General features: G+C 41.1%; 12 protein-coding genes and 1 long non-coding RNA gene across 18 annotated transcripts in view; 6 read left to right on the forward strand and 7 right to left on the reverse strand.

Moving 5' to 3' along the window:
- Positions 1-11,165: 11,165 nt before the first annotated feature.
- Positions 11,166-78,056, forward strand: ralgapa2 (Ral GTPase activating protein catalytic subunit alpha 2). Of its 2 annotated transcripts, XM_088400292.1 has the most exons (41): positions 11,166-11,439; positions 17,262-17,372; positions 17,601-17,650; positions 23,108-23,165; positions 23,793-23,836; positions 24,621-24,801; positions 24,884-24,999; positions 25,410-25,548; positions 25,652-25,860; positions 26,485-26,730; positions 26,893-27,075; positions 27,166-27,300; positions 27,379-27,527; positions 27,613-27,724; positions 27,911-28,148; positions 28,258-28,437; positions 30,116-30,232; positions 30,324-30,406; positions 30,482-30,572; positions 30,672-30,845; positions 31,137-31,313; positions 31,846-32,039; positions 32,152-32,250; positions 32,964-33,119; positions 36,992-37,120; positions 37,509-37,637; positions 37,807-37,865; positions 38,008-38,116; positions 40,207-40,317; positions 40,473-40,541; positions 40,735-40,872; positions 43,369-43,546; positions 46,575-47,409; positions 48,040-48,111; positions 48,387-48,510; positions 48,594-48,749; positions 51,776-51,934; positions 53,391-53,518; positions 71,075-71,196; positions 72,559-72,618; positions 75,971-78,056. In XM_088400292.1, the coding sequence occupies exons 1-41, from the start codon at positions 11,334-11,336 to the stop codon at positions 76,123-76,125; spliced, it is 6,081 nt and encodes a 2,026-aa protein (XP_088256418.1). In that variant the 5' UTR covers positions 11,166-11,333; the 3' UTR covers positions 76,126-78,056. The 2 variants fall into 2 exon arrangements, with proteins under 2 accessions (XP_088256418.1, XP_088256417.1); XM_088400291.1 differs by lacking the exon at positions 72,559-72,618 and having other exon boundaries at positions 11,183-11,439.
- A 1,665-nt stretch (positions 78,057-79,721) lies between these two features.
- insm1b (insulinoma-associated 1b) lies at positions 79,722-82,454 on the reverse strand. The gene has a single exon (XM_088400591.1). It carries the CDS (start codon positions 82,166-82,168, stop codon positions 80,696-80,698), a length of 1,473 nt encoding a protein of 490 aa, XP_088256717.1. The 5' UTR covers positions 82,169-82,454; the 3' UTR covers positions 79,722-80,695.
- Positions 82,455-95,487: 13,033 nt separating this feature from the next.
- gale (UDP-galactose-4-epimerase) lies at positions 95,488-101,251 on the forward strand. Of its 2 annotated transcripts, none has more exons than XM_088401020.1 (11): positions 95,488-95,618; positions 96,784-96,907; positions 96,990-97,105; positions 97,768-97,881; positions 98,078-98,254; positions 98,327-98,440; positions 98,526-98,592; positions 99,222-99,307; positions 99,539-99,616; positions 99,744-99,858; positions 99,949-101,251. In XM_088401020.1, the coding sequence occupies exons 2-11, from the start codon at positions 96,787-96,789 to the stop codon at positions 100,011-100,013; spliced, it is 1,053 nt and encodes a 350-aa protein (XP_088257146.1). In that variant the 5' UTR covers positions 95,488-95,618; positions 96,784-96,786; the 3' UTR covers positions 100,014-101,251. The 2 variants fall into 2 exon arrangements, with proteins under 2 accessions (XP_088257146.1, XP_088257147.1); XM_088401021.1 differs by having other exon boundaries at positions 96,993-97,105.
- A 583-nt stretch (positions 101,252-101,834) lies between these two features.
- On the forward strand, positions 101,835-106,426 carry zbtb8a (zinc finger and BTB domain containing 8A). Its single transcript, XM_088401022.1, has 4 exons — positions 101,835-102,029; positions 103,484-104,355; positions 104,442-104,611; positions 105,362-106,426. The coding sequence occupies exons 1-4, from the start codon at positions 101,965-101,967 to the stop codon at positions 105,674-105,676; spliced, it is 1,422 nt and encodes a 473-aa protein (XP_088257148.1). The 5' UTR covers positions 101,835-101,964; the 3' UTR covers positions 105,677-106,426.
- A 1,488-nt stretch (positions 106,427-107,914) lies between these two features.
- Positions 107,915-112,096, forward strand: hmgcl (3-hydroxy-3-methylglutaryl-CoA lyase). Its single transcript, XM_088400304.1, has 9 exons — positions 107,915-108,074; positions 108,736-108,819; positions 108,918-109,025; positions 109,161-109,256; positions 109,343-109,491; positions 109,567-109,630; positions 110,361-110,549; positions 110,918-111,043; positions 111,556-112,096. The coding sequence occupies exons 1-9, from the start codon at positions 107,985-107,987 to the stop codon at positions 111,655-111,657; spliced, it is 1,008 nt and encodes a 335-aa protein (XP_088256430.1). The 5' UTR covers positions 107,915-107,984; the 3' UTR covers positions 111,658-112,096.
- A 335-nt stretch (positions 112,097-112,431) lies between these two features.
- gjb3 (gap junction protein beta 3) lies at positions 112,432-115,186 on the reverse strand. 2 transcript variants are annotated; one of them, XM_088400306.1, is made up of 3 exons: positions 115,048-115,186; positions 114,723-114,815; positions 112,432-114,033 (listed from the first exon to the last, which is right to left on the reverse strand). In XM_088400306.1, exon 3 carries the CDS (start codon positions 113,976-113,978, stop codon positions 113,124-113,126), a length of 855 nt encoding a protein of 284 aa, XP_088256432.1. In that variant the 5' UTR covers positions 113,979-114,033; positions 114,723-114,815; positions 115,048-115,186; the 3' UTR covers positions 112,432-113,123. The 2 variants fall into 2 exon arrangements, with proteins under 2 accessions (XP_088256432.1, XP_088256431.1); XM_088400305.1 differs by lacking the exon at positions 115,048-115,186 and having other exon boundaries at positions 114,723-114,970.
- Positions 115,187-117,054: 1,868 nt separating this feature from the next.
- On the reverse strand, positions 117,055-119,795 carry gjb10 (gap junction protein beta 10). Its single transcript, XM_088400308.1, has 2 exons — positions 119,635-119,795; positions 117,055-118,563 (listed from the first exon to the last, which is right to left on the reverse strand). The coding sequence occupies exon 2, from the start codon at positions 118,531-118,533 to the stop codon at positions 117,751-117,753; it is 783 nt and encodes a 260-aa protein (XP_088256434.1). The 5' UTR covers positions 118,534-118,563; positions 119,635-119,795; the 3' UTR covers positions 117,055-117,750.
- Positions 119,796-120,563: 768 nt separating this feature from the next.
- Positions 120,564-123,486, reverse strand: ppie (peptidylprolyl isomerase E (cyclophilin E)). Its single transcript, XM_088356478.1, has 10 exons — positions 123,375-123,486; positions 123,005-123,103; positions 122,854-122,897; positions 122,622-122,648; positions 122,457-122,538; positions 122,280-122,380; positions 122,072-122,195; positions 121,611-121,796; positions 121,348-121,490; positions 120,564-120,741 (listed from the first exon to the last, which is right to left on the reverse strand). Exons 1-10 carry the CDS (start codon positions 123,403-123,405, stop codon positions 120,673-120,675), a joined length of 906 nt encoding a protein of 301 aa, XP_088212604.1. The 5' UTR covers positions 123,406-123,486; the 3' UTR covers positions 120,564-120,672.
- Positions 123,487-123,685: 199 nt separating this feature from the next.
- Positions 123,686-131,832, reverse strand: pabpc4 (poly(A) binding protein, cytoplasmic 4 (inducible form)). Of its 2 annotated transcripts, none has more exons than XM_088356472.1 (15): positions 131,313-131,832; positions 128,014-128,207; positions 127,718-127,833; positions 126,769-126,908; positions 126,273-126,367; positions 126,056-126,193; positions 125,885-125,980; positions 125,538-125,807; positions 125,176-125,263; positions 124,968-125,060; positions 124,704-124,834; positions 124,534-124,624; positions 124,317-124,447; positions 124,107-124,225; positions 123,686-124,019 (listed from the first exon to the last, which is right to left on the reverse strand). In XM_088356472.1, exons 1-14 carry the CDS (start codon positions 131,503-131,505, stop codon positions 124,124-124,126), a joined length of 1,878 nt encoding a protein of 625 aa, XP_088212598.1. In that variant the 5' UTR covers positions 131,506-131,832; the 3' UTR covers positions 123,686-124,019; positions 124,107-124,123. The 2 variants fall into 2 exon arrangements, with proteins under 2 accessions (XP_088212598.1, XP_088212597.1); XM_088356471.1 differs by having other exon boundaries at positions 123,686-124,024; positions 131,313-131,831.
- Positions 129,935-130,495, forward strand: LOC148385523 (uncharacterized). Its single transcript, XR_015853160.1, has 2 exons — positions 129,935-130,006; positions 130,187-130,495. It is a non-coding gene; the product is annotated as an uncharacterized LOC148385523 (long non-coding RNA).
- Positions 131,833-133,416: 1,584 nt separating the features above from the next.
- On the reverse strand, positions 133,417-135,892 carry zpcx (zona pellucida protein C). Its single transcript, XM_088356473.1, has 9 exons — positions 135,448-135,892; positions 135,270-135,379; positions 135,054-135,127; positions 134,817-134,988; positions 134,633-134,735; positions 134,474-134,559; positions 134,294-134,379; positions 133,614-134,217; positions 133,417-133,477 (listed from the first exon to the last, which is right to left on the reverse strand). Exons 1-9 carry the CDS (start codon positions 135,814-135,816, stop codon positions 133,456-133,458), a joined length of 1,626 nt encoding a protein of 541 aa, XP_088212599.1. The 5' UTR covers positions 135,817-135,892; the 3' UTR covers positions 133,417-133,455.
- A 169-nt stretch (positions 135,893-136,061) lies between these two features.
- Positions 136,062-138,478, reverse strand: LOC148385525 (tubulin beta-4B chain-like). The gene is made up of 5 exons (XM_088356476.1): positions 138,295-138,478; positions 137,663-137,771; positions 137,487-137,597; positions 137,050-137,294; positions 136,062-136,983 (listed from the first exon to the last, which is right to left on the reverse strand). Exons 1-5 carry the CDS (start codon positions 138,349-138,351, stop codon positions 136,174-136,176), a joined length of 1,332 nt encoding a protein of 443 aa, XP_088212602.1. The 5' UTR covers positions 138,352-138,478; the 3' UTR covers positions 136,062-136,173.
- Positions 138,479-138,769: 291 nt separating this feature from the next.
- The window catches only part of tmem54a (transmembrane protein 54a), a 3,925-nt gene continuing 2,602 nt past the window's right edge, over positions 138,770-140,092 (forward strand). Inside the window, exon 1 of one of the 2 annotated variants that reach the window (XM_088356480.1) lies at positions 138,770-138,858. Coding sequence is in view for 1 of the 2 variants with exons in the window: in XM_088356479.1 (XP_088212605.1) it covers positions 139,950-139,962 (13 nt within the window). In the remaining variant the exon portion in view is untranslated. Of the gene's footprint in view, positions 138,859-139,599; positions 139,963-140,092 lie in introns of those variants that run through there. The other variant, XM_088356479.1, reaches the window with a different exon arrangement.

Below are 140,092 nucleotides of genomic sequence, written 5' to 3' on the forward strand. Positions count from 1 at the left end.
CTACATTTCACGCTTTATTAAAATTATGTTTTTGTTGGTCTGACCATATATTAGTTGGACACTTCCTGGTTCACAGACGATGATGGACTTAGAGATGGATCAAATTTGGAAACCCATTCATGCTCACATTTACATCGATGTACAGTAATCCCTCGTTTATAGCGGATAATTGGTTCCAAAAACCACCCGCGATAAGTGAAATCCGCGAAGTACGGTCACCGATAAAAAGTACTGGGCAGGCTAATGAGTTAGCGAAAAGATGCTAATTTGCCATCGTGCTAACACGCGAAATCGGACTTGTAAAGGAATGTAAATGAACATTTGGAGCAATACTACATTGTCCTAAAGGTTAGACACATTTTTCCTCAATTTAGAAGTTTTATTTTGACTTTTAAATGGTTTTTTTAATTTGGAAAAAAATCCGCCATGTAGTGAAGCCGCGATAAACGAAACGCGAAGTAGTGAGGGATCACTGTACAACAAAAACTGATAGTGTTTTTGATTATTATTATTTTCTCAAAATCTATTCCCAACAAAGAGAATTTTTTTTTTGCATATGTCCCTTCAGTGATTGGCTTCCACTACTTCATGCGGAGATTAAGGATCCTCCACTTATGGATATAGAAAAGTCTTCAGTCTGGCAGGTGGAGCCAGTGTTGAGCATTTTAATCGAGAGTCGCAAAGATAAGATGCGATGGCAGATCAATATGTGCTCTATGGTGGCAGGCAGCTCCCTGAGAACTTGTCTTTTCTGACTGCGTAATGAGAAGCCTTTACCCCGAGTGCCCCGTGGCTTCATTTCTCCTCACATTGACTATCTGTTGTGACTGTCTCACTGTGACATCTCACACCGGGCCACGTTAAAGCCGAGACACGGCGCCAAACAGGCGCTGAATATCTAAATGGGATCACCTGAGAAATTTGCCATGATAAATCTCTCACGGAATCACCCATTTTGAATATTTGATATCTCATATGTCCTTCGCTTCCTCAGGGTGGCGAGGCGGCTATGATAAGCGATGTTCAGTGTGATTAGATAACTGAAAGCTAAATTCTTTTTTTTATTATTATGAGCAATGCATAGCAATGGTATTTGCACTCTTGACACATCTGTCTGTCTGACTGAAGCAAAATGTGCACATCTAATATTCCAAATACCATTTTTACTTAATTTACTCTCTTTTCCATCATTTCAGTATCGTCAGAGGTGCTGTCAATAGCAACGGATTGTACGGTGATAAACGGAAGTTCTTCAACATGTCTGAGGATCGTCACACTGAAAAGCCAGAAAACCTTGAACTCCATTAATTTCCAGATAAACTGTTCTCAAAGCATGCCGATGTGTATATTGGTATTCCCCTGCAGACATCATAAGTGCATACCACACCGGTTCCATTCAAATGAATTGAAGCAAGCTCGGCTTTTGAATAGATCTCAATTTTGTCATCTTTATTCTCACCCATGTCCTTTTTCTGTAGCAATTTGCATCTTCCTTGACTGACACTCCACCCTTTTATGGTTTGAAAAAAGTTATTCAGTGAAACATATTGAATGAGGAGCCTCAGAACTCAATACGGGCTCACACAATTCATTCATCTTGCAAGAAGTCCTGATGCTAAATTGTCCGATATGTGCCATCGTTTGTGATGCTCGGGTACTAGTCGTATTCAGAAGTGCAGTGTACGCTGGCCCTAAGGCCCAATTTAAGTTTGTGTGTTGTGTAGCTTAAAGCCAGTTGCCTTGATAGCAAACAGCAGTGTGATAAGGTTCCGGTGGAGGCCCAATCGGCGAAAGCTTCTTGTGGGATTGGTGTCACAGAAAGCAAGATGGTAAACATCTCAAGATGGCGCAGCAAAAGGTCCAGATCGCTCTTGGTAATAATGGTTAACAGCAGATCAGCTATCGGCTATAACAGTAAATACTGCTCAAAAATAGTCGTTTCTGTAGAATGCAATATATCTTTATTTATACAGCGCTTTCACAACAGCTGTTGGCGTAACAAAGCGCTTTATTATGTTTGTAAAACAATAAGCAATTTGTTTTCTTCAATATGTAATCGAGGTGCTTCAGGATCATCGATTGTGTGTTTTTTTCAAGATTCAAACTAATAAAATAAAAAAGATAAATAAAAATCCTGAAGGGAAAAAAACTCAGTATGTTGTGCTGCAGGGTAGCTGGCGCTTCGAAAAAGATGACATGACATTGTTACTGAGTTGGAACACAACCAACATTTCCTGCAGTCACTTGAGTGAATGTGACATTATCTGAAATGCTGTAACCACTGTTGATCATTTTGGTGCGCCACAAAGTCAACATTAGTGTTCATGTTTACGCAACATCGAAGGTGTCCAGGCCACCTGAACAATGATGGACATTACTTTCCGTATTACAGGCCAGTGTCCCTTGCTTAGCACACAAGCGTTAGCAATGGCAGCATTACTTCAAATGTAGCTAAATGGTTAAAAGCAGCACCAGCGTGATGCCCTTGAGCAAGGCAGCAGAAAGGCACTATTAATGCAGAAGACACATTTTATGAATATGCATGTCAATAAAGATTGCCTCGGGAAAAAAAAAAGCTTTCATGTACAGGTAAATACTTAGTGTTTCTTAAAATGGCCAATGCATGATACATTTAAAGACAACTGTTTTGTTTTGTTTTGGCACGAGTGCATGTCGCGCGTGCACAGGCGCATGCACATTTGTGAGTGTTTGTATGTCTATGCGTTGTGTGACAGCAGACCTCCCCGAGGAGCACTAGCAATCACTCCATTTGGCATCTGCTGCCGCGCAGCTTATATTGTCATTCCACAGTTTAAAGAAACCTTGAACAGCTTCAAAGATCTTTTCAAAGCCTTAATCCTAATAGGTCGCGGTTTGTTCTGTCACATCAAAAGGAGGGAGAGAGGAGGTAGGAGGAATAATGCATCCGGGCTGGCAGAGATTCTTAAGGGCAGAAGATTGGCAGAGGATTTGCAGGACTGAAATCGGAAATATCGGCCACAGAATGCCTGCTGTAATAGATATGAAATAGGTCTTCTCAACAGCTTGAAAGGCTGACATTTGCAGAAAGTTTGCCATGAGAAGGCCCTTTTATTCCCCTCCATCTATCTGCGTTTGTACTGCCACCTTGTCTATAGTGGAAGTTTGCAAGTGTCACTCTGACAGGTTACAGAAAAGGATTGGACATTTTCAATTCCCCCCGCACACACACTCCTCCTTCCGCCTCCTCCCCCGTTTTTTTTTTTTTTCCCACTGAGAGACCAATTGAGTCAGACGCCATTTAAGAAGACTGCCTTCCACCTGGCACTCAAGTTCAAAATACTTATATTCGGCACTTGTTTCATGAGCCTATTCTAGTTTGAATGAAGTCTGAGCTTTTTATTTTTTCAACAAAAGGTTCTTTCTCATCCATAGCTTTATATTTTGTAAGCCACCATGTGCTGTTGCAATATCGCCTGGAGTATTCCCGATTATTCCTTTGTATCTTTATGAAAATACTGCCAGGAGATTCCAAAATAAATAAAAATAGTACAGTGAAACTTCAGAATTTACATTCTGATCTGTGATTGGTTGAGTTGGAAAAAAAAATGCCTCCATGGGAAATTTTAATTGAATTTGTTCCACGCTCCGACTATCAACATCATAAACTCTTTATTAAGTGTGAAAATCTTGGTTTATAGTAAACTTTACAACCTTTCTAACTGTCATACGGACATCCGTAAACTATATACAATAAAACTATGCTAAAGTAAAACTACTCACCTTTACACAAGAATTGATCCGTAACAGTCCTGTAGGTGTTTGCACTGCCATACTGTCACCTACTGGCATTTTTCGTCATTGCTGGATTTAATAAGGTATTGCTATAATGCAATTAATAAGAAATAATATCTTGTATATTTGCCTGCCCAAAAGATTTTGAACTTTGTGGTTGCTTTGTCAGTATGTCTGGTTTAAATAATTCTACATGCTACGTGGCTAACTGGCGATCCATTAAGCAATAGTCGTGAATATAAAATTTAATTGCATCGATGTGTTTTACGGACTAGCCAGAGTGCTTCCTGTCTTAAAAATTGAGATTACGGTTCTGTGGGATACCTTCACCCTATTCCTGTTTGCCATCATTAGTACTTTTATGTGTTGGCATCACACACAAAAAGAACTAAAATATACTTATGGAGTTGCTCACTGAACTGTCAGCCATGATAATGATTATAATTTTGTTTGAATTTATGACCATTTATTTTCTTTGAGGTTTCCTTGAACGGTAAATCAGTCTGACCATCTTTCAAGCAATCTCTTGACTCTTTTGAACCAAAATGGAATAAAACCTCTACCTAGCTTACTTTTTACAGTTTTACAAAGTGCTTTAAAAACAACAGATAGTTTCGATAGTGTGTATCAAAAATCATCGCAAGTCATAATGAGATAAGAAAAAACATTTGTTTTGACCTGAGTGTGAAATGTGCCTGCGACTCAGCCGATAAAGTTGAAATCAAGTCTGCCGAAGCATATAGTAGGTGTGAGACGTGCTAGACCATAAGTGTCACTTGTGTGTTTACTCCTCACCTCTCTGACACTTTATCAGCTCTGAAGGTGTCTCTCGTGCATTTCGCCCTATCGACCCGTCGGACAAAGAGATCTGCTCTGTGTTTTAACAGCGCACAAGTGTCCAGCTAATTAGGTGCTCATGGGAAACTGAGCATTGATTTTCTGTCTGCGCCTCAGAAAGAAAGAAGGCTGTTTGTCTTTTTCTAATGATGCACAGCGTGCCATTGATAACAACGATAAAAAGGCCAGAGGTGTAACATAAGTAAACCTGAATGCACTATACCCGTGGGAACCCATACTTAATGACGCCATTTAATTCTATTGGCTTTTCAGGAAATATATAGGTTGTTGCCGGTCCAGTGAGGTAAACAAAGTTTGTTGGGAAGGGAACGACATTGTGTTGACTGAGAAAAACATTTCTTTCCAGAGAGGTAAAGGCATGAAATCCCTCTTGTGCTTGTTATTTCACAGTGGTGGAGCTTTCGTCCAGACCATAAATAACACACAAGAAATACAAACATGTCAATGCTACCATATACACACAGTTTATACAGTACGAGAGTGAATTTTGCCAGACAACTTATTAATGACCTCAGTATACTCCGCAAGAATATAAATCACATTTTGCAAGTTATGTGTGTAGTATTAGCATTACATTTCAGCGACAGCATTTTTCTAGAATATAAACTAGCCAAAGATGGCATCTACCTCCCATAAATTCTGTGTGAGGTGGAAAACTTGGATTTGCTGGGCAGGCAGAGAATAAATAATGGTTTCAGTATCATGTTGGACAGTGTAGCCGCCACCTGCTGATCCAAGCACACAGGTAGTGCCAACAGGGTCACACACGGCCATTCAATCTGCCAGCAAACTAATCAGTGAAAAGGATGAACTCCAAGCTTATCGGAGGGGGTCACAGATGTAGGTGGAGGAGAGCAGGGCTGGGTTTTTTTTTTTTTTTTTTTCACACACTACGGTGAGACTGGCCCTCAAACGGGAGAATCCACAAATCTCAATGTATGAGGTTGGGAGAGCACCAACCTTGAGGGGGTGAAGGAAGCTCGCTGTGTGCCACCCACACAGGGACTGAACTTGTGACAGTCGGATGTTAACACCCTCGGCTTAACTATGATATCATGATTTCTTGCTTCGGAATGGTTATCTGACATCTGAAGTATCCGCGATGGAGAAATGTGTGTTTTAATCCAGAATATTGCTAGATCGGGTCATGTTTGCCATGATGTCAAAGGCTCGATTAACAGAATTATGTGACAACTTGAATCCTTACTCTGAGTCTTTCCATTGTGTCCGAAGCATTCCCCAACAATCGATTTATTCGTTTAATAGATAGTTTTGGCTTTGAAATGCAAGGCCGCCCACCGAGTATACCGTTTGGCTTCAAATTCAAGAATGTCTCAGTACGGAGACACGCCGTTGAACAGAGGCATTATTTCAGCCCCTTAACTGATCACCGCTGGAAACCAGTCGGTATCAGCTTTTAAAGGCACACTGGCTGTAATTCAGGAGGCGATTTCACATCTTAACAGAATCCAATTAAAACGCACAGGCTTTTCAATTAAACGTCCCCTGGCTCGTCGCTACAGTGTCGCATCGCCAGTGAAATTGGAATCAGATTAGGGAGAGAACCTGAAGAACTATTTTTCAGCTTAATATGGATCACACATTCCAAATGGAAACCCCTGTCATGCATACTGCAGAGGAAATATCGCCTTTCTTTGCCAGAAAGCGTCATTTAATTCTCCGGGCCTTATTAATTTCACAGTAGATTACCTGGAAGATACAAAATGCTGTCAGCAAAAGAGTTTTAATTAAGTATAGCATATTTTGCAGTGAGTACCTTATGTGAAACAGTTGCCTTATAATGCTCTTGCTTTAATTACTTCAGAGTGCCCCCTCATTAACCTCTATGGAAATATGCCTCAATCCACTCAGTGCATCATGAGCATGAGACTTAGCAATTAATGTATATACGACATAATACACTATACATTTAATACACAGCTTCACTTTCATAATTAGTCATTTGACTGAATTATTGTATATAATAGTAGTCTTATTTAGACATTTGTTTAAGTTCGGACAGAATGTTCTGAATAAAACAATAAAGATAAATGTAATGCTGCCGTCGTTTTAGCTGAGGGCAATATGATGACCCCTGGTGGCAAATGAGATAAGTAGCTCTTGTAAAATCAAAAGTGACGCAACAGTATTTAAAATATTTCTCTGATATTAAAATAGTTGCCACTAAGGCTTGGTATTTTATGATATTTCAAACGTTTCACTTTATCACAGAGCATGTGAGCTATAAACCAAATTTACTTTTACGCTTTAAAAATCCAAAATTATTAACTCCAATTAATGTCATTGTCGCTGACCGTCTGCGTGTGTGTGTGTGCGTGTTTGTTTAACATAAAACCAACGATGTGTAACCATTTGAAAAGAAAATATTAATGTTATGCCTCTCATAAAGATACGTGTTTTGCGTGTCACGGCAGATCCCTGAAAATCCAGATACCTACATTTTAGGCGTTTTATGCATCTAAGTATATTATGGATGCTAAAATATAATTAAAGAATCTTTATCAAAGTCATCATGAAATTTCTTCGATCTTGTGCCTTTTTTCGGTGGTCTTTTAAAATGTGGAATTTCCCTTTAACACGGCCATTCTGCTCATTTTGTTATTGTTGTTCCTTTTTTGTTTTTGTTTCGTTTTTTTCTTTTTTAAATAATCCAATGAAGTTGCAAGATTCCTTTTTTTAAAACATGGATGGGTAAAATATGGCACAATCCACCCCCAACTGCTTTAATGTGGTTAAACTGGATACATTAGCTTTTAATGGCACTTAATTGTAGAAAAGGGAAATCCATAACCACATAAGGAGAAAAGTCAAGTATTTCCAAGCTCTTTGTAGGAACAATTTAGAGGCGACAAGTGCTTTTCAAACCTTGGATTATAGACAGCCTGACCATTGAGAAGAGCAGTCTGTATTTGTGATGCTGCAGTGCCACCCTTTGGTCACAAGATTTTTAAAACACCACCAACTCCTAGATTTGCGTGGGTAGTTAGAACAAGGCACATGACACCATTCAGTTTTTTCGTAAATGATCTCAGAGAGATTCTCTCTTACTAGACTAAACTGAGATTTGTAAAAACCTATGCCAGTGAATTGTCTGAACACCAAATTTTCATAATCACATGACCTGACCTTGCAGGTGCATGAAGACAACAGATGAGTATTGCTTCTCACTGTTGTTGTTGAAAGATTATCAATGGTCCATGTTATCTCAGATAATAAGCAATAAGACGCCCTTGAACAACAGGGCAGGTTTGCCAAGACTAAGCGATGATTATGGCAGTGATTACTCCTTCCTCAAAATGGCCCACTTCAGATAATGAGTGTCATAGCAAAGTGTGGGCCAAAAGCAGATTTCACTCTTTTTTTTTTTTAGTCCTTAGCTTCAGCTGTCATTCCCTCTTTCATTTTCTTTGAGCAATCTTGAAAAAGAGACACAATCACTTCAACACGAAGTCTCATCACGAAGGGCGACGAGACTCGGTACAGGTCGGAAGTTGACCTTCTGACCACGTGGTGCAGGGACAACAACCTCCTGCTGAACGTCAGTAAGACCAAGGAAATCATTGTGGACTTCCGGAAGGGTCACACGACACACCTGCCGCTGATCATCGACGGTGCTGTGGTGGAGAGGGTGAGCTGCACCAAGTTCCTGGGGGTGCACATCAGTGAGGACCTCTCCTGGTCCGCGAACACCTCGTCACTGGCAAAGAAAGCTCAGCGCCGCCTGTATTTCCTGCGGAAGCTCAGGCGTGCATGTGCTCCTCAGGCAGTCCTGTCTACATTCTACCGTGGCACCATTGAGAGCGTCCTCACCAGTTGCATCGCTGTCTGGGGTGGTAACTGCACTGAACAGAACTTGAAGGCCCTGCAGCGCATAGTGAATACGGCTGGTAAGATTATTGGTGCTTCGCTTCCCTCCCTGAAGGACATTTACACCTCCCACCTCGCCCGCAAGGCAACCTCGATTGCCAGAGATGTGAGTCACCCGGCTCACTCCTTGTTTGACCTTCTGCCCTCTGGGAAGAGGTACAGGAGCCTGCGCTCCCGCACCACCAGACTCGCCAACAGCTTCTTTCTCCAGGCTGTTAGGGCCCTGAACTCGCTACCCCCTTCTGCGTAGCGTGCGGCACTGTTGCGCTAATTTCGGGAATGTCTGCTGTACGCGTTTTTACGCTCCTCTTAATTAATTATTTATTTATTTATTGTTGTGTTATTTATTCATTATTTATTCAGCACGCTTTTGTTATACTTGTTTACTGTTTGTCTGTTGTGAGCCATGTCTTGTCACCGTGGGATAGGGGGGAACGAAATTTCGGTTTCTTTGTGTGTCTTTGGCATGTGGAGAAATTGACAATAAAGCTGACTTTGACTTTGACTTTGACAAATATTGTCACTGATCAATATTTTCCAGTGCACACTTGAATAAATCACTTGTTGCTTTCTCTCACAAGCAAAATTTACAGCCGCATGAGACTTCACCTCCAGTTTGACTATTGCATTCACTGAGACTATTTTAAGTAATTTATTCTTTAGGTTTTTTAACATCGTGGGCTCTGCAGTCGTTTGGTTTTCCGTTTCACGTGACCTGAGCGCCCTCTATTGGTGACTCAAGTGATGCCTAAATTTGAGCATAAGTGATGATAAAAATAAAGGAATAATGTATCAATCCTGCAATAGTTATAGGACATTTAATTCTTGTATCTGTAAATAGGTCAATGTTATATGTATCAGTGTTATTGCTCAACCTATCAGTGTGGTTCACATAAAAAAAGGATGAGATTAAACAGATTGAGGTTTCATATAATAAATATCAAGTGTGTTCATTTTATTCGGCCACTAATTAATGCATTATCTTTCATTTTTCTGACTAAACAAACTGACCGACAATAATTAAATAACACTAATAATTTTAATTTAATTTGATCCCAAATTAATAATTTTCTGCTGAATTATTGAATTGTCAGTAACTATTTGCTTGATACAGTAGATGATGAAAACTTAACAATTACGCTCTGTAACCTGTTGTGTGTCTGAGCAAGCTGTTGGTTCTCCAACTACTCACAATTAAAAATCACAATTGCTGAAAAGTGCTGGATCTCATCTCATTCCGGTCAAGAAAGGTGTGCCCCAGGGCTCATTATTGGGATCACTGTTGTTCTGCCTTCATGTAAAAAAAGAATCAGAGACAATATTTTTAATGCAGTTATTTTTATGATGATGATAATGATGATGCTGTCTTATGTAGCTCATCCCCATCATTAGCACACACACATTCCTGGAGTCAACCTTGGATGTGGTCCTATACTGTGTAATGCATTTGAAACAGGGGACGAAGCTACAGTAATATTAAAGAACGCAATGCAAAGAATCAATCCATTTAAGTGTTTGAGCATCATCATTGATCAGAATCTGTCATTTAAACAGCACACCGATTTTTGTAATCAAACTGTAACTCAAAATATTTGATCTCCACAACAAGATCTGCTTTTCTTTGGCACAAATGATCAATTTCAGTGAGAAAAATACTATTTATCCCAGTTTCCTGCATTTGGTGTTTTTTTTTTTTTGTTTCTGGTTATGGAAATAGAAATTCATTGTGTATTTAATTGCTTATTACCCATCTGCGTATGTGAACACATTTTCACACCAGTTATCTTTTATACAGAGTTGTTTAGTCCAGATTTCTGGAAATATATAGTGTATGATCACAAACCAAATTCTGTTGTACTCTGATGACTGTGCATACTTTGCCACCTCCTTGTAAAGGTCTCTCTTAAAAAGATGTTAGACTTTTTTTAGATATAGGATATAAAAGCTAATTTTGCAGTGGATTCAATTTGGCACTTTTACGATGAAATGTGATGTCGTGTGAAGATTGTTAAATCTCTAAAAACCCAAAACATTCATGCTAAATTTTCAAACGACAGCACAACATCCTCCCCAATTTAGTGGTGTATCTTGCTGTTATGTGCATATGCAGTAAATAAATTACAAATAGTAATGTTCTTTTTACATATCCTTTTTCACAAATTAATTTAACACTTTATTTAACAATTACATTTACGTCAAACGTGCGAATACGGTAAACGTAATTTACCTTGAAAATGCTAAGAATGAACTGATGATGAATTTCATCCACTGACGGTGTCATTTTATTTTCAAACGCCAGGAGGCGCTTTGGAGCCGTGAGTTGTCAACCGCTGATATGACATATATTTGTGTATTATGTCGACTCGCAAAATATAGATTTATGCGTATTGACTGACTCTAGCTTCTAAACTACTTGCATGGTTTAATCAATGGACAACTCACTGTGCGGTAGTGTGAAAAGTGTTATTGTTATAGCATAGAATAATAATATAATACATATTGAATAGAATATAGAAGAGATTGTCGAACATTTAAGTTTAAAAGAAAACTGTCGACACATTGATTCAAATGTAAGATGATAAATTACTCGGCGACGAAGTGTCGGACCACTCCTCGCTGTCAGACGCGCTTCCGTGTTTACACTCTACTAGGAGGAGAAAAAAAAAAAAAAAGAGGGGAAAAGAACCACTGGTTGGGCGAATGTTTACCGAGCAAGCATTGAGTGGTGGTGAGGGAAGTGACAGTCACACTGGAGCCTCGGTGTGTGATAACAACACAGGTGATCGGCTTCCAAGGTTGCATTTGACAGCGGAATGTTCACTCGACGGGGCCATGGAGACGTCAAGAAATCTACACAGAAAGTTTTGGACCCAAAGAAGGATGTTCTGACGCGGCTGAAGCACCTGCGCTCACTGTTGGGTGAGTGAAATGACACCGTGCTTTTTGATGCTGCATCGCCAATCGAGGCTAGGCTAGTCGGGCTAGCTCGCTGGTACCAGCCGACTGCCTTCATTCAGGCAGGCTTGCAGGCTGGCTGTCATTGTGATCACTTGACTAAGCCCGTTGACAGGCTCCGCTCATGGCCAAAGTGGCTCGACTCGCACTCTGGCATGTTTTGCACGCCGTTCTCGCGTCCGTGCATTGTGCTTGACGTAACAATAATCCATTGTGATGCAACGTGGGTGCTAGCTCCCCTGACTGCTAACGAGGCTGACGATGCTAACCAACGGTGTATCATTAGGGCATCAGTTTCCCAGAAGCCCGCTGCAACCATTGTTTCCATTCATCCCTTTGTCTTTACTAATAACATGCATTTATGTCAAATGGCCACCAATTTCACGATTACAAGGCAATTCAAGCTTAAACCTAAAAGGGAGAATACCAAGTTCATCTTTATTGCCTGCAGGAACTAACATCAAGTTGCACACCTGGACATTTAGTATTTGAAAATAATACTGCAAGTATATGACCAAAAGTTAAATTTGTACCATCTAACATCTGATGAAAGAGTATTTAATTGGTTTTCCTGTCACAATACAGTAGATAGATTAACGTTTTTCATTGCTACATTTTTTTTCACTGTTAATCTAAAATGGAATCATTGTCCATAACACATTTGGTGACCTCTCACTGCAAACTGATTGTCACTACTCATGTTCAACACCACTTTATTTCCCCCACACTGATACCAGTACAAGTACTCAACTCTTTAATACTCACCGGTACTGATGCCAAGTAACCAAGTAATAAAATTTCTATTGAACCAATGACAGATTATTTTAAAGAAATACCTTTTTATTTTGACAAAGGGTGGAAGCGTGAAATAAATAAAGATGTGTTGTTTTATATCGCATTGCATTATATTGTATTGTACTGTATAGTATATGTTTAGTATATATTTAACAATAACAAATGTGAATATTTACTTTGCAAGTCAATGTGTGATTCATGTACATGCCTAAATTTTGTACTTGCACCACTAAAATTTCAGGTTAGGGACCACTGATTCAAAAAATTAAGCATGCAGCCCTGTATATACTCATACATGAATCATTTGAATTCAATTTAATGTTATCAGTGGAGCTGGACATCTATGCAGGAAGACTGCTAACATATGGTGGGCTCGATAACACTTGCCCTTAACCCAGACAAATGTGGGTCAGTGTGTACTTGGGAAAAATGTGAAGATGGAGATAGTTGACTAGAGGGAATTATGAGCAGAATAAATGCAATTAATATCAGGGCAAGGGGTGCTGGAAACTATTAAAAGTATCTGGGGGATATAATTTTTACTACTGCACAAATGTTTTGCTCTACCAGGGCACACCAATTAAAAGTTTTGGGATCCTCTTCAAAAAAAAAAAAAAAAATCTGTAAACCAAGATAAGGAACATCTATAATTCCAACAAAATTATGGAACCGAGTTTTGTTTTTTCTGCCATTGTCCTGCACCTGTCCTGAGTTCACTGTCATGTATTGCAACCCGAAGTGGAGGTCAAAACAAAAATATCGTCTCACTTTCCATGTGTGCAGTTAAAGATAAGCTAGTCTGTTTGTCCAGCAGTTGAGTGATACAGCTTGCACGTTGCCACCACCACAAGTTACCACCAGTCCCACCCAACCATCACTGATTCCTCCATGTTTTTAGCAAAGGAAGGATTTCCTCCCAGTGCTGCTGGTTCCTGTGTGGACATGAAGCGCTGATGAGTGATGCTGTAATGGGCAGTACAAGGACTAAATGGCAATATAGCTCGCACACTGTATTTTCTCATGTCAAAAATTTCTAATTTTGCCTTTGTGTAGGAAGTGTAACAGCCAATTTCAGTGTCACCGAAGTCCAAGAAATAGTATGATAAGCCATAATTGTCACAAGCAGTATTGTGAAGTCAATACAATATTTTTTTATGGTGTGTTTATGATGATGCAGGCCGCTGAGATCTAGAACAGTTGTAGTTGACACAGCAGCTTTTCTTTCAGACGCTCGTGGAGTGTGTTGCGATAATCAAATCTGGGAGTGACAAAGGCGCTGACGTGGATGACTTGCCTCACTGAAAGATGTAGAATGAATGTAGAATTACAGTTATTGGATGATGGAGATGGGCAGACATGGTTGACATTGCCAAAGTGAAAATAAGTGGAGCGAATAATGTTATTGATATGAGTTTGAATGAAAATCCAGCATGGCCACAGACTCTTGACCTAAGGGCAAATTGCAGTATTGTCAATATGAAGGTTTAGAATATGATGGTTTTAGAAAATGCTAACCTGATTTTGTGAAGGCAGTCTTTTAATAATACAGTAATCCCTCGATTATCACGGATAATTGGTTCCAAAAACCACCCGCGATAAGTGAAATCCGCGAAGTACGGTCACCAACAAGAAGTACTGGGCAGGCTAACGAGTTAGCGGAAATATGCTAATTTGCGATCGTGCTAACACGCAACAACGGACTTCTAAAGGAATGTAAACGAACATTTGGAGCAATACTACATTGTCCTAAAGGTTAGACACATGCTTCCTCAATTTACAAGTTTTATTTTGACTTTTAAATGTTTTTTTAATTTAGGAAAAAAAATCCGCGATGTAGTGAAGCCGCGATAAACGAAACGCGAAGTTGCGAGGGATCACTGTACTGACGTTGACGTGTTAATTTTTCCCATTCAATATGAAGAACAGCTAACCGCAACCAGAACAGAGTATCCTTTCACCAACGCCACTATGTCAAATTAATTCTCTTTGCCATCACTGATATCCTTCTTTGGTGTTTACTTTCCATATTAAACCATTTAGAGAAAGCAAGCAATGGGTTAATGGCTATTTTCAGAGTGGCTCCATATTGTTTTCCTGCTCACTGAGCAGATCTGTGGGACTTGAGTGCGAAAGCGGCTGCATGTTAATTTTCTGGTCATGTCTGGTTGGATTTGGCTGAGGTTGTTAATTACAGGAGAGCAGCAAAGCTACCACGGCTTGTCTCACTGCAAGCTATGAAGAGTCACAGGAACTGGCTAATGGTTATTCCTCAGGCTCTTTGTTGCCTCAAGCTACTCGCATGCCTCGTCGTTGTCATCTCATCACAGTGTTGACTGTGCAGAATGAGAATGTTTATCTTAGGAAAATAGTTAGCGATACTCATCTTGGAACCGGCTGTCATCACAAAAAGATCAAGAGGTCGAGAGTGAAGGTGAATAACATATAAGCCAATTTTGTAGTCAGTATCTCATATTATTGTATTACCACTGTATTTTAGAAACATTGGAAGATGGACACCTGCAAGAAATAAAAATAACATTTTCAAAAGAAATTATGTATTGTTAATAGTAAAATAAGAAAAATAAATACAGATACTCAAAACTAAAACCATCAACTGACATTGGCACTGAATGTTTTCATTATAATGGACGACTTAAGTTGTTCTTGGTATTTAATGAGTCAGACCTAGTCCGTCTTTCGGAATCAGCATACACCGAAAAAAAATGTTGAATTTACTCAATTTGATTTTGTCAGGTGGTTGCACAAAATAAATCAAAATGTAAATACATTACATGCACTGTTAACTTTATAAAGGCATGCTGACCTAAGGTCTTGTGTCAGTTAAGTTACCTTATGTATGCAATCCAGAAAATCTTTTGAATTTACTTAATTCAAACATGCACATAGGTTGCCCGTGCCATGGATGATGACGGTTGCACATTGCTCTGTAGATGTTGCTTTTTTATTTCAGGGTCATGTTTTCAAAGGTTGCATTTTAATATTCAAATTAAATTATGCCATTGGAGTGTTACTTAAAACGTGTAAGGGATGTCGTGACGCAGTATCAACTTGCCCTGAGAGGAAATCACAACAAGGTGAAACAATAAGCGCAATACTGCCTGAAGCTCTTAACAAGGTCCTCTGTGAGGCTCAAGTGAAGGCTGAGATCACTTCTCACTCTGCCCTTTTGTGAAAGTCAACATGGACTTGAGAATAACTTCAGCCTCTTATCATCTTTTTGGCTTACAATGTAGGTGTAATATAATCTCTTAAGAGTTTATTCCTCCACTTAGTGTTGGAAACGTGTATGGAGCAGTTCTGCTTGGCTTGGTTTGCGGCAGAAAGGTGAACTACAGTAAAGAACAGTAAAAAAAAGATGACAAAAATGAACTTCAGCCTATTTGACCTTAAAAACGACAATTAGTAATCCCTCGTTTATTGCGGATAATTGGTTCCAAAAACCACCTGCGATAAGTAAAATCAACAAAAAGTACTGGGCAGGCTAACGAGTTAGCGGAAAGATGCTAATTCGTGATCGTGCTAACACGCAAAAACAGACTTCTAAAGGAATGTAAACGAACATTTGGAGCAGTACTACATTTTCCTAAAGGTTAGATACACGTTTCCTCAATTTAGAAGTTTTATTTTGACTTTTAAATGTTTTTTAATTTGGAAAAAAAATCCGCGATGTAGTGAAGCCGCGATAAAGGAAACGTGAAGTAGCAAGGGATCACTGTACTGTAGAACAATTGATCATTTAATTCAAACAACTACCGTGGCCCTTATTTTTTTTTACAAAATAATTTATTATTGATTTTACATTCATCTACTGGTGTTTGTATTTATTTTTTTCAAACCAACAATATTCTGTGAGGAATATAATTAATAATAGACTGATTCGTTGAGATGGATAATGGCTGTTTGTTTTCCACGGTTCAGCAAAAACCAGTTTATCTAGTTTCGCTTAGTTTCTCAATGTGCCCTTCCAGCCTCCAACCCTCAATTGGTTGAGGCTGCCTTACTTATATCCCTTTTCTTTAAATATTTGCTAATCTGCCAGAAATGAACACCATTCACACCGAACTAACAAAAATCTTAGCGGTGACATTTTAGGGATCATGTCTTGGTAAATTACACATTAATTACGGAGCTCCAGGAACCGCTCTGAGTTGATTCTTTAAAAGAGTCCCCCCCTTGTCTGATTTCAACATATATTATACCCTGGAAGGATTCCTTTGCTGTCCCCTCATCTCCATTTTGGCATTAGCTTGGAGCACCTGCAGTGTCAGTAAGCACAAAGCTATTGCTAATGAGGGTTTGGATATCGTGGTGTGAGCATGACATAGCATATCAATAATGCAGGTGGTATAAATTCCTCACATTGTCAGCTTCTTGGATCGCTAAATGTGGTTGAAACCTAAAAGGTGTCGATTAAAAAAAAATGTTTGATTGTGTTTGCTAAGTTAGCATAAAGTGAAATGTGGATATAGTAAGCTGATGGCTGGTGTGTAAATAGATCGTTGGCTCACTCCAGCAGATGACCTTCACCCCCTCTGCAAATAAGCCCTGTGCGCACACTTGGACTGCTTGCCTGGCATATCCAGTTCAAAGGCAGTTCACGGGAAACCAACGTTAAAGATGCACTCATTAGCATAATACCGCTTTGCATATAAGATGGCTCTTTCCTGGGAAATTATTCACCACCATGTCACGGTTTGATAGTAGCAGTTAAATTTTTGAAGTTGTCATTACTCCCCACTGTGAGACTATCTTTGGTTAGCGGGATAATGTTTGTGAGAAATTTATTTAGTTAGAGGTTGGAAAAATGTCCTAACCTTTGCACTGCTATCAACATGGGAGGTTTATTCTACTAAAAACAGCAGCGATGATAGTTTCATGTTTGCCCATGTCGCTTGGTGTGCTACAGGCCTTATAAAACCAAAGATGTCCGACTATATTGCATTTAAGATTTACTCCTTTTTTTTTTACAGATAACATTGACAAGAGTGAGCTGAAGCTATTCTTCGAGAGCAATGTTTCACAGATTTATTTTATCTTCCATGAAAATTTCATTACACTGGAAAGCAACTTAAAACAAAAAGGTGGGTTCAGCCTTTTTCTTCTTCTTTCTCAATTTTACATTCTCCACTTGACCCGCATCATTTAGCACAGAAATTCAACAAACTATTCCAAAAAAACTTCATGTTTGTCTCATCTCCAACCAGTATGTCATTGTAATTTTTTTGCTAAATTATGACAATATAATCAAAAACATACCCTTATTGATTTTCACATTTACTACATTATTGTATGTGACTTGTTTTTCTCAGGGATCAAGTCTCAAAGGGAGGAGCTGGACTCCGTCCTCTTTATTTTTGAAGTAAGTTGTTGTTTTCTCTCACCGGTATTTCAAAACATTTCTAAAATATGTTGATGCCGCAATATTAGTCCTTAAACGGTTTAAACAAATCGACTGGCTGCATTAGACGAGGGGAAGTTCTTCAGCTCAATCATTTCCAAGCTTGAGTGCGTGATGGCCCTTCCCCCTATATGATGGAGCACTCGTGTTGGGCATGCAGGTTAAAGTCCTCCACCCTGTTTTTCCATTTGACTGCAAAGACAGCTCCAGTGTCCAATACAAATACTTAGTTCTCCAGTTACATTTGTTCAAAGGAGAACTATCAGGGTGACACAATATCAAATTGTTATCATTATAGAGTATTTATTATCGTCTTCTCTATACTCATGGAAGACGTGCTCAAGAATGCTCTTTGCTTTTGGGTAAACAATAAGGTTGTGTTGTAAACACACAAAAAAAAAAAATTTGTCCAGAGCCTGAAATTCTGCAGACCACCTAAATTGTCCTTCAATGTTCCTTCTGCCACAACTAGATAATCTCCTCGACTGTAGGCGCGCTCACAGGTTGACCTCTGACTAAAGTGTTGATTCTCGCCTGCTGCATATGTATGCGGTCTTTCAAACAGAACTAATATTGAATGCAGCTTAACCCTCACTTGTCCCCTTTTAGTTCCTATCTGTAGTGATTTTTTACATGCACGCAGAAGATAAGCATTCAACGCTGATGTAGGACAATACTTCCACTACATCGTTTGATCCTATGAGCTGCTAAATTGAGGACATGTTCTCTACGCCATATTACAGGGGTGTCAAACAATTTTTTTTCGCAAGTCGCATTGTAGTCATAGCTTCTTTCGGAGGGCCATTATGACTGTCAACCCAAATAAATGTATGAGCACCTCATATTATATACAGTGAAAGCTACAAAACAAACTGACAAATAACTCGTTTTCAAATCAGATGAGTAAAAACTGGTTAAATATTTAAAAAAAAAGATATTATTAAAAGTGAAGACAATTTGCAATTCTAGTAATGACACACGAATTTGAGGCACAATTTGTCTTCGCGGGCCACATAAAATGATGGCCTTGAGTTTGACACCTGTACCATATTAGATGAAATGTTATATTATGGATCGCGAGGAAGCATTAAAATGATTTCAGCCTTTGTACTCTGTTAATGGAGGAAGTTGGTCCTGATAAAACAGAACCATATAGTGCTGAGTCACGTACTTTAATGTAAAACCTGTTTTGAGTGGCCACTGTAGGCTGGAATTATTGTGCACATTAAGCAAGAGACAACAATTGTCTTACTCATCGCCTTGCATGTTTCCTTTACAATCTGATAGATACAATTTATCTTCCCTCTGTGTTTGCTTCACACTTATGCAGAGATTATTTTTCTGTCATAATAAAGTATGTGACCCATTTTCTTGGGACTAGCGTTGTGTGATGGGTGTCTAGAGAGTGGCAGGCATTTGTTCTAAATGTGCAACACCCACAGGTAATACCATTCATTCATACTTTACTTGTATTTCTTTTGCGCAAGACTATAAAAGCATATTTTAGGGTATCTTGTTGCGCAGCAGTTTTTTTTAAATGGATGAAAACCTGTTTATGACAACGCAGTCAGGCATTTTTCTCCACTTACTGATTATTGTTGTTTTTGGAGTTATTGATATTGTCAGCTACATTAAACTTTGGCTTACTACAGTATTGTAAATCCTTACGTGGCTTGCCTTTTCCATGACTGGTGTGTAAATAGCATGAGGGTAAAGCAACGCACCACAATGAAATCCATAAAGAATAAAACAGAGAAGTGTGACACAGTAAATAAAGAGCAACATCTCTAACCCTTCATGCCGATTTGCTGATGGCTGTTTATTACAAAAGAAAGAACCGCTTATTTTGAGAAAGGCACATTCAGTTACTGTTATCTAATCAATAGCCTACTGTTGTCCCCCATGGATTTTTTTTAAAGCTTTTTTTTTTTGCTTACATTTTGTAACACTAATTCTCCCCAAAAAGAAACATTCTGAATAAGTAGTGGTAGTTGGATGAAGAGAAGAATTTCCGGAAAGTTACAAACTCAAAAATGTCCCAATACTTGGGCGTGTCACCTGCACAGTGACCAGCCTCGGAATCAACAAGTTTACAGTATTCCAGTGCCACAGTTAATGTTAGCTAGTTCCACTAGCTAACTTCTAGAGAACTTTATAAAAGCAAACAATTTGATATTTTGAGCTTTACTTTATCTACAAATGACTTGGTGCCTGCAGAGCATGCAGGAGTCTGACTAAAAGTATGCCTAAGGACAAAAGATGAAAATAGAGTATGCCTAAAAAATAAATAAGCAAATAAATTCGACTTATCAAACTGTCTGTACACGCCTGCAAGAAAGTTTCTTGATAAGTCAACGGCACTTGGGAACTCACTAACGGAACTCACCCTCTAGTCATATCTAAATATTTTTATTTCCCCTGTTTTTTGCATGCCTATCATTTGATAAGTAAACAAGCATGTTTCAAAAATCAGATGCGACCCTTGACCATCCCTGCTTCAGGCATCGTGGTTGACATCTAACGTTAGCAACATTGGGAGCTTCTGATAGGCTAGCCCATGGGGATCATCATGATGGTAAATGTATTGATTTTGTTTTTATGTTATAGTTAAAACAAATCGATGCAAACGGCATATGTAAATTTGAACAACATAGACACTAAATTGCACAATCAAAAGAAATACTGTGATACTCTTTGCCAGTCAGCTGTTTTTGCAGTCACAAGACAAGTCTGAGCCTCTCTGTCAGGGAACTCCAGTCTAACAATCTTGAGAGAGTCTCGTGTGTTTACACTCCCATATGCCTGTACATGACCTTAACTGCTGACTGCCTAAAAGCAGCTCGATCGCTGTGTCACGGTAAATGTGGGACATCGGGAAAAAAAAACATAGGGAAGTTTGTGCATATCCATTTCCCTTGATTTTCTGTACAGGAAATAACTGTACCATGACCCATCCGGATTTGACTCAGCATTCTGAATTTCTCCTGTCATCTTCTCTTTGAATCTCTTGTCTGGATTGAATAGCTGTTTGTTTGGGTTTTTTTTTCTCAAAATAGTTGCTCGAGCAGTCAAATGTCGTTAATTATAGCGCCAAATTACTAAATTGGCATCGAGTGAGTGTTCATAATTCTGTTTGCAACCATTTTGTTATTGGAAGCTTTGTACATCAAGCTAGCAACCATGGATAAATATTAGGGATGCACTGATACCACTTTTTTTCCACACTGAGTATTAGTACAAGTACATACTTTTGATTACTGGTTGTAGTCATAGTTCAATGGGGATTTCAAAGTCAAATTCAAAGTTAGCTTTATTGTCAATTTCTCCACATGCCAAAGACACACAAAGAAACCGAAATTGCGTTCCCCACTATCCCACGGTGACAAGACATGGCCCACAATAGACAATCAAGTAAACAAGTAAACAACAGCGTGCTGAATAAATAATGAATAAATAACACAACAAATAAATAAGAGGAGCAAAATGGAGCAAGTGAGCGTACAGCAGACATTCCAGAAAATAGCGCAACAGTGCCGCACGCTACGCATTTAAATGAATCATTAAGATTTTAAGAGAAAAGCTTCATAATTTTTCTATCACTATCAGCTTTATTGCCGGTATTTAGTGAATTAATACCATACAATTAATTCATTGATTATCTTGTATATCCAGACTTTAAACGGTATCTGCATTATCTTCATGCTGAGCGAGCTTTTATTGACATTTGTGTTTCAGTTTTCTGTTCAATGCATCCTTGTTCCCATTGTCTACAAAAGGGGAAATTATGATGATGATACAGATAATATTGAGATGCTGCTGCACAAGCGGAACTGAACTCAGTAGAGTAGCGAGGCATAAGTTTAATTGAAGTTTAATTGTGTGGCGATGCTTCTATCTAGTGGTTAGAAATGAGAATGCACTCTACTTCTGATTTCCTTATTGCGCTTCATCTGCTGTTTTTTGTTGTACCGTCATAAGCTTTTCCAAACTCATAATTATAAAATATATTGTGCTAATATGTGTTGATATTTACTACACAAATACCTTAATTTAAAAAAAAATACTTTTTTCCAACGTTTTGTAAGTTGCAAAGTTTGTTGTATTATCAATGTATGTTGAAGAATTGCTAATGAGCTGTCGTTCTAAGAATCTGTGTTTGTCAAAAATCCCTCGTGAACCACCTCTAAGAGAAGTATATTCTGCACCATGTTCAGGTCCTGCAGCTAGAAACCTAAGCGCGGATCATGTAAATGTGCTCAGGCTGTAGTTGCGGCACAGTAATGCTCCCATTTTCATGCTGGCGTATGGCTGCAGATTATAGAACTCTGCCAACCTTCAGTACAGAGGAGTCTGCCTTCGCCTTGAATCCGCCAGTAAATTCCTCATTGGTAGGAAGCACCATTCCGGCTCCACGGGGAGTCTTTCGGCGCCAGCTTCTTCATCTCGTTTCAACTCTCCTTTCCTGATGCTCTGTACGCGAGAGAAAAGGCTGTGTTATTGTGTCTGCGAGTGTGCACACACATCCATTGGGGAAGGCTTAACCATGCTATCCTGCTGGGTTACATACAGCCTCAGATAATATGCCTGCCATCCCAAGGAGACAGACCGAGTGAGGCCAGCACAGATCTAAATAATCCCACACCGGATCCATAGTGAGGTGCGGCTATACGTCTTTCAGTATCTCGCGTGTCACTGATAATGAAAGGGATTTAGTCCAGAGGACAAGAAGAGAAAGTTAAAGATGAAGGATGACATGAAAAGGAAGTTGTTGACAAACAAATCAATCACAAACAATGAGTGATCGCTTGACGTGCAATCAGTGGTAAAATAATCGAAGATATGTTAACATAAAAATAATAAAAGATTCTATGTATGTCAAGGTTAATTACGCGCACATTCATATAGACATCCAGTAATCAAGCAATGGTGTTGGATCTCATTCATTTTTGAGAATGAAAACTTTTTTTTTTAAATATTGCTGCCATCCATATTCATAACCTCATATTGATTGCTGCAATGCTCTTCACAAACTATCATTATTTTTATTTTCTCTGTATTTTGTGGTCTTTTTTCTCCATGGCCTTATTTATTGTCATTTGTACGCGTTACGTATTAGCATTATTAGTATAGTAGTAATATTAGCTAAAATCAATAAAGTCATCTCAGTTCATGCATTTCTAACTATAGAAGATGATGGTTTGTTTTACAGAAGCTTTCTTTAATATTTAAAAGCAATTTAGCTCCATTGTGGCCTATATAGCTCTTCCCTTAGAGTTTGCTTGCCGAATCGTTCCGTGCCTAAAGAATCACTGCTAATTGATGAGATTGTTTCAGGAGTGTTTCCTGAATTATGCATTCAAGTGTTTGAGAAATATTTATTTAGCTCATGGCTAACCTCACATCGTTTGTTTTCAACAGAAAATCCTGCAATTTCTGCCGGAGAAAATTTACAACCGGTGGCAGTTTCACAGTATAGGTATGTATGTGCCACTCATTTTTTTCCCCCCAAATGAATTGTCACATGTTTTTTGTTGCGGCTATATATATCATTCAGATTTTTAGCTCATTTTCTGTCACTATGCTCCCGTAGCATCCAAGAAGTCTGATTTTGCACAACAAATTAATTACTCATAATTGTGTTTTATATTACATCACAGCTGCTATCGCCCTTGCCCGAAAGTCGTCTAGACTAGAAGTCATTCAATCATTGACCCATCAAATCAAAGAAATCATCACCTATTACCTTATTCTTTATCCTGAACACAATTTCACTGAGGTAAATTCTTGGCCCTGTATGTCAGTCTGCATTTATTTTGAGAGCATGCCCCAACGCTCTCTCACTAAACACTCGACGCGGGTCATTTAGCAATCAAAGCTTGTCTTATTTGATTGCACGAGACAGTTTTGTGTCACTGCCAACAAATGTTCACTTTTATCCGCAAAATGTGACATCCCTGCAATTCCCTCAAGACCCCCATCAAGGTCAATCTACCTTGATAGAGATGTCGCCCTTAGCTGCCCACTTTGTTGTGTTTGTTATAAATGTCTGTAGGTGTTGACATTATCAGGTGTGCTTACCATTTGGTGCTTTTTTTTTCCCCAGGTTCTATTCTGAAAAAGCTACTACACACTGGAAATTCTTTTAAGGTGACAATAATAATAAAAAATAAGACCTCCGCTAATGTCGCTTGATATTGTTATACCGTGGAGCCTCGGTTGTCGACCACAATCCGTTCCAGAAGGCTGTTTGAGAAGTGAATCGTTCGAATTCCGAATCAAATTTTCCCATTACAAATAATGGAAAAAAATGTAATCCGTTCCAAGCAAAAAAAAAACACAAAAAACGCTTTTTTTAAGCATTTTTTCATTTGCGCATTTCTGTCCAATCGCGCAACTGCACCGCGCTGGTCGCATTATAGTGACAGAGCCGTCGCTGAAATTTAGATAATATTTTAAATGTCCTGATGTACTTTCCAAAATTTAAGTGGACCTCAGTGCGCAAGGAGCTTAATTTGGTCCGACCGCGCAACCGCAGCGCGCCGGGCGCTCGCCGTCGCATGGTTTAAGAGCATCTTTGTGTTTTAGGATGGCTTTACTGCTCCCACTTGCTTCCTTTGGAGGTATGATTAGAGTTTATGCAATCCTCAGAGTAACGAGAATGTAATAACAAATGGAGTCAGTTGGCATGCGGGTCCTCTCGGCTCATCTCGCGAGGTTCGACAACCGAATTTCGTCCGACATCCGAAGCAAAAAAATCTCGAATTTTTTGTTCGAATACCGATTTGTTCGAAAACCGAGGCTTCACTGCATTTGTTTCGGACACAACTAAATCCCCTGTTTTATGTGCTCTATGGCCATCCTCGCACATTTTTTGCTTATACTCACTCTGTGCACGCTGGCTCCTCTTTTGCATCTTCTTTTTTTTGCATAGATCCGATGTGACGGTATCCGTCTCTTCCTGCTGTGGCTGCAAGCCTTGAGGGACAATTGTGCTGAAGAGCAGTTCCTTATCTATGCCTGTCTGGTGCCAGGTTTCCCTGCAGTGCCCTCATCCAGGGGGCCTCGCACCCTTGACACCATCATTTACAACCCTTACTCCAACCCACCCGACGGTAAGCAAGAAAATGACACTGTATTTTTCCAGCTAGTACTTCTTGCTTTAAACTGGAGCATGGTGTTTCTCTGTGTGAGCAGCTAAGGTGGTGCCTGAAGAAATCACCCCGCTTGTTCCAGCTGTGGCAGGCGAGAAGGTAGCAGATGACCAGACTTGTTACATCCTCGAAACTCTGCTCAAGTTCATGGTTATCCAGGTAATTGATACTGTCGCAAGGGAAATGACACAAGTTGCCATTTGACCACATCTCATCCAAAATGGATGGATTTTTGCTAGAAGGGATTATTGATTATTGCTAAAATCGTTTTCAATCTTGATTTATGTGTAAACACCGCAACTACAATAATCAGGTTTTGTGCGGGTGACATCGGGAACATTTTCTTCAAGTGGTACTTCTTCTAGTTTGCAGTTGCTGATAATAACGAGAAAACAAACATGGCAGTTGTTAAGTGTGTACAGTGTGAATGCAATCATTCCATTTCCACCAAGACAGCATTATGATTTCTTTGCAAGCGTTAGTCTTTTATGTAGCACACAATAAGCGAAGACAGACTGAATGACTGTCAGTCTGACCTTGTCAGTCTTTGTTCTGTCTAAACCTGCCAGGCATCCAGTTTAGAGTGGCGAAACAAAGAAAACCAGGAGACGGGCTTCAGGTTTCTCTTCAGCCTGTTCAAGAAGTACTACCTTCCACATCTATTCCCCTCCTTCACCAAATTCACAAATCTCTACAAGCCTTTGTTAGGTAAAGCGGTGTTTATTACATCTAGCGAATATGTCATTACTGTCTTCTGTATGGCGGCATGAGAAGTTGTGGATTCAAATCCGGGCTCTATTGTTATTCTTAGAGCTCCCACATCTTCGACCAAAACCCTTGTACGTGCCAGTGACAAGGAACAACGAGAGCACCTTCTGCACTAGAGACCAGTATCTGGCTCCCCGTGTAGCTTTTATCACCTGGCTGGTCACCTTTTTCCTCAAGAAGAAGTATATCAGCAGCACTGCAACAGCGCAGAATACAAAGAATGGCCCTGAAGTCCTTCCCAAACTCATCCAGGTGGGAATTGCGCAACTGTGAATGTTGGCTCTGCGGTTGTTGTCGTTGCCATTTTACAAGCACTCTAAAGTGCCTTTATACTGTGTTCATATTACTCCATAGACCAGGAAGTACAGTGACCCCTCACTACTTCGCGTTTCGTTTATCGCGGCTTCACTACATCGCGGATTTTTTTTTTTCCATATTAAAAAAAACTTTTAAAAGTCCAAATAAAACTTCTAAATTGAGGAAACGTGTCTAACCTTTAGGACAATGTAGTATTGCTCCAAATGTTCTTTTACATTCCTTTAGAAGTCCGTTTTCGCGTGTTAGCACGATCGCGAATTTGCATATTTCTGCTAACTCGTTAGCCTGCCCAGTACTTCTTGTTGGTGACCGTACTTGGCAGATTTCACTTATCGCGGCTGGTTTTTGGAACCAATTATCCGCAATAAAAACGAGGGACTACTGTAGTCTGCTAACTAGTAAATATTGGGAAAAGAGTTCTCGGATGATCCCACTTGACCGTTTAATATGTAAATCGGCAAGAATAAACTTGCTATATACAGATGACCAAATTTTGTCAGGTGGACAGGATGTATACAGCGGGTTATGTACTGTATCTGACAATTATGGCGGATTCAGACTGTCACTGCAGGCGGTAGCAGCCAGGAAAAAGAAAAGGAGAAGACATCCGATGGGGACACAAACGGGCCCACAGGAGAGCCTGACAAGAGCCACTCCAACAGCAGCACACTGTCAAATCGACGGTCCAGTGATTCCAGTTTATGTAGCATTGAGGAGGAGCACCAGTATGTCTATGACATGGTGCATGCCATCTTACTCTCTACCAGGGACAATGTGAATTTTGTCAACGAGGTCTTCCACCAGGTATTTATAGCACTCTTTCTTATTCAATGTGCATGATCAAACTGATTAGCCTGGAATTAAACGGATTCTGTTGCCCTCTGCTGGCCGTTTGTTGCATAGCTCCTTCTCGCTCACACAATTAAGCAGCAATGTGACAAATTGTGTTCTCCTTTCTTTCCTAAGGCTTTCCTGTTACCTTCCTGCGAGGCATCGGCAACAAGGAAGGTGATCAAAGTGTACCGAACGTGGATACTGCAGGAGAAGCCCAGCTTCATGACAGAGCCAGATAAAACTGCACAAGAAGATGAAGTGGATGATAGCACTGAACAGATACTCAGCACAGAGAATAATAATATGCAAGCACAGGTATTGGGCATACATATTTTGAAATTTGGAATACAGTTTGGAAATTATTTGATCTTTGTAGAGAATTTGACTGGCCGTTTCTTTTAACAGATACTTGAGCGCCACGGCCACAAGCGAACGTCAAGTTGGGGAAGGACCTACTCTTTCAGCAGCGCAATCAGTCGAGGTTTTCTCACAGAGGAGAAGAACAGGGACATCAAGGCGGGCATCCAACCCACACTACAAGTCCGTTTGCTTCGCATCACTTAGATCATGTCTATCGCTGTACTAGATTACTGTATTCATATGTCTCTACAATTGTAGGTTTTTCTGACAAACTCTTCGAATGTGTTCCTCCTTGAGCCATGCCATGATGTACCCAAGCTCCTGGAGAATCAGGTAGAGGTGTGCAAGTGTGTCCTGAGCATCTACCGACATATGATCATGGAACACACAATGGACACACAGACCTGGTCAGTATATATTTTGTTGCCACATTTCTTTTTTTTTCTTTTTTTTTTTCTCACTCCACTTAATTTTCTTTTTCATTGTCTGCAGGGAGCAGATGTTGCAGGTCCTACTGAGGATTACCGAAGCGGTGATGAAGAGGCCATCAGAAAACCAAAGAAAAGACAGTTTTGCTGAAAGTTTAGCATCCATCCTTTTTCGGGTATGTCTGCCCTCCAAGGTTTTAATATTTATTTATTTATTTATTTATATTTGATTATTTTTAGTAGGTCAGGGAAAAAAAGCAAAGTTATCTCTCATGACATTACAAACTACAGGTGGTTTCTTTTATGACATTTATTTTGCGTCTAGTGTTTGAAGTGTATCTTTGTTCTTATGTTGCATTCAGACCATCATTGTGGCGTGGGTGCGAGCCAACTTGTGTGTGTACATCTCTCGGGAGCTGTGGGATGAGCTGCTTACAGTGCTGTCCTCTCTGACTTACTGGGAGGAGCTGGTGATAGAATGGGCCAGTATCATGGACTCCTTGACGGCTGTTCTGGCCCGCACCGTTTACGGCCTTGACATGGCCAACCTGCCTCTGGATAAACTCAGTGAACAGAAGGAGAAGAGGCAGCGAGCACGTGGTGAGGAACATAGCAAAAAAAAAAAAAAAAACTAATTCGATGAGGACATTTATTGAAAACTGATGATTAGCAAAAAATACTGAAACAGATAAATGTTCCTTTTTTACAGGAGTGATTCAGGACTCTCAGAAAGCAGCTGCAGTGGCACGTTCCTTTTCACTAAGTTGGAGGAACCAGGGAGACGTGGCTGGGACTGGAGTTCAGGAGCCAATGAGGATTCGCTCTGCCACCACCTCAGGTGCTCCTGGTGTGGAGAAGGCCCGCAACATTGTGCGACAGAAAGCTTCTGGTAGGGGCATTTTGTTATTACAAATTTGTTTGTGTAAAATAAAACATGATCCACTTTTAATTAAAGCAGGTCATTCAAATGATTTCTAAACTTATCAAATCTAGCATTGCAGCCATATCTGAGGACATACTAGATTTTCTTTGTATTTTCTTGATCCGCTGCCCTTCTGTAAGAAGCCAATGCTACTAAGCTTGCTTCTAATGCTCTCAAATGCATTGACCGTGTTGAGTTCTATGTGACAAGTCCACGTATACACCAGCCCAGGTGCTACTGAAAGGCCAAACACCAATAACAGAAAGCTCCAACAGATGGCCCCTATTGTCCTCCTTCCCCCCCACATGTCATCGCACACTGACTCCATTTCCATGTCTTGACAGTATGTCAAAGGCTGGCTTAGGGCGCCCATTGTTACAAGCTCAGTCCAGACGCAGCAATGGCCCTTATCTGATGGTGATGTGGCAGGCTAATTATAAGTTGAGAAACGTAACTAGGTAAAATGCATGTCTCGTATGTATGAATTTTTGGTCTAGACTGAATCTCAATGGGAAAGATAAAAGACAGACAATACCACTTCTTTTCCGCAATTATCCCTAATGCTCTAAAATGACGAGCTCAGTGAACAAGGAGCAGCATTTCAGCCTGAAGGGAAAAAGTCCTTAAAGTGTGTCTGTGCCTTTGTGTGTGCGTTTGTATGTCCTGATAATTCTGTATATAAAACACAACTGCTTCAAATCTTTCTCCCTTGTTTGGGCCTAATTGGATTTCTCCCCCAGTGACTTCAAAGACCCCATCAGTGCTTCTCTCCACTCCTCCAAAGAAGGTCTACACTTAATTGCGTGAAAGTTTTTGATAGTTTCAATAAGTGTAAATAATACTCATTAATGTGCATTCATGGCAAACTGTGGTGAGCTGTGGCAGACACAATGCTTCTCCCACTGAAAAGGAGGAATTCAAGTGTATTGAAAGAGATAATAGCATTGTCCCAATTTCATTGCTCACATTGAAATTAGGTTTGAAGTGTCTTATCACTGACAATTGTCAAAAATTGGCAGTATTCAAATACAAACTCCAAATGACTTTGCGGGAACTTTAGAGCATTACAATCGTGATCAAGGGGTCTTTAATAAACGTATTCATCGTGTTAACCGTTTTTTTTCCCCCCACATGCTGTACTCTACTATTTTTAAATGTATTCTCTTTATTCCTTCCTGTTTTTCACAATCTGTTCTCTCTTTCGCTGATGGAAGCTAAACGAAGCCAGTCCATCAGCAACTGTGTTCACCTATGCGAGGCTTTGCCCACTGCTAAAAGCGTTCCTACGCTGCTCCACACTGTGAGCTCTTTCTTGCCTGGTATCTCTTCTGGTAACTCTGCTTGCTCTCACAGACTTTCAGGTAAAGTGCTTTTGGAGAGGTGAATGTGCTGTATCTGTGTGCTTGCGGCCTCCGCCCTTCCTATATCATTCACCTGTCGTCCCATCACCGACTGTCTTCTGTACCTGGTGCAGAGGGTTTTCTACAAACTTCCCTGTTGGGGAAAATCTTGGACTTGTGTCTCCATTACCGCTGCATGTGTGCATGCAAGTTTGCTCGTTATTGTCACATTTCTGGATTTGTATACATATTGATTGAACGTGTGATCATTGCCTCATATTGTGTTCTTTTGCCCTTTTGAGCAGATGTAGAGGAATGTCAGCTGTCAGAATGTGGGGAAGAATTAGGAGGAGGAGAGAGCCCGCTCCCACGTAGTAGCAGCACCTCAGACATTACGCAACAACTTTCGGACACATTACAAGGTACAGTGCTGTATAAAAGTATTTATTTCACTATGACAGCACAAGTAGATACAAATCTTTGTCTCAATTTATCTCACACATGACTCTCCAGCCCAGAAGCGAGAGCCCTCACCTACTTCCTGTGGTTCTGATAGCGGAACATCCGAGAGACGAGAGGGCAATGAACTGCCAGTTGTGAGAAACCTATTTGTAAATTTGGTCTAGAAGCAGACTGAATGATAAATTGTTGATATTTTCTTCTGCTTGTAGATCCTGATCCGCCATAGCAGCAGTCCAGCTGAGACAGAAAATATAGCTGAGGGGTACCATCACTACACAAGGGCAAAGCTCAGGGAGAAAAGTTAGTCTTTCCTTATCTGATGTATAAATTAATACTTCAATACTAAATTCTCATTACGTTCTATTTTCTGTACAACATCCCGTTACCTTCCTTTCCCAGGTGAAAGTATTAGCAGCGAGACGTCAAATGGCTACTTGAATGAAGCCGAGGTCACCTGGCAGGTTTTTGACGAGGAAGCTGACAATCAGTCCACCCAGTCAGCCCACATGGACGTGACCTCTGACCCGCAGAGCCGGGGGAGTCTGCTGCTGAGTCACCATGAGGCTCTAGCAGGTGACAAATCACATACCGTGCAAGCTCATCCACATTCATGAATTTAGGACTCGTTAGGAAGGTGGATCTAGTACAATAGGTTTTCCCCTTCCTTATAAATATTTAGGTGAGTATTTTTGTAGCATGAATGGATGACAAAGTAAAGACGGTCAGTGAGACGCCTCCCTGACCCTTCCACACGTACGCACTGTTGTGACTTTTGTTTGTTTGTGATCATCATGACGTTGTTGTTGTCTTTGTCATTCTTCTCCCCTCCCCAAACCCATTTTTATTCCTGTCCCTTGTTCATAGGTCCTGAGTGTACTCTGTCTCCCCACTCTTCACCCTCACCCCAACACCACAACCACTACCACTATCCTCAGAACCCCCCCGCCTCCCCAGCCCTCATGGTGCACACCGAGTGCCCGCAGGATTGCCCCCTGGACGACAGCATTCATCAGTCTGTCTTACATATGCCACACCACTTGGGTACTGCTCCATAGCTGCTACTCATGCGCGGCGATTTTTAGCCTCAATCTTGACTTACACATATTTATTTATTTGCACATTTCTTGCTTCACTGGATTTCAACTATGAATCTCTCTATAAATTTAAACTTGACCCAGCAATTTTCTGTTTCCCACCATCTAATCACTCTCTCTTTGTCATTGCTCTTTTGCCCACTAAATGGCGCTGTCTTCCTACAAATCCACAATTTGGCTGTTGCATGTGACCATGTATGTTTTCCAAAAGTATTGATAGAGCTCTTCTGAGGACAAGGATTTAATCAACTAGTGGCATGATAATTCTTCAATTACAAATTTGTACAAATGTACTAGATTGCAAATTGCTTCTATAAATCTCATCTAGTACTTATTGATTAAATTCTACGTCTCATTGAAAAGCATTTTGACTCATTCTGTGACGGTCACGACAACAAATCCGGTTGCTAACGAAATGAAGTTGTTATTATAGTCAAATCCAAACTTTCATGTTTCCGCTCTGCTTTTCAACCATGCAGACAGCAGCGAGTGTCTGACTGATGATGTCAGCATAATTGCGGGTGGGACCCTGACGGGCTGGCATGCTGATTCAGCCTTTGTTCTATGGAGGAGAATTTTGGGTATCCTTGGAGATGTCAACAACATCAGATGCCCCAAAATCCATGCCAAAGTGTTTTCACATCTTTATGAACTGTGGCAAAAACTTGCTAAGGTAAATCAAACTTTCATATCATTCAAAATACCAAACTTCATCACAAACCACCATTTCCTCCAAAAATGACTTTGGTTGTTTTAACTGCTCGCTGTTACGTTTGTGCTTCCAGATTCGAGATAATCTTGGTATCAGTGTGGACAACCAGTCTTCTCCTCCCCAACCTGTATTCATTCCTCCCCTTCGTATGCTCGCGTCCTGGCTCTTCAGGGTACCAACAACACGTAACTTCTGACAACAGCATTTAACATTACTCCTAATGGAAAAAAATATGCATCACTCTGTTTTGAGTTTATAAAAGAGATTCACCAGCAGTGCAATTGAATGCCGTACGATACGATAATAGTACTTCAACAAATTGTTGGTACCCTTGGACATTGTATTTTGAAAAAGCACAATTTTATCCTTGAACAAATGAGTCAAAAATTCTGGACATTCTGGAGCAAAATGTGCTGCTTGGAATCAGAAAGCTCAAGTTCAATTGCAGGTTCAGTTTTTTTTTTTTTTTATGAGAATAGTAACCTAGAAGAGACAACCCAAAATGGCGACAAACAAAGCACTGAACTATGCTGCTGTCGTCTTTTAAAGAATTAAGATGATCAAATTTTGTCCAGGCCCACAATAATTATTTTTGATTTAAACAATGATTAGTTCATTTTCTGTATATTTGTGTTCATGACTTTTGGTCACCAACAATTTTGTCCGCATGTAGTCATTCTAATTTTTATAAAGGCACGTTATCTGATACAGCTCTTGCACTGTATTTACCTATGTCTATTTTAATTTACAATTTTGTAATTTGACAAAGACTGGAAATTGTCAGCTATGGTAAATTCAAATAAGAAAAAATAATGACGCAAGTGTGAAAAGTATAAGCGATTTGACTGGTGCAGATTTTTCTTAATACACTTTTCTTGCCCACAGGCCACCATGCTACCAGCAGAATACAAAGCCGGCAAACTGCAAGCCTATAAATTGATCTGTGAGATGATGACCAGACACCAGGATGTCCTCCCAAACGCTGACTTCCTGGTGCACCTCTACTATGTCATGCACAAAGGCTTCACAAGCAATGATCAGGTATGACCAGCAGGTAGCACCACCGTAACAGCGTTTCATTTCATTTTCACGCTTGACTGCCCCATTAAATCCCAAAAGATCTTTTTGTATCATTTCTGGAAAACATTAGTAAACATTTACCAATAATGCCAAATTGACACTAATCATTATATTTCAGAAATTGTAATTTTCTATGGACTGTACACGCTGAACAAAATATAAATGGAAAAGCTGCACTTGTTTTTTGATCATTATCTGAACTCAAAGTTTTAAGCTTAGTGTGCCAACTGCACTCTTCCTCAAAACTTGCGAGGTTATGTGGTGTGATAAAACTACAATAGAGCTTATTGAATATAATTGGATTGTGGACAGCCTAAGACAGACCTGTGCAATATTTTGTCACGTCTAATCACCGTCTTGTGAGATGTAAAAATTATTTTAGCACTTAATTACATATTTTGTTTGAGCTTTTGTGTTCATTGGAAAAGTCTTAATTATTTGAGTACAGCTCATGAAAAATAGGAGAAAAACACAACGGTGAAGGCGGCATTTGTATTTTTTTATTCAGACTAGCATAAAAATGGTAACTGTGTTAGTCTTTTTCCATCCAGCATCAGTTTCTGACCTCACACATTTCCACAATCACACCCTTGCAGTGTGACCAATTAAACCTGCAAAGTGGGTCTATATTGTTCATTCCATTTCAGCCCCTGTTAGCGAAATGGCCAGGTGTCGTAGTACCTTTTCCACATTGTCTACTGAAGATAAATTTAGGGAGGATGCAGATACAGTGTCTTCTCTTTTAATATCATGTAAAATAATTGCCTGCCCACCAGCTGTGTTAAAGAATTCTGCCGTGTTTTGGCATCTTCCGGTCTTCCTTTAGTCGCACCCTTCATCATATTTAAATCTGGCCTAGCTCCACTCCCTCCAGACGATGCAGAGTGGAGATGAATGAAGCCCCCACCACGCCCCCCCCCCCCCCCCCCTCCCAAACAAAGAACGGGATAAAAGTGTGGATAGGGGGTATTTGGGATACAAATATGTGTGTGCGTGTGTAGTTGCCCTTCTGGCTGGGTTTCTATTGCACCTTGGCAGTGCGACAAGCTTATTAGAATGTTTTCAATATCGTTCAATAATGTTTTGAGCCCCTGCCGCGTATTCGTGATTAATTAAGGATTGACGTCTGTCGCGCTCCGTTAGACTGACAAGTCGGCCGGAGGCCCAGAGTGGGCTGGCCTTGGTGTGTGTGTGCGCGTGGTGATGGGGGGGGGGTGTTGTCTGTGAAGGAGCAGGAGGACAGCCAGGGGATCGTAGTGTAGAGTGGAGCAATGAGGGGGGCACGCTGAGGAACAAGGCAACATTCTCCCGCTTTTGTTACAGCTCTGTATAATGCGTCAGGGGGCCAGTGCCAGGCTGGCCACCGAGGCATGCTCAAATTGGCCAGAGAAAAGAGTCCTCACACCACACAATAGAGGACAGCCGCACGCCTGCTTAACATAAGAAAGTGGCTCTTACTCAACCCCTCCTCCTCTCTCTCCCCGCTCTTCTAAGCCACCCTTCCCCACCCAAAAAGAGCGGAAAAAAAAGAGTCGATTTTGATGTCCATATAAATTATATATACTTTTTGGAGTCATCTGATCGGTGCATTTGTTCTAGATGGCTTTTAAAAGAACAGCCTGAAATGACTTAAGGTCATGCTGGCTTATTTAGATCATTCAAGATATCATTTATTTAATATAGGCTATTGTCTTTTTTAGCTTTTGCACAGATAAAAGCCACATGATGACATAATCTGTTGTAAAACACTCCGGAGATGATTGGGGAAGAATCCCAGTCCAAGTCATCACCATTAAATTCAGTTAAGCTTAGAGTAAAATGACAGTTCCCTTGAAGGGATTGTCCCTTCAACTGACAAGAGGCACAAGGTCATGGCCATTGTCCTTATAGTTTGTCCTACTCTGCTCTCATAAAGACAGGACATGCCATGACAGCGGTAATCCATCCATGAGGTCAACTTTCCGCTCTGCAGCATGTTAGGTAATAAAAGTAGCTGCTCCCCAACTTGGTTCAGGCACATCTTTTTGACACTTGAACATTCCATTCCTTTTTTTATCAATTTATTTATTCAACGAAACCCAGAAATATCCATGTTTAGTGCATAAGATAAATAATTGTGTTTATGGGTGACGTAATGGCAAAGTGCACCCTGTTACCCCAGAAGCCGGCAGGTGGACAGGGTGTGCTGTTTTGGAAATGAGGTCAAATGAAAAGGTCTGAGGTGGCTCCATTCAGAGGTACATTAATGCTTCCTTTGTTGATACGTGGGACCCTTTCTTCCGAGCAACACAGGCCTCAGATCCATGTCAATACACTCGTCAAATTTTGCTACCAAGAAACACTTTGCATTCTCCATTTGTGTCCTCCTTTTAAAATGCTCATTTCAGGCAATCAAGCAACAGTTTGTTGCTCACTAATTACCTCTGACTGCACTGCACATTATGTTTCAGAGGTCAATTACCAACAAAATGAGGGTAAAATGGACCCTCAAGCTCTCCCCGCCAATTTTCTACATGCAGTCTGTCCTGTTGGATCCACTTCCTGCATATTACCTTTGTGTTTATTCTTGTTCTTTTCACTTCGGCTCTACTTTGTATTTGTCAAAGCTCCGGGTTATAGGTAAAGATAGAAAGGTAGTACGACAATCCAAGAGAATGGGGAAAATTTGATTTTTTTGTGTGTTTGCCGAGTTGCCCTGTTCGTTTAAGTAGAAACAAGCTGATGTTTGAACTGTGGGGATTTGCACAGGTTTATAGCCAAGAAGGCAGGTGCTTTGAGGCTGGACCTTGCTTTTGTACACACACACACACACGCATGAGTGAGTAGAAGATAAGAGAGAGCGATGCATACTCGTACGTAGTAGATGTCTTGACCACAATCATATTTCAAGATAGAAACATGTCATATATTGCTGTTGCATGTTTGGTCTTAATCCAACTGCCAGTGAGTTGCAGGTAGCTCATAAAAATAAATACCATGTCTACCAGTCTTTAATTACTGGTTTTGCTGTCTGTGAACATAAATGCGATTCAAAAAGTTTGTGATCTTTTATTTCCTTATTTTCCTCTCTGGCGATCCAGCTGTCTCTCTTTTTCCGCTGTCTGTTTTTGTCAACCTAATTTGGAATCCTGTCGAGTGCCTTGCCTCAACACACTTAAAATGCTTACCTGTTCTTGGGGGAGGGGGGTGGGCATCACGTCTTGGACATTGTGGCCCATTTACTGTCCAAGTAACCCTCCAACAAAAAGTCTGTGTCCACCTAAAATGCACAAAGGTTCTTTAATTGCAATTCTGCTCCCTTGTTTTTCTAGTTTGTTTTGCAAAGTTGGGATATAAAGCAAAATGAAAAGAAAACTGAACATAAAAACAGTCCGGGCCCTAGTAAGCATGCCCCTATTCCACCTTTTTTGGAATGTATTGAAGCCATAAAAAAATTAACGTTATCAGTTTGAACATTTGAATAAAAATCGTCATTTTTGAAGCACTAAGACTTAAAAAAGAAAAACTGCAGTGAAAGCGTTCAGTGTGCAAACCTGGATGTCTACAGTACATCAAAGTGGCAAAAATACAAAGGCAGAAGTGGCAGGGGATGCCTTTGGGACTTTGGTGAGGACCGAGCCAGTATGAATCTTTAATCAATCAAGCCATTTTACCACAATATTGACATGATTGGAAGAACATTTTCGTATTCAATTTAATATCGTTTGAAAAGGATTTGCATATCATTGCTGTTATTTTTACTCAATGTCCCAATTTGTACCTATAAATTAATTCAGTTGTTGCTACTTGCAGGTATCATACTAAAAGTTAACAATGTATTTTTTTGTCACCAGGATACTTTAAACACCATTATCCGTTCCTGCTCGCCAAGATTTTTCTTCCTGGGCCTGCCGGGCTTCACATTGCTGGTCGGCGATTTCATCACTGCAGCTGCCCGCGTCCTCAGTTGTAACTCTTCCGAGGTACACCTAAGGCTTCAGCGTGCCTCCATCTTCTTCAACACCAAGCAGAACATTTGATTCATCATTTTTGTAGCCAAACAAGTACTTTATCATCATACCTTGCTACTTCAGGGTATCCTTTTCTTAGGGTCACAATTGCAAACGATGTTATGGTGGATCAAGACACACTCAAATCCACTGATTGATTGAAAGAGATTAGTCTGTCAAATTACATCATCACATATTTCTAACCGACCCATACATTTATTTTTGCAATATTTACTATATATGGACAGAATATATTAACTTTACTAAGTACTTGTGTTTATTGATTTTTAAATGTAATTTAAATTAATTACATGACTAAGTATTAAATTTGTGCGATTTGCATATTTTCTCCATACGCTAGGCTCCCAGGATGGAAGCTCAAACGATTCTTGGCTCATTAGTGTGTTTCCCAAACCTCTACGTCCACATTCCAGTCCTGCGGAGTGTAGCTGGCTCTGATGACATTCAAGTCGGAAATGAGGATATCAAGGTAAATCGCTCACTGCGTAAAGGAGAAATTATTTCGAGGATTTGTCATTACTGTAAAGGCTTTAAAACCGTGGGGGACTTCAATCCCAAGAAGCACATATTCACCTATGGAGTCTGTGTGAGCGGAAGGACAACGCTATAATCTGATAATGTATGTTTTTGCACTTCAGGATTATCTTGTCAATATCCTGCTTGAGGCTGCAACAAAAGAACACTGTGAAGAGGCCAGGTATGTAATTACAGTACATGGATGAAATAAATTCAGGATTTAATTTACCATACACGTGTATGAAATCCAAAGATATTTGTGTAAAGCCATTTTTCCTCAATAAAACGTTTTTACTTTTATGACTTTTTTTTTTGCATTCCAGGTGTATTGCTGTGTGCAGCCTAGGCTTGTGGGTTTGTGAGGAACTGATGCAAACAAACATCCATGATCAGGTGAAAGATGCCATCAATGTCCTGGGAGTAACACTAAAGGTCCGTGGCCAACTTATTGTCTATCTATAAAGCAGAGCTGTAGTTTATGTGTTGCATATCATCCCTGTATTTTCACTCTGTCTGGACAAAAGTATTGGACATGAAAAAAGAGAGAATATGCAAATAGTCTCTCTCCTGTTTGTATATTATATTATATTATATTATATTATATTATATTATATTATATTATATTATATTATATTATATTATATTATATAAATGTGTTATAGTTTGTCATTACATCTCAGCAAAATTTTCACTGCCTTAATTTTTTTGTTCAGTCACTCCTTATTCATTGAGTAGGTTAATTTAATGTGATAACCAGTCAATGTCATTGTCAGCGCTTCCCTCTGTTGACAAAGCCTTGCTTCATTTATGGAAAGGGGACAAAACAATAATCTGTTAAAAGTTAAATGAAATGAAAATATCCAATTATCCTGTGTCACTAACGGCTTCTGTCTGTAAATGATTGGACCACGCATTTTACACGGTACATCGCTTGGATCCGAGCTCAATGATTAGCTTTGTCAAAAATAATCAGTAAACTAATTTTTCTGGTGGCTATTTTGTAACAGTCCTCCCTTTCTTTTGATCGAAGAGATCCAGAAATCCAGTTGAGGTTCTTTCTTTCTTCATGCAGAGGGATGTTTTTGGTGGCATCATTTTGAGACTGCTCTCTGTCTCTGTAGATGTTGGCCAATTTAAGCAGCTACATCTCCCAGCTTCCTGCTCAAGCACCCCCCCCCCCCCCCCCCCCCCCCACACACACACACACACACACATGCACACCCCACCCTTCCATCTCTAATGGAGCAGTAATCACTCCCCTGTACAACTTGACATACAAGACTCCGCCAGCCCCAAAATAGCGGGTGTAGGCTGGGTAGAGTGTGTTGTAAAGGGGGGAGGGGGCTTAAGAGTGGCACTGAGTCTCTTTTCTAAAAGCAGGTGCTGAACTCTCAGGGCCTCTTTTTGTGTTTGGCCATTTCTGCACTTCATTGCATTATCTACCCTTGCTACATGTTGAGAGGCATTCAGCTGGAAGAAATGGGAGGGATTCTATTTCTGAATAAAGAATTTGAAATCACAGGAAAAATTCACAATTTTCGTCTTGGATGAGTCTAGAGAAAATGAAGCATGGGTACAATTGGAAATGAGTTTAACCTTCGTGTTTTTTAAAATGTGGGAAAACATGAGCTTGCACAGAAATTAGTTTTTGTTAGTACAGGTGTATGCAAAAGTTTCTTATTGTGACAGGTGATTATTATGCGTAATATAACTATTTTGCAACAGTTGCTACTCATCCCCGCACATTGAGCTATTTAGCAAAAGGACTCCGTGTGATATGAACTACGCGAACCTGTATCACGTTCTGAGGCTCTTTATAAAATATGTTGTACCGTATCACCTTTTTTAATCCATAAAAAGATAGTGTCAGTCAAGGAAGATGTAGGTTTATTGTGTTTGTATCGCTTAGGGCATTAGTGTCAAATTCAAGGCCCGGGGGCCAGATACGGCCCGCAACATCATTTTATGTGGCCCCCAAAGACAAATTGTGCATCAACTTCATCTGTCAATACTAAAGTTACAAATTGTCCTCACTTTTAAAAAATACAGATATTGCTAGCAATTTTTTTTACCATTGATCTTTTCACAATATTTAAACAGTTTTTACTAGTCTCCGGTTTCAAACTTCAGTTTATTGACGGTCATAATGGCCCTCCAAAGGAAATTGACTACGATGCGGGCCGCGACAAAAATGATTTTGACACTCCTGGCTTAGGGGCATGTGGTGGGCGACTGTATCCTGCTGCTCACTTATAACCCCAAAAAGTTTTTTTGCCTGTGTGAAAACATTTGTGCGCATTTAATTGGCTATTATTTGCCACATGGTGCAACTGCAATTCAAATTTTGAAAACCAGTGAAATCGTGTGGCAGAACCAATTGTGGCCTTTTGGAACTGAATAAAAGTCGCAGCACCAGCCAAACTATAAGTGTGACTTATAGTCTGAGAAATATGATATGTAATGTCATGTTATAAGAATATTTGTCTTACCTTTATTCATAATGTTTTTCTTTTTCTGTGCAGTTTGGCAACAAAGCTGTGGCTCAGGTGGCCTGTGACGTTTTTCATCTGCTGATCTCTCATTGGGAGCCTCTCCAAAATGTGGAACCGACTCTACCTAAGAAAATCATCGAGGTAACATTCACATCCACCCACCGATCTGCTGTTGTTTTGTGTTTGTATGCGGTAGCATGTACATTTCTTGTACTGTTGGGAAAATATGAAATGTTTGATTCTTTTTCTCCTTACCTATGAGTCTTGTTTTTCCTTCATGCTTTGTCCCTTTGCAGATATTTGTGGCCACAACAGCCTTTTTGTTGCCAAGCGCTGAGCACTCAACAGTGGAAGCAGACAAAAAGGTACATGTCGGAAAGGAAATTACTGAGATCTGAAGGACCTTGATCTATCGTGGTGGAATGGTGCATTCATGGAGGAATGTTGTCACTCATTACATTTGTTTGCTTATGTTTCCCACACTAATCTTTTTTGTTTTTCTTCTTTGCATTTTGTGTTATTGTGTACATTTGTTCAATATATTTCAAATTTCCTCAGTTGGTGGTGTCCCTACTGCTTTGTCTTTTGGACTGGTGTATGGCTGTTCCACTGAGTCTGCTTTTGGAACCTATCACCACGTCTTTGCTGGAGGACAACACATCCCACAAAGCCCCCCTACTGGACTACATCTACAGGGTGGGTAGTGTCACTGTCATCTCGATGCCAGGAAAGCTTATAGTAATTTTGAATTTTTTTTTTTTTTTGACGTAATGTGAAGCTAATTCAACGGCTTCAACTCTGACCACACTGACCTTCACCTCTCCACATTGTCTTTTAACTTTAACTAGACAACACTATGCCTCGTTTAACGTTACAGCGACATGATATTGCAGAGGCAGTTGGCGTAGCTGATTTATTTATTGTGAACCGATACCATTTTTTTCTGCAAAAATATCCACTATCCTCCTCCTATTAATGATATCAAAAGGGGATGATTTTTATTCAATTTCATTTTATTCATCCCTCTGATCCTTTTTTTTTTTTTTTTACCCTCCTGACCCTGAGGAGCTTCAGGCCTGAATGAATGACGTATTATTCATTCCCTCCTGTCTGGGCAGATGCGGTCAACGGCAGATCTTTGTAAAGATGTCAGCACTGATAAGAAATGGTCCAATTATTCAAACGGAACCCTTTGTCCATTTGATAAGCTCAGGCCATAAACGCTTGTCCTGCTGATTTGAATGGAATATGTCTTAATATGCGAGCGACTGCAGCTGCTATAAAAGCAAAGACAATTAGGCATGATTAGTTGTCTATCTGAAGATAAACAAGGCCCCTCTAGGTTTCATTGGAAATAATATAATGTGTGACGATAATAATGCAATATCCAGTCTGAAATCTGGAGATTTCCACGCTGATTATTCCACAAGACCCTTCCTTTTGTTGTATTACTGGCCAGAATGCATTGCTGTCAAGGTAGTAGACTGCCCCTTATTGACCTTGCTTTAATTACAAATCTCAATTGAAAAGCATTTCTTTCTTTTCACTTTTCAAATCAACTGGTCAAATATCAATACAGTTACATATGAACCAAAATGGCTGTCTTGCTTTTCATCCTGGCACAAAACGTGCTTGCGATGCCTAATCGAATGCAGATCCATTGCAAAAGCAACATCGCACTAGACCTCTTTGGCCTACTGTTGTTGTGCTCAAGCTTCTCCATCTGCTCTCCGTTCCTGCCTCAGCAGCCAGCTGCATCACCCCTCTGTGCGGGCTTGTTAGGTTTACATCTGTCTTTGTGAAGACCAATTTAAATTTGAACCTGTGTGTGTAAGGGCGAACTGTAGTGATAAATATGCAAATGTGTGTACGACATACAATCAACGGGGACGGTTATTTTACGACAGGAACATTGTGGAAGGTTAGGGTAAGTTAAAGGAGCTATCTTCAGTATATAAATCAAATGAATGTCCTTCCAAATTGTTGTGCGATGTACATGCACCCCCCCCCCCCCCCCTTAACTACAGTGTGCTCATTTGTCTGTTACCCTCCAAGAACTGTTGCTATGCAAAGTGTAGTCACTTAGTTGTCAAGCACAGCCGTGGGCCCCCCCCTTTTCTTTCTCTCCATCTCTCCACAGAGGGAAGCTCTTTGGGGGCTTTGGTGTAGCAGCTGTTTGGTTCAGGTCTTTTCACCATCAAGCTGCCAATCCCTCCCCCGTGTCCTCAAAGGTCTGCTTGGGAGATTCATCCATGTACTGTCTACATTACCACACACTATACTGTTTCAGATGACGGGCCCAGCCTGCCTTCTCAATGAGTCTCTCCACCAAGTGTGAGCGCATGTGTGCACTGAAAGGGATTAGCCTTTACATGGCTTTACCCCAAGTTGCTCTACTGTGACCAAGCGGGGCCCCTCATTTACTTAAATCAGACATATGATCTAACCCCTTTCATCCAATGGCATTATACAAATTACAGGTATGTGGAGGATGCATGTTTGCAGTGGGAGTTAAACACGCAAAAAAAAGTCTTAATTAAATCAAACAGCATAAACCTGTCCAATGGCTGTAATCGACTGCCCCACTGCGCCTTATCTGCTGCTGCCAAGGGATGCTCTGCCATCTGTTATGTAGATCGATACATTCTCACAATAGAGAAGAGATGGATTTTGAAGCAATAAAAACACTCCTTTTTGTTTTCCCCCTCCTCTTCCATCGCCATGGTGTAAATGGATGTATTGTATTTCTCTTCCAGCTGGTTGTGTTAATTGTGAGTTTGTGAAAAATTTCATTACAGTAATTCATACTTCAGCGGGTTTATGATTAAAGTATTCTTTAAATGTTGCTGTTAAATTTTCTTCACCCAAAAACAAAAAAAATGTGTCAGCTTTATTATAGGTGTTAGTGTTCACTCATGGATTTTATAAGCGTCAAATGGGTTGTCAGAGTATTGCGCTCGCTGAGTACTCTTCGTACTCCCTTAAATCATAAAACCTGAAACAGACCTGGAGGATTGTCACTGCACCGCATCTTGGCCAGACGCTATCATATCTAATCAGGCAGCGTCTTTGCACAACGCTGATGCAATTTTGCCATCAAAGCGCCTCTCACTGACGGAAAGAGTAATACATAGCCAGGCAGGCACTCAATATCTGATCAAGTGTTATCCCCTTTCTTGTTTTTCCCCTTAGGTGCTGCACTGTTGTGTGTCAGGCTCTACTCTCCACACCCAACAGAGCCACTACCTCCTCAGCCTGGCAGACTTGTCCGCTGATTACGATCTCATGTTGGGACAGGTGAAGAGTTTTGAGCCACCACCTTCCCAGACGACCACTACCGACTTCCGCAGCTTGCTCACCGTTGCAGAGGGTAAAGACGCATGACATTCACAACAAATTTACTGGGGCCTCTTATCAAGGAGATAGTCTGCATGTTTCACCATTAAAACAGGTGTTAAGTGACTTTTTTTAATGTTTTTTTTCTGTCAAATTAGTTAAAAAAAAATAGCATTCTACATCCACTTATTACGTTCTGGTTAAAATTGCAGTTCTTTATTTTCTTGTTTGTTTCATGCAAATGAGCCACTCGCCCCACTACTGTTCTACAGTGCCAAAGGGACTTGTTACCATGACGATAGGGGGCAGAGCTAGGGTGTTGCAACTAGGCGAGCCAGATGAAAAAAAATTGTATTCAAAATTTAAAATTGATTCATGAAGGCAGAATTAAAAGACCATGCCACTGAATTACACATCTTTAATTGATCTGTAGTGATTAATGTCTGAAGTACATGCAGAAAACACAGCATCGAGACAATTCTAACCAGTCACAACAATTTAGCGGAAAACACTTTGCTGTGATGAGGCTTAAGCTTTTTTCTTTTTAGTGCTCGTTCACTTAAAAAAACTGAAAAGAAAAAAAAAAGCTGAACTTAGCTTTGGTAGTGGGCATTCGCCGACAGACTGGTCATCACACTTAAGCGTTCTCGTGTTGCTGTCGCCAAGTGCTGCTTTGAAGTAATTAGTACTGTTAGGTTACGGATTCTAGTTATTGATCTAACTCCAAATTGCGATCAACACTTAACACATAAATTGCTATGCCCTAATCCACACACTGGCGCACCTAACAATTTTGCGAGTTCGTTCTGTCAAAGAGAAGACCAGTAGATCAATCAGACCAAATTTACCAATTGTTTATTCCTGACAAAGCGCACTAATACAGGCCTGGGTCCCGGGTCCCTCACACTAAAACTCGTGCGTTTTTGTGACCACCAAAAGACGACACATTCTTCCGGGTTGCCCAGTTTTAAAGAAACACAATATGAATATTAAAGCATGCAAAATATTGTGAGATGATTGGTCGATGGCCATCTCCTCCCCGGTCCAGGTGTCGCTGAGGTCAGACGGTTGGGTTTTCCCCTCGAAGGCCGGTCTCATAGACGTGCTGTTGTTCTCGTTCCTCACCGACCTTGAGATGGTCTCCTCCGGTACTCCCTATCCGGGCCTATTCCACAACACTTCGAAGAAAACAAGTTCATGCAGTTTGCCTGCACATTCCTCGGCCCCCACCAATCCACACGAGCACTCCAATACTAGATATTAATATGATTATAAGTTTAACACAACCTTAAAAATATGTTTGCAAACTCCCAAAAGCACATTTCCCTTTAGTACATAGAAATTTATTTTTGTCATTGTCTTAGTTTAAAGTGACCCTAAAGCTTGGGCATCTTTTTAATTGTTGAGTATTGCTCAACTGTTGCTGACTGACCGGCCAAACATTGGTTTCAGGTGTCACAAATATGGTTTTAAAGTATTAATTTGACTTGGCCAGATTTGCTGATTGGTCCCCCCCCCCCCCCCCCCCTACTGTTTTCTATTGCCCATGTTGTATGTACAAACGTCCAATAGTGTGCAATAGTCCAAGGCCAACACTAGTTTCATTATTTTAAAAAGCTCTTTATTTTCATGCAACACACTGGAAAAGCAAATACAGAGGCACACAATTTAAAGTAATAATAATAATAATAATCTTTGCTTTAAATTTTGGACCTGGATAAAGGTGTTTGTATAGAAAATTATTTTTGCCATCTCAATAGTATCAATGGAACTGCCCCTTTTCAGAATCATGTTTTATATCTAAAAGGCACTACGAGTGTTTTTTCCCCACTTTTGGTCAGTTCAGCCTTAGTGGAGCTCCCTGGTTAAATGGGTGGCAATACGGTGATTATCTAATTACTATCTAAAACAAATCAAATTGTAGCTTTAGACTTTAAGCATTTTATTAGCAGCCTCTTCAGCGCATTGCCTTAATGTAAGAGTGCACTACATTGTCCCAAATATCTTAAAAGGAGTTCTCTGAAAGAATTAATTCTAGTAGCCCATCCATTTGGAGCTGCTCTATTAAATGTCAATATCCTATTAAAAATATAAAAGAGGAAATGCAACTATCAGGGAATGCAACATTCACATTAGTGCTCATTCTCAAGAAGACCCATTACAGGGTTTAGCTAAAAATGTCACATTTTTCCTATTTTGGTGACCTTGTGATTCCATTAGGCAATGTATTCTCCTCCCCGCCTCGCTCTCATGTCCTCAACTTCTAAAAAGTCCCTTTGAGTCCAAATCCATGCAATATTTTCACTGAAACAATGTGAGAATTTGTGTCTGCCTCAGAATTTACAGCTCACCTTTTCTTTGTGGCCCACAGCTGCAGAGTCTTAGTGGAAATAACAAAACACTATCAAAAGGGCAAACCAAAGAGTGCCGGCCTAGTTATATTCATGCCCCCACCTCATATTGATCAAGTCACATCAAAGCTCCAGCATATCTCTAATGTAGCTTGGCCTGCTTTCTAAAGAGCTTTTTCCACTTTGATGGGGGGGATGATGGTATTGATAGCACTGTCACAATGCAAGAGTGCATCTTCTTGTTTTTCCCTACATCAGCGCATAATGAAGCCCAGCATGCTTTTCACTTGAGCGTAAAAAGCCCATGCATTTACACAAACGCAATTCATCGAGTAGGCTCCCATTCAGTAGCCTGTGAAGATGGAGATTCTCATTAGCGTGCGGCCAGTCTAAACACTTGTCCATTATAAGAAGACTCAATGGGCTTTTCACAGTTGTCTCGTATGATTAGATGCTACCTACTTAGAGTCGTGCTAGCTAAGCTATTGTGAGCATTGAATAAAGTACTTTTACTAGTAATCATAATTGAGATGTTGCTGTGTGTTAAGAGATGACAGAGATAGTAAGTAGCATGACTGCACAGGCAAGGCTTTGAAAAAAAGTCAGCGCTGCATTTATGATAAATGATAGCCTAGCTAGGTATTCGCCCATAGGTATTTTTGGGAATATTTCAGGTTTATTTATCATATTGCCCTTATTCCTTTTTGCCAGAAAAGCGGCGTCGGAGTATGGAGCTGATTCCCCTGACAGCACGGATGGTCATGACTCACCTGGTGAATCATTTGGGCCATCATCCATTAAAAGGAGGCCCGGCCCTCCTGCATAGCCTCGTGAGCGAAAATCACGACAATCCGTATGTGGAATCTTCCGAGCTGTCCTCCGAGGTCTTCAAAAGCCCCAATCTTCAGCTCTTTGTTTTCAACGATACCACACTAGTGTCCTACCTGCAGATCCCCGCAGAGGCCCCCACTGTGGGGCAACCCACCCACCCGTCCTCACAGGTGCGCATCATTGTCCGTGACATTTCAGGGAAATATTCGTGGGATGGGACGATCCTGTTCTCAACCAACCAGGAAGAATGCGAGGATATCGGCGTTTTTAAGTCAGTCGATCACACGCCGGCACCCACCGCTACCGCAGCACATAGCAAACCTTTGTCCAGTTCTCCAACAAGAGGACCGTCCAAGTATCATTTCTCTGTCTCTGATTCCCACCCTGACTCCTGCGACGTGGAAGAAGTAGATTATCTCAACAAACTTTTAGAGGAGCTCAGCCTGAGCAGCCCAGAATGCCTCCCCAAATCTCAAGTCCAGTTAAATCAGCCGGCCTCCTCACCCTTGGGCATGAATCTTGAACAAGAAAGTGCCATCCTCAGTGCAATTCTTCGTCAGACTCGGCAGGAGGAGGAGCAAGTCAGAAGGTGGGATGCTGATGTGAGCTTCCAGGCTTCCTGTCAGAGGGAATCATCCCACCAGGAGCCCAAAGCACCTTTTTATTACTGTCGGCTACTACTCAATGACCTTGGCATGAACTCCTGGGAGCGACGGTATGCTATGTGACAATTATTCTCTAACATGAACGTAGAAAGTGATAAGTGACTAATCAGTTTTCTCTATAACAGCTTAGAAATAAAAACATTTAACTGAAGTATTAGGCTATCCATATCATATTTGCATTTATGACATTGTCCTAATATCCTGCAAATAATTCAGCTGTTAGCTTGTGACTCTTAAGAGAGCCATTTTTAAAAAGCACCGGAGTGCTTTAATCTTCCCTCCACGGAGTAAATGTGCCCAGCTGTTTACACAACGGTCTACCTTGCACTGCCGCATCTTTATAGTGCCACCCCCAAATTAAAAACTTGCACCTCTTAATAGTGACAGCGTAACATGCACACAGCTTGTGGGAGATTGCTGTGTGCACCTGTGGCCTCTTGCATTAATCCGAAAAAGCGGGAGGTTGCAAGGTGCTTTCTCGTATACCAAAAGGACCTGAATCAGATTTTTTTTTTTTTATAAGAGAACATATCTACAGCAAAGTCATTAAATTGTTTTAATTAAATTCCAGAAAGTGATTTTCTGCTAAATTCAGACCCATTTCAACACTGTTAATTGTTATTATTAATTAAAATGAGTTAACATGCTTGAACAATTTTTTTTTTTTTTGGTCCCTCCAGGAAAAGTTTTCATTTGCTGAAGAAGAACTCCAAACTCTTAAGAGAACTAAAGAACTTGGATTCCCGACAATGGTAATATATTTGTTGTCTGTAATTGACTTTCCCTCCTTACCTCTTCAGAAAACCACATTTGTCAGTGAAACTACTGCTATAACTGTATACATTTGGCTCCATGCGTGCCGTTATAAAATTGTGTTGGCATCTTTTTTTTTTCCCCCAAACTGTTATTTTCCAATTTGCACCAGCCCCGCCCATTAACTGCAAAGTAAAGTAAACAAGTTATTTGGTGTCATGAATTGTTTGCGAACAATAAATGAATGCTAACTACTTTATTTGTTGTTCTTAAGTCGGGAGACCCACAAGATCGCTGTGTTCTACATTGGCGAAGGTCAAGAGGACAAGTGCTCCATCATGTCAAACGGTGCCGGCAGCCAAGCTTATGAAGACTTTGTTTCTGGGCTCGGATGGGAGGTGCTTCATAAAAGTCTTAACACTCAAAGTCGTGGAATACTGTGGTTATGCAACATGATATATATGTTAAATATGTTCCTCAGGTGGATCTGGCCACACATTGCGGCTTTATGGGCGGCCTCCAGAGGAATGGCAGCACAGGACTAACAGCTCCCTACTATGCTAACTCCACTGTAGAAGCCATCTTCCATGTCTCTACGCGTATGCCATCTGATTCTGATGACTGCCTCACCAAAAAGGTGCCTTACGTCTATAATGATGACCGTCAGTCGTAATTGCACGTTGAAATTCAGGTCCTCAAATTACGAACACAATGCGTTTCCGAGAGGCTGTTGGTAAGTCAAGTTGTTTGTAAGTTGAGACAGAAAATTTTGTTTTAAAATTACATTGAAGTACAGTGATCCCTCGCTACTTTGCGTTTGGTTTATCGCAGCTTCACTACATCGCGGATTTTTTTTTCAAAATTAAAAAAACAATATAAAAGTCAAAATAAAACTTTTAAATTGAGGAAACGTGTCTAACCTTTAGGACAATGTAGTATTGTTCCAAATGTTCGTTTACATTCCTTTAGAAGTCCGTTTTCGCGTGTTAGCACGATCGTGAATTAACACAATCGCGAATTAGCATCTTTCCGCTAACTCGTTAGCCTGCCCAGTACGTCTTGTTAGTGACCTTACTTCGCGGATTTCACTTATCGCGGGTGGTTTTTGGAACCAATTATCCGCGTTAAACGAGGAATTACTGTACATTTAAAATATATATACTGGTATATGAGCAATTCAATTGTACACAGTATGTACTGTTTGTCCATATATTGACTTAAAAATAATTACAAACCCCAAAAGTTCTTCAGAAAAAAAAAAAAAAATAGATATCTCGGTGCTTGGTGTTAAGCTGTGATCAGGAGGTGTGACTCCAGAGTGTGACCATTGATTACTGAACCTGGCAAGCAGACATGACGAGGAGAGATTGGCGGGCTCACAAGTGAATAGGGGTGCATTTGCCGCTGTGGTAATGACTACAATTCTGCTATTCCCTGCCCCCCTCCTCCCTGTGTGCTGTGACCAGGGCCTGGATTCAGCCATTATCTCTCCCCGCTAGAGCAGGCGCCGGACGGATGCCGGCAGGACCCTTTTATCCAATTCCTGCTGCCTCCACAGGAGCGATCAATTGGGTTCTGCCGTAAGATTCAAGACTGTAGTACGCAAGGAACAGTTAGCGCGAAGAAATGAGCGGCAAAGGCCCCTGCCTATGCTGCCAATCTTCTCATACGATGCCATGCTGAGAAGGGAAATTAATCAGGCCGCCCCGATATCCAACTCCAGTCCTCCGGCGACCATGTGTCACCAATAACCACCTACAAATTCCACACCCATACTGGAACATGTGCCTCTGGACTGCAAAAAATAATGATGATCTAGTTTATGACAAAATAGGGAAATGACAATATCTCAATATTCATTTTGCAAAAGGAAATGCTGTAATTGTTTAGACTCATCTTACCCAAATGGCCACACCAGGCACACGCTGGAAAGACAATGGTTGGCTTGGTGCACACTCAAATGCTTCCAAAGAGTGTGGGGGCAGTCGGAAGTGAAGAATTGAAATTAGAAATGGGCTTCATCGCTGTTTGAGTGGAATGTTTTCCATGTAAATTTACGAATAACACTTTTGTCCAGCAGTCTTCCACTTCAACCGGCTGTGTGCGTAGAGCTGCATTTTGTATTCGTCTGCGGGTAGAAAAGGATGAGGGAGGTCAAAGAAAATAGCCAAATCAAACAGAAAAAATGGGGGAAAGAACAAATTCCTCAATCCAATTGTGTGTTGTTGCACAGTGCAGGCTGCAGCGGTAGCAGCTGGCCTCCGTAATGTGGTTATAGAAGCAACTTGCAGAGTTGGGGTCAGACAGTGAACAAGTGTGTGTATGTGTGAAGAAGACGGAGATAGCCAAAGCTCTTTTCACTCTCCCCAAGGCACCGCAGGTTAAATAGGCCACCGAAGCTGTTTTTATGAGTAGCCTCGAGTCTTCTGAGGTCCTCCCGTCTGCTGTATCCATCGTGTTGAGGGTGCGAAGTCAAAGACAGCTAATTGGATAGCAGCCTTTAGCCTTGACATTCCTTTTTTTTAAGAAGAAAAAAAAAACGAAAGAATAAGTCACACATTATTAGGACGTTATTAACAAAGAAGGTGCTCGAGCCAGATGTTTGGAGCGTAAGCATCCTCATTAAACTTGTGATTCATCTTATCCCAACGCTAATATCTTAACCCAAATTAACATCCCAGTGTTAATTGTTAGCACCAAATACATATTCAACATTTCTGTGAAATTGTCCCAGTGACTGACCTGGTTTGTACCTGCCACTCCTTGGATAGCCCGACTGAACCGGTGAACAGTAATCAGCATGCCGTGCGTTTGTTTAAGACCACGGAATTAGCATAATTAAGGGCTTATAATAGAATGCGCTAATTGCATTTTTGGTGGCGAGGGCATGTTTTCGAATGGCTCATTAGGCCCACAGTACATTGGCAGATGTTTTCAAGCAAACAGTGTGTTAATTTTCGGCGTCTGTGATACCCCATAAACACAAGAGTTACTGGACTATCTAGACTTGTTGGAAAATATAATGTAGCTGTGTTGATTCAACTTTGGATGAAGCTGTTTACCTATTTCAAAGCAGCGTCAGTCAATTTCCTGTTCTTTAAGTGTACACTCTTGTACTGCCTGCTTTCATTTATTTTTGTGAATAGAGTGGAAATGGGAGGCAATTTAATCTCTGATGGGGAACTTAATTGGATTTGAATTATTGGGTTTAAAATGCTCAATTTTGTACATTTTTGCTTTTCATTTTGAATACATGTTGGAAACACTATAAAAGGGTGAATGAAACCTGAGCCCAGACTATTTAATTTATTGTTTTCAAAGTTTGTAGTTTAACGATAAACATACTTGTTGTTGCACCTGCTGCATTATGTATTTTCTCGAGTATAATAAAAATGCTTTCAGCATTAAAAAAAAAAACATATCCACAGACATATAAAATGCTTGAATACAATCTGATGAAGCATCAAAACAAATAAATATAAAATACAGACTACTCTCACCACTACATTTCTGTCCATTGTGATGGCCACTAATATTGATTGGATAAACTCAACAGCTTGCCGTAATCCTCCATTTTTTTGTGTGTGTGTTCTTGTCACTGTGGGAGAACATTCGCATGCAGTTGCCAGACTCTTGATTAGTCTGATTTTGTGTGTTTGGCAGCTTCGTCACCTCGGAAATGACGAGGTGCACATAGTGTGGTCGGAGCACACCAGGGATTATCGGCGGGGCATCATTCCAACTGACTTTGGAGACGTGCTGATTGTCATTTACCCAATGGAGAACCACATGTATTTCATCCAAATCATGAAGAAACCACAGGTGAGAAACAGTTTAACAGTTTGCTGTAATACACACGTTGTTCACATGGAAATAATAAATCTAAATAAATCTACAAACAGTAATCAGGGCTCGACCAATCACGGCTCAGTTTATGAATGTCACATGACGTGATGTCATTTTCAGTCCACAGTAAGTGGCAAAATGCATTTTTAAAGTCCATAATTGTAAACAGAAAATAATTAAGTTATCAAATTCATTATAGACAAAATATTTACTTTTTACTGCTGAAAATTGCAAAATTCAAAGTGTATCTTTTTGTTTTTGACATTTCTTGTGTACGCTTCCTGTTGAGTGCCGAAGTCACTTTTCTACGTAGAGCTCATGAGACCTAGATCGAGCAATATTATAATTCATTTCCATTCTAAACATATTATTAATTGTTCATTTAGTCACCTTTAAAATTGATGTTTTAAATTCATCGATATATCTGGATTTCATGTCACACCTCGAAAGGGACCATAAGAAAATATTTCCCGCTTCATTCACTTATCATTCATATTTTTTCCGATCTAAGGTCGTACGAGCTCTACCGGAAGGAGCGGAAAGCGTTTATTTGTTGTTGATTGATCTTTCATTAATAGCGAAAGAAACTTCATAATATAATTGTCCTGATGCTTTTGGAGGAAGTGCCTCTGTTGTTGTCTTTTTTAATACCCAGTCAGGTTACCTCATGGAATATTTGAGTAAAAATTTTACACAGTAATAATTCCGTTCAAAAAACGTGCATTTTTTGTACTATCTTGCTGTGATATTACAGACCTTGTTGTGTGCTAACATTTTTGATCGCATGATTTTACTGTAAAATAATAGTTAAATGCTTTAAAATTCAAGGATGCTGTTTTTATACTGATTTTTATTATGATATTACAAGGGGAACTCAATTACAACAGATGACTGTTATTGTAAAATATCAGCTGTCACAGTACACAGTTGTGTGGCAAATGAGTTAATCATATTTAAATCCCTTTGTCATATAATTTGACTTGCTATTGTACTCCTTAAATCACCAAGTTGAAGACAGCAGGACCTTTAGAAGGGACTTTGACATTCCCGTCAACTTCCAGGTCAATGACCATTGGGCCTCAGTGATTAAGGGCCCGCATGAACAGACGCGTGTGCCCACACACTCGCGCGCGGCGGCTAAAATGCTTATTGTCGCTTTGTATTTGTTGTTTAGCTCAATATGGGGGCATTGTTAGGTATTGATTGTCATTTTAATTTCATTTACCATACGTTGATTCTCATTCAATATGTGCGGCTGTCATGCGTAGTTAGGTAACATCCACTTAAGTGTTGAAGCCTCTCGCCTAAAACAGATGGAAAAACGGTCAGAGTATATGATTTTTAATCAGCCTTATTTTTGAAGCTGCACTGTCAGAGGATTGATTAAATTAACGTTGCATGTTAAAATACCTCATGTTGCTATTTTCCTCAGGTTCCCTTCTTTGGGCCTTTATTTAATGGCGCCATCATCAATGGGAAGCTGCTGCCAAGCTTAGTGCGGGCCACTTGCATCAATGCCAGCAGAGCTGTCAAATCCCGGCTGACTCTCTACCAGAGTTTGTATCCTTTTTTTCCAGTCCTTCTGATTTGTTTTTCCTCCATCACAATAAAGGGATGGTTGCATCAGATTAAATTATAATGTTAGGCATAATTTATTTTAATCATTATCAAAGCCTGTTTAGGTTTTTCAAACCTGTCAAAGTAGATTTTGGTGATTTGTTTTTTTATGGCTGCTTGATTTATATATAACACCAAAGAGATTATATGTTCAATGACACCGGCGTCCCATTTGAGCAAATTTACCGAGACATGTGGCTCGCTTGTCACGTCAGCCAATGTACACAGCTGAGTGCCGACATGGATCTTTATTGGCTGGTTGATTTGCATACAGCTATTAAGCCGGGGACCGTTGCACAGCCTTGAGCAGCATGTGATTGTATGGACCTGTTTGTCGCACAGATGATGTGTCATCATCTATTACTACCATTTTATGGAGCACAAGTAGGGCCACATCAACAAATGTTCTCTCACACATGCACGGGCCAGCTCACTCTCATCCTTCCATCCTGACAGTGTGCCGTTAAGAGCCTGACTCCAGCTGTAGTTGTCAGTTGGTTTAAAGGCAATGTAATCACCAATGGAGACAAATTAGCATGTGAATGCCAGAAGCACTGGATTGGGACGGGAGATTGGAAGTGGTGGGGGGGGTGTAAAAGGGTCGGGATGGCCCCTGGAGGGGGAAACCTGATCTCTCATAACACCCTGCTTCTTCTCCGACAGCATGTACAGCACTGGCTCACCGCAGCCCCTCTGGCGGTTGCTATAGAAACCTCCCGCCATGTCGTTTGGGGTAAAAGGGGTAGAATGTAATATTTTGATATTCTGGAGTGAATTTTTCATCGTAGATCATGTGTGGCTTTGCAGTCGAATGTGTAAGTATGTATCTGCTGTTGCACATCGGTTGGTCCCCACCATGTTTCTATCAGGCCGTGTCTTTGTATCCCCGGGGGCGTCTTGAGTGACAGATGTCTGTTACCCGACGCCAAGAGAATTAGCCCTGTGTGTCTCTCAGCAGCGCCAGGAGGAGGAGCCAACTGCAATCTGCTCTCCTTCGTAAGCCTCGGGGGGAGTGCCGGGACAGGACAGAGGCCTTTCCGGGCCCGCAAAAGTCTTACCTGGCATTCCTTAGCAGAGAAGCAGATAGCACGACGTCGTGATCTATGAGCGACGATAAGCCTCTGGAGTTGTGGTGCCAGGCATGGCGCTGTCCAAGAGACGTGCCGAATGAACGTGCCAGGCACGCCAAGCACACTGCCAGTATCTGCTTGTCCTTCTGCTGTTTGTCTGAGGAGAAAGGGACGTAATGAATGACTGCTTTGGTCTGATGATGTCAAAACCTTTCGTGTCAGGTGCGCTTTTTTTTTTTCTTTTCATAAGCCTTTCGTTTGCAGTTTCAGTTTACCGGCTTTTGGCTCTTTCCTGCCCTAGTGTGCATTTTTCTATCTTCTTTGGAAATGCTTCTCTTTTATCTTTTCCCGTTCGAACAATAGTCCAAGCCTTTTCCGGCGAAATCCTCATCCTTAGTTTACCCCGACACAATGCTTTAACACTCCACAGTCTGCTCTCTGGCTGTGAGGCCACTCTCCAAGGTAATTAGTTGAATATTTCTTCAAAGAGAAGCTATATGACCCCCGTGTGTCTTGATAAAAGGCCAGTATGACGCTGTGGCCCCCCTCTTCCACACAGTATCAAGGCTGGAGAGGACTCCAACAGTCTGCTGCAACACTCCCAGGATCTCTCAGTCTAATAGGATTTGATATAGAAAATGACCACCGGCAACATTTTTCCGAAAATACAGACACAGATAGGCCATGTGAGGGTTTTCAAATACTCATTCCCCCTGCCTCCCTCCCCTTACACACTGCACTCAATTTCTCCTCATCACATCTTCTGTCATCTATTTTCTTTGAGATATGTGGAATCTCAACTAGTTTTTTTGTCCAGTGTTCAATGTCTGTTTTAATTTCCATCATTGATGTCTGTCAGGATGCAATCGCAGACATCATATAACAAGTCTCTCGCAGACAACTCGTAATGTATCATCTATTATTTAGATGGCTGATGGAAAATGCAGCTGGTCTGGCTTTTGGGTTCGTTGGTGTGTGATGTCCGTCTCGTCCCGTTCGTCCCTTGCTTTTTGAATGCTTATGACCGCAAGATGTTTGCTTTTATTAGACCACATCAGCAATCGAGTGTAAGTGACTTTCAAGGAGGGGCATGAATTTTTTTTTTAAAGTATTATCTTGAACGAGATGGCACGTTTGATTGCATCACCTTAACTGCCACATACTGTCACTGGAGAATCATGTCTTCATGCAGCAGCTCAGATTCATTTCTCTCTTTGACAAGCACTCTCCATCACTCAGTGTGATATTATTAAGGGTAAAAATGTATGTGTGTGTTGGGGTGACGCCAAGTTTCTAATAGGTGAGACAGTACAGAGCCGACCGACCTTGATTCAGAGACGTAGCCTCGCTATTGGACACAATCAATAGTTTTTGCACACTGTCCCCCCCTCATTCTCTGATGTGACACACACAAACGCACACAGGCACAGAACCATCTCCAGGCAGCGATCAATAGCCATAATCTGTTTCTGCCCTTCGCCAGTCATGCGAGGCTGGCTTTTTGGTGTGTCTCTCTTGTTGTGAGTTTGTGTGTGTGGTTGTAAGATTAGGGCCAGGTTGGGTCTTTTCAGTGGAAACCAGAGAGCGGCTGAAGTCTGCCATGATCCTTCACAGGCCCCACATGAGCACATAATGCCCCAAAAAGATGTAAATTATATCAGTAGATGTGTCGTGACAATATGACCTTGCTGTGCAGCCCCCCCGACCCCCAACGTCATTACAATTATTACAATCAACGTCATTGACGGTGACATATTCTCACACTCCTCCCGAGAAAACTCTTTGTCCCATTCTGTCCTTCTCTGATGCATGCGTGACTACAACAAGCTTTTTTCTTTTGTTTACTGCCAAGATTCCTCACCTAGCACAGATGAAAGTGGGTTGTATGCCTGATAGGGTGTCATGAATAGGATCTGTCATGTTAGTGTTGTCTCACATGAATTATTAAGCACCGTTGATCGGTCTAATTTGCCAGCTGTTGTGCCATAACTGTATGCAGTCTCATGGATAATACAAGGCAATTTATATCGCTGAGGAGTACGCAGTCAGATGCCAAGTGTGAGTCCATTATATGCCAGGCCTACTCAATGTTCTCAATTGATGTGTGTATAACAAGTGAACTTCCTGTTTATTCAAAAGCGGGGGCAGACAACCTGAAATGTCTTCAATAGTGACGGAAAACAGTCTAATAATAAAACGGTCTCATTCGAATGATGAAATTCAGAGCACATACTGTATGTTCTTATCTTAGAATTGATAGAGTGGTTGAAAGTTTATGCTGCATTTGGGGAGCTACTGAGAAGTGTGTGTTTGTGTGGGTGCGGGTGGGAGGGGGGTCTTTTCCCCCACTGAATGTTTTAACCTAATCCCATTATCAGTGTAGCGCACTGCCTCTCAGTTTTTCACCCCCACCACCACACCACCCTCCTTATCCCTTCCCCCCTCTCGCCCCTCTCTCCAGCTGACCAGCTGTTCCTGCCGGGACTCATGACAATGTCCGATGTGTTCAGATCACTGAGTACCACCCGACCAACCCGCCCTCCTCCCAAAACACTTGCACAAATACACAACGCATCCATGCACAGCCAATTGCTTAGACCATTGCTGCAGCCTAGGTAGGCCGAGAAGGAAGAAGGTTTTAGCGAGTCAAAATTGGGCAAGCTTTGGTAATGTAAAGAGATGGGGAGGGGACGGGAGGTGGAGGGCGGGGGTGTCTGTCAAACCAAGAGCTCTGACTCAGGAGGCAGCCCAGCTCGGATGGCATATGGCGTCTAGCGTCATACAACATGCAAAAGTATTCTCTCCCCACGCCCCCTGGATCCACTCCCTCCTCTGTCTGTCTCTCTCCCCTGCTGCTAATGCAGAATGACTCATAGCATTACTCATTTTTTTTTCCTAAACACCGCCCCCCCTACACACACGCATCCATCGCATAGGTCCTACACCCTGAAAGCCCCGGGGGCCAAGCCCAGCTCATCTTGAGGTCCATGGGCCCCCCACCCCCCTTTTAAAGACAGGTAACGCAGGCATGGAGCCAGACCAACAGCAGGGACACAGAGTCTTGTTTGTGTTACCGCACATACACGGCTGGTGTCAAACTGTTGTAAACATTGTGGCTTTGCTTGTTTGATGTATATGGAAAACACCTTGCACTTGCAATGCATTTACAGTTGCCATTATTTTTTTTCTGCAATTAATACTGTAGCACTCTCAAATAATGATGCTCTGTGTATTTTTAAACTTGAACCTCCTCCTTGTACCCCCCCCCCCCCCCCCTTCCTGTGGCCGTCTGTTATCCATTCATGTCTGACATCTGTCTGTTTGTCCGCTGTAAAGTGACAATGAGCATGTTGCCAGTTTTATGTGGAATCCATTTCTCTGTGCCATTATAAGATGAAGCGCAGGGCAACAGTCAGATTACATTTAACTTTTTTTTTTTCCAAGGAGACATGCCGTCATGTTTCACATGACTTGGTTGTCCAGCTTGTATATACAAGCAAGTTCTCCCAAAATATCTTTGACCGGCCATTACCAACATTTTTATTTATTTTTTTAAATTTAATTTAAAGAAGAATTACTTCAAAGTGTAGCCTACTCATTCCTGCACATTGGAGTTGCTTCAGCTTGCGTTGGACGCTTTATGTTGGGATAATGACATCATTGTCATGACGTATTTTTTTGACATCGTCATAACGACTTTTTAAGGTGTTAACTTATTGGGTGACAAATTATTATATCCTGTATGCTATATGTTCAGCGCATTTTTACATTTAGAAATTTTGTTCTTAAAGTAAACCATATATCCTCATCTTAAAATGAACTCAACAAATTACAGAGATTAATATATCATTGGCATGTATAGACTGACCCCATACTGTACCCGTAATGTTATGGTACTCGGCGCATGGATGCTAGAACATGTCTGTCCGCTTGAAGTGATTAGCATCCAGCTAGCCATTCCATCTGTTCCCCCTAGCCCTGTTTAATTAATGAACTTTCTTTCTCCGCCCCGTAGCAGCCACCGCTACACTAAAGCAAAAGCTGTTAACCCTCTCAGGTTATTCCCCCCACCCCTCCACTCACACTGCCAGTCACACACACACACACACACAATCCTTAGTGGGTGCATTCTCATTGATTAGTTACGTTTTGTTTTCCTCTCTTTTGTCTCAGGTTCTTGAAGGGGAGGGTTAATGAGCTTTGCTGGCAAGCAGTAGCACTCGGAATTCAAGGATAAAAGCGAATCATCTTGTCGTTTTTGTGTGTGATGGATTCAGAAGAGACGAGCCCTTGTGCCAGTGTAGGGGTTTGTGTACGTGTAGGCTTGTGTGTGTGTGTGCGCGTCAGCATTTGTATGCGTGTGTGTGTGTTTATTTGGATGGGTATGAATGGCTTTGAGTTTGGGCTATATTGCATTTCATTCCTGCTGGTCCTTTATTCCTCTTCAGAAGCAGGGAGTCTGGAAGACTTTTGAAACGTTTGGCTCTGACGCTATTCATCCACACTTCCAGCCATCTCCACAAACTCTTGTCTCGTCCCTATTTTACCACCAAAGTACACGCTCGCGCCCTTTTATGTCCCTTTTCCCTTCGGTGTCTCTTGTTACAAGGCAGCGGACAGCCTTTTGTCCAGCTAAAGCTGCCCCTTTTGTTTGGGCTGCCTTTTTTATCCTTGTGCTAATCGCCGTGGTCGTGTGCCTGAGTTGGACCCCATATTTCACACTCGGCTCCCCTTTGTTTGACGCACCGCCCATGATAAGAATCCCAATTCTAGGGCCTCTCTGATATTGAAATCCAACAGCGGCGTAGAAAGAGCTTTCAATCATCCATTATCTGTGCTCCAGTGATTACCATTCAATCTCGCAGGGTCCGGCCTCCTCATCACCAGCCACCGAGCTGAGGCCGAACCCTGAAAAAGCCCGCATCCCCCCCAACGTTGGTGTCACATTCAAGCATGTCCATAGATATTTCTGACGCTGTCTTAAGACAGCGCCACGTCTAATGCTGCTGGGAAATGTCACTGAAATGTCACTCATCATTCTGCGCTGGAATCTTTTGGTGTCTGATGTGGCCTTGGGATTTTGGAACTCCAGAGTAGGTCACCTTGTGACATTATTGGGCTCCTTTGTCCATTTTGTCAGGTGATGAGATTGATATTCAGTTCAACCGAGGCTGCGGTGCTTTTAATATCAGACTTAATTGGTTGTTTTTTAAAGGAGGAATTAGATGATTATTTATAAGTTGCACATTAATGCCTATTTAAAAGCTTCAAAGGCGGTGTCTGCTCCCTGGCTGGCCTCGGGCAATTGTTCTCTTATCCAGGGTGTCCTCGTGCCTTGCAGCATTTGCATCTCTTCACAAAATGGAATTTTCTGCATTGGCTGACAAAATATGGCAGACAAAGAAATAACCAAAACAAAACATTTAAGGATGCATTGCTGTGCATTTTCAACCTCTTCATTCAGAAATGGGCCTTTGATGTGTTAATACTCACATAGGCTATTTCATTTTCAAGTGGGAGCTGAAGGAGCAGGAAGGAGCAGCGCTGAGACGTATTGACCGAAACTTGCTATCTCATCACCGCAGCAGGCTTGATGCCTCCCAATGAGAGCATTTTGTGGCTTGGAGAAGCAAACAAAACAACACTCAGTGAGGTTATGATATCTTGAAATTGATGCGAGCATGCAAGACATTTAATCCCAGCTGCATTTATTCATTGTTCAGCCACCACTTTCTGCTTCATATCGTACGTATTTATTCATCATTGTATGTTTTGATACACAATCATTGCTTTTGGCTAATACCGTGTACACCTCTTCATTAGTTATGGATAGCCTCTAATTACTATTGACGAGACTGGCTGATTTGGGTACAAATCTATCGCTTTTTCTTATTCAAATGAGTGTTATTTACCCTCAGATCTCCAAACGAGGATCTTTGGAATTGGCCTTTGTGCGGGTTGATATAGCATGGACGCTCAAGCTACACCCACTTGTTTTTGTATGTGCCGACTTTGACAAGACCCACTCTCCCTCCCCCTGCATCATCACCCGTCTGTGTGGATGTATAGCACTTCCCGCTTCTCCATCTGTTTTTGTCAACCCATGAAAAGGTCCATTGTAATCCGCAGGATGCACAGTTGACGTGCTGCAATCTTCGCTTAAGCCAATCAAGGCGGTGCACCCAACTTATTCCACAATTTCAAGAGACCCCCCCGAGATCATTTTGAGTCCCCCGGGCTCTAATCAGCTGAGCCGGGGGGTTTTGTTGTTGTTGTTGTTGTTGTTGTTTTTTTACAACAACATGGTCTACATCATCCCTCATCCTAATAAAAGCCCTATTTTGAATAGAGCTGTATGTGTGCCCACTGGATGATAGCAGGCTCCTGATTAACCCTGGAGTGACTAGCTAATGTCATTGAAGGAGGGCCACCTGGCTGTGAGACTGTACAGTCAGCTGCCATTGAAGGGCCAGAATAGGAGACGACCAGGTGTTGGGCTCCAACCCCCCCCCCTAATTGTTGCCATGTAATAGCCTGCTTGACTGCGCAATATAGCCTAGGGGCTAGGATTAGGAAAAGCTGTTGCCAACACAGAACTCTATTTTCTTGTCTTGCCCAAGGTTTTGTGTGGAGATTTCTCCTAAGGCCTTTTGACACTGCACTTAGCACAGCGCCATGCGTGGTCTTCCCAATCGTTCATTGTGTGTGTGCTGACGTTACGCAGCCACCGTCACATGGAGGCTCGCGGCGCATGGGTCGGGTGCGGCAGGTGCACCCGAATTGAAAAATGTTCGATTCTGACCAGCATGCGGTGACAACATTGCGGCGCTTCCAGCTAGAGATTTTTGTGGTGGAGTTGTACAGTGAAAAACAAATGGATGAGAAAATGGAGGACTCATTAATGAACGCGGTCTCCCGCTGTGTAAAATGCTGGGACGTGAAACAAGTTTCGTGATGTTTTGGAAAAAAAACGAAACCACCTCATAGTGGTCTACATGGAGCTACAACTGACAAACGAGCAGTTGGAGCTGTTTTGTTAGCTGTTTTTTCATCTTGCAAACTGGTGTTAATCCTGACTGACTTGGGGCAAGAGGCAGAGTACGCCCTGGATTGGTCGCCAAACAATCATTCAAAAATTGGAGAATTAAAATCATCTAATTGTGTTATGATGCTAGTTATGGTCATAAGGAAATCATCAAAGTATTATTAACTTTATATTTTTTTATTGTACACTGCCTTGGGGCAAGAGGCAGAGTACGCCCTGGATTGGTCGCCAGACAGTCATTCAAAAATTGGAGAATTAAAATCATCTAATTGTGTTATGCTGATAGTCATGGACATAAGGAAATCATCAAAGTATTATTAACTTTATATTTTTTTTATTGTACACTGCCTTGGGGCAAGAGGCAAAGTACGCCCCGGATTGGTCGCCAGACAGTCATTCAAAAATTGGAGAATTAAAATCATCTAATTGTGTCATGATGATAGTCATGGGCATAAAGAAATCTTCAAAATATTAACTTTTTTTTTATTATTATTGGACTGCCACAAGTTTGGTTTTAAATTAGTGCAGTTTACTTATTTATTTTTCTAAATAATAGATTTTATTGAAATATTTCCAAAAAGCAAGTCTAAGTGGAAATTAAAGCACTGCCCCAAAAAATATTTATTCAATGTGCATTCAGAGCTGTGATCATATGTAACCTAGCACTCATCATTAGCATTCCCACTAAATGTTTGGCATTTTGTTGAAGAGCCTAATTGGCCCGATGAACCTTTCATAGTAAGCGGCAATAAAGGAACAAAATGTGCAGTATGTATTGACTGGAAGGCAGATTGATATGTCTGCTGTTAATGCACGATAGTTACTCACTTGCACATGCCGCAAGCGTCATTAAAATTTCAGAAGCCACAGTTCTTTTTTGTCAGAATATTTGATCAATGTTTATCTGAACACTGGCAATGCCGGGTTAAATCAGCTATTTGGCAAGGCCTTCGATTTTTACACTGCCTGTGGAATTGAAGTGTTTTGTCAAAGGTGTCAAATGAATTATCAAGGGATTGTGAAATCTCTAATTAAGAAACTTTTTTTGTTGCACTGCAGTTTGGAGCAGATCCTAATTGGGATGAGTGATGTCGGTTGTCTACAGTCATGTAAAGTCAGTCAAATTTACGAAGAAAGGATTACTAACATTAAATCTAATTTATTTAGATATTTATAAGTACCTCAAAGAGCTTCATATGCCCACAGTTGACAAATATCTTCACCCTCAGGAAATCAAAATAAAAAATTCTCACTAATAATTTTCAATCCTGTAAAAAAACTACAAATAAAAATCCTTTCAAACTATTGGAAAAAAAATTATGGCTGTAATGTGAGACTTGGGCACGCACTCATGGCTAACAACGAGGCGCTCTAAAGCAGCCTAAAGCCATAATCCACCCACTGGCAACCCTGAAGCGTTTGCAAACTCTAAAAGTTCCCACTTAATTCGTATCTCCCTTCACTTTGTTGTCACCCTGTTGACATTTTCAACATTAGAATGTCTGATTGTATTTAATATTTTAAATATATTTAATATCATGTATATTTTTCTAAAGTTATTTCGTGTACCTCTAGAGGGAGCCTGCATACTACATGTACCACACATTGCAGCAAGCAGCCAAATATCTACCAAAAATAGACGACAATGATTTGAAATCTTTTGTGCCTTTCCGAAGAGCACCTTACAGCACCCTTTAATTGCCCATTTCACTTTCTAAACTATAAAGCACAGAGGTTAAATGAGTCTAAAACTTTTAGTCTTTCCAGCACGCTATGACTTTAGAGGAAAACGCAGGGGAAATACTTCTAAGTAATCAAGAATATTTCAAGTCAAGGTCAAGGACCAGCTTGCTCTCCACTGTTTGGTCTTTGGCATTTTATTAAAAGTCCAAATTGAGATCAGATAGATGCTGTGGAGCCTTGGACCGATTCAAAAGAAAATGTTGTATATTCACCTCTGATGGCAATCTTTGTTCTGACCTAATAATGTATCCAGTCTTTTGAGTCCCTCTGGTCATCATCAGTGACAAAGGACACCTTCATAGAGAACTCTCACCCAGCCAGTCGCAGAACTGTATCTGTTCATCTTCATCCCTGTCTTTTGTCGCTCATCTTATTATGACTTTCTGTTAAAGCACGTTGGAGGCCTGTGTGGCTGTTGGACTATAATGGCTCTGTCTTTGATTAATCATGGTCATCCATTGTATTGTACATCTAAGGCTGTTGTGTTAATACTCATCAATGGAGACGGGTCCTTTGAAAAGGAGATGGATTACAGACGCAGTTCATGGAAATAAACACGCTCAGTAAGCTTTGATGGCTGTCATGTTGTGCTCAATCAAACTGTGTTCAACAAATGTTGATGCTTGTTCTTACCTTTTTATCAGCGGTGTAATTCTTTTTGTCAACTCCAACAGTCAGCCATCGAGGGTCAACACATAGCTTTGTTGTCACTCTTATGATTTGTTGTGGAGCAGAAATCGATATTTAGTGTTCCCAGTGGAATGGTGGATTGTCAGAGACTTGGTGTGTTTGAGAAAAGCCGTGACCGCTTCCTCAAGCCGGCTCATAAATAACCCGTCCGTGCCAGTTTGCAGACATCCGTGTTTGTCTGCAGCTGTGGCAAGGCTTTGTGAAATAACTGATGGGCAGTGATGATGTCACAGGTTAGGAGTGATGTCACAGCCATAACTCCCCATCTCGCTGTCTGAATGCCAGATGGACGGTACAGAGGTGTGAAGGTTGGAGCTTAGAAGCTCTTGCTCGGTGAAGCTCACCCCTCAAGAGGTGTAATTAACTCAGGTTCGCGATTTGACACGACTCCTTTGGGTCCAGTTTCCTGGACCTTCTCTTAATTAAGCAACTTGGTCAAAACTCCCAGAAAGCCCATTTGTCTAAAAATGTACATCCAGACAACGGGGCATAAACACCTTTGCTAATCATGATGGGTTTGGAACACGAGGAAGCGGAGATTCGGCTGGAGCAAAAGCTGTTTAATCAGACACCAAGGTTTGAGGTGGGCTATTCAAAAATAAACCTACCTTCCTTTGGGCATTTCTACCATCCAGGCTGTCAGTTATCCATCTCAATCTGTTGTTTCCTCCCAATGCTGCCATTACTATAGCTGCATCCTTTTTTTTTTCTCTCTCCCATTGTTTCTGCGTCTAAATTTCTCTGTGTTCCTCCCCGTTCTGCCCGTAATCACATGACACCTCAGAGGGCCTTTACTGAGATGAGCTTCACACCTTCAGTCCTCGCTGTGACAACAGGTACCACCGGCACTCACCACCTGGCCTCCCTCCAATCAACACCTGCTCAGCTTTGCCCCTTTTCTTACCTGGTCCTCCGTGTTTTCTTTTCTTATATATCATTTTTACTTATCGCGCTCCACCAAACTATTTTCTAGTGTATCTTATTTATAAGTGTAATTTTTCTGCCCTTTCTTTATTAATTTTACCCGAATTTTTTTCATACCTTCCTTAGTACTGATTTAATCATTAAGTAAAAAAAAAAAAAAAACATGAATGCTAAAATGTGGTAGGGTGCACCATGCTTTTCAACAACGAGATAAATACCATGTTTGTGGGTTTGCCTTGCTTTTCATCTGGCAGCCCATCACTCCCGAGCACCCCAACCACTTCCTCTTGGGAGGCCAATTATTTGACTGCTAAAGTCAATGGTACTGCGAGCTACTCGTGAGTTCCTCTTCTCTTCAAGGTCAAGCTGATTGGCCCAGGTTAATGGGCAGATGTGGGGCTGAGAGAGGGGGGGGGGTCAAGGACCGAGAGGCACACTCCACCTCATTTCTAAACTGTGTCTCTTCACCACAAGAGCTCCTTTTACTGCAAGCGCTTTGACAAACAGGATTAACCTTCGTTGTGGTGTGCGGGACCGAGCAGTGTAGGAGTGATTTGCCACCATTTATTGTAGACAGTCTTTTGGGTGTTCAGTGTTGTGTATTCCGGAGGGAAGGATAGTCGTGTCATCTCTAATTGATGATGACTTGGGAAGGAAATTTATATCATTATTATTATAACCCAAAACATCACTTTTCTATTGTCCATCTGTTTGTCTAATGTGACATTACAAACACACGTTGATCAAAGAAACAATGGAACAAAAAAATACAGTACAAGGGCTACAACTGTCAAATATTTTGGTCTTTGGATATCCTATTGAAAATGTTATCAAATAATCAGGTATTCCAATAAAAATTTAAATATGTTTTTCTTTGTTGTAAATATAGAAGATTGGAGGAGTTCCACTCATTCCACTAATGAATAATCAAACATTTTCATATAATCAATGTTTTATATTTAAATGTAAACACTGTATAGGAGTACATTATTTTCCTCTCTAGAAACCGTTGCAAAAACAAATGCTGTTAAAAAAAAAGAAAAGAACACAAAGGCTCATGTCTGTCAGAGGCGGCGCTGAGGGTGCATACTGCACACACACACACACACATTGACAGCCATTAAAAACATTCCTTTTGAACATGTCGTAGTATTCCAAGCTGTCCTTAAATGCATCATGAACAGTCTCCAAATGAGTCATAAAAACAGAAGAGCGATAGACATTTGCTGAATAAAAAAAAAAAAAATGCGGTCGAGTGAAGTGCGATTCCCACACAATGGAAAATAATCACAGATGTGTTTTCATTTGAGAGGCTGAAATCAGAGAATATGTTTTGAAAAGTCCGTTTTGTGTGCAATAAGTTAAGTTTGGTTGAAACAGTTCTGCAAAGTAGTGTCAAAATTCCTCCACTGCAATGTAAAAGACTCATCACCAGTTATGCTTGATATCGGTTATTGCTGCCAAGGGTGGCACAACCAGTTTTTATTACATTGTCAGGTAGAGTTGGACCCACTGTCCCAATACTTTTAGAAGGGAGTGACATGAACCAGTTATGTCTGTTTAAAGACTGTCCAGCGATGGCGAGAAGCCTTCTGTCAGCAGGGTGACTTAGGAATACAAAGACTCAGGGTGGACGGTCAAGATGCTCTCTTGGGAGTCAACAGATCAGAGGTCAGCATTGGCTGTTGGGCGGGGGAATTAGGAGTGTGTGTGGCTACTTATGCGCCAACGGCTGTGTGTGAGCATGTGTAGAAAAGGCCGCCGCATTGGGTGGGTTGGACAAGGCACAAAATGGATCCCAGTGGACAGTCGTTTTCAGGACAGGTCCCTGTGGACAGGAGGGGAGAAAGAGGGAGCCAGTGATGAAGCTTGGTGCTGTTTGGCCGATGGGGTCCAGTAGAAACAGAGCAGCCTGCTAATGAAGAGCCATCTGAGGCCTTCATTCACCTTGAACATGGGCCACTGCATTTGCCCTGACCTTGGCTTTGATCCACAAAAATGCTTGACCCCTGCTTTCCCCTAAGAACTGCCTTCCTACCATCTGGGCAGCACGCATGCACATGCACATACTCAAATGCATATGTATGTGCACGCATGTTGACCCGTATGGGCCTACCGATCTGTCTATCTCTCAGGCCCCAAAAGTCTTTGTACAACTAAGCTTCGTAATGTGTGTTAGTGCATAAGTGACCTTTACATTTAATCATTCATTTCAGCCATAAATCCCTTCCCTTATCGCTTTCGGTCTTACTACGAAGGTAGAAAGGTTATGCTTGCCCACCCAAGACCATTACCCCCAAGTGGTTGAATATTAAAGAAATAATATCTGGTTAACCAACCATCTCTATTCTTGCTGTATGATTGACCCTGGATCATACACTTTTGTAATTTATTCATATTTGACTGATGAATACGGTATTTGACACTATTTATTTCAACATTGTCCAATCCGTTTCTGTGTTCATATTAATTTATTTTTGTTTTGAGGCATTTCTATTATTTTTTAACCAAAATGAATGTAAATGTATTCAAATATTGCAAGAAAGGATGTGCTCAAAATATTGATACCTAGATATACATCAATATTAATAAAAACGTTACCCTATCGAGATTCCAGTTCTGAGTAGCGATACCTCCTCCCTGATGCTAGGGGGCGCAGTAGACCCAGCAACTCACATGCGAAGGAATCACCTAAATGCAGAAAGTTAATGATTTCTTTCCTCCGATAAATTGCAGATATATACACACTTCTACTTTATGGATGTGTTCAACATAAACTAAGTAGTAGTAAGGCCATATTGTATATTATTGTACCGTATTACATTATGTAATCATATCAATAGGATCGTATCGAGGTACATATTGTATCGTATTGCTAGGTTCACAAAGCTACCCCAGCCCCTTCATTGCTTGCTTACAAAATTACAGCTCAATGTTTTTTCAAAATGGTGCATTATTTTTTTTTTTACACAGCAATTGTGGGGGTTTATTCCCTCCCCCTACCCCCATTGAAAGAAATGATTACTAACTATGGAATTTGTGTCCTTGACATGAATATAATCTCTATATGGATGTGTCCCATGATTGATTGGCCCTACTTACTGCATGGAGGCAGCAGCGGCTGCTCATAAGCAGGGGAACGAGCTGTACCCCGGCTTAGTAATTAGAGATAAACGGAAAGAGGCAGCAGCATGCGACAGAATGAGGGAGAAATAGACGGAGCAAAAGAAGGCAAGATTACCCCTCACTGTGCATCAGCTCTGATTTCTATGCTGCAATTTTTTTTACCCACTGATAGCATTGTCCATTTACTTAAGTGAACTGAGGATGACTCTTTTGGAAAACACTTTTGTTTTAGTCTAACTCTCCCCACTATGCTTCTCTCCCATGCCATCTTCTGCTGTTTTTTTTGATTGTCCTAATTTAATTGTCAAATTTTCTCAACCAACCATTTGTCTAACTCAGATGGAGGGCATTGGAAAAGAGGCATGTGTCAGAGTCAGAAGAGTGCCTGCTCCAGCTGGAGTCAATATTTGCTTTAGGAATCTCAATAACAGGCCTGCAGTCATCTGCATCTCTGATAATGGACGGCCATATGGCTCTGTTGACCCACTATGTACGGAGGTTCTCCTTCTTTCTCCTCATCTTTCTTCCCTGTCATTTGTTGGCTTCACTCTCAACTTCTCTCATTTTTTTTCATTTACTCCTTCCTTGACATGTGTTTGTCTTCCACTTATCACGGAAATGGACACATTGTGCACACTTTTACAAGCGTAATTTCTCTCTTTTTGTCATCTGTGAAACCCTCTAAATGACCCACCATGCAGAGTTGTGACCCAGGTTGCCATGGCAGCGGTGCCTGGGATGTCCAGTCTTTGTCCAACTTGTGACAGAAAAAAAATGCAGTGCATCAAGTTCTAACTGCAGGAGGGAGCGAGTGTTTTTTTTTTTTTTTAATGCTGAGTCATTGTGTTGTTCACGGCTCCGAAGCAGATATTGATTCTATGCAAAATTATTCATTTTCCATTTTCGCTTGTCCTCATTGGGGTCGTGGGTGATCTGGAGTCTATGCCTGCTGACTTTAGACTCTGGACTGGTTGCCAGCCAATCAAGGGTCAGAAAGAAAAAAAAACCCATTGAAATTCAAACCATAAAATCGCACTCAAGTACTGGTACACCATTGTGGACATCATTATACTTTTTGAGGTATAAATATTTTCTCATCAGCATTTTCATCCTAGATGGAATATGCCACCATACTGACACCATGTTGATCCCAACTTCCTCTTTCACACTGGCCTTTGTCTCTCTGCCCCCCTTGTCCGTCCTTGTGAGCAGCTTGGCCATCTCAGCCGTTGGAGTGTCCCGGCTCAGCTGCCCGTCAAGCCCACTTTGCCATGGTTTCCTCAAAGCCATTGGTCATGGCTGCCTTGGCCCCCGCTGTGGCGGCATGTGCCCACCGCAGGCCTCCTGCCCAGTCACTGTCTCGTCCTATCTAACCAACCCAGACTGGAGCTTCTCTATCCTGTCCAACCTATCTCAGCTCAACCTGGTTCATCTTTGGCTTTTGCTGGAGCCCAGCAACACCCCATGCTGTGCTCTCCTGGTGGGATGGGGGGGTTGAACAGTTTCTATGTTTGGTCCTTAATATACTGTCAATGGAGGATACATAGTGGTAAACAGACTGTGATGACAATAATCAGTCACTGTTGAATACTGCTTGCTGTCATCATGCCATCAAACAGACATTTTTACTCCAGCAGTTTCCTTTAGCATATTTTGCCCAGTCCCAGCTTCCATTCCACAACAGATTTGGCACACTTCATCTTTAATAATGACATGATAATGGCTGTCGGACTGTTTTCCACCCTCACCCGCAGCTATTTCACGGCCCCATTTATTTATTTGGACTGTTCCCGTCATTTGAAATCCGGCCATCCGTCCTGCTTACTGACTTGCCCAGGCTCCAGTCGCTGCTTGTCACTCTGAATTTCAAATGGCTTCAATTTTCTCCCTGATGACACAGAAGTGGCGAGCGGCATATCAGAGAGGGTAGTAGTAGACATGCTGCCTGCTGCCCGAGTTCTATTAGTGAGGGGGAAGGAAAATTGTTTCGTGCTTTGGTTCTCATCTGTTGTCACACTGGGGCTTGGGTTTCTCTTTTGTCACCAAGTTGTGACCCACTTGGAAATTCTATAGAAGTTAAGAAAAAAAAATAGATAAAATGTATTGTTGGAAAGTAGCCTTTGAAAGCATATGTTAACATTTTGAATATGCTTACATGTTCAAAGTGCCTTTTCGAGCACCTGATAAAGAAACTGAAGAACACGATGTGTGTACAAAACTTAACTTAGCTTCCCACATATTTGAAATTTATTTCATTTATTTAAACCTGTCCTCACCCTAGGACACAGGTGTCAAACACAAGGCCCGGGGGCCAGATACGGCCCACCATATCATTTTATGTGGCCCGCGAAGAAAATTCAAATCAAATCAAATTCGTGTCATTACTAGAATTGCAAATTGTCTTCACTTCTAATAATATCTTCATTTTTAAATATTTGACCAGTTTTTACTCGTCTGATTTGAAAACGAGTTATTTGTCAGTTTGTTTCGTAGCTTTTACTGTATATAATATGAGGTGCTCATACATTTATTTGGGTTGACAGTCATAATGGCCCTCCGAAAGAAGCTATGACTACAATGCGGCCCGCGAAAAAAATGAGGTTGACACCCCTGCCCTAGGAAATTCCAAGATTGTATATTTAGAAAAAAAAAAATTAGGTGGTATGTTCAGGTTTGGATAGAGGTTGAGTGAGGTGGCACTCTGTGTAATAACTTTGACAACCTCTGCTTTCTGTAATTAGGAATGAATGTCAAACAAGTGCATATTATTTTCACAAAAAAATGCAATGTTAGATGAGATGTTTTTTTTATTTGAATTTGGGAATAGATTTCAATTAGATTTTACTACTGCTCTTGCTTTGTACTGTATCTTTTATATATTCCTTAACGATGGTTAACCAGCTATGAGGAGAGGGCGCTCTACCTGGAAGCCATTGTCCAGAATCACAGAGAGGTCATGACATTTGAAGACTTTGCCTCGCAGGTGTTCTCTCCCTCCCCCGGCTACCCAACAAGCGGGACAGGTGAGAAATCTCCCATAATGCACTTCTTTTCATTCAGTCTCCTTGTTTTGTCCAACTGGTTTTCCCATTAGTGCCATTCATCTTCCTTTCGTCTCGTCTTTATATTTTACCTCTCGCCCAAATCGTTTCGCGGCAGGAGGGATGCACCTGCTTGCACTCACGGTCCCCATCTTTGCTCTTCTTCCACCTTTACTATTGAATATCAAACAACAGCCGCTGGCTTCAAAGACATGCTCCTCAAGCCACTTTGTGCAATGTCTTTCCCATGAATATAAGCAGCCCTGTTAAATGGCTCTCGGTGATGGTGCGTGCGTGTGTGTGTGTCGCCATGAGATCATTCACCAACACTTAAGGGATCCATCCGGCAAACAGCAGCTCACGGATGTCAGCACAGGACTCTTATCACTTCATGATGAATAGAATACAAAGCGTGCCTTATCTTGTTCTTCCTACTTGTACCAGCACGGATCGATACACAGCTGCACAGAAATCAATGCAGGATTGCACTTCTCTCCTCCGCTGGGTCTTGATGCGCATTCTGGGGCGGAACGTACTTTACAATAGCACACCATAGACACCGTTTTTTTGTTTGTTTGTTTTTTTTAATATGTGAGTCACCTTTTTATTAACTGTTATAATTCTGATTGAGAGACAGAAGCAATGGATTTGAACAGATATTTGAAAAATATTGAAGTACGCACTTGGGCTAATTATATTATACGTAAATCAAAATTCAAAAATGTCAAAATTACGGTCGCAAAACACTATTTTGCCACCTAAAGAGTCGCTTTTCTGCAATAAAATATAAGTCAGGTTGTTTGGCCTTCAGAACTGAAATCTAAAAGTAAGTAATATTACAGTGATCCCTCACTACTAAGCGTTTCGTTTATCGCGCTTCACTACATCACGGATGTTTTTTTCCAAATTAAAAAAATTTTTAAAAGTCAAAATAAAACTTCTAAATTGAGGAAACGTGTCTAACCTTTAGGACAATGTAGTATTGCTCCAAATGTTCGTTTACATTCCTTTAGAAGTCCGTTTCCGCGTGCTAGTACGATCGCGAATTAGCATCTTTCCGCTAACTTGTCAGCCTGCCCAGTACTTCTTGTTGGTAACCGTACTTTGCGGATTTCACCTATCGCGGGTGGCTTTTGGAACCAATTATCCTCGATAAACACGGGATTACTGCACTTTGCTCATTTTTTTTTCGGCCTGTCAAATATTCCAATTTTGTTGTCTTTGTCCTGTTGCAAGTGTGCCTGTGTGTTTGCGGCGGTGTGTCTGTCTGTCTGTCAGCTGTTCCCTCCGTGCTGTTCTGCTTCCCATTGCTGCCACTAACATGTCATCCATGCCTCATGACAGCGTGCAGGCGTTGGCCGGGAATGGTTTGGGACATGGAATACCCTTGGGCCAAACTGGACTGTAAGACTCTTGCTTTGCCTCCTCCACACTCGGCATGACGCCCAACCACAGCCCACCGACATCTGTGTCTCCATTTAGGTCACCCCAATGCCTCACACCCAATAATAGATACCCGGGGGTGCCGCATGATTTAGCTTTTACCCTGAGCAGGACTCCACTGAACATGCATACGCTGCATGCTATGTGCTAATGCCCCTTTTGTGTTTTATCGTGGAGGCTCCGTCTTCGCCCTTGTGACATCTTGGTCTTCTTGCATGAGTTTGTCCATCAACATTCCATCCATTTTGCACTTTGTAATTGTGTTTTTGTTGTTTTTATTCAAGTGAGTGCAAAGCCGTGGCCTGAGATGCCGTCACAAGTCAACGACCATCTTGAGATATTGTTTCATGGCTCCTAAGTGTGTTTTTACCATGTGAACTTGCCACTGTTTATACTTTGGACATGCCTCTTTTAAAAATATCACCGGTGGATTCAAAGGTACTCGGTTAATCTCGAGTGAGACTCAAACCTTCCAGCGACGACTAATTGGATGCCAACCATCTTTTCAGCGGCTCTGTGTTGTGTGTTTGTCCACTGCTGTCTCACGTGACGCTCTACTTTTTTTCCTTTTTTAGATTAAATTAATCTTAAAGGTCCAAATACTGTATATGACAGAAAGGTAAGCACCCGGGTCAGAGCGACACCCTACCCTTGGCTCGTTCATGCATCCTGGCTGTTGTAACTCAAGCCCCGCCCACCCCCTTCTTTTTTCTCCCCCCATCCACGACTAACCAATCTTTATTTACTGATCATACTGACAAAGGGAAGGGGACGGCGAAAACCAAGCTGTTTGTTCGCTGGGTGTCCTCCTGTCGAGGCCGGGCTGGTAATTGAGAGCGGTGGCGACAATTAGCACCTGACTAAGTAGCAGCATGAACAATACGGCTACACTTCTGGCCCTTGCTTCTGCATGCCGAGCGTCCTTTATCTCTTTTCTCTGCAAACACTCTTCTCTTTTCTTTTCTTTTAAACCCACCTCCCCTCCCCCTGAATTTCCTCCTGTTGGAGTGTGCCTGTTTGCCTGAGGCAGACTCTGAGACCAACACCTGCCACACTGGAAGACGTCTTTGTCATGTGAAGCCTTGTTTGAACTGCCAGGGAGGGGACCTTTGGGACACCAGCAAGCCCTTTTTATTTGCATTTCCACCTGAAACAAACTGGCTGTGGAAATGTTGACTCTAAATGACAACAACAGGAACTTTTTTGACGTGGAAATTCATTCTTACTTAATAAGGCCGCACAAGCAACCGCAGCATGTTGTGAGAGATGCTGCTGGTGGTTGGAGCAGTAGGTTTTAATGGGCCACTTAATGGATAGGCAAGCTTGAGTGGGTGAACTCCACTGCAATCACAAACTAATGAGACTTCTTCCTGTCTATCGTTTGCCTTTGTGGTAGATTTGATTTTAGCACGTAATGAATGTTTACTGTAGGAATTAGTGTCGAAGAATACAGGAATGCAGGATATGAACTGCCTGTGAGGTCGGCCCCCGCATTTAACCGAACCCGTCCCGTTATTTTCATATTCATATGCAGATTTGAGAATGTTTGGACACCCCCCCCACCACCACTAGTCTACACACCTCCCCTCACACACCCACTGTTTTATCCAAAGCCCCGGCCCCTGGATGCTGCTGGTGTCCACTGTGCTGCTGAGTGTCTGTTACTCCAGCCATCTGCCGTTCCTTTTAGCCGCTGCAACTCGAGATGCTGTGCAAAAAAAAAAAAAAAAAAAAATGGCAGCAAATAAAAGGACAGGGAAAGAAAATAGGCAACCAGATGCTTTCCCAACAAAGCCGAGGAGTTGTTTAAACTCGCGTCATGGGGCAAAGACGGGCAGGGGGCTGCAGGTTGAGCAAGGAAGTCAGGTTGGCGCTGACATTTGATTGTCCTCGCTAACATGTTTTGCCCACCTCCCTGCCTTTCCCATAATTCTTGATGTGCAGCTTTTGGGGACAAAAATGGCACACAAACCACAACAAGACCTTGATGTCTGCTTTTTTAATTTTTTCCACAAGCATTGAAGAAAAAAAAAATATATATATATATATATATTTGTATATATATTTATAGATAGATAGATAGATAGATAGATAGATAGATAGATAGATAGATAGATAGATAGATAGATAGATAGATAGATAGATAGATAGATAGATAGATAGATAGATAGATAGATAGATAGATAGATAGATAGATAGATAGATAGATTTATTTTTTTTAATATTTCTAGCTGTAACCTTTTCTTCCTTTTTTATCACTCGAGCATCTTGACGACCTAGAAAAGCAGTTCCTTCTTTCACAAGCTATGTTTTCCTCAGCATGTGAAACAGCATGAACCTTTAAAATCGGTTTACAGTGGAACCTCTAAAGCCCATCACGTTGAACAACTTGAAAGTTCTTCATCCAAAGTCACGTTGTCATGACGTCGTGTGATACTTTAGTTCAACCAGCATCAAAACTAATCCCAGTCATTTAATTATGTGTTTGGGTTTTCTGCAATGTGTAGTTCACTTAGATCAATAACGACACTGCAACATCAGTTTAACAAAAACCTTTTTCACATCACAACCAAGATCATTTTACAGTTTTTAATTAAAATTAAGAAAATAACAATAAAATTGAAAAACAAAATGTCAATGAAATGAAAATGAGAGTGCTTTAAAAAATAATAATTAACTAAAACTACATTTTGCATTTATAAACTGACAAAAACATTCTGTTTTCATCTTTGTCATTATTTCATGTATGAGCTTTTGGGGTTTATTTTAAATGTAATTAGTTTGATATTCGTGGTTGTGAAGAAGAAAAGTCAAAATGTCATTTGGGGTTTGTAGTCTCTTTTGTTATTAACAATACTGAGTGGCCTTTTTTTATCTTACACTCCACCTCTATAGTTTATGTAAAAAAAAATTAAAAAAACATGCTAATACGAAAATGAAGCAATTTCAAAGAAATAGAAACTAATACAAACTAACAAATTAAATTATTTTAATGTCCATTATTCCCGATGATAAAATAAGTTAAATTTCAAACCAAGTGGGTGTCGACCAGCATCCCAAAACAGATTGACTTTAGCGGCTCCACTGTGCCTCCTCATGTCTTCATCCTAATGACTGAAGCCAGGGAACAAATTTTTTAGTTGTGAACGGTGGCTCGAGTGGGGGTATTTTCATCTGAGGGTACGTTCGCATGCATGAAAAAGCCCCCCCAGATATGCTGGAGAATCACATCATTTAAGTCTGCGTCTCCCATCATCAACTTTTTTGTTTTGTTTTTTTAACGCTGTCTGTCTTGCCAACTTGTCACTTGCAGGTTCCCTCTCCAGTAGCACAAACACTGAAGTCTCCGCCGCTACACCGACAGACCCTGTTGACCAGGTTTCCCCCACCATGCCCCAGGCCGCCAGGAGCCGAGTCTCCGGAAGACTCCGCCGATCAGCTAGCGCAATAAGCAAATCGTCCTGCTGAGCTGAAATACAGCCTCGATATTTTTTTTTTTTTTTTGACTGTAAGAAACTATCATGTTTTTGTTGACGTTTCGTGAGCTCATGGCACGTGAATATGTAACTGGAGGCCAATGCGATTTTTAATTTGAGTGGCAATCACTCACTTTGTTGTGACATTTCCTCTTTAAGTAGAACATTAGCCCTAAGCTGTTTCAGCCACTTTGTGTCTTTTTTTCCGCCCCTCTCTTGTGTCCTCTAATGCATTTGAAGAAACCAATCATTCTAGGAAACGGGAGACTTCTTTTACTTGAGCTCATTCATGGTAACTCTGAGTTACCAAATATTGATTTTCTTTTGAAAACCTTTATCTGTCTTACCCCCCTCTCCATCTTTTTTTTTTTTTTTTGCATTTGTGTTGGAGGGTGCTACTTGTGTGTACTGAGACCCCAACACAAGCTTTGAACGGTCTGTTTGAAAGCCGCCCTTGCTGCAACACAAGTAGCAGCTGCACTTGCTCTTTTTAAAGCCAGAGTGGACAATCGGTGACATCTTTCTAACTTGAGTGGAACTGAAAATTGTGGGATTTTTTTTTTCTCTTTTTAAATCACTCTAATGTTTCCTTTTTAAATGGATTCAGATAGATCGTGTCATGATTTGATTTATGCAACTCTGCTGGAATGAGAAAAGACTGCGTTTGTAATTGCATTGTGATGTTGTTAACATGGACTCGTGTCCGGTAATTGAATAAGTTCCTGCTGTCTCTTTCCTCCTCGATTTGTTTCCCTGTCCTGTGACATCGACATTCCAACATTCAAGCCATTGATTTTTTTTTTCTTTGCACTTTTTTTTGTCAACTAGCATTGAATGTTCTTGAAAGTATATCGCTTTAAATTTTATTTTTTCCTCTATATTTCTTAGATGTAAATAGAATGTTATTTGAGGAATTATTTCTCCTGTTGTCGTTTTGTGTAGGCAAAGCTCAACTCAGTGCACTGACGAGTGTGTGTTTGTGTGTGTGTGTATGTGTGAGACATGGATTGTCTGTCCGCTCTGATGCCGTCCCAAGATTGTTTGAGACAAAACATGGACGATCTTCAACTCGTCATCTTTACCAGAGTGTTTTCTCTCTCCCCTGCGACCCACAACAAAAACAACAGCAGATGGATTTGGAATGGCGGGTCCTCTTAATTATATGTGCCGCGTGTGCGTCTCTCTCTTGTCTTTGCCGGCGAATGGAATCAAGTAGCCCCTCCTCGTTCCCATGATCCACGAGCTTGGGTTTGACGTGGCATGCCTGAGGTGAACTCTCAGAGGCCTCTAAGCAACAGCCTGGCTGGCGCTCTCACCTCTCCAAGTTACTTGGGTTGCCATGGCAGCCAGGTGTCCTCTGAGGACTCCACCCAGGCTGCAAGCTTGTCCCCATCTGGTGCGTTTATATATGCCTTACTTTTCCACTCCTTCTCCTCACATATTTCCAGCTATGTTTGTTTGCTAATGGATGCAAACATGCAGCTACTTAAAGCTGGTGAGATATTTGGGCTTTTTATGTCTGGAAGAAAATGAATGTATGAATCCCTAGCGTCAAGGTTATTTTTACTCTCCCCTTTAAGAACCACTTGAAATAAATATCTAAAGATTGTAGCATAGTGATGATGTCTGTGTCATTGCAGGTGGACCAAGATAAAAAGTGAAGAAAATAACGTGATGTTTTTCCCCCCTGGTTTTAGCATTTCTTATGTACTTGGTGTCAAAGTTGAGGGCTAGATCACCTTCTTTAATATAAATAAATACCTGTAATATATTCTTTGTATAAGAACAAGAGTGGAATTTAAAGGGAAAAAAAAGCTTGAAGATTTCATCTCTTGTCAACATATCAAACAGTTTTTAAATCTGCTATCTTTTATTAGAGATGTGAAAATTGAAACATTTCATTAAATGCAATTTGAAATTGTACATCGCGGTGTTTCTCCTTTCTTCCGGACATTGCGTAACCTCCAATATGATCCATTAGCGGTTGTGTGTGGTGCGTTGCTGTTACTCTGAGCTTTCTGAGCCAGGCCTCGCTCGTAGCAGTGGGGGTAACCTGACCCTCCTCCCATCTGTCTCCCCTGCTGCTCAACCTCGTTTATAGGAGGCCTGCATAATGGAGCCTCACTGGGAGGTGCAGGTGCAAGAGCTCCAAGCACCTTCGGGTGCCCTGCCTCGTCTTTTTCCAGATAAAGACGCCAGAAGCACTTGACCGTAATTTGAGCTCTAAAACTTGAGTGTGCGAATGAAGCCTAATGTTACCTCATTTTCCTTGATAGGACATTTTAAGGCTGCATGTCGCGGCTCCTCTGAGCCATCCTCTGTCACTAGAATTTTATGTTACACCTGTGAGCCACTAACAGTCACATTTACAAAATGTAAAATACCAACGGCCATTATCATTCAGTTGGCAGCCTGACAATTAAAACGAGAAAATATAGCAGAAGGTTTACAGTATGTTTGAAGCTGTTTAATTTTTTTCATACTCAGTAAAAAAATTGGATATTCCATTGCATGCGACAGGAGAGAAGAATTAGAAAGTGTTTTTGGTTTGTTTTTAAGTGTACGAATTATAATAATTGTGGTTGCTTTAAATCAATGAAAACTTTTTTTTATGTTTGTGGAAATCTTTAAGTCCACCTTTATGAGGCAGAGCCTGTCTGCATGCCTTACCTTCACTTTATCTGTCATTTGAAAAATGTAATCCATAAAATGTAAAGTGTTTTTATAACACAAGTCTGATTTGTAGAAAATTTGGAACTATAAGTGAATGCAAAAACTATATTAGAGAATGAGTGACCGAAACAGGCACTGATTTAAGTTGTGCTTTCTCTGCTTTGACTGATTGGGCAGGGATTGCGCAATCTGATGTGAGCGAGGCTGCCACCCCGCCTCACTCAGCCTCGCCCATGTATTGCAGGAAATGTGCAAATTCAAACAATAGTAATCATAAAATCATTTATTTGATCAAAAACAATATGAAACACAGACCAGAAAACTTCACTTGAAAATAACTGAGTGATGCAGGCCGGCTCTGCCTCTTCTGACGATAATACCTTTGCCCAGTGCCCACTGCATAAGACCTATTTTCACACTAGCTCTATGCATTGTTTCTACTTGAGAGGCCACCAGATCACTTCCAGAGGCAATGAAAAGGTATGAATCACAACTGGAGCAAATGTCATCTCAAAAGTGTTGCCTAATAACAGCTTCTGAAGATTACATATAAATCTGTATAAAGCAGAAAGAAAGTGAAGTGCTTGACTTTACTGAAGCAGGCAGATGTTGCTGCTTCAACAGAGAAATTATTTAAAAAAAAAAGGGGGGGGGGTGCTCTGTCGGGTCTGGACCTATTGAGCGAATTTCTGATGAAACCAAAATGGGGAGTCAAACTTTTTTTTCTCCAACAACTACAAGTGTGTGCGTGAGTGTGTGTTTATTTGTGTTGTCTCTTTTATCTAAAAGGTGAATTATGGGTTGCCTAAATAACTAACTTTTACAATATTTCATTTGTTATAACCTGGGTGTCCAATATTTTTTATGTATTTAATAAGCTTAATTCTATCAAAATGAAACCACCTTGAGTCAATATTGTCATTTTGAAAATATTTTTTATTCTTTTTGATAGACAACAACAATATACACATACAATCAAAGCGCTATAAAAGCCAACATTTAGGAAAAATAACATCCTTAAAAAAGATTGCATCTAAGTTAAGAGCTTCGTGTTTTTGTTTTCTCCTTCTTTTTACAAGAGTTGCGGGTATCGATGATTAGAACCCGACCCACGACACTTGTCGCAACTCATAAATTAGACAAGAAAAAAAAAAGTCAATTTGGCTAAACGACATGTAAACTGCCAGAACGATTCACAGAGTAGGGGGGGGGGGGGGCAATCACAACAAACACATCAATAAGTTACATAAAATCATTAGAATAAATAAATAAATAAACATATGACAACAAAAATATTGCAACAATCTTCAATTGTAATAATAGTAATAATCGCATTAAAATATGTGCCAGCGTTCCAAATGAAAACAATCTATGTTGACTCTTTAAGGCAGTTGTACAGCGGGATTTGGATGAGATGGAGGCTATTTCGTTCTACACTAAAGGCATTTGTGGTTCTACTTAACAGACAATCCTTCAGTCACACATTATTAAGAGTAAGACAAACTTGATCATTTTGTCTTCCATAAACAAAGCTACAGTGATCCTTTTTTTTTTAAGAAAAAGAAAGAAAGGCTTCGACGGATTTCTGGACAATTCTTAGGTCTAGAAGCTATCATTGAGTACATGTGCTGTCCTAGAAAAAAAATACCCTTTAACAGTCAAAACTAAGCTTCTCCGTAAACTAATTTGAGGAAAAGAACGTCTCAAAATAGGGCTATATAGTTTAAATCGAAAGAGAAGCGCTCAACAATCACTGATTGGCATGAAAGGGGAAAGACACCACTTGGAACTTACAATTTTTTTTTTATTTTTTTTTTCGACCCCCCTTAAACTTTCCTTTAGTTGTTGGTTCTCTTCTTCCTCCGCGTCTAAAGGCACAAGTTCTGCGTTTAGCAGGCAGGCCGCACGGGCATTTGGAGCAGGATCACCTGACGGTTCTCCGACGGGTGGCACTTGTTTATGTGCCTGGTCAGTCCCGGCGAGCTGTACAGGGTGGCGGGGCAGTACTTGCACGGGTACGTTTGGGATGAGTGCATGAGGCGCAGGTGTCTCTCCTGGCCCGCTCTGCTGTTGAAGCTCTCCCCGCACACGGGACACAGCAGGCGGTCCGCGGGGCTCAGATTGAGGGGACTTTGGTTCGAGGCGTCCTCTGGGGACAAGGAGGCGGGGGAGGATGAAGGTGGCGGCACCTGCTCCGCCGGGAACCCGTTCTCCTCTAGAACTTTCTTCTGCACGACCTGGTGTCCCATGATGTGTTTTCTTAGGTATGCTTGGCGCTTGAACCTCTTCCCGCAGAAGTGGCAGTCGTACGAGCCGTCGTCGGAGCCGGATTCGGACAGACTCGGACTCGGGGTGTCTCTGTCGCTCGCGTCTTTGGCTTCTTCGGAGGCTGATTTGACATCCGCGGGTGACAGTTTGGCCATTTCGGGTTTGGTGCCCTGCGTCGATGGGGGCGGGACTGTTGAGGCGCCGCTGGTTCGGGGTTTGTGCCAGCGGCGGTGCGAAGCCAGGTTGGCGGGGCAGCTGAACATCTTATCGCACTCTGGGCACCGGTACTCGACCCGGACGATGCGGGAGCATTTGTGCTGGGCCAGGGAAAAGGGGTCCGCATAGGCTTCCTTGCAGAGCTGACACACGAACTCCCCTAAAGGCTTGCTGGTTCCCGGCGCATGTGTCCTGGCCTTCACCTCCACCGGACCCTCTTTGATTTTGAGCCCCAGCACGGGGGAGGTGGTCATCTCATCTTCGAAGTTGAGTTTACGGATGGCTTTGGGTTTTTTTGGAGCGCCTTTTGATTTGCGCTCCGTGCCGTCAGCTGCCGGTCTCTTGGTGCCGGCGACGCGGTTGCTTGGTGCCGGCAGCGCGCCGCCGCCGCCGGTGCTGCTGGTGGTGCTGATGCTGGTCGTACCGCTTCGGCTGCTGTTGCTGGTACCGATTTTCAAGTCGACCGGGGCGTACAGGAGGTGGTCCAGGCCGGAGAGTGAAGCAGGTGTTGGGAATGACTCAGCAGAAATGGGCGAGCCCAGATTGAAACTACGTTCGAAGTAAGCCCTGTCGTGGTCCTTGCTGATGGGCCGGGTCGGGCTGTACAGGGCTTGGCACACCGTCTCGGGATTGCCGAACTGGGCCGGCTTCTCCGTTTTTGGCACCGGTGCGTCGGCTGCCGCGAGATCCGGGGATGCCGCGGGGCGGTCCGGGCTGGGCGCCGCGCACATCGGCGGCAGGCATGGCTGGATGTGGGTCGGGAAGGCAGCTCGGGTGAGGTGGGTGCAGGGCTCCTGGAGGTCATCCTCGTCCGGCCGAGTCCTGTAGGAAACATGTGCACACTTCTTGTTTCTTTTTACCAGGAATCCTTTGGGCATGTTGGCTGCGGGGAGCGGCGGGAAGGCACTTGAAGGATGCGGATGCAGTGTCGAGTATCCAGGGCGCTTCGAAATACGGCAACACCTCACGACTGTGCAGGGACTTTATTTCCCCGCTGTATGGCCCCTTCTGTTGCTGAAATGTTTTCGTCTCGAAGGCATAGCTTCACTCTTTTTATGGCGGAATGATGCTATTGTTCTCGCCCCCCTCGGTTGCCGCATCCCCGGCCAATCAGATGTCTGTGTGATCCCAGTGGAGTGGTGTGGGAGGGTCCCGAGCCCCGAGCCTTGCTTTTGGTGGATTTCGTTGGAGGGTGTGCAGATAGCTTAGCAGATGCACTGGCGGTTTATTGCATTAATGTGCGCGCCTGGCCCCTCCCAGACGGAGGCACACGCCGGGGCCCTCCTCTTTTTACGCTCTGGTGGCTCCCTATACATGTACACGCGCCGTGGCTTTTGTGGCTCTCTTTTGGGGAGGGGGGGTAGTTGCTGAAGGAAATCTCCAACACAGAATCAAAATAGGTTGAGACTATCCAAAAACACATTTTTGCTTGTTCCATCCAGTCACTTTTACGCACCACATTTTATGCCCTGCAGCGCGCAGCCCTATCAGCAAACTACTTTTATGGGGTTTTCTTTTATCAATACTACAAGGAGAAAGGTGGGGTCGGAGGGGGTCTTTCTTTTTTTAGGGCACGTGTCTTTCTCGGTAGTTTAACCCCAGCTATAAATCAGACATCTCGCTGCATACATAAGTAATAAGAAGACCCTCTGGTCTTTGCGCACAATAGACACGTCTGCCCATCTTTAAATAGCCTTGCCTATTTCCCCCCACCTTTTTTGTTATCGTTTGGAAAGGCGCGTTGTGCACTCAACAATTTGGTCCACGATGTGACGCGTGCTGTGTGAACTCATCAGCCCCACAAGTAACAAAGGAAAAGATGAAACATGTTTCCCAAATGTAAATTAAAATAATCCAAAACGTGATTGCATATGCATCTTTATGGGATTGTTGTTTATACGTAAATAATGTAAAAAATATGACAAAGTTTCAACGAAGCCTATTAAATGTGTATTAAGGTTAAGTCCGCGTATTTCTGCTTAGTTTTACCCCCCCCCCCCTACAAAGCTCAATGTAAGCTGCGGTGCGCCACTTGGCCGAGTGAGCATTCTTTTCCCCTTTCAGTCAGCAAACGAGGGAGGAATTAATCTCCATCGTCGTACATTGTTCCTCTCATTTGCATAAAGCTGCAGTATGACCAAGTCAAATAATTACACAATCGGAGCTGAGCCTCGGGCCTGTGCGCTTTCCTCTCAATGGGCCCATGTCTGTGTGCGTGCATGCGCGCTCCAGGGTGTGTGCGCGCGTGCTGTGCGTGTGCGTGTTTGTGTGTGTGCGCGCGCGTGCGTGCATGTGTGTACGTGTGCGTGTTCGCGTGTGTGTCACCTGCCTGTAGGCGCACATCGCTGTTTTTAGTTAACTTCGTTTTCAAATGTACCATTTCAGTTGTTGTTTTTTAAATTTCATTTATTTCCCAATTCCAAAACACAACTACATATGTTTTGATATAATTTTTTTTTTATTTTGTTTGATATGTTTGCAACTTTTTTCACTTCCACTCTGTCACTGCCAGTCATCTTTGTCTATAATAGGGACTCTTCGATCATATACCTTATATCATATTATATCTGATGATATAGGATTGCTCGGTTAGTTGATACTTTGATGGTATTTTCAGGAGTTCCTCTTTCTACCATGCTAATTTCCCCATAAACCTGCGCGTGGGCCGCTGTCTCGGCCTCGGCTGTGTGCTAATGCGCATGTGCGGCGTTTGTTTGGCGGCGCGTGCTGCCCGGGCTTGTACGGGAAGCATAGGCGCCTAATTAGCATACAGCTGCAGCCAGAAGGCCTCCTCGAGCCTGTTGTCATCCCCCAGTTTTTGTTTCCACACCCTGCGTTCACTTTAATTACTGAGATGGTAGATATGTGTTTCAGATGGTAAAGCGGGTAAATATTTGTGAAGCCTTCAGTAACGATGGCCTCTAAATTGCGTCAGGTGCTGTTGGAGTAAAGACTACTTGAACATTGTTACAGATGACTAAAGATGAATAGATGTTAATACCTTTCAGTTGGAACTGATTATATTTTAATTTTGGGTTTAGCCAGAATTTGATAAGACAGGAAGTAAAATCCAGCTAATGCGGGAGTCTTTTATGGGGAGAAAGCCTAATTCTATTGAATGATCTGCTGAGGTTGGAAAAAAAAAAAAGTAATGAGCTCTTTTTGACAAAAGGAGTAGATGTCTGTGTCTGGGAGTAAAGGGAACAAGTGTGCAGGAATATAAATACTCAAGTATGCAAGGCAAGTTTATTTGTGTATCACCATTGATGCCTTGACCCTTGTCTGACCCCACAAAGTAAGAAAAGTACAGATCTGCCAATGATGGTTCAATTCTGTGTAGTAGTTTGTCATGAAGTATTTTTTTAATATAGTCATACATATATATTATTCATCAATATTATTCATCAATACATGGCGATTGTTCATAGTAAAAACTCCTTGCTGAAAATTTATGTTATCTGGTTATGACTTCCGGCAAGACAGACTGGAATGGTCGCCACTCATTCATATAGAGACAGAATGCCATTCACACTCATATTTACATGATAATTGAGTGTAAAGTGAACGTATGCTACTTGCGCTGGACTCAGGTGGGATCAAAAAAAAAAAACTCTTGAATCACCACGACAGTGACTGTTGTATTTCCCCTTGAAGGAGTATGCATTTTAAAAATGCCCTTATTTGGCTTCATGAGGAGGTCACATGATTCCAAATGCTAAGTATTGTATAGTGAAGTCTTACACCACCAAAGTAATAAACATATCGTTGATGTAATTGTGTTTAATGCAGCTTTTGATTCAATTGGGCATAATGTTGTGGCCGCTTAAATCTAATTTCCCCACAGTTTGTCAAACATTGACAGCGTAGCATTTTTAGGGGGATTATTTCACATTTGATGGGTCTTATTTCGACCGCAGATGCCTCCAAATGAATGATCGGCAAGCCAAATTGAAAGTGCAATAGGACAGGGCTCTAATTGGTGCTCCCTACATGGCCGTCTTCAATGCATTGTCAATCAATTACTGTAATGGATTAGCTGAGGTCTTGTTCTTGCTGCTCCTTTCCATGGAGAGAGCCAGTGAGGGGAGCCAGATTTAATAAGGCTGGCTGCGGACACGGCACAGCCTCACTCTCAGCTTCTGTCCTCGGGCTGAGAGCGTATGAGCAGGTGTCAACAAGAGAACAAAAGTGGCAAAAAGTAATGCACATGATTGCTTTAGTGGCTTGTTGGTGAGAACAAAGCAAGGCGATAAAAGTTTGCCACCTCTTTATTGCGTGTCTATTTCTAAATGTCTTGTTTGGAGTCAACATTGTGTTCACAGGCTTGCTCTTCTAAAATAAGATGACACTAAAATATTTCAGTATCTGTCTTTCTTTCTTTGATGAGCACCCCCTGTCAAGAATGTTCTTAGTTATTCACAGTAAAAATATTTGTGAGCTCTGTCTCATGTTCTGTTGTTTCTATTCCTAAAATGTGAAATTTTACTTCACCAGGTATTCTCACTCACCACAAGCATGCTTGAAATCCAGTTTGAGAAAATTGTCTTTGGTCTGTTGTTATGACGGATGTAGTTTACAGTGGAATTTTTTGAGACGCCTTGCAATTGCTGTAGATGGTTCATGGGTCTTCCTTTAATTGGTTTGCCATTTGAGAGCTTCACTTCCTCCACTATAAAATATTCCCAAAAATATGAAACCACATAATGCAGACTAGTGTTGGTTTTAAAATGATGTTGATATTCCTGGTCATTAATATACTTTCATTTTCCCACATTAAGTACATCCGCGCAATGTCATGAACTAGCCATATCCAAAAGTCTGCTGTCATCAAACTCTTATTAGTTTGGTGTATAATCGTACCTATTTTGTTAGTATTGGCGTGCTCAAAGCCATAATTGTCACATGTATAATCACGTTTTTCTCTATGAGCACAAATGAGAAACAATGTTTTAACTACACCACTTCATATCACAGGCCCCAATAATAATCCGTTTTTTAATATAGCTATTCAGTACCTAATGTTCGGTCGATGAAGCCGACGATTAACATGACACTTATCAGCAGACACAGCATGTGTGCTGAGGGATTGTGTTCACATCCATAGCAAATAAAGCTAAGTGTTGCTGAAGATGATTTTGCCATGGACAGACACAGTATGAGCATGAGCTTTAAAGGGACAGCTAATGCATCTAAACGTCACATTTGCTTCTCTTCCAGAGACGCGATTGTTTAGCAAAAAAAAAAAGTCTTCCTGTATATCAGTTGCTGGAGTCCCAGGGGCACGTTTAACTAATTTCCTCATCAAAAACAGCGGAGTGTCTCTCGATAATCTTCACAGTCCATTGGTTGTTTGGAGCGGGGTCCCCTGCCAGAAAGCATGCCATGGAATGTTAAACACTAATTCACCTCTGAGCTTCCGAGGTGGATAAAGTGATTGTTCTATCTGGGAGCTGATTAAAACCGCTCCGGCCGTTTGCCCCCCCATCCCCCCCACACACACACACGCTCTTGCATTCACCTCTGACGTCCATCACATTCATTTCTGTATTCATGAGCAGACGAGAAGGCGCGGGGTGCTCGGAGGCCATATTACCGATAATAAGGCCAGCAGGCTTCGCATTTGCTGCCACAGAAAGTCCCCCCCCCCTCCCCCCCACCCCCGGCCCAGCTCATTCAATTACTCCACAAGAGTTCTCAGAGGCGCAGCTGCACTATGGGGGTGAAGAGCAGTAAATTGAGGTCCATGCATGTAGACACTTGTGCACACACATCCAACCATGCTCGCGTACACGCAGATACAAAGAAGAGGCACGCTATCAAGAGAGTGCTGAGGCAGGTATTTGACCTACATTTTTCACATGACGACTAAAAAGGCTCTGTGAAGATGGTCATGATATTGATAATGACTTCACCAGAACCGAAATGATACAAGGGCCAATGTTCATAGATTGCAAATATGAGATCACCGTTATCTTGATGAAAGTTTAGACGCCAGCTGTATCATGTGGGAGCATGAAAGATGGACGTCTGGCTCACTAGTGGGTTGTACCTCTCACTTATCTGCTTTTCACTTCCACACCAGCTGCCTTTTCTTTCAATTTTATACAATTTGCATGCCTGTGCCACTTATTTATTTCACCGCGGTCACAATTTCTTTATACTACTGGTTCAAATTGGATAAGTGACACAGTCCGGGTGCTGTCCATGGTGCTGAATTTGCTAACGTTATCACAGTCAGCCAAAATGGTCTTTTACAACAGTATTTATGTTAAAGTCAGAAAAGGAACTACATTATTATTATTATTATTATTATTATTATTATTATTATTATTATTATTATTATTATTATTATTATTATTATAACCTGTCGAGGGACATCAAAAATAGCAAGTAGACTTGCTGTTAACAAAAAAGCAAATGCATGTTCACAAATTATTCACAAATGGCTGTTACCTCCTGCCAAAAGGATTAAAATTTTTCTATCAGTAGAAAGGTATATTACATTTTTACCATAGATCTGCAGTTATTAACCTGGTTTTGCTTTGACACAATGAAGCTGCAGAAAGTGTGAAATGCCAAGGGACAATCATCTCTGAAGCTCAGTACACTTAGCGTTACACAAAACCACAACAAGTTTATTTGATCTTTGTTTATAGGATTTACAATTTCCCAAACAAGACCCTTCCAGAAAGTGAACACTTCTCATTAGACAGCCTAATTTGCTTTTTTGTATAATTGTGCTGTTTCCTTGCTTATTAAATGATCACCCTAATTAGGGGAGAATAATAGGGTTAATCAGACTCTGCTCATCACACTTACTGCTATTCCTTCAAAAATGAAAGGAAAAGATACAGTACTTGATTAATTATATCAGCCTTTTCATCAAATAGGCTCCACCCCCACCCCCTGAAAATTAATATCATGTTGTAAATGGAAGGAAGGAGCCGGCCGGACACAGACAGATGAAAGATTTCACTCAAATTAATTAAGCACTAATTATGCGGCAGGAGTTGGGAGCAGTTTGCATAATGAGCTCTATCAAAAGAGATCAGTCATGGAGAGGGTCTGTGTTGCGTTTCAATGCAGTCTTTAGATGATGCGCACAAGGCACAACTACATAAGGAGGAGTGGGCACGGGGTTAAATTACTTGTAAGGCCGAGGAGTGGTTTTTTTTTTGGGGGGGGGGGGGGGCGTAGGGACAAATTGAAGTCTTCTACATGATAATAACTGGACGACAAATTTGCTCTATTATGATCTTGTGCACGTGTTTTGTTTTTGCTGTTAGCATCAGATGATGAATTCCCTGGCCTGGCAAGAGGCAATAAGAATAGAATACACCTTTAAATCTGAGCTAATCACGAATGCCCTCTCCGGGGAGCCTTAAAGACCCGAATCACCTCCCACCCCAATTGTTGCTCTATTCTGTTATTGCTGATCAGGGAGTCCATTGTGGCCGGCATCCACGCACACAATGCGGGGAAAGGGATTAAACGGGCAAAAATGCTCTCTCGCTCTTTCCGTCTTAATTGCCTGTTTAATCGCCACCGATGTGTGTAGTGCAGTGCATGGAGTTGAGTAACTTGAATTGATTTGCAGCGTAGTAGCAGCAATCACGCACACCCTGGCTAATCAAGGTGTGCAGCCTGCCGTTGCCCTTCAAGGTCTCCGAGAGGAATTACAAAGACTGTGATTAGTTAATCAAATGAAGAACCCTATGTCCTTTCTTTATTTGTGTATACGTCTTATCTAAATGGAAATTGTATCGTAGAGGTACTTTCGCAAGGAAACATCTACATGTGAATGATCCTTCTTGAGCCCCCGGCGGTGTATACACAAGATCGCTCACCAATCATTGTCGTCATGTAGTGGCATTGTGGAGACTTTTGCATGTTTCAGTCATTGTGATGGAGGCAATCAAAAGAAGGAAATATGCCCATTTTGATGATTGAAAGAAGAAAAATAGTCACGATAGTGGCATTGCATGGTGAAGACAAGTCAAAGGCAGACTTGTTGCTTGTGAAAGAAAGGAATCCTTTTGTAGTGCCAAAATAAATTCAAACACACGAGCTTTGCAAGTTCAAATCTTCATAAGAGACACGGCATTCTGGTTATTGCGTTTGTGGAAGATTAATGAAGGGGCAAAATGTTATTATTTAATATCATTGGTTTTATACATATATAATTTCTTATTAATATTATTATTATTTTATTTATCTATTATTTATTTCATTTTTATCTATGCATTTTGCCTGCTGTCAACTCAAAATGAGATCACAGTTGCTCAGGGCTCAACAACCAATCAATGCTCAGCTTGCCAATGTCACATGGCCAAACTCAGAAAACAGTTGAGCCTTCAATAACATGGTAGGAATTCATTTCATTTTTATCCAATCTAATGAAAGAAAAAATGATTGAATGTGTTGAATCTTTGGGGTTCTTTGGAGGACTCGTAAAGATCTGCTTGCTGTTCACTCAAAAGTATTTAAAAGCATGCACTCTTTGATTTTTTAGATTGATTACACTTGTCTTATTTCATGAAGCCATTGTGTCAAACTCTAGCACACGTCCGTCTGTCACACGCATTGTGTGTTGTGTTGTTCCTAAAGAGAAAAGCATTTCCCTCCAATGCTTTGTTATAACTTCCTTTCAGGGGCAGCAGACTTGACCTACTCATTCCCTTTAAATCCACTCCTATTATTTGTCAGTGACAGCCACCCCTTGGATGGCAGGGGCCTCTCGCAAAGGTACAGGGTCGTGGACGCCCCAATCCATCTCTGTCTGCCCAACGATTGATTGTGATTTAGTGCGCAAGCCCCCGAGATGGTGGGCTTCCATTCTGGTGAGCAATAGGTGGGACCCCTTTGACTCCCAGCACATGGCAAGCAGAGGCTAGGCTAGGATGAGGGGTCAGAGGCAGCTGGTGCTGGAAAGTGGGCTGGATCTGGGGGGCTGGATGGAGGCAATGGGGGTGCTGCATGGATTACAAGATAGAAAATGTCAAAGATCTGGGACACCCCCCCCCCATCCCAAACTAACAGACTGAGTCTATCTCTTCACCCATCCATCACTCCGCAACCTTTGTGGGTAGCATAACGATTGGTAGCTAATCATTTTTTATTATCACATGGATAAAGGAGATGACAGTGACTAAAAAGCAACAGTACTGTTGACAGAAAATCATACGGATTGTGGTCATAAACCAAAAAAACATCTGACTTTTGGGAGGATATTTTATGGACTGATAAGATGAGTGTGTTTCCAATCACGTTTTGCATAAACATAACACAGCATTTCAGAAATAAAACATGGTAGCATGATAGTCTGGGGCTGCTTTGCTCACTCGGGACTTGGATGACTTGCTGTGTTTGATTGAACCACAAATCCTGCTCTTTACCAGAAAATCCAGAATGTTGTTTGTGACTTCAAGCTGAAGGGGCTCTACAGCAGGACAACCATTCAAAACACACCGGCGGTCAATTTATGAAAGGCTTAAAACAATAAAAAATAAAGCTTTTGAAGTAGCCTAGTCTGGACTCATGCTGGACTGCGGACAATCAGGCTCAAACACCCTCTGGTGTTAGTGAATTAAAGCAATTCTGAAAGAAAGAGTGGGCCAAATTATCTCCACAGAGATGTGAAGGACCAAATGCTTGATTTCAGTTGTTGGTGCTGAGAGTGGCCCAACCAGTTGTTAGGTTTAGGGAACAAGTGCTTTTTTTCACTGGTAGCATTTACTCTATACTATGTATGTATAGAAATATGTATGAATGTATTTGTGTATTTATATCTATCTTATTATGTATATGAATTGTGTGTCATCTATTTTCTGTTAGTTTTCACAATTAACCGTAATTTGATTGCATTATCATGAATGGCCTATATTTTTATTTAAACATCCAGTTAAAATAACTACAATAAAAAAATATATGAAATGGTGATCAAGGATTCACTCATATTATATGAGGAGGTGCCCGCACATTTAATGAAATTATCTTATTTACCTCAATATTTCTGCACAATTTTCTGACAGTTATGAGATATAACTGTGGTAGGGAAATACTGCACTGACATGCGGGCCTGCTGTGTTTGTTTGCACTTCAGTTAATGGTTAAACGCAAGTGTGTACATACTGTAAGTGGTGGAACCGGTTGAATTCCATGAAATAATTAGACATCCCAGAGTTTAATTTTCAATCTATACTATCGCTTCGATTGCTGACGTGTAAAAAATGACAGAGGTCACGTAATCCTTATTAAGAATATGATGTTTCATTAATGCTCCAATGTCCTTGTTCTCCCTACAAAATATGCAACCCATAAACGAGTTGATTAGATACCAGAAGGAAATGACTTATCGAGAGTAAACAAAATGATTTTCAAATGTCATCATTAGACTGGAGCATGTTTGGCGACATTTACATCCCAGTGCTCGTAGATTCTAGCTGTCAGACTCTCTTTACTGGGCCACTCTGCAAACATAACTCAAAAAAAGCCTATTTCAAACCCAGATCCGGTGGAATTTACTTCGTTCAGCATGTGAGAAAAAGCTAGAGTTGTGACAGGACTTCTCATGTCTGCTTCACCATGACAACACACCTTGCTCACAATGCTTCGTGCGATTTTTTTCCCCACATTCCCTAAATCAGGAAACCTGACAATAATAGTTTGGAGCTTTATCTCCACAACTGATGTTTTTCCCTCAAAAAAAATCAAAAATATTATTTATTTTAAAACAAACTCTGAATTTGCTTCACCCAAATACCTTTAATGTAATGCTCCAGTAAATTCATTTGGAAAACAGCCTTGATGTGTATTCATGCAGGTCAGCGCATTGTCGGTGACAGGAAGTTGTGTCGCCCAGGTGAATGCGTGGCAAGGAACCTGATCTGCTGTTGACAGAGCAGGGACAGGTGCTCCAGCCAACCTAATCCATACATGCATGCTTGACTCAGGTCATCCATTAAGGTAGATTGATTCAAAGCTTTAAAAGACCACTCTCTGCAATTCCCAGGGCTTTACCTTTACTGTTGCCGTGATACCAAATTGTAGTAATTCTACATGAGCTGCACCGGAAAATGAACGTAATGTTCAATGTTTGCTTTGATAATGCGTGCAAACATTTTGCCAGACAAAAGATGAGCGGACGTGTCTCGCCATCAGGCACAGGGAAACATAATTCAGTTTCTTTGGGGAAAAAAAACAACGTTAGCTGGAAATTTATGATGGATGCTAGTGAGTGGCAGGTTAATCTAAGATAACCACATCACCAACTTGTAAAAGCACATTTGCGTTGATACAGTGTGTTATTATCCAACCCACTCGCACACGAACGCACACCTAAATGCCAAATAAAGGTTTTACAGGCAGAGCGCTTTCTGCTTTGCTCTCATTGGCTGAGAGTTGTGCTGTGGTCTCACCTGTTATCCACAGCCCAGTGGATGGTAAACACCCTCAGTCAGACCTGCAGGGGAGAAGAAGCCCATCTGGCCAGCCGCATTAACAACCACCTCTTTAACAATAGCTTCCAGGAAAGAGAGAAGGGTACAACAGGCCATATCAGCCAATAAAAGTAGGCTATGCATGACATTTAGCGCCTGATGCCCGGCTTAACCATGTACAGGCTTACCTAGTGGCTGCATCAGCCCTTGGCAATAAAACAAAAAGCAATCGAGCCAAGCTTTGAATAAAGAAAAAAAAAAAAAAACGCCTTGTTGCTCTCGTAATTTCTCTGCAAACATGCATAGAGGGGATTATGTCTGAGTGTGGAATGTTCACATTTTATTCTCAATAACTGACTGGCAGATTCGTTTATAACACAATTATTTTATTTAGAGAGTCTGAGGAATATTGTTTTCCAATTTGTTCAATTACTTATGAAAAGAGTATTGAGAAGCGCATTAGAGCGGGAACCCAATGGGGAAATCTAAAAATCACTGTATCAGGCAGTTATTTGACTGAACAGCGCCATCTCGTGCTCGAGTTCAGCAACTCTGGAAAGGCGACAAAAAGGAAGAAAAGAAATATATATTGTAATCTAGCGTGTTTCAAAATGAGATGTGAAGAGCACAAAAGGAGGGAGTGAAAACAGAGCAGAAATGGTCGGGATGAGGTTTGAACAGCAAGCAGTGGGCTCGCTACAGCTGCTGGCACTAATGAGCATAATTACCACAGTAATAACATTAGCCTATCTGAGGGAATGGAGGAGAAGGACAAGTGGTTGTATTGATGTGTGTGTGTGCGCGCGTGTGTGTGTGTATGTGTGTGTGTGTGTGTGTGTGTGTGCGCGCGCGCGTGCGTGCGTGTGTGTGCGTGTGTGCGTGTGTGCGTGTGTGTGTGTGTGTGTGTGTGTGTGTGTGTGTGTGTGTGTGTGTGTGTGTGTGTGTGTGTGTGTGTGTGTGTGTGTGTGTGTGTGTGTGTGTGTGTGTGTAGGCTGACCATACCATCTTACTTGTAGCCTCGTTCCCCTTCCCTGAATCTCAATATCTCTTTGTTAGCCCACAATAATTGTGTTTGGGCCTCATATCCGCCCTATCAGATTGGAGTTTGTACAAGGTAATTAGCAGAGGAAGGGAAGCCTCCACACCAGGAGGACAAATGCCCCCATGACATCATTGTGAAGGGGAAGGCATCCTCCTCCACCGCCCCCCCCCGTATCTTCTCCGCCTCCGATTCATCTTTTATGTCATTAAGTCTCGGAAGGAGCGGTGAAAAGGTCAGAAGGGCAGCAGCAAGTGAAAGTTGATGATATTGAAATGCTGCAGACTCGGGATTAAGAATGATGGAAAGAATAAGTGGTTTGAAGGAGATTTGAGATAAGATGGAGAGCTGTGGTGTCGCTGCAGGCCTGTAATCTGCAATCAGCTTTGACTAACGGACAAGCACGAGAGGAAAGTTCTTGGCGTTAATGCAGCTCGCCTTTCAGTGGGGGCCTGCTACATCCTGCTGGGAGTCAGGGGGGATGAGGAGAGGATTAACTGGCACTCTGGTGGAGAGAGATGAAGAGAATCAGATGGGGACCCTGTGGATGGTCACACCCTTGCTCGTTCCATCCATTACGTTCTTTACCACCCCCCACCCATTTCAGTGAATCAAAGCCCTGTATGCTTTTGAAGGTGACTTAGGTTTGGAGACATATGCCATAATGCAATAAGAGGCAAAATATTGTCACAAGGTGCAGTGGAAAGGTGAACGTCAACAAACTTTGGATTTAAAAGTCAAGATGTTATTTTTTCACAATGGCTCCTGTTGCATGCTCTCTTTTTACTTACCTTTACTGAGCCAAGACATTTTACATTTTACTAGCAATATAATGGTTTGTGACAGGCCGAGTTGAGAATTGTAATTGCAAAGCCGAGACAGACTGGGTTGGCACTTGAGTGATTTTGACCCTCAAATAGTTTTGAGATCGTGGAAATTGATGTAGAGCACATTACAAAACATTTAAATAAAATGAGAATTTATTTGTTTGTAAATGTCTTTCATGGTGGGTCTTATTTATAGATAAAACATTGCTCATGTTTCACTTTTGGCATTCAGCTCATATTACTCAATTTTTTTAATCACATCAAATATAATTCAAGGTAATTCAATTATGTAATAGAACATTTGTTTTGGTTTATTTATTTATTTATTTATTTATTTATTTATTTATTTATTTATTTATTTATTTATTTATTTGTTTATGTGTTTGTTTATTTATTTATTTATTCATTTATTTATATAGGGACAATGCACAGTAATGAACATCAGTATAAAAACAAATGTAAATATGCTGGATTACTTCTTTTTTTTAATTGCGAAGCAAACATGACTGAAAAAGACAGTTGTTTACAGTACTTAAGGTCACGGATCTGAAGAATGATGGTGGTGGAGTGATACGTGGCACTTTTCCTGTCCACTGCCATGTCATCGCAGATTCAGGTAAGCTTGCTTACAATCACCTTTTGTGCAGAGGTATAAGGAAGACCTTACATACGAGCTGATGTCAGTGCCAATTTCCGTAGAGATGAACCTTTCAGAATATAATTTTATTTTAGTATGTACAGAGAACATCACGACGTTATCAACTGTAGTAAATATTTTAAATGCATAATTATATTAATATTGATGTCTTATTTTAAGCTTGTTCGAGTTTGATTTCATATTGTTGTGATTTTTAATCATTTAAATTTTTACTTTGAAAATACTTACACAGGAAATTCCATTTAAATGGTGAACTTCACTTGTACACGTCATTGAGGAAGTAAAGGCTACTGCAGGAAAGGCACTTTAATACGTCTTCAATTCTACACTCTCTTCTCATTTCACGATCACCGGAAAATAATTTAAGTGAGTATTTCAACTCGAAAACAGCCTGGTGTCATTTTTGAGTGATTTGTTCGCGAACAATTTGTGACCGGTTGTAATTGCTCAGTTAATACGTTACTTAGATTTAGTGTGTATGAAGAGGCGTATTTAAAACGTTTGTTGACTTGCTATATTATAATAAAGTGAATTCTCCGCCCTCCCTCTCTCTCTTTCGGCCCCTCCTCACCCTTCATCCAAACTCCATTCACGCTGACCAAACTCTAGTGTCGAATTTAAGCCCAATCCAAACTCTGAACTGACCGCAATTAATTATCAAACCCAACATTTTGAATGTAGTGCGAGAGTTTTTCATTGATATTCGTCTCGCGGCAAAATCTCAACCACTTCCTGAAGTAATCACGTGATACAGTCGTGGCAGCGAGGCCGAAACGTCATCATTTCTGGCTCCTCCTCTTAATAAAATCAGGGGGCGCTATCGCCTCCTACTACTGCGTTTTCCCCTGTTCTTGTTTTTGAGAATGTTTTTGAGAATGTACAAACTCATAATCTACAATCCAATTACAAGACAGACCATCTAAGATACAGGTGTCAAAGTCAAGGCCCGGGGGCTAGATACGGCCCGCTACATCATTTTATGTGGCCTGCGAAGAAAAATTGTGCATCAAGTTCGTGTCATTACTAGAATTACAAATTGTCTTCACTTTTAATAACATCTTTTTTTTTTAAATATTTGACCAGTTTTTACTCGTCGGATTTGAAAATGAGTTATTTGTCAGTTTGTTCTGTAGCTTTTACTGTATATAATATGAGGTGCTCATACATTTATTTGGTTTGACAGTCATAATGGCCCTCCGAAAGAAGCTACGACTAAAATGCAGCCCGCAAAAAAAAATGAGTTTGACACCCCTGATCTAAATGAATCTTGGTCACTGTGATGCAGGGTTGTGACTATTTATTTGGGGGGGAATCGTCTCCCTGGACTTGCATAGAATGAAAAATTGCACAGAATGGAAAAGCAAATGCAGTGCAAGAGCACAACATTTCATAAAGTGTATATTGACGATCTAAAAATATCTACTTGTTTCTCACTCTCAATTTTGAAATTTAAGTGGTTTCTGTGAGCCACTTATCAGGCGTTTGATGATAATGATGATGCTGATGCTGATATGCTGTCTTTGATGTGCAGAGAATGGCACAGAAGGTGCTGGTCACGGGCGGTGCAGGCTACATTGGGAGTCACTGCGTAGTGGAGCTTATTGAAGCTGGCTACCAACCCATTGTGGTTGATGATTGCAGCAATGCTGTAAAAGGTAAGCTGCTAAAGGGGTGTGTGTGTTTTTTTAGCCAGGTGTGGTCTTATTTGCTGACAATGCATATGTGTTATGGACGGAGGAGAAGCAGGTGTGCCCGAGAGTTTACTTAGAATACAGAAGTTTCTGGACACCAGCATTGAGTTTCATGAACTTGACCTTCTGGACAAACCTGCCCTGGAAGGAGTTTTTAAAAAGGTTAGTACGGCCATACAACATGATTCATTCAAGTACTTTGTACATGAATTCTACATTTTTGCAAATACATTTTTGCAATACAACATGATTCATTCAAGTACTTTGTACATGAATTCTACATTTTTGCAAATAAACCTCATTGCTCCCAAATTTACAAACACACTATTAATTCCTACTACATCTTTTCACTGCAGTTGATACAGACCACCAAAAATAATGATACAATAATAGATAATAAAATTGCACTGTGGATTTAAAGTTAGCACATGAGAGTTCTGGAGTTTCAGGTCTCAATCTTTGCTGAGTTTGCATCTTTTCTCCTGTAACTCATGTCAACAGTTGAAAATATGCATATTAGGCTAATTTAAAACTCTGCATTGCCCACACAGGTGAATATGAATTGTTGTTTATTTATATGTGCCCAGCAATTGGCTGGCAATCAGTGCATGGTGTTCCCTGGCTCTCACCCAAAAGTGAGTTTCATTTACTGTAGTCTCCCATCAAAGAGTAATCATTAAAATATCCTAATTATAACAAATTTAAAACCCATTCCAAAGTCCTCTTGTTAGGTTTTTCCAGTGTATCTAAAATATTTTCCTGTTCAGAGTGCTCATTATTGTCTCGTGTAGAGTCAATTCTTTAAAGTCTAATGTGCGTCACAGCATTCTTTCAGCGCCGTGATGCATTTTGCTGGCCTGAAGGCCGTTGGAGAGTCGGTGCAGCAGCCGTTACGCTACTTCAAGGTCAACCTTACCGCCACCATGAACCTACTTGAGGTCAGTATAACCCAACTCCATCTGCACTACGACTTGATCACACTTTGTACAAGTATTTATCTGCTTAGGCCGTGTCTTATTCTAGCCTCGCTTTTTAAAATAAAGCAATTAGACTCTGCCTTTGTAGCTTGATTAATTGTATGCTTGCTAAGTCTCTGTAGCGCTGGCTGTGTGCCATAATTGTGTGCAACCGCAGGTGATGCAGACTTACGGGGTACACAATCTGGTGTTCAGTAGTTCGGCCACTGTGTACGGAGACCCTCAGCATCTGCCCATTGATGAGAAGCACCCTGTCGGAAATTGTTCCAACCCTTATGGTAAAACCAAGTTCTTCATTGAGGAGATGATCAAGGACCAATGCAAGGCTGACAAGGTACTGAGTCGGTGGGGGGGTCACATATGCATGGAAAAAGAGGTTATTTTATTATGTGTGCTATGTGAGCAGAGTTGGAATTCAGTATTGCTGCGGTATTTCAACCCCATCGGTGCACATTCCTCTGGCCTCATTGGAGAGGACCCTCGGGGTATCCCCAATAATTTACTACCATACGTTGCTCAGGTACATAAATGCTGTGGTGTTTTTTTTTAACTATAGTTGCAAATGATGATGCATGGTATTGCATCACTCCCTCTCTTCATAATAGGTTGCTGTTGGGAGAAGGAAGGTGCTCAGTGTATTTGGAAATGACTATGACACACCAGATGGGACAGGTATCTTTTTTCTTTTTTTTTTTTTTCTTTTTTTTTTTAAATCTAGTTTATGGCAAGTTACATACATACCTTTATTTCATTTAGAAAATGTGAGTGACTCCACACACGACACTGACTATATCAGCATGCAGCTGTACATATATTTTCCAAATATTTTTTTCAGAATTTTTCATTTTCTCTTTCTTGGTTATTTTGTCCCTTTCAATATGACTCAACAGGGCGGTAGTTGTGCCCTCTATTGACGATTCGCCACGGGAAGAAATGTACATTGTATAAAAAAAAAATGGAAGAAGGCAGGCTAACTGTTATCTGGTAACTACATTTCAGTGGCAAACCGTTCTTGTTATTTCTGCTGAAGGGCTGGTGGATGTATCAGACAAAAACTCAACCCAACCAGTTGCTCCAGCATTTGTAAACAGTGCGAGCGGAGTACCTGGCGGGTAATGAGTTAAGATCGTTTTTAAAATATTATAGTCACTGATCCTGACTTTGATAAGAAAAGAGGGGTGCTCAAATTTGGGCCAATCATTAGTTTGTGTCTACCCTGCTTTAGAAAAAATAATTTCATCACTATTGAAAAATATTTCATCACTATTGAATCTAATGTGTAATGTATTTTCTCTTTCAAGGTGTGAGAGATTATATTCATGTTGTTGATTTGGGAAAGGGACACATAGCTGCGCTGAAGAAGCTGAAGGACAATTGTGGGTGCAAGGTAACAAAATGAGTTCTACTGGAATTAAATATGAGTGTCTTACCAAAACTTTGTGTTTGACAAAAAACTCTCATCACCATGTCAAACAAGCATGCTCTCATTCAATGGTGTATTCAGTTAATGGTGTTGAGTATGTGTGCATGATATGCACTTGTACAGCGGATAATGAATTGATTGATTGATTGATTGATTGATTGATTGATTGATTGATTGATTACTTTTTGTCAACAGGTTTACAACCTCGGAACAGGAGTCGGGTACTCGGTGCTCCAGATGGTGGATGCCATGAAGAAGGCATCAGGGAAAGACGTAAGTCCCAGAGGAAGTATTTCCTCATGCAAGGAATAAATAAAGTCATCTTCTCAATTGGATTCAAATAAGAATAGGAACACACCATTATTTAGTGAATCGGAGGTGCCATCTTATTTTTCTGTAGATTCCTTATAAGATTGCTCCTCGTCGAGAAGGAGATGCAGCATGCTGTTATGCCGACCCTCGCCTGGCTGAGAAGGAACTCGGCTGGAAGGCTGACTTTGCACTGGAAAGAATGTGTAATGTTTTCCCACAACTTCTTCTCCAAAAAAAAAAAAAGCCAAAGTATTGTTTATGAAGCTGATATTTTAATTTATGTTTGCATGTAGGTGAGGATGTTTGGCGCTGGCAGTCGATGAATCCCACCGGATATTCCAAAGAGGGAACTTTTTGACATAGTTTTTTTTTTTTTTTTTTTTTTTACTTCTACAAAATCAAAGGGACTAAGCGCACAGGTTGTTGTTTTTTCATATTTCAAGTAATAATATCAAGGGGGAATATGAATACTACATATATTTTATGTTTAGCCCATTGGAGAGGGAACCTAAGAATGTGATGACTAAAGTGGGAGTTTAAAATCAACCCTACATACCTCACAAAAGTATAATGAAATATAATATAATGGGTATACTGTATCTGTATAATTAAATACATATTCAGACTAGTCTTAAAATTGATATACTCTAATAATCATCAAGGGTGTTAATTTAAAATTAGAAGTGTTGCTGTATATGCAAAGTGATGGCATCCCACCACTTTTAAGACATTGTTAGAAAATACAGCCAATACAGCCTCGCCAATATTTTTAAAGCAGATGTAATGCCTCCACTTATGTATTTTATTTTTTGACCATGGTGACCTGCAGATTTTCTTCAAATCTGTTGCGTCCCAGCTGTGCAAAAGATTTGCATTGAAATAAATAGAGCCATTAAATTGACAGTCGCAGTAGAATACTAATGACTTTTAAACATTTCATTTTTTTTTTATTTACTTTATTCCTATGCCCCATTAGCTTTTGTTTGAAATAGGTGTGCAACTTCCTTTCTATGACAGTTACAGACTTTAACAATGTGGGAAGGCCAGTGGTTGCATCTTATAAGAGAAAACTTTTAAATCCTGCTTCCTGCTAGTGTGGTAGGAGGATAACCAAAAAAAAAGAAAAAGAAGCCAGCGACAATTAAGGTACCATCATGTTTTAAATACTTTTCAAACTCTGTTGCTTCAGACATGACACAATGAACGATCTCCAAAGCTCTGCGGCGAGACACTACCTACAGTCATAAAGTTGACCCCATTTTGTTAAAAGAAGTTGGACACAATCACATTTAGCTTAAAACAGACCTAAGGGACAGCCAAACCTATGACTTCCCACTGCATGAAAAATACACAACCGGGACGCTTAAAGTAAACAAACAATGTCACGATGAAATTGCACGTAATAACATCAAAAGTTTGAGAAGCTTCTAAATGATGGCCCTGAAAGTTTTCGTGCTAAAGCCAGCCGGTGTGCTCTTCACTAGGCAGCAATGTTGAAAATATTGTCTGCGATTATTATTTTTCAGAAAGCTGGTGGAGGAATTTGTGACACACTTTAATTTGATGTACAATAAATACTGCATAGTAACTTCATAATTTAGCTTTATCTGGTACTCCTTTCATATTATGAAACTCCTCAATGGTTAAGAGTCATTTATTCAATATCAATCAGTCAAATAGCTCTGTACATATGATTGTTCTTCACATGGTAAGTATAAGGCGAACACCTGCCCAAAAAAAATGTTTAGCCCCCTACCCAGATTTTAAAAAAAATCCACAACTTCAAGTTGGCAAGTATGTAAATTTTCTGAGTTTTGTTTGTTGCCTCCAAATTGTGTAAATTCTCTTTCTGTACTGATCTCCAAGCAATACTTGTGAGATAAACTTTATAGAGGTGCATTTCACACATTTAGTATCATCTGGATGTATTGAATAGACTCTGAAAGAAAAATCCTTGAGTGCCTAAATGAACGTGAATGTTGAATTGTGTCGTCTTCCTCTGAATATCAACCCTCGACTTTCACGGGTCACTACGGCAGATTTAGGAGACTTGTTATTTTGACTTTTAAAAGTATTTAATCTTGGCACGAATACCACATTGTGCATGCAAAAGCATCTCCTAAGCATGGAGCTGGAGCTTTAAATGGCTCCTTGAACCCTCGGGCACCCAGTTAATAAAACACCCACGTCAGCACAACGCTCCAGTCTCTCTCGCCGGGTTTCGGTCTTTAGGGCTGAGCAGGAAGTGGCTGACTGTGGACCCTGATCGCGAGAAAAAGGCCAAAGAAAAGCCTACAGGCAAGCCAAAAATGGATATTGTGACCGACGAGGGGGAGAACAGCCTCTATCGGGCGTCGGGTGAATCCAACCACCAGTGAGTATCGATGGGTTTTTATCACGGGTATCATGGCGAAGGGCGTAAGCGGGTCCTGTCGAATGCTCGCGCCGGGAGAGAGTCGCTGCATTCGGGTAAGCGAGGCAAATCCTCCCCGCTGCTCGCTGTGCTCCGGACCTCCGGCAAGAAGTGTGCGAGGGCGGGGTGTGGGGGGGGTCCACTTGAATAAAACGGGCGTTTCCCCCGTATAACCCGTAAACGAATTTCCTTAGAATAGTTATATACTAACAAAAGCCAGCACTGGGTTCTGTTGGGAGGTTTTTTTCCCATTGTGTGCTGGTCGCAGCCTGAAGTGGGCGTCGCTCCAGGACACTGGGCTGCTCTGGCGCGGCGCTGCCCGCTTTACCCTCGTCGGACTACCGCACTCTCGCGACGCTCTGCAGCTTCGCAAGCCTCAAATCGCTCCGATTTAATACATGCACATACTTTATATTGCATTCCATCGTGAAAAGATTTGGGACACCGTGGTTTGCGGGCGGGTGGGTTTTCTCGGGCGATGCAGCCTGTTAGGCTTGATCGCATAATTAAAAATGAATGTGTGTCGTAGTCGACATGAGGATGAGGAAAATGGGTTACTGTCCCCAAAAAAAGGCTATGACTGTGGTTTAGTGGATTTAAAGCTCGTGCCGCTACACAATGTTATATTCTCTCTCCTCGTTCTCGAGTGCGGTTGTAGCATCAGATATTAGACTTGCTACGCGCTTCCATTAAGGGTGATTACAGGGATTTGTCACCCGAAGCTCTCTGCCTGGTGTCGGGTGTAGCCCAGTTGTTGACGAAGTTTGATTGAAGGCAAGCTTAACCAATAGTAGTCTAGAGTTTGATCGAGGAGGCGGAGCGTCTCCAATGGGGTACTTGTGCAGCATCGTTTAGGTTCAGGAAGGTAAGTGCTCTCCCTTTATTTAAGAGTAGGTGGCTTGATTGACACTTTAAAAAAGTGTTGATTTGCTTCCTTTTCCGGATCACATGGTTAGCTATCTCAAAGCAGCATACATGCTTAACCATTTTTAAAATATGAGAGATCAATATAAAAAATAGACATGGTTATGCTATCTGGTGGAGGCCTACTCAAGATAACTTACTCATCAAATAACAACAAATCTCCTACGAAAACTGAAGTCTGCTGGAGAATACAAACGATTAAGAGTCATGTTAGGAGAAGAAATATTGGAAGATGTGTTAATTGTTGTTCATCTGGTAACTACATTGAATAGGAGTCAAGTAGAAATAAAATTCACAATCTTAAAATAAAATAAAAATCATCTTCACAATAATACATGTACTTGAGGTGAAAATGATAGTCATGAGATCCGAGACTGTATGATCCGATACTATTTTCGCTGAGACAACTGCAAATGCTGTGATACGTGAAGTGCTTCAATGCACGTTTAGCTAATAAGATTAAAACTGCCACACACTGCTGTGTCCTACAGGCAGCCTCAGCGATGGTTCAACACGGCCGACATCACGGCGGCTCACCAAACCAACCTGCTGAAGCAGCTCAACCAGCAGAGACGTCAGGAACTCTTTTGTGACTTCAGTGTACTGGTGGAGGGCCACCTCTTCAGGGCCCACCGCAACGTCCTGTGCGCCAGCAGCGGCTACTTCCGCATGCTGCTGACTCAGGGACTCGATGGCATGTCGGAATCTGCCAATGCCACCTTTGACTCTTTCAGCCCTGAGATCTTCACAGTCATCCTGGATTTCATCTATTCGGGCCAGCTGGACCTCTCCAGTCAAAATGTGATTGAAGTGATGTCCGCTGCCAGTTACTTGCAGATGAACAATGTCATCAACTACTGCAAGAATTTCATCAAATCTTCTTTGGACATCAGTGTGAAAGATGAAGACAGCGATCGATGTCACAGCTTGTCGGAGACCTGCAGCTTCATCAGTGGGGCTGGAGAGGAGACAGCAGATCAGCAGCAGCAACAGCGAGATCAACGTTCTGAAAGTCCACCACCTGCACTATGGACCAGGGACAGCTCCAGATCCCAGTCAAGCTTCATGAGCAAAGATTTGGAGAAGGATATTTCGTGTCCAGCATTTAAGACTGAGCCAAGTAGTCCTGCCAATGACATTAACACGGACTTTGAGGACCCCCAGGACCCTTTGTATACATTGCCAGTGCCAGAGCGCCGGCGTGGCAGAGGTGCAAATAAGAGAAAGGCGAGCAACAGCACCCACTCTAACCACCATGATGACCCAGACATCCAAGAGGCCAGCACACTGAAGGCAGAGAAGGCTGATGAGCTTTATGCCAATTTACCACAAATTGTGGGTGTTGTTGGAAACTTCGAAACCGGTAAGCACAAAGCAGCGACATTTGGGGAGTCCGAAACCAACGCGGTAAAAATATTGACTGCGACGGCTTCTCCTTCTGCTTTACAGAATCCAATTCCGCCATGCGCTTCAAATGCCCTTTCTGTACACACACGGTGAAAAGGAAGGCTGACCTCAAGCGTCATTTGCGCTGTCACACTGGCGAGAGACCGTATCCGTGTCAGGCCTGCAGTAAGCGATTTACTCGTCTGGAGCATCTCCGCAGCCACTTTGAGACGGTACAATTCAGGAGTATTCTTTTGCTTTTTGGCAAATCTATCAGGAAACTGCACCATTACCACCAGTAGGATGTCCTTTTTTTTTTTGCATAGCTTCCATTTTTATCAGGAGGACCGACAACAAGATTTTGGATCTGTGGGAATGATTCATTCAGATTGTTAGGTCAGGAGCAAGTATAATTCCATGTATCATACCTATTCCATATATCGGTATCAGATCACTACTGGCCTGATTTTAAAGTATTGAGTTCTCGTGGAGGCCGTGACCGATATTCAAAGGGATACTTGACTAATGTAGCTATTTTCAGCATTAAAAGTTCTTATTTTGTAACTTCATTCCTTTTCATCTCCAATTAATACCTTTAAAAAATGCATTTGTTGACTGAAAATGACATCGCATGTGCTCAGGGCTCAGGTAACAACCAATTACTGTTTAGCTTGTGAATTTCACATGTTCAAACCAAGAAAATTGGTGAGGTGTGATTGGTCTGAGCTCTCAACAATTGTTGAAACACAAATGAATAGGCTGGAATATATCGTCATCTGTGTCTCAATTTTTAAAAGAATCCAAATAAATCAAATTTTATACATCAAAGGTACTAGAGGTATCATTACTTAGCATCGGTGAATGCTCAAAGGCTGAAAGGCTGAAGTGGTATTGCATGCCGTATGTTGTTTGTAAACACAGTAGCTAATAGAGTACACCAAATCAAATGACAATACTCTGTGATCTGTGTTACGTGTTGTCAGATTCATCAAGCCAGGAAGCTGGTGTGCAGGAGGTGCAAGTGTCCGGTGACTGAAGACTCTGGCCAAGTGGTGTGTGAGGGCACACGGCGTTACCGAATGTGCCCGCTGTGCGTCCACGAAGTTGGCCGCGATACTATGCCCATGGACAGTTTGGAAGGAAGCAATGAGGAGCCGGCGCTTTTACTAGGTGTGGACGGCGAGGAGGAGCAGAGTAATAGGGCCTGGATGACGAATGATGACGATGACTTGGCCGAAGACTCCGGGGCTGACCTCATCATTCAACAAGTGGATGACAGCGATGAAGAGCTGCAGTGACATTTGACCAAAGTGCGTGTGTGTGTGCATATTCATGCATGTGTAAATATTGGCTGTGAGGCAACATGTTAAAGTCATGCCTGAGAATGTCGTGTGATCCGATTAGAAACCTGACAAGAAATGTCAATCTGGTGTGAATGGCCACTTCAACCAGAGTATACAACTCGCCAAGAATTGTAAAAATTGGATGCAGCTTTTACGGAAAGATTGAGTTGTTTGATATTCGTCTATATTAAGACAAGGGTAATTTTTAGTAAAAAGTGCCGGCCACTTGTCACGTTGCTAATCCAATGATGTATGCGTGTATGCATAAGTTTATTATGATACGCTGTATTATTCTTTTACTGTAATATAACTGGCTGATCAATTATTTCAGATCTTTTTACTTTTGTGGCAAGCTCATTGAGTTTATGTATATGCGGTATCTAAAGCATGCATCTTTAGTGTTTCTTTTGTAGTGTTTCAATGATAAGCTCTTAGCGTTATATACAATTTTTTGCATAAATGGAAAGACTTTTTTTTTACTTTTGAAGACAGATAAAAAGTCTGATAAAAAGTGAAGTGGGTTGTTGATTGAACCTGAAAAAGGAGAGAGAACTTATTTAATGAAGAGTGAATGATATGGAAATGTTCTGTTCCTTTTACCATTCAAAAGCTACCTTATATGTTATGATAGTAAGCCAATTAAAAGTTGTTATTTTTTGTTTGTTTTTTTTAAACTTTGGGACACATTAAAGATATTTTTGTAGACTTCTCTTGGTTGGAAATTACATCCTAAAATCAATAAAGTTACAACTCAGTTAACTTTTCAATTAAATGAACAACTTACAGTTTAATACTTTTCAAACTACATTTTAACTGTATGAATTGTATTAAGACACATCAAAGAAGTTAATTTGTATAAAACCTATTTAGAAAAGACTCTTCACAATTGATAGCGATGATTGACAGCCATTGCCTTGGTTTAAACCAGGGGTGTCCAAACCTTTTGCAAAGGGGTTATATTTGGTTAGATGAAAATGTATAGGGGCCAACATCTCGGACTGACATTCCTCGAACCAATACTGTTGTAAATTAACTTGTAAATATGCAACTATATCTTGTGCTGTCTGCAAATAGGTTGATATTGCAAATGAGAATCTATTGTCAATTGCATCACCAGAATAGATAGGAAGATTAAAATAATAATAAAGTAAAGATAGGTTGATATTGCGATGGATAATCTATTGTCAATTGAATTCCCAGGATAGTTGAAGATAAAAATAATAATAAATTAAATACAAAAGAACGATTTTATGAAAGTTGAATGAAATTTTTTTTACATGTTTGTTTTATTATTGTATTAATAACAACGGTGATATTGGTGGTTCGACTGCAGTAAACGGGCCAGATTGTATCATGCGAATTTCAAAAGGACACTAAACGGTGTGTGCGTGAACTGGGAAGGGATAGGGGAGAACGGGCCCACGGATTATGAGCGCTCGCTCATGTGCGCCTTCCCGTTCGTACGTGTTTTTTTCTGTGGCTCGCTCCGGGGTGCGCAGGTCCCCGTAACGGTACTAGCGGGCCACATAATATTGATTTTATGACACGATGCTTCGGGCTGGTCTAATTTAAGACACGGGCCGGAATTTGGGTATGATGGTTTAAACCCTCCCAACTGGGGAAAAGAAACCTCATTGAGGCAAAAAAAAAAAAAAAAGGGGGGGGGGGAAGAAGAAGAAACCTTATCAAAGGACCACAAATTGAGTTCTGTTGTTGTAGAATGTTATATAAAACAGCATACGAGTCTATTTAAGGAGACAAAGTGCCGCAGGTATGGGACAGTGGTTCTTCCTCAGAATTTAATAGTCCCGGTCTGTTAGTGCAAAACTACAGCCTCTGATTCAAACATTGATCGCCACCGAGTCCCCTTTGACCAGAAGAGGGAGCAGAAATGGCAACAAAAGAGGCCAAAAATGAATAGTTAAGCAACGTTTTAACTTTACACAACGTATTAACTTCTAACAAGTCATTACGCTGCGAGCATAAATTGGACAAGTGTTGTTTGTGACACACGTCATGATATTATTAATAGACGTTTCCATAAAATGACAACATAGATGCACTGGTGGGAGCCGTGAAAGGAGGTTCTAAATAAATTGGATAAAATGAATGGGATAAAATTAATAGCCTGGCTTGCCAAGCGATAAAATGACTACCCCCAACCATGACCAATTTATGGCCGCTAGAGAGCGCTGACGTGCCGTCAATCAGGTTAAGCAAGAATTTCAGCAGAAGAAGTCAGACCGGAGGATACCGGACCAACATGGCGGCCGTGTGGAGGCTTGTAAACAGAAGTGCCTTGAGCTCAGCGGCAATCGGACAACAGTACCTGCCGTTCAGCTCCACCGCGAAGGTTAGAGCACTTTGATGTGTGTGGATTTGAAGGTCAAGCACGTTTCAGAGATTGTCTTTAAATGGCTTCGTTTGAGATTCATTTTGTTTTCCCCCCACTCTGAAAAGAAAGGAACATTCCCTAAAAGAAAGTAGCACTTGGCATTTTGACATAAACCTCAGAACTACATCTGGATGTATATGCAGTATAAAGACACATTCTTGGAATGAAAACTATTTTATCTCAGAATTATGTCGGACTGGGATGTTTCTAAATCTAAATTGTAAATGTTGCTATCGTCCAAAACAGGTCAAATCAAGTGAAATTTGCTAAATTATAATTATTCCTTATGTTTACCAGCTTTACCTACTAGGATGGTCCTGCAAATGTATGTGTACCAGTACAGTAATATTTGTTATTTATGATATTGCCCTACTGTGTATATTTTCACCAAATTTGTTTAAAAAGTTGCATTAAAAATATATATATATATAAACAATTAAATGTTCTTCCGTTCAATGGCAAACGGTACAACAACCCTGTCAACAAAATAACAGGGCTTTCTTCAAATATTAACTGTGCAGAATTTAAAGAAATTATAATAGATGAAGGGAGAAAGTCTTGCTGTTTACATAGAATGACCTTGACCAGGCTCTTTTTGAAGTGATGTTTTTATGTGTAGGCTGGTGTAAGAGCAGGTTACACGCTGCCAGAGAGAGTGAAAATAGTGGAGGTGGGACCCAGAGATGGCCTTCAAAATGAAAAGGTGCTATATTATGATGTTTACTTCATGTTAATGTATTTCAGTTTTAAATGGTTTTCAAGTTTTAAAAAGTGTAACACATTTACCATTTTCTTTGTCAGACTATCGTGCCAACAGAGACCAAAATCCATTTGATAGACATGTTGTCAGAGTCAGGGCTGTCAGTAGTAGAAGCCACCAGCTTTGTATCGCCCAAGTGGGTTCCACAAGTAAGTCTGTGTCCGACAGTACGTCACATGTAAACGGTGTCACGCCTTGCACATGCAAATAGCACCACTGAAACTGCAAGACTACCCATGAGCATTTGCACACCTTGCTTTCAGTGTTACTGTTCCCTCTTACAGATGGCAGACCAAGTGGAGGTGATGAAAGGGATCTGCAGGAAACCTGGGGTGTCTTACCCGGTCCTCACTCCCAACCTCAAAGGATTCCAGGCTGCTGTGGGTATCGAGCACACCTTGTCCATCTGTTCGTTTGCCATATTTAGAACTTATGATGGCGTTTCCCTACTCCGACATCATCCCAGGTGAAGGCCGGCGCCTCCGAGGTCGCCATATTTGGTGCTGCATCTGAGATGTTCAGTAAAAAGAATATCAACTGCTCAGTGGATGAAAGTTTACGGCGCTTTGACGAGGTTGTAAAAGCGGCTAAAGAGGCTGGCGTACCTGTTAGAGGGTAAGCTAACCGGTAACTTAAAACAAACTTTTACTGATTAATCAATGACTGCATATCCTTTTGTCGTCCCGACAGATATGTGTCTTGTGTTCTTGGCTGCCCATATGAAGGCAATGTTCTTCCTGAAAAAGTTGCACATGTAAGTTCTCACTTAAATTCATCCACCAGTGCTTATACTGTACTCATTCAGCCTTTTTCAGCAGTCAAAATTATTATTTTGTCTTAAATTTATTTGTTAATCAATGCCTTTAAAAATACAATTGCCAATTGCTGTCAACTGAAAATGACATCACATGTGCTCAGGGAACAACCAATCACGACTCAGCTTCCGAATGTCACATGACCAAACCCGGAAAATGGGCAACCGTCATTTTCAGTCAACAGCAAATACCAAATTTCTTTTTAAAGGTATTCATCGGACATGAAAAATAATGAAGTTATTAAATTATTTACAGACAAAATATTAACATTTACTGCTTTTAAGGCTAAATAAGTATCTTGTTAACAAGCCTTAAACTTCGAGTCAATTTTTCTATACTGTCATTATGATAATGATGGGGTGCAAACACAATGTTAGAATAGTAGATATTTCAATTCCCTCAGCTAAAATGCCCAAGAATAAAATAATTTGAGAACTATCTGCGTGCAATCCATGCAACAATGCTTCAACATTCTTTTTTAGTTTCACTCGAGGGGTTGAACCAGTTCGTCAACTCGTCCACAAGTTGACCTTACAACTATGTATTGATATTAAGATTAATTTGTACTTTTCTGCCGTCAACTCCAATGCTCTCAGCAAAATGTACATCTAACAAGGGAACACAGCATAGTCAAGACTACTGGCTCCTACAGTACAGGTGTCTTTGCAGGTGGCAAAGCGTCTGTACTCCATGGGCTGCTATGAGATTTCCCTCGGCGACACAATTGGAGTGGGCACTCCAGGCAGCATGCAGGAAATGCTGGCAGCCGTGAGCCGTGACGTGCCAGTCAAGGCCTTGGCCGTGCACTGTCACGACACGTACGGGCAGGCCCTCGCAAATATCCTTGTAGCCTTGCAGGTTTGTTGTTTCAACGTTTTCTCTCGCTCACACTGTGGCTTGCTTCAAGATGTTGTTGTTACTCCCAGTGGAAATTTCATCAAAAACTGACATAAAAGATTTGAACTTTGTTTATTTTAACACTCACAGCTCACTGAAGTCTGCCCACTTCCAAACATTCATGCTCTAATAATGCCGCATTTCTTCCAGTGACATACTATTAAAACTATAAACGACTGAAAATCAGCGATATACAGTAGTAGGGCGAATTGATAATCTGCCTCGCTGCGTTATTGTGGCAATACTCATAATTTTATCACGGACACACAGATGTACTTAATGTGAGTTTTTTGTGGGTGTTGCTTGTCATGACTATCTTTTGCCTCTAGATGGGAGTGAGTGTGGTGGACTCTTCCGTTTCGGGGCTAGGTGGTTGCCCTTATGCACAGGGTGCTTCTGGAAACGTTGCCACAGAAGATGTTGTCTACATGCTTCACGGACTTGGGATTCAAACTGTTAGTATTGATGACTGTTTACACCATCCAGAAATTTGGGGGTAGCTCAAATTATCTCAAATTTTAATGAGATTTGAAAAGATTACCGGGGGGATAAAAAAATTTATGTTAGTTTTAAGTTTGACTTTTTCTTGTTATCAGGTGAACAAAGCCATTTTGCAGCATTGAAAATGCTTTGTGTTAGAATATGAAATTCAGAAAAAACACCTGCTTAGAAGCAGATTTGGACATGGTACAAAAAAATGCTGTCCCTGGTGGTTCGCATATTGAACAATTGTGAAGTTTTGTGAAGTCAAACTATTTGTTTAAATGTTGAAATTTACATGACAAATGTAAGATTATCGTATTCAATTTTGATTGCCAAGGACATGTAGCTACTTAATTCATTTTAAACTGTCAAATTATGTGGAACATCCTTAATTTTTGACAATGTTTTATCGGATAATCATTATCATAATTGTTATGTCGCAATCACTTGCAGCCATCTTTATCTTTATTTATCTTCTTCCTAGGGAGTGGACCTCGCCAAGCTGATGGACGCAGGAGCTTTTATTTGTCGAAGCCTTAATAAGAAAACCAGTTCTAAAGTGGCTCAGGCAACCTGCAAACTGTAGGAACATTTTTAGTCGTGAGAATTTCTAACTCTGTGCTTTCATCAGCGCACACACACATACCGAAACTGTTCCCTTGCTCCTCCATATTGTTTTATTTGTCTGCCATCATGACAATGTCCCTTTGATATTTGCATGATGTTGATGCGTCAGAAATACTATTCACCTCAGTCATTTGAATCTCTTTGTATGACGGCATTGTTTGGACAGTGCCTTAAATAGAGCCAGTCTAGTTACATTTTGATTGATCAACTCACTGTTGATGAAATGTTGTGTTGGTCCTGAAATCTCCATTTCTATTACTTCCACTCACTCTTGAAAGAAATTTGTAATTGTGAGTATTTTTTCATGCAGAATTTAAAGTGTAATGTGTTATTTATTTTGTCAAATGCTGTACATATAAAACTTGAATGACAGAAATAAACATTTTGGTCCATTCAAACGTTTTTCAGTAAGTTTTTGATGCATTATAAATGCCAACTATATTAAAGGTATTTATTTAATATTTAAGGATATTGATTTTTAAAATACTATTGTTGTCTTTGTAACACTCCAATCGTTTTGTTTGTTCAGAAAGTAGTTCAGTCATTGCACTTTTGCCGCACCTCACAGGAACCTGTCACACAGGCAAGCTGAGATTCTTACTGCATGCCTCAAACACTTGGACACAGAAAAAAAAATTTAATTTGCAACTGCCCAATCAGATGACTTTGCAAATTAAATGTTTGTGTAAATATATGTACATGTAGTATATGTATATATATACACATAGACCAGTCATGTTCAATAAATTTAACATGTATAAAAATAAACAACTTATGAAAATTACATATTATACAAAATTCTCAGGGTGTTGTAGCATTAGCCAGCACAGCACAAACAGCAGCATTCCTTTCGGCTGATTTAAATCAACAGTGGTCTTGGAGAATGCGATGTTGACTAAAAATCCCAAACAAACAGTATGTGTTGTAAGAAAGTCCTGAATGTGCCTGCTTGGGGTTTAGATGAGGAAATACATGACATGCACTTTATCACCCTCATGAATCCAGACAGCATGCCCAACCCCCACAAAAAAAGTAAAAAAACGAGTTTTGAGCTCATTAACATACAATTACAGTTGTCAGCCATAGTGGTGTGCCCACATTCCAGAAACTTGACCACCATCAAGTGACTTGAGCTCTGCTTGCAGGTGTTCCCAGCACATCAGAATTACGTACATTGAAAAGCTAGATGAAATGCACAGAGGAATTCATGTCAAGGTATGTCCGACCAGTGTCCATTCACAATTAATTGAGTCTATTAGTAAGGGATGGCTTTTAAAGGCCGAGAGCCTTTACTGTATTGACTCAACTTACAGGGGCTGACACGCACTATGGTTTGGCCCATAGCTCAAAATGTGTTTTTAAGACTGCGAGTGAGTCATAGCCCAAGCACAACTGATGGGTTTTCAGTCTCTTTTGGTTTGGCTCTCAGCAAGGAGTAGACAAATTTGGAGCAGAGGCCCGAATCTTGTCATCAAACTTCAGCATGGACAATCTGTACTCTGGCTTGTTTGTAGATGGAGGCTTATCCTCCATGTCCATTTTGGGCAAAGGGTCAACGCAGTTGTTGAGAAGGTCATCCATGTACTCTTCGGTGGTCGCAGGGGGGGGTTGTTTGGGACTGTTGACCTTTTTGACAATTCGCACGATTCTCTTGGCGATGAGGTAGATGATCTCACAGATGTTGAGGACGATGCAGAGGGCAGACGCGCCCACCATGAAGTAGGTGAACACTTTCTTCTCAGTGGGGTGGCCAATGTAGCAGTCCACTATGTTGGGGCAAGGAAACACCTCGCACTTGACAAGCCTGGGCAGGTAGAAGCTGTCATAAATGTGGTGGAGCATGTAGAGGAAGGCGATCTCGATGCCCGTCTTGACGAAGAGGCTGACCAGGTAGGTCCACCACAGGCCGCCATGTTTCTTGCCCGTGTTGCTGTAGAGTTTGGCGTTCTCACCGTTCTTGATTTTGTGCTTGCGCTCGCGGTCATCACGGTAGGCCACGTGCATGACCACCATGAAGGACGGGCAGGAGATGAAGATCAGCTGCAGCGCCCACAGGCGGATGTGCGAGATGGGGAAGTAGTGGTCATAGCAGACGTTGGAGCATCCCGGTTGCTTGGTGTTGCAATCAAAGTCCTTCTGCTCGTCACCCCACACCCGTTCGGCTGCCACCACATACACCATCACTCTGAATACAAACACCACGGACAGCCAGATGCGCCCAAAGGCTGTGGAGTACTTGTTCACCCCACTCAGGAGAGCTTGGAATGTCTTCCAGTCCATGATTGGCTAGTTGATCAGATGTGTCTTCTATGGAGCTCTTATTCTTTACAGGGTTCTGGTTTGAAGGGCAAGCAGATGACTGTGAACATTTGAACTCAGTAACATAATGCGATCTCAGAAGGCAACACAAGGGACAGTTTCAAATTGACAAATATACAAATAATGTATAATATAATATAATATAATATATACACAAATAATATATAATATAATATGATATAATATAAATTACATACGTACATATATTTTTAAACAACACTACACACAGGTTAAAAAATTTACATAACATAATAGGCTCATTTAGTCTTGTGTTGCAACATTTGTGAACATTTACACATCAATTGATGTCATCCATGAGAAAAGCCTTGCACTGTATCCACACTCAACTTCTATTTCCGGGTTTTATAACTTGATTTATCAGTTAAGCGTTAACACGAAATATATTATCTGACTCATATTAATTTGAAGTTTAAGGTTATATGTCGTGTAGCTTTTTATGCTGTCGCAAAAATTTTTTCAGAATTCTCACAGTACGACGCCTATGACACTCCGATCGCTTTTGTTGATAAGATCAATTCTAGTTTATAAAACAAGTCACATAACTGCGTTAACGTGTACAAAAAATTGTATAAGCCAACAACACTTTGAGTTCTGAGGTTTTGACAACTTTTCCATTTGTCCATTAGCAAAGCTCTTATTTACAAACCGACCCAAACGCATCAGAGGAGGAAGCGTTCATCTTACCAATAGACGTCTCAGTCCATTTGCGGTGAAGAAGATGATCGATCAATCGTGTTGCCAGCACATTATTGTCGATTATTTGACGGTCGTTTTTGCCTTGAAACACAAAGAGTGGCAGTGCGTTCAGGTAAAGGAGCGCACGCTTGAGAAATGCGCCTGTGGGTGTGGTTAGACAATCCAAAAAGACCACAGACTGAAGGGAGCCCAGATGTTACTCCCTCCCTCAAGCCTGTCTCACGCTCTCATTCACACTACGCAGCACAGTTCAGCTCACACTTTTTCTTCGAATATTAAATTACTGTACATGATAACCCTTATCACCTTTTACCTGTCTCTTCTCAGGTTAGGAATTCTTGCGTTTAAAGGTAATGTTTTTGTAATCCTATGTTGTTTGCTCTCTGTGTTACCAGGATTCCAAGTCTTTTGTCCTGACTTGTTTTCAGAGACAGATCCACCCTCCACTGTTTTTTTTTATTTACCTGAGCCTGCATGAACAGTATGCTCCTTTTGTGAGTCAAGCTGTGCGTCATCATCACTTTTGAACACATTGTTAACTACTGTGATGTATGTACATCAAAATCGTTTTGTGCAAGTTAAGTCGGAATGTTAAGTTGTTAACACTGTGACACAAGTGTAAAGAAAAAAAGAACAAGACACTATTTACATCACAATATAAAAACTCAAAAAATGGTTAACAAGGGCATGGTTAGCTGGAAACTTAGTATTAGCAGCTGGCCTACAATGTATTATTCTCTTCTTACTTTATCTTGATGAAGATAGACAAGATTGAAAATAAGTGTGACAAAAAGGTCACCCTTAAAATAAACCGTTTCACTTTCATTCTCCAAATTTGGTTGAATTTTGAATTCTGCATCCTCAATCTTAAGAAGCTACGTATCTGTTCAAAAAACATACATTATAGTTAGATATCAGTTCTCATAAAATGGTTGTTGTTTGTAAGATTCCATATTTTTGTGTAACCTCTTCGATTCAAGTCCAAAATCTATAAAGGCAAAATTGTAATCACTCTTCAACTGTCCAAATACTTTTGAACTGTAAAATGATGGCGAAACAAACAAAAGCCAGCAAGTGTTGTCTTGTCTGTGTAGATTCTTTATCATAAGTAAGGTTGGAGGTAAGGCGGAATCGAGGCAAATTGCAGTTTGATTTAGCAAACATGTCAACACTTGTACACCGCGGTTTGTTTTCAGACATGTCCGTCATAATACCCGAGTGTTAATGTGGCAGAAAATGACTTCATTTGTTCACTATTCATTTCAAACACTTTTCAAGTCCAGTCAAGCTTCACGAACCAAGCCCTTAAACTCAAGGATAAATGAATACTATCTGTCAGCTAAATCATAATGATACCACACGGAAACTGGTAGAATGCCACCAGGAAGCTTGATGACAAAAATCTTTTTACATCCTTGTCACTCTTCTTCCTGTGCCCGTAAAAAAACCTTGATGGTTTTAAAATTCTTTGGCAGAGGCGTTCAGGGTAAGTACACAATGTGTGTCCTGTCAGCGAAATGAAGAATTTTCAAATATCAAAAGGTCTGGCAGCTCTGAGCTAAAACTCACAGAAGATCACCAAATTTCCAAAGTGCCTTGAGATGTTTGCACATACAGTATGTAAATACATTACAAGTGAATAGACACAGATCGTATCTGAGGGGGAAGGGTGAAACCTTTTTGGCTCCGATTGAAGAACAAGTCCAGTCAGTCTGTTGAGACACACCTGGAGGAATGTACCATTTTACTCAACATCTTCCAACACGTTTCGACAAGATCAACCCACATAATGTCACAACACGATAATGAACTGGAAAAGTAAAGAAATACAATAGCAGGATGGAAAGAAGTAGGTGTCCGGAAAAAGCATTTCCTTAATGTTCTCATGATTATCAGTAAGATTAGGTTCCACTGAGCTGAGATTTTTAGGTAAACAAAGGCAAACATTTATTTGAGCTTGCTTGTATTTGAACATGAAGATCTTCAGATGGAGTGAAGGCTGGGCATTTTTGTGATTCAACCTTTACTTTTACACTCAGCCTAAACAAACTTGCCAGTGTAAATAAAAAATGAATAATCAATTGACAGTCAGAAAGGGGCATCGAATTCCTACGCTGGGTTGGGCTCGCACGTCAGCAGGAATGACTCAAACGGAGCACAAAGCTCATCCGTTTTTTTTCCCCTCCTCATAGTACCAATCAACCTAAACAATAAATAGTGTTGCTCCTGGAAACATGCTGTACACAAATGAAACATGAAAGGAACCCTCAATAATGTGTTTTTTTTTCTCTCCTAGAAACAAAGCAAGATAAGCCTCAAGAAGTGGAAAATACATCTATTTAATGAAAATATATACATCTTGGCGGTGTAAAAAAAAGCAAAGTAACTGGAATCTTTCATACCAAAGTGATGATAAATTACATCAGCAGTGTAAAACAATAAAATTAAATGGACACAGATCTGGGGCCTAACTTTGGGCAAGAGGAAGGCTGCAACACCAATCATATTCAACTATAGACTTAAGAGTCTTTAGCTACCTAAAATACAAAAGCATGTATTTTTGGAATTCAGGGTGAAGCCGGAGAAATGTTCAAGATCAAAAGAAGTGTCCCAACAGTTTGGTCCGTGCAGCGATTTGAAAAGACTGCAGAAATTGAATGAAAACATTTGGAGGTTTGGCACTAGTCAGAGAGGAAAATCTTACACAGAGACCACAAGGGCGTGAGAATGTGTTGGTTGTGTGTGTGTGTGTGTGTGTGTGTGTGTGTGTGTGTGTGTGTGTGTGTGTGTGTGTGTGTTTGTGTGTGATACCGCACTCTCCAAATCATGGACTGACTCATGTAATGGTCTTTTTTGTCTGTTAAACTGGTACTAAAAACACACCGCTGAGCATCTGCCATGGCGGAGTAAGACCCTCAAATTTCTAGACAATAAAAAGTCAGTGCGGCTCATTTTCTGGCGACATTAAAAAAAGCGCCTGCCTTGTGAAGTCTAATTTAAATAAAAAAACATGATTTCAAGATATAGCCACGCTGTACGCTGGGGCAGGGGTTTGTGGCGTGTTCTTTGTGGACATCGTCAGAGGGTTTGACTTCATCAAATTGCTTCTGCTGCTGGTCATAATGTGGTGAGAGTGATGGACACCGGTGAAGATTTCATAGCAGCGTTTGCCCACCAGGTAGATAGTCTCTATAACAGTGAGGACGATGCAGACCAGGCTGGTGACCACCATGAAGATGGTGAAGATTCTTTTCTCTGTGGGCCGGGCGATGAAGCAGTCCACCGTGTTGGGACACGGCGTCTGTTTGCACTTGATGAGCGAGGGGAAGTCGTAGCCCTCGTAGATGTGGTAAAGGAGGTAGACGAAGGTGGCGTCCACGCAGGCTTTGAAGATCAGAGTCAGGACATAAGTCCACCACAGGCCGCCGCGCTTCTTGCCCGTGTTCAGGTAGATGCGGTGGCAGTTCTCGCCGTACTTGAGCCGATGCTTGTGCTCGCGGTCCTCCCGGTAAGCCACGTGCATCACCACCAGGAACGAGGGGCAAGTGACGAAGATGAGCTGCAGTGCCCACAGTCTCACGTGGGACACGGGGAAGAAGTGGTCGTAACAGACGTTGTGGCAGCCCGGCTGAGCTGTGTTGCATTTGAAATCCTTCTGTTCGTCACCCCAAACCTTCTCGGCCGCCACCACGAATACCAGCACCCTGAAGACGAACACAATGGACAGCCACACTCGGCCGAAGGCAGTGGAGTACTTGTTCACCCCACTGAGGAGGTCCTTAAGGAAGCCCCAGTTCATGGTGAACTACGTTTAGTTTCTTCTTTCTTTCTGTTGATGAAAGTGGAAAAGCATAGGATAAGGCAAAGGTGTCAAACTCATTTTTGTTGTGGGCCGCAACATAGTCGAAGTTTCTTTCGGAGGGCCATTATGACGGTCAATTATATATAATTATTATAAACAATAATTATTTGAAATCAGAGACTAGTAAAAACTGTTAGATGTTTTATTTTCGGAAGTCCATTATGAGTGTGAACGCCTTATAATATAGACAGTATAGGCTACACAACAAACCAATGGCCCTAATTTTGAAATCAGAGACTAGTAAAAACTGTTATTATATTTTTTATTTTTGGAAGTCCATTATGAGTGTCAACGGCTTATGTTATATACAGTATAGGCTACACAACAAACTGATGGCCTTAATTTTGAAATCATAGACATAAAACTGAATGGTAATAAACATTTTAGCAATTTCCAATTTTTAAAAGTGACGACAATTTGTAATTTTAGTATCGACACATGAAGTTGATGCACAATTTTTCTTAACGGGCCACATAAAATTATGTGGCGGGGCGTACCTGGCACCCGGGCCTTTTGTTTGACACCTATGTGTTCAAAACAGGTCCCAGGTCAATTGTGAGTGGCGCACTGTCACAAAACATCTATGTCAAATATTTTCTGTTATCAATAAAGTCACATTTTCACATATGTCATGTTATTAATCATGAGTCATGACTATATTCATGTTGATATTGTGGGATTACATGATGTTCATACCCCAACAATGAATCTGAGGTCTACTGCTGAAAAAGATTGGAAAACTGTGATCTCTTGTAACAATGTTTTTAACAAGGCACAAAATGGTTGAAAATAACACGAGCGCTGAATCTTTCTCGTGTGGAAACCCTTTCGTCTATTTTTTTCTATGGTAAATCAGTCAAGTTGCGTTCACGGAACTAGTTCAGTCGTCGCTGTTGCGTGAGAAGACAAGTCAACGCAAATTAGCTGCTTTCGAACGTCAGCGATGGTCTAACGATCAGAAAAGTGATTTAAAAAAGACGACGAAACCGAAATTAACTTTTTATTTAGCATTTAATCGAATTAAAGTAAGTTACTTACAGTGCGGCGCAGTGGAGTGGCTCTCGGATGAAGCTTGCCGTCAAGGCAATGTGAGCGGTTGGCAACAGAATGGACGTGTGGAGGAGGGAGGGGTTGATCATCTGCCATGTCTGCAAATGTAACCTGCATGCCCAGGTGTGGCTCAGACATTGAACAATGTTTAGCTCGTCGCGTCCCCCCCCCCCAAAAAAAATACTTCCAACGATTCTTTTATCCATCCATTTTTTTTAACGCTTGTCCCCACGTTATTTATTTATTTAGCATTACGACGACGTTCGCGAATGTAAGTTATGAAGTAAGCGTCGGCGATAAGAGTAATTGTATGAAGTAAAAAAAAGATTAATACCACGGTCATCAACAAATAAAAAGCAGGAATACAAATTATAGCGGCAGTAATATTACTACAACAGTGATTTTTCCTCCTACATTCCAATGCACAATCTGATGTCATAGAAAACTGCAGTGCATTTGCACTACCTAGTGGGGAAAGTTGGTTAATTTCATTTATTTTTTCTAGCCTTTAAACGGTAACTTTGGTCCTTGTTGGTGTTTTGAGTATTTAAAAAGGCCATATTTCAGTTGTATGCTGATTTTAAATGCCAAAAAAAGACATGTATTGAAAACTTGCCAGGAAAACATAAAAATCTTCACGCACTTTCAGGTTATCCAATGAAGCCCATTTGAGACTTTTTTTTTCACCCAATGCATTTTCTTTATTTTCTGCAAAGGAATAATAATAGACCTTTGTAATTATTTTAAAATTTGGATTCAAATGTGCATAGCATTTGAAGATCTCAAAGTGATTGACACTTACTCAGGTTTAAAAAAAAAAACACACATTTTGAACACACAAGGCTAAGCTATTACATATGTAGCATATTAAAATAGTTCATTCTCACTGAATATTTTCATCAGAATGCACCATTGAGTCCAACTGTTGCAGTTTCTTTATTTAAAAAAATGTTTGAAATATTTACATGGCAAAAGATTTGAATGGCGCCGTTCACACACAAAGGCGCACATTAAGTTGGCTTTCATTTACACACATTCTCCACAATCTGAGATGATGACTTTCTGCTTTACTTTGCCATCTTTTGTCCCCTGAGCCTGCAAAAAAGAAACAGTAGACTTTTTATCAACATAGAGAACAATAAAACCAAATATGTTAGATAGATTTGTGTTCAGGTTTTTTGTATTGCCTTGACATAAAACAGTAATGCCAACAGCATATGTGTTTCGCATACGCACATTGTAAAATCTTCAAGATGTTTAAGATAGTTGGTTATTGAAAGCTTTTTATTTCATTTGCAAACTATTGGTGTGGTGATAGGGGTGTTTGCAAGGAAAAGTGACATACACACTGAAGCTGAAAAGCATAAGCATTTTTTTTAAAGCAAAACTGGCCATGTTAAAGTAAACGTTTTTTTATCCAGAACCACTTGAGTCCTGTTTTTTATGTTTACTCATAGTTGATTAAATATTTAATCAAGTAATTGCCAGGTTAAAAGTTAGCTTAATTTTAATATGTCAAATATTGAAATTGGTTTTGAACTCCAAAAATCCATTCCGATGATGCACTAATTCTGATGGACATTTCGTGGGAATGCAGGCGGGCAGAAGAAGACATCTAAAATGTCTCGTAGCCAGCATCACAAAGTACTTTAATGCAAAATCTCTATCGTTTTCAGTGAGCTTTTGTCACATTACTCTCACCTCCATTTCACGAAGTACATCCATCCCCTCCACCAGCTCTCCAAACACCACATGTTTGCCATCCAGCCAGTCTGTTTTGTCATTGGTGATGAAGAACTGGGAGCCATTGGTGTTGGTTCCAGAGTTGGCCATGGAGAGCTGCCCTGTGTTGTTCACCAGAGGAAACATTAAGCCACTAGTTCAAATGCACCAGTGAACACAAACCAAGAAGCTTCAACTGTATATTAATACCGAGACAACATATTGTAAAGTAAGACTTTCACCTGGAGCGGTGTGTTTGAGGACAAAGTTTTCATCATCGAACTTTCGTCCATAAATGGATTTGCCGCCGGTGCCGTTGTGGTTGGTGAAGTCACCTCCTTGGCACATGAACTGAGGAATGATGCGATGAAAGCTGCTCCCTTTATAGCCATATCCCTTTTCATGTGTGCATAAGCAACGGAAGTTTTCTGTAAAAATCAATCATCATACCGGTAAACATTCATGAGACATCACTTATATAACTCAACAACGTGCTAAAAAATACGTAGTTCAAAGCCACATGGGAATTTCAGCTTCGAAGTGCCTTATTTGTGAGCCTGCCACCACATATTACTTAGAGGTAGCTTGATGCATTAGAATCTCTGGTGGTGATAAATATGGATGAGTGACTACCAATACATTGTATTGATATTGATGCCGATACCTCACACTGAAAAACCCCTAAGCATTGCAATGCATCAACCTGCTGTCATGGGAACAACGTCGGCCCGAAGGAGGAAGCGAAGTCTTCCTGCAGGTTTGTTGCCGATCTTGATATCCATGTAGACCTGCGGATTAATTCTTCCCTTTTTAGCAGGGGGCTCTGCCTGCAGAAACAAATGATACCCATCAGAACATGCTTTCAATCTTATGTTGCACGATTCCATGCAATAAAATGAAAGTCATCCAACCTCTTGAGGAGCAGTCTTGGCTGTTTCTCCTGCAGCCTCGACCTCAGCCTCTTCTAAAGTCTTTCCTGAGAACTTCTTCAGCCAGTCATCATCCGACCACACTTAAAAAAAGTCAATGAAAATCAGAACAAATGGACCAGAACCTCAGTTGTAGGAAATAATCCAATCAATTATCACCTGGTCGAGAGGATCCTTCTTTGATTCTCATTGGCTTGGCGATGTTGACACGGACAGTCCGACCGAAAAGCTCGGATTCATTCTGAAAAAAAAATGGAAGAACAATCGAATATCATAACACTGTGAGCTATTCTCCACGTGTCTGCAACAATGCATTGCACTCACCATGTTATCAATAGCTGCAGCAGCATCCTGCATAACACAAAGAAGGGGGACATAATCAATGCCTATCGTGAATGTTCACTCAACGAGTTGTCAAACATTACTGAACTAAATAAGTTGTCATCTATTTGTGAACGATAAAACGCTTCAGGTGACATCAAAACGTGCATTCAAGTTAGTAAAACAGGACTGCATTCAGATAACAGTTTGTAGACAAGTGTTATTTCAGACATACCTCTGCCAGTTCAAACTCAACAAATGCAAAACCTCTGTGCTTTTCTGAAAAAATGAACATAGGATTCATTAATATAGTGTAGTTTGTCCATAACTCTTGATGGAACCAGATATTGTACAGAATATTGTAGTGAAATGATCATTAACAATACCTGTCTCGTAGTCTAATGGTATTTGGACATCTGTGATGTCTCCAAAGGGAATAAAAGCAGCATGCAACACTTTCTCGTCTACTTCCTCCGCCAGCCCACCTAAATCAAAGATGCAGCAAAATATCTACATAAACAAATCCACCACCTTGTTGTTGTTCTTGAAACGGGAGTGCCCATTTTAAACGAAAACCCTGCTCAGAACACTTGTTGATTGCGGAAATTCAAATCGGAAAACTAAATATTTTTTAATCGTACCGCAAAACCGTTTCCATGTTTATCAGGCATCATAAATGCTTCTTTAATTACATTTGTACAGAATTCACAATTATGTTTGGTTATTAAACAATGTTGACATGAAATAAGAACGTACCAACATACAAAACCCGCTTGCTTGCAGCCATTTTGGAAGGGACCTTTCAACTTTAACCCCTGGCCTGATTGGATGAAACTTAAACCCGCCTCTGTTCTGTCGAGCGCCATCCACCGACGATAAAAAGAAATGCTTAGGCTGAGACGTAGTTGTGACTTTCCACTTGTTCCACCAGGGGTCGCCACGGCAAGTTATTCAATTTCAATAGGGTTCAATAACTCAAAGATTTTCCCTATTCGTGTAGTGTTATGTCCAATTACAATACATTTAAACAGAAGAAACACTCCACAAGATCAAATAAACCAGGACTGTTGAAATTATACATCATTCCTTTATTGGAAATACCACAAACCCACGATAATATAATGGGATGCAGAAACCAACCATTCCAAATCAAACATAACAGGCAAAGTAAAAGTTCAAGGGTCATTTTCTTTTTTGGAATTTTCTTGAGGTCTTGCTTCATGACTGCATACTGTTTGGTGTGCAGTTTATTAGATTTAGAAAATAAATACCTGTCACTTTCTCCTGAAATATTTAAGTGTATTTTAAAATTAAATTTTTCGTTTTTTTTCCGGTTTTTTTTTCTTCTGAATTGTTCTAAACTTGTCTGGTTTCAGTGTAGCGTTTTCTCCACAGCTCAATCTGCTCTGCAACACACAGTGACCCAATTTGTTAATACTTTGTGATGTACACTAAATACAGTCAGTGTTAATAATGTGTTGTACATACCAGTTTGAATTAATCATTCAAGATGTGGTAGCAGCACCGGTATTAGTCATGCCGCCTACTTTCTGAGTGGCATCTTTCTTTGCTTGGTGGGCCTGCAGCACCGCAACAGCTTCTTCCACCTGGATCAGGAAAAACAACAACGATCGTAGTACACAACCTTACAGATGAAAAAAAAACAACAATATGGAAGTAATTTAGGAAATGACGCACCTTTGAACGCAATGATTCATGAGATTCCAGCATATGTAGCAGTTCCGAATTGTCGATCTCAAGCAACATGCCTGTGATCTTTCCTGCAAGGTTGGCGTGCATGGCCTGAATCAGTGGGAAGAGACGTTCCCCTATTCGGATCAACAAAACCGCATGAAAGTGAATAATCAACGTAATGACCTGTAAACTTTGATGCTTTGAGGTTACGGATTGTTACCGAGCATCTGCTTCTGCTCCTGTGGTGGCGCAGAAGCCAGCATGGAAGCCGTCAGTGGTTCCTGACCCTGAACATGGACAGCTGGCTGAGTCTGGAGGGTTCAAATGAAAGACAAAGAGAACATATTGACATATAACAACAATATAATGATATTGAAATGACGATCATACCTGCTGTAAGGCAAGAGGTTGCACCACTTGAGGATTCGGGTTGCGTACACCAGCGGCATATTTGTAAGGAGGCATGGTGCGAGGCCCTGGTAATCCCATTGAGGGACGAGGACCAAGGGTTTGGCCGGAACCTGCCCCCCACCCCAAAAAAAAAAAAAAAAAAGTACAGAATGAATTTCCAGCACTCCATTTGTATTTAGAATTGAAGAACTGATTTACTAAATGCTTGCTTGGGGGAACCAGCATGGCCTATTGTGAACCCACCTCTTGGGCCCTGCGTGTTGTTGGGAGACATGTGTCTCAGGTTGGTACGCGGACCTGGTTGTCGCAGTGAGCTGGGCATCCCCTGGAAACCACCTGAGGGGCATGAATACCAACAATGAGATTGGCACAAGCAAACTCACACCGCAACTAAAAAGATTGATTGAAATTGAGTTAAAGTGCTTAAATCTCTACATTGTTACATGCCCACCTTGACCCCTACCACCTTGTTGCCACCGGGGATTTGGTCGCATTTGGGCCATCTGATTGGGTGCGTAGTAAGTAGTTCTATTCTGGGCCTGATGAGTAGAAGACAATGAAAAAATGCAGAGTCCTGAAAAAGCTAAAAATCTGGCTGCATTTTGTCGAGATGTTAAATCTTCAATAGCTTTGTAGCATAGCATGTTTTCCATTCATCGTCCTGATGAGTCCAATCTTGGTGTTGCCATTTGCTTATACTTTGTAGAAAAGTTGCTAATTGTCTTTCTTCAGATATAAACTATACGTAGATGAGATTTGTGTGTCTTTTTGAGCCATGAGCCGTCTAAACTTGCCCAACTTGGATGCTCGTACCTGTGGCACGGTTGGCATGAAGTAGCCACTGGTGGGTTGGAACTGATTAATGATGGCGTTGGCCGGCATGGCTCTCATGCCAGCGATGCGTTGCATGTACTGGTTGGTGAGATGGGCTTTACGCTCCTCTTTGCGCTGAGCAAGAGCCACATAGAGCGGTTTGGAACCGACGATTCGTCCGTTCATCTCAGTTACTGCTTTGGTGGCCTCCTCGGGAGAAGAGAAGCAAACAAAGCCAAAGCCCTTGGAGCGACCCTCCTCCAGCATCACCTGACAAGACAGTGACAGCGTGGTTAACCTTCACTGCAACTAACATAAAAATCTCTCATCTCTTTGGAATCTCTCACCTTGGTGCTTGTGATGGATCCAAAAGGTGAAAACTCCTTACGCAGTTTTTCATCATCTATGGTGTCATCTAGATTCTTGATGTAAAGATTAACTCCCTAATTCCAAAAATAACAGTCATGAGCCATTTGTAAATTCAACTCACTCATGCCTATTATGTGAGTCCGACCGACCTGATAGCGACTGATTCTCTCCTGTTTCAGCATCTCAAACTTGCGCTTCAGCTCTGCCTGTCGCTCCATTTTCTTTTGAGCTCGTCCCACAAACACAGTCTTGCCGTTGAGATCTGTGCCGTTCATGTCCTCCACAGCCTAAGGATTCATTTTAGAATTTAGAATCGGAGGAAACGCATGCTGATTAAATACATTTCACACAATGAGGCCGAATTACCTTGTTAGCATCTTCATGCTTCTCATAACTAACAAATCCAAAGCCTCTGGATTTGCCAGTAGGGTCTGTCATCACTTTCACGCTGAGTGTTTTGCCTGCAGAATTCAATTAACATGGGATTCTGATTAATATTCTGCTTGTGGAATATGAGTTAAGCAGCAAAATGCACAGTTTTTAGTTATCTCAAGGGGCAGCCATTTTGCCACTTGCTGTTTTGACCTTAAACCTGGCAACTGTCATTTTCAGTCGACAGCGAGTGGCAAACTGGCTGCCTGCTGAGATGGATAAAAACAGATGGCTTTTGCCTATTTAATTCATATTCCACAAATAAAACTTTAATCACAACACTGTGTTTTGACTAGATGGGCTGCACAGAAAAGATTATCACAAAGAAAATTGGGGTTTGATTTCCACTTTAAGGCACTTACTTCCAAGTGGTGTGCGTACACACAACGGTTGATGACAAATTATTATACATAAAATCTAAACATCTTACCATATTTGTCAAAAAGCTCCTTAAGGTGCTCATCATTCATTTCGTCACCAAAGTTCTTGATGTAGACATTTGTGAACTCCTTGGCTTTAGCACCCAGCTCGGCCTCACGCTCCTTGCGAGATTTGAAGCGACCTACAAACCTAAAGATGGAGAAAGAGCAACGGATACACGCTCTTTTAAAACAGCCCTGACTGATATGGGGAAAGTTCACCAGGATCCAACACTTTATAATCCTTTTTTTGTATTCAGATATACCAGGCTGAATCTCGACAATGACCATTTCAACCAGTCACCATTCACAAAACACAGCTATAGTTCCTCATCGCTGCAAGAGCAAACATGAACAAAATACATTTCAATTGTGTTAATACCACCAGAGGCAGGCAGATAAATTGGCATGCTTGACAGTGAAAACCATCAGTACCATCTTGGTCCAACATGAGGATGACGAAGATGATGATGAGGAAGAAGTGGATGGAGAGAGGTGGAGGAACAGGGTCTCACAGTACAAAGGAAAGCTGAGGAGGACCAAATGTTCTCATATATACCTTGCTATGTTGACCTCTCCCACTCTGCCATCCAGTATTGCATTCCTGCATTCGATCCATCACTAAAACACACAAGCGTGGTCATACACACAAACACACTCAGACGGATGACCAGCGAGTGCACTATTAAGGCTGCAACAAACTGTTTCTGGTAGAAAAGATGAGCATTTTAGTTGGTTATTTAGCAATTCACAGCTTATCTTCACACTGGTGGAAGCAAGAGATCAGCTTATTAGTCATATTATTTCATCACCAACTGGGAAAAAAAAGGCAATTTAGAACACACGGGTGCACGACGGAACTTGCAAATTACATAAGGAACAAATCAGGCGGACACACAATGATACATTCATGGTTTATGACACAGAAATTGATACGTAAGAAAATGATCAGACACTCACACCTTGCGGTCATTCAAAAGCATGCCGTTCATTTTCTCAATGGCACGGTCAGCAGCATCCTGGGTTTCAAAGTGGACGAAGGCGTAGCCCTTGGAGCCATTTTCATCACACACCACCTAGAAGAAAAAGTTTGAAAATATATGTACATTGTATCATGTTAACCATCGGGATGGGCAAGGTATCGGTACTCGCTACGGTATTGGCTGCCATCTTGTTGCACACCTTTTAATTGATCGCAATCCACTTTCTGTAATTGTATCTGAATGTACTGAATATTTTAAACATCAAAACTTTACCTTGCAGGACAGGATGTTTCCAAAGGCAGAGAAGGTATCATACAGCGCTTTGTTATCAATGGACTTGTCAAGGTTCTTGATAAAGACGTTGCCCACTCCAGACTTTCTGAGGGAGGGATCTCTTTGGGACCACATGATTCTGATTGGCTTTCCTTTCACCACGTCAAAGTTCATCGTGTCCAAGGCTCGTTCGGCTGGTTTGGGAAACACATGTGCGCAGGCACACACACACATACACACACAAACACACACACATGCACAAACACACACAACACACACAAACACACACATGATAAGGGGGCTTGTTTACATAGAAACACTGCTTGGTTCTGTTGTCAGTATGTTAGTGTTTGGCTTCCTGACCCTATCGGTACAAAGAGTTTAAAATGGTGGTTCTTAAGTTTGTTAAGAATGTTCAATATTAACTTTCATGCATTGACTGAACCCATTTTATGTCAGTGCAAAAAAGTGATTAATGCTTATGAGGTTCAAAGAACAAAAGTCAATTACAAATCATGAATTTCACCAAAAATGTTAAAAATGAACTCCCTGGAGGATTTTTGTTGTTGCTTTAAACCACAGGTGTCAAACTCAATGCCCGAGGGCGAGATACGGCCCGCCACATCATTTTATGTGGCCCACGAAGACAAATTGTGCATTAAATTTATGTGTCATTACTAGAATTTCAAATTGTCTTCACTTTTAATAATATCTTTTTTTTTTATATATTTGACCAGTTTGTACTCGTCTGATTTGAAAACGAGTTATTTGTCAGTTTGTTTTGTAGCTTTTACTGTATATAACATGAGGTGCTCATACATTTATTTGGGTTGACAGTCATAATGGCCCTCCGAAAGAAGCTATGACTACAATGCGGCCCGCGAAAAAAATGAGTTTGACACCCCTGCTTTACACGGATTGCCCATAACGATACATCATAACAGTTTGAGTATCACAGGCTTTCTATGATGTGGTGATGCCAGCTGTCACTGATCATACAAGTGGGATGAAGCAGAATCCAGACAGTGTGTCTCTTGACCTCCACTGGACCTCTGAGACTGACCGGACTCTTGGGGTTTGATCCAACACTTTAGAGCTCGCGGGCCACATGCGGCCCAAAACTAACCCCCGAGTGGCCCAGCCTGTTTTCCAACCTGCCTGAATTGAATTGCATTCAAGAGATGCAGAGGGTTCACAAGATTTCAAAAATCCCAACAATGTTTGATGCCATGAATGCAACACTGGTGTGGCCTAGTACCCCCACATACTGGGAGTGTTGTTTTGAAGCATGCCTCGGCGTGCTAACAGGAGTAGTGGCAAGATACTGTGGGAAATGATGCAGACCACAGTTACAGTTCTGCAGTGGACGTTGCTTTTGATAAACAGTTTACGAGCAGTAGAAAAAAAATGTGTGTATGTGTGTGTGTGGGGGGGGGGGGGGGGCTGCAGCTGTAATGGTAACGCGGGGAACAAATGGGCCTCTTCTCTGCCTCGACACATGCTGTTGGCTTCACAGTAGAGTACACTCTGCCTCTGATAACACCATCAGCTTCAAGCTGCCGTGTGAAGGCGACATCTGTTTGCATTAAGCGCCACCTTTTGTTTGGGAAGCTGAAATCACTTTCTGCTGTCTGAAGATCACTGAGATTCGACTTACGCTGTGACTCTTAACATCGGACAGGGCTCCAAAGTCCATGTGGTCATATAGGTTTGCTTTTGTTCGGTCACTCCACATTAACACACAGAGGCCAGGCTGCCCCTCCAAAAAAAGTGTCTGGTAAACAAAACAGAGCTGCCTTGCGTCTGCTGGCATCAGCAGTTTGACTCCCAATTGTACTTCACAAACGGTATATTCAGAGGTGTGTGTGATATCTGTCAAACGTGCCTGGCTTTGACACTTTTGTCTTGTCATTTCTAAGAACTTATTAAAGCGCTGACAGTTTTTTTTTGCAGCTTGGAGAGATGTTCTATATTTAGAGAGGGGTCCTCGGAGGTATGTGCTGGCATGGTGTGTGAGTGGAGAATTCTCCACCATTGATGGGAAGAGACATATAAAGTGTGGCAGTAAAAATCCAGGAATGGTTTCACAATATATTATTTCAAACCCAAACTACAAATTATGAGTTTTCTTCTTCAATGTCTGATGAGATCTTGTGGCGATTGTTTCATTCAGTGAACGAGAAGAGCCGATAGTCATGGATGGACATGCGTCTGCTTCATCATGATCACACGAGGAGAACATCGCTGTGCTTAAGCAGTCGCCATCATCAAACGATGTGTCTCTGTGATTTTTCTTCCTCTTTCCCAAAATCAAAGAGGTCATCAAGGGAACCCGCTTTGAAGATGTGAATAACTACAAGATTGATGTCACAATGGAGCTGCGGAGGATCTTAATCTTTCAGCAGTAGATAAAAGCGGACAAAAGAAGGATGGAAAAATGTGTGATGTTTGAAGGACAAAAAAATAAATATATATTTTGTGACAGTTGTGCAACTTTTCAGACACACATTGTATTCAGTGAAAATCCTTGGGAGAGATTTGCTCTCAAGAAACACTCTTAAATCCTTGGGAGAGCTTTGCTCTCAAGAAACAATCTTCAACAATGCTATTTTACCTTCCACTAAAACCAACAAGTCAACAAGTCCAACATTATTTGTCCTTTGAAGCAGAAAACACGTGCATGGACTACATGAAATTTCCCAACAGCTCCCATCCCCCCTTGTACACAGTACACGCCTGACAACAAATGGTGTCATCTCATCAGAGGCTCATCTTACAGTTTTGAACCAATGAGACCAAAACTTCTGGAAGTGAGCCAGTTGTGAGTGATTGCTCTACCGCCTTTTGGGTTTCCGACTGGAGCCCAGATATGTTGGGACAGGTGTTCCACTGAAGCCTGATACAAAGAACTGCCCCCCACTTTCCCACTCACACAATGTAACCAACTGACATTACTGCTCAGTTCATACAATAAAAGACATAAGAAGAACAAGGATGGCTTTCCAAGTTTTGATCAACTTGATCACATTTTGGGCATATGGAATCATAAATCTTTCATGCCTCTATCATCCATACATTAGCATGTCACACAAGCAAATTTAAAACATTAAAGCAGTAAAGTCAGTCCTTATCATTGGGTTCAATAACGCAAAATCTGTTGCATGTTTATAGAACTGGGTTTCAATAACGTGCGTATAGCAGTTCAATCGACTGTTTTATGAATGGGAAAATGACATTTACAGTTGTCGTTGAAGCCACGCGTGTCGTTACGCGAGTGACGCAAACAGCGGCTTTCTTACCGTCAGCAGGCTGGGAGAAGTTGACATAAGCGTACCCCAAGGACCGCCGGGTGATCATGTCTCGGCAGACCCGAATGGACAGCACCGGTCCGGCTGGGCTGAATTTCTCGTATAACATCGCCTCCGTGATGTCGGGGTGCAGGTCGCCAACGTAAAGAGAAGCCATCGGATAACTCCCGGTCGATGTGTTCATAACGTCAAAGAACTTCCTTTCAAAAATGTTGCCAAGGGGAGCGTTTGATCCAAAATAAACCACCTATGACAAGGAACGGCTTAAAAAAATAAAATAAAAGATAAACTTTAAAAAAAAGATATTTCTTTTTAAGACCAGAGGTCTCTTTTTTTCCCTTTTACTATTTTTTAACTTGTATATTTTATCAATTTAAACGCTTCGTTTCTTTTTATGAAGGTTTTATTCTTTTTATATTTTTTATGTATTTTTCAAAGTTTTTCAAGAACAGTGAGTTAGACACTCACGGTGGTTTTGTGGCCGTGGAAAGAGACTGCATGGGGGCTGCGTGGGTACTTTATACACCGTGCGCAGTGCGTGAAGGAAATGGCTGCAGGGTCAAACTTGGGGTAGGAGGGGAAACACGCCTCTGCGCATGCGTAGTGTTCAGAGCGCACATAATAGCTATACATACTGTACTTAAAGGAGCCTTTTGGCCCATTCCATCAATAAATATTAAAATATCAAATAATCTGTTACTATACTAATCCGATCTTTAAATGTGACGTAATTTTTCTCAAAGAACAAGAATGAAGCTCTTTTTTTCCCTATCTTGCAACCTGCATAAAAAAAAAGTTGTGTCAGTAACTAGTAACAATGAGAATACATGATGAATACATGACAGTGTAAATAGGCTTCATGGTAGGCTGTTATGCACAACGTCAGCAAAATGTTTTGAGAGAGGTGGAGTCAAAAACTTCTCAATCTCATGAGAATTGCCTTTTACGGTAAACCTGCATTTTTAACATATCCGAGCAGCATAAGAAGATGAGGCTTTGCCAATCACTCAACTTTTCCACACCCAACAAGGCTGATGTGCGACGCAGCCCCCGAAACGGCATCTATGGACTCGTGATGCTGAGCACATGGACCAGCTCAATAGCTCCATCTAAAGGCGCAAGAAGTACACTGCCAAACGTCAATTGTGATAGACATCCATCCATTTTCTGTACCGCTTTGTCCCCACGGGGTCACGGGCGTGCTGGAGCCTATCCCATCCGTCTTCGGGGGACACCCTGAACTGGTTGCCAGCCAATCGCAGGTCACACAGAGAATAACAACCACCCACTCTCGCACTCACACCTAGGGGGAATTTGGAGTGCTAAATCAGCCTACCAAGCATGTTTTTGTGATGTGGGAAGAAACCGGAGTGGCCGGAGAAAACCCACGCGGACACGGGGAGAACATGCAAACTCCACACAGAGAGGGTCGGCGGTGGAATCGAACCCACACCCTCCTAACTGTGAGGCGGACGTGCTAGCCAGTGCACCACCGAGTCGCCGGTTGTAATAGACTGATACAATAAAATTAAATACTGTACAGTTTGGTATAGAGGGTCATCGGCATATTTACTGGATTTAATGTGGCAGATTTATAAACCGAAATTCAAGTTAGGACAAGTTTGCCTTGAAGAACATGCAATGTAAAAGAAACGCACAGCTCCCATTCAAGTATTTAGCTAATTATTTTCCATGATTGTTTTAAATGCTTTAATCTACAAGTGTAAAAAGAATAGCAAACTGCAATTCACTCATTGACTCAATATGTGGTCCTCGCAGGCCAACTGGTGCATATTTTAAGGGTCACTCTCATCCATCCATTATCTGAACCTCTTAACACAAATTATTACCATACATAAATCTCCACTTCTGTATTTTAGTGTTGCTATGGGGCAAATTAACCCCTGCCACTAAATGAAGGTTAATTTAGATACTGTTTATAAAGTAGATCAATTCATATCATCCAGCAATTAAAGACATGCCACAAGGGCATTGAAAGAGTACTTGGATTATACATTAAAAAAGAAAAAAAGCATTACTTATAGCATAGTTAATGCAAACACACAATAGATGATCAAATAAAAGATACAAGGAGTGAATGGTTAATATTTTATTATGCCTGGAGAGTTGCAGTTTACTCCACTTTGTTCATCTTCCTGGAATTAAAGGAAAAACAATTAAATTTAGTTTACCAGCCAACAAGACACAACAGCTCTTGTGTTGAGCTCATTGGATGACACACACTGTATTGTGCCAGTATTGTGGTAAGGCCTACACTACAAAATCAGTTACCTCAACAAATCCAGAAAAATTGAACGTAGTCTCCTGCGTGCCTGCCTCCGTTTACACGGCGGTCCATCCATTCCAAGTGTTCCAAAAGAAACTTTGTCTTGTGCTACCACCGCTTCTTCATAACTTAGAGTTTGGGAGCCATCAGCTTTTTTTGACAACTGAATTTTGGAGCGGAGAATTGGCTGTGCATCGTTTGTCCGCTCTTGAGGTTTTGCAGCTTTGTTGTATTGGCACAGTTCATCTCGGACCTCCATGTGCAAAGGCTTGTCCGGAGCCACATTTGCAATTTGACCTTTGGTATCATTTAGGTTAGTCTCTAGTTCCATGGTGGGAATCTGAAGGTCAATTAATGTGCCATCTCTTGCAGGATCACTTTGTTCATTCTGGCCTGGTAGCAAGAGCGTCAGGCTGGAGACCGGGTCTTGCTTCACAACCACAATGGCGCCTGGTGAAGAGGGCCACTGGAATTCACTTGAGACTGAAATGCTCTCTTCCTCTGGTGGGGCAGCATCTGACTGCATCAAGTTTAAGTCTGGTTTTTGGATAGAGGGTGCTGGTCTTTGCACTAGAATTATTGGACCAGTGCTGACGACCGCCTTAGCGTCTGTACAGTAGAGGAAACTTTCATTTAGTATGACTTTTGATACTGATTGAGTTTTTTTTTAATTCGATAAACAGACCTTGAGAAAGGTGCTTGACAGAAAGGCCTTTACACTTTGAGTTACAGCATCGGCATACCTCCACATTGCCACTTAGCTCCTCCCACCTGAAAAAAAAATCAGGAGAGAGAAGAAAAATAATAATTAATGTAGAGTCATCATAGAAGCCACTGTACTGAGATAGAATAATCGAGCAAATACCTTGAATTGACCAAGTCAAAGTTGCAGGATTTAGAGCCACTTGTTATACCAATGTCTGAGATGAGCACACTACAGTGGATATACATCTTCAAGAGGGAGGGGGGAAAAAATCCGAGGGTCATTAAACTAAACAACATAAAATGTTTCAGTACAACTCACCTCTGAAATTAAAGAAGTAGAATTCAAAGCAAACTTCACTTGTGACTTGTCAGAGTCCAGAAATTTTACAAGTGTATACGGAGAACTGGATGGGACTGTGCACCTGGCAAAAAAAAAGAGCAGCAATTTAACACCAACAATTTATATGTGCAAATTATAATTAAACCTTTAAATGGCTACTCACCCTTTATTCATTATGATTGCACTCCAGGGTTTAATGTGAGACTTGGGAGATGAAGAGATAAAGCAGGACCGGATGAAGAGCTGCTGATGAGGGCGGAGTTTAGCAGACAGCTGAATATTGATGACTTGGCCCCGCATATAGATGTTAGATTCTGCTGCCCTTGTCCATGAGGCTACAGAATACACACAATGTGCTGAAGCGTTCAACCTCCACCCCGCCAATCTGTACTATACTTACAATCCATTGCTTGTATGCTGAATTGTCTGCTTTTATCAGGAAATGTTTGATATGGTAAGTTTAGCTCGTTTGACCTGGAAGACATTTATTGCCTGTAAGTAAACGAATAGTAATGATTTTGTTTTTGCCCCCAACATACTCTGCAGTATCATGCATGTGGCAGAAATTGAAATTAAACAATTTTTAAAAAATGATCCCACTCAAATCTTACTGTACCTATTTGGAATACAGGAGACATGGACAGTTGAAGGTGTGAGCCTCGAATTCAAGACTTTCTTGGGACTGAAATGAAGAAAGTTGGAGAACACATCCAATCCCTTCTCCATCTGTTGGTTAATATTGATTCAGAAGCTCATTCCAACTAATTCATTTAATCAGACTTTGGTCCACTCACTTCATGTCTTGTTCCACATTGATCGTATCGGTACGTGAACATCAGTTGGCTTGCTAGCTCACTGTTGCTGTAGCAGCCATCACCGAACTGGATCTCGTCTCGGTTGAGTATGACATCACCCAGTCGCTTATTCACAAGTAGGATGAGTTCACTGTCATCACAGTAAACCTGGACAGCTTTCATGATTGAAGAGAAATCTGCAAATGTGCCAAAATCAACTTGTGCTCTCCAGGGGTTGAAGATGCTATTGAAATCTTCGCTCAATTGATACGGGAAAGGGAAAAAATTCTGTAAAAAGCCAGCTTCTGTCAAATGAACCAGCGAAAGGTGACTTAAAAATACAAACAAAAGTAGCTCCAGCACACCCATTGCTGATCTCAAAGTGGATCAACCACTCTAAAACGGTGTGAACTCATGTTCCACTAATAGTCTCGGCAGTGAGGTGACAGCTGCTACCAGTCAAACTAATGAAGCTCTCGTGGTGCATTCAATTGTAATATGTAATTCAGTTTTTTGGTATTTATTCATTCATGTTGGTAATTAGAATTATTTGAAATAATTGGAAATAGTTTTCTAAATTACTTTGCCAAGCACTTTCCATATAGAGTCAGGAATACAAGAAGAGTTAACTTTTTTTATTCAAAGATTTACAAAATGTCCCCTGTCATACTGGAGTCCAGCCAAAGCTGGTTTCTTCATTCATGCACTGATAGCTTTCTTCAAGCTTTAATCCTCTTCAGGCTCCTCCTCACCTTCACCTTCATCCTCAGCAGTAGCATCCTGGTACTGCTGGTACTCGGACACCAAATCATTCATGTTGCCCTCCGCTTCAGTGAACTCCATCTCATCCATACCTTCACCCGTGTACCAGTGCAGAAAGGCTTTACGGCGCAGCATGGCTGTGAACTGCTCAGAGATGCGCTTGAACATCTCCTGAATGGCTGTGGTGTTGCCGATGAAGGTGACGGCCATTTTGAGGCCACGGGGCGGAATGTCACAGACGGCGGTTTTGACGTTGTTGGGGATCCATTCGACAAAGTAGCTGCTGTTCTTGTTCTGGACATTGAGCATCTGCTCGTCGACTTCCTTCATGGACATTCGCCCCCTGAAAACGGTGGCAACTGTGAGGTAGCGGCCTTGACGTGGATCGCACGCCGCCATCATATTTTTGGCATCGAACGCTTGCTGGGTGAGCTCGGGGACCGTGAGTGCTCGGTACTGTTGGCTCCCTCTGCTGGTCAGGGGTGCAAAGCCGGGCATGAAGAAATGTAATCGGGGGAAAGGTACCATGTTGACAGCCAGTTTACGGAGGTCGGCGTTGAGCTGGCCTGGGAAGCGCAGGCAGGTAGTGACTCCGCTCATGGTAGAGGACACAAGGTGGTTCAGGTCTCCATAAGTGGGCGTGGTCAGTTTGAGTGTGCGGAAGCAGATGTCATAGAGAGCCTCATTGTCAATGCAGTAGGTTTCATCTGTGTTCTCAACAAGTTGGTGGATGGAGAGAGTGGCGTTGTAGGGCTCGACCACCGTGTCCGACACCTGACGACAAAAACGTTTTTTAGCATCGTTAGCTGAAACAAACTTTGTACGACAGGAACGGCTTACCTTGGGGGAGGGCACCACGCTAAACGTATTCATGATCCTATCGGGGTACTCTTCACGAATTTTGCTGATGAGCAGGGTTCCCATGCCCGATCCAGTTCCACCACCGAGTGCGTGTGTAAGCTGGTAGCCTTGCAGGCAGTCACAGTTCTCTGACTCTTTGCGTACCACATCCAGGACCGAGTCGACCACCTCTGCTCCCTCAGTGTAGTGACCTTTTGCCCAGTTGTTACCAGCACCGCTCTGACCTATGGAGGAAGGAGTGACTCAATTTAACAGTCCTAAACATGCATTCATCCATTTTCCTTAGCTACTGCTTATCCTCTTGAGGCCTCAAGGGCAGGCTCCAGCTCCAGACCCACACAATCCTACCAAGCATTGAGCATCAAGAGTTAACTGCGTGTCTGATGATGCAAGATAGCTCATTTGAAATCACTCACCAAACACAAAATTGTCAGGTCTGAATATCTGTCCAAAGGGTCCGGATCTAACAGAGTCCATGGTGCCTGGTTCTAAGTCCACAAGAACGGCTCGTGGCACATATTTGCCTCCTACATGGGAAAAAATAACCTCATGATAGAGAAAATTCTTGTCTGAATGTGTTACTCATACGTACCTGTTGCCTCATTATAATAAACATTTATCCTGTCTAGCTGCAGGTCGCTGTCTCCATGATACGTCCCTGTCGGGTCAACGCCATGCTCATCACTGATCACTTCCCAGAACTGCAAAAAACACATTTTGATTTTGAAACTACATATAGTGAACATGTAGGACAGAAGCCAAGTGCTTCACTTAGGTTCGATGGCACTAATAATGCAGAATTGCGCTAAAGAAAATCTATTAAGTGAAAATGGAAAAATAAAAGGCTCTACACTGTTAATATATTTTGTTGTCATACATAATGTTAACAAATTTTAAGCATGTTATCAAATTCAATTTGTTAAAAAGTTATGAAAAACTGTTTGAAATTAGTACACTGTTGTAAATGTGATGAAAAATTGCAACTTCTGTAAATATTTTATGCTAAAATGAAAATAAGATAATTTAGCAAAAAAAAAAACTTTAAAAAAATTAGAACCAGTTCAATGGGGTGTGGGTGGTGGATGCTGCTGACTGATAAAATATAAAGATAAAAAAAATTTTTTATTATTATTATCATCATTATATTATTATTTATTATTATTTTATCTATAAACCAACCCTGGATATTTAGGTTCATTTTAGTCAGTTAAAAATATTTTTTACCTTCGCGCCAATCTGGTTGCCACACTGACCCGCCTGGATGTGAACGATTTCCCTCATTGCAAATGCAAAAAAAATATATGCAACGACGTCAGGGACTTTGGAACGTTGTATTCTTCTCGTCTTGCTGTATCTCTATCTATTTATTTTTTCAACTCTGACAAAGCTGCTGTGACTCCACTACCCCGAGTAGAGCTACCACAAGGACCCACTTGGCTCTGTCACAGAGATGACACAAGCGAGCACGTATGAGCGTGCACGCAGGTGACGCCTGCACGTCGATTTATTGTAAGAAGGCACTTCGGCGAATGAAAGCTGTGCATTGCTTGCATGTTTTTCTCGCAATTAATCAATACAGAGACTCACGCATGACAACATAAATCATTACAGCATGCAATAAGTCATCGTACGAAAGACAACGTCAGTTTTTATAAGAACATCAATTAGACATCACGAATGACGTACGAAATATTTAATCAGTGACTACATTTTCATAATAAAAACTATATTAGCTGTATAAAATATAGAATCTATTTTTCATATATCTTATATTATATTATAGATAATGTAAGTATGTATTTTGAATTTAACACTGGGCAGCTTCATTTCTTTAATTTAATCAGTAAATGCAAGTTTCTAGATTATTGTCACTTTTTCCATTTTATAGCTGTGGCATTTCAGAAAAACAATAAACCTGTTGCTTAAACTTACATCTAAATCTTAAATATTATATTGATTATTACTACTACTACTAATACTACTACTAATAATAATAAGAATTATAATATATGTAGTAATATCTAAGACTTAAATGTAAGGTTAAGCAACAGATTGTTTTTCTGAAATGTCACAGCTATAATAAATCACAAGGGATGGTCAAATCCAAATTGCACGAACGTTTGAAGGTCAAATTTAGAAATAAAAAATGAAAAGATCAAACATCTATGCTAGAAAAGCGCACATTTTTAAATCTACGTAAAGGGACACCTTGACCAGTTAACCAGTGGCATGATTTTGCAGTCACTTTTTCCATTTATTATAGCTATGGCATTTCAGAAAATCAATAAACCCGTTGCTTAACCTTACATCTAAATATTAAATATATTAGTACTACTAATAATACAATATTTAAGATTTAGCTTCGTTATTATTAGAGATTATTACGTAGTAATCTCTAATAATAACGACGACGCTCATACGTAAAGGGACACGTACGTCGACAAACGGTGACCAGTGTGAGTGTGCTTTACGTCGTACATTGATTACGCCACGGTGTACTTGTTTTGTGAAAAAACAACTCTACAAATAGCTTGCCTTCTCCAGAACGCGCGTACTCGTTTTCAAAGCGCGGTCCCGTTTCTAACATAACAGCAAAAGCGCAATTAAATGTCCCCTTTTTAAAACAGCCTATCTGCTCAGTAAATATTTAGATTAAGACATTTTATGGCAAAGGTGGTGTAGCAATAATAATGTTTTTAAAAAAAAGTAGTGTGGAGAGGCGGGGCTTATGCTCAGGTAGGAAGTTGGAGGAATCGCAGGTGAGCGACAGTTGCGGAAAAGAAGTCGCTCACCGCAATGCGACTTTTCCAATAAACGCTATCAGAAATGATAGCGGGTGTTTACTCTTAACGTACTTTTTATAGAAGAGGACGTCAGTCATGGTGAACTGCGGTATGTTTCCTCCAACTTGTTCCTGTGTGTTTTACTTGAAATGACAGTTGCGTGCTTTAGGGTTAAGGCGTGGTCTTTTTTTTCGTTTAGAAGGCGCTTAGGTCCAGTTCAACAGGCATAACATTTGTAT

The sequence above is a fragment of the Syngnathus floridae genome, chromosome 16 (assembly GCF_059516105.1).
Source record: "Syngnathus floridae isolate MCC-2025c chromosome 16, RoL_Sflo_1.0, whole genome shotgun sequence".
NCBI classification, from domain to species: Eukaryota; Metazoa; Chordata; class Actinopteri; order Syngnathiformes; family Syngnathidae; genus Syngnathus; species Syngnathus floridae.

What these genes read in the sequence shown, in the direction of transcription:
- gjb3 (XM_088400306.1), bottom strand. Translation starts at nt 113,978, where the DNA reads ATGGACTGGAAGACATTCCAAGCTCTCCTGAGTGGGGTGAACAAGTAC.
- LOC148385525 (XM_088356476.1), bottom strand. Translation starts at nt 138,351, where the DNA reads ATGAGGGAAATCGTTCACATCCAGGCGGGTCAGTGTGGCAACCAGATT. An exon ending in GCAACCAGATTGGCGCGAAG is followed by an intron (nt 137,772 to 138,294) that starts GTAAAAAATATT and finishes TGTTTTTTGCAG; the next exon opens with TTCTGGGAAGTGATCAGTGA. An exon ending in TTATTATAATGAGGCAACAG is followed by an intron (nt 137,598 to 137,662) that starts GTACGTATGAGT and finishes TTTCCCATGTAG; the next exon opens with GAGGCAAATATGTGCCACGA.
- zpcx (XM_088356473.1), bottom strand. Translation starts at nt 135,816, where the DNA reads ATGGGTGTGCTGGAGCTACTTTTGTTTGTATTTTTAAGTCACCTTTCG. An exon ending in CTACTTCTTTAATTTCAGAG is followed by an intron (nt 134,560 to 134,632) that starts GTGAGTTGTACT and finishes TCCCTCTTGAAG; the next exon opens with ATGTATATCCACTGTAGTGT. An exon ending in TGTCAAGCACCTTTCTCAAG is followed by an intron (nt 134,218 to 134,293) that starts GTCTGTTTATCG and finishes TCTACTGTACAG; the next exon opens with ACGCTAAGGCGGTCGTCAGC.
- hmgcl (XM_088400304.1), top strand. Translation starts at nt 107,985, where the DNA reads ATGGCGGCCGTGTGGAGGCTTGTAAACAGAAGTGCCTTGAGCTCAGCG. An exon ending in TTCCTGAAAAAGTTGCACAT is followed by an intron (nt 109,631 to 110,360) that starts GTAAGTTCTCAC and finishes GTGTCTTTGCAG; the next exon opens with GTGGCAAAGCGTCTGTACTC. An exon ending in ACGGACTTGGGATTCAAACT is followed by an intron (nt 111,044 to 111,555) that starts GTTAGTATTGAT and finishes TCTTCTTCCTAG; the next exon opens with GGAGTGGACCTCGCCAAGCT.
- insm1b (XM_088400591.1), bottom strand. Translation starts at nt 82,168, where the DNA reads ATGCCCAAAGGATTCCTGGTAAAAAGAAACAAGAAGTGTGCACATGTT.
- zbtb8a (XM_088401022.1), top strand. Translation starts at nt 101,965, where the DNA reads ATGGATATTGTGACCGACGAGGGGGAGAACAGCCTCTATCGGGCGTCG. An exon ending in TCGGGTGAATCCAACCACCA is followed by an intron (nt 102,030 to 103,483) that starts GTGAGTATCGAT and finishes TGTGTCCTACAG; the next exon opens with GCAGCCTCAGCGATGGTTCA. An exon ending in TGTTGGAAACTTCGAAACCG is followed by an intron (nt 104,356 to 104,441) that starts GTAAGCACAAAG and finishes TCTGCTTTACAG; the next exon opens with AATCCAATTCCGCCATGCGC.
- gjb10 (XM_088400308.1), bottom strand. Translation starts at nt 118,533, where the DNA reads ATGAACTGGGGCTTCCTTAAGGACCTCCTCAGTGGGGTGAACAAGTAC.
- ppie (XM_088356478.1), bottom strand. Translation starts at nt 123,405, where the DNA reads ATGGCTGCAAGCAAGCGGGTTTTGTATGTTG. An exon ending in CCAAGACTGCTCCTCAAGAG is followed by an intron (nt 122,196 to 122,279) that starts GTTGGATGACTT and finishes TTGTTTCTGCAG; the next exon opens with GCAGAGCCCCCTGCTAAAAA. An exon ending in CGTTGTTCCCATGACAGCAG is followed by an intron (nt 121,797 to 122,071) that starts GTTGATGCATTG and finishes TGATTTTTACAG; the next exon opens with AAAACTTCCGTTGCTTATGC.
- gale (XM_088401020.1), top strand. Translation starts at nt 96,787, where the DNA reads ATGGCACAGAAGGTGCTGGTCACGGGCGGTGCAGGCTACATTGGGAGT. An exon ending in TACTACCATACGTTGCTCAG is followed by an intron (nt 98,441 to 98,525) that starts GTACATAAATGC and finishes TCTTCATAATAG; the next exon opens with GTTGCTGTTGGGAGAAGGAA. An exon ending in AGAAGGCATCAGGGAAAGAC is followed by an intron (nt 99,617 to 99,743) that starts GTAAGTCCCAGA and finishes ATTTTTCTGTAG; the next exon opens with ATTCCTTATAAGATTGCTCC.
- pabpc4 (XM_088356472.1), bottom strand. Translation starts at nt 131,505, where the DNA reads ATGAACACATCGACCGGGAGTTATCCGATGGCTTCTCTTTACGTTGGC. An exon ending in GATCCATCACAAGCACCAAG is followed by an intron (nt 125,808 to 125,884) that starts GTGAGAGATTCC and finishes CTGTCTTGTCAG; the next exon opens with GTGATGCTGGAGGAGGGTCG. An exon ending in ACAAGGTGGTAGGGGTCAAG is followed by an intron (nt 125,061 to 125,175) that starts GTGGGCATGTAA and finishes CATGCCCCTCAG; the next exon opens with GTGGTTTCCAGGGGATGCCC.
- ralgapa2 (XM_088400292.1), top strand. Translation starts at nt 11,334, where the DNA reads ATGTTCACTCGACGGGGCCATGGAGACGTCAAGAAATCTACACAGAAA. An exon ending in AAGCAACTTAAAACAAAAAG is followed by an intron (nt 17,373 to 17,600) that starts GTGGGTTCAGCC and finishes TGTTTTTCTCAG; the next exon opens with GGATCAAGTCTCAAAGGGAG. An exon ending in TACTGGACTACATCTACAGG is followed by an intron (nt 40,873 to 43,368) that starts GTGGGTAGTGTC and finishes TTTTCCCCTTAG; the next exon opens with GTGCTGCACTGTTGTGTGTC.